We start from the raw sequence: 144,179 nt of genomic DNA, 5'->3' as shown, positions 1-144,179 counted from the left end.
CCAGTACTGTGAAATTTCAGTGCTCCTTTTCATGTCTGTGTTTATATTTTTGTTGGTGCAAAATAGCCACCCAAAATAACATTTAACTTCCTTGATAAGCATATCTTTGGCTGCTCTTTGCTGCACAAAACACCTGCTTTTGTGCTCATTAATTTTTCTGGCAGTTATTGACTTCTTTTACATTGATATTTCACAATTGAAAGATTTGTTTATAACAAAATGGGAGTTTGTATGGTTGATTTGACATCATGAAAAAGAGAACAATGTCACAAATATTTCATTTAACAAGTATAGGATAATGAGATTGAATTTAATACCTTGTTAAATTATGAAGCCTGTGGCCATGTCAGATTTCTCTAAAAGTTTCTACATGCTTTCTTCTGTGTTTGCACTTATCCCATCATAATGCAGTAACACAGCTGTGAGTTGGTATTGATCTATGCTTCACACCTGAAATAGTTCTGGTTTTACTGGACATATTTTGAATTTTTTACTCAGTGATACTATTAGAATTATGATGAATTTGAGTAAATTGATATTAACAAATGAGGCCCTTTTTATTGGCTATTTGTACTTTTTGATTTATTTAATATTCTTTAAAAATATTATTTTCAGTGATAATTTTATGTTTATAAAGGACTTTTCACCTTGTAAATCTCATTCTCCTACATTATATGGCATTCCATAATTAGTAATAGTATGTATTTGCTTATACAAGGGGATTGCAAGTCTTATGGGTTTAATCATATTGGTCATACCTACTGTGACACATTGAAGAAACAGTCATGTTGGTTATGAGATAATGTACAGTATTTTATATTAACTATACTAATTACAGTACAAGGGGATTGCAAGTCTTATTTATTTATTTATTTATTGCAGTTCTTATTGGTTTAATCATATTGCTGATATCTATTGTGACACATTGAAGAATAGTCATGTTATGAGATAATGTACAGTATTTTATGTACTGTATTTAATAACTTTCTTATATTTTGTTACAAATTAATATTAGTTTAAAATTGGTATTATTAAATTTATTAGTGCCATTATATTGGTTAACTTGTTCACATGATTTGGATTATTGTCTCACTGTGTTCTCATGGAAAATAAAATTCAGTTAGACTGTTGGTGGGTCTTTAAAGTATTTTACTTTATCATAGTAGTTTCATGTATGTATATTAACCTATTTCTAGTTCTTGGTATTGCTTTAATTCTTTAAACAAAAGTACTGGAAACATGTATGATTATAGATATCTATGTATCTAAGACAAGCACTTTCAAAGTGAAAAAATAGGCTAGTATTTGTGTTTTTGTCATATTCAACTTGCTTGTTGCTATTATGGCCTGCTTAGCAAGTACCTTCCTCCTCCAGTTTTTTTTTTTTCTCTTTGCCTGAGTTCCCAATATATATGGACCAGTGGGCAATAAGAAGTTGGTATTGTGGACTGGGGGTAAAGCTCAGTGGAAGAGCACTTTTCTAGCATGTGTAAAGCCTGTGTCCCATCCCCAGAACCAAAAAAAAAAAAAAAAAAAAATCAACATTGCGAGAGGAATGGGCTCAAGAGCTTTAATCAGTCTGTTTGTGATCAAAAATTAGATTATTTTGAATCGGTAAATATTGATATTGAATTAATTAATTAGAATTCTATTACAAAACTGTATCATGAAGTATTACTTAGAAACTAAGGGAATAGTTACAAAAGCACTTCTATATTGCTGATCTTCAGTTAGGTTTACATCTACATCTTGAGGAACAGAATGGCTGGTGGTTGAGAGCACTGGACTCTGAAGTCCAGTTCTCCTGAGCTGAGGTCAGTCCTGGGTCTGCCACTAATCAGCTGTAACCTTGGACATGTTTCTTAATGCTCCCTGCCTAAGTTGGCTTATTCATAAAATGGTGTCAATTGTAGTACACCTCATAGTACAGTTATGAGGCTCAATGGCAAAATACAGAGTTCTTAGAATGCTGCTTTTTATTTGTTGAACACTCAGTAGATACTTACTGTTCTTGCTATTTAAATTCAAGTCTGGTTATTATTGCCAGTTAACGAAATTATTATAATTTGGGCAGGTAATAGATTTCTGATCATGTGTCACTTTTGGAAAAAGTTGATACTGTTTATTTTAGAAAACCCTCTATAAGCCAGGTGCTGTGGTTCACACCTGTAATCTCAATAGCTTGGGAGGTTGAGGCAGAAGGATCTCAAGTTCCAAGGCTAGCCTCAGCAACTTAGCAAGTCCCTAAGCAATTTAGTAAGACACTGTCTCAATGCAAAAAAGAAAAAATACCCTCTGTTGAGAGGGTTATCTTATGGCTTTTGAATCTCCTATTAAATCATATTTTTACATTAGTCTTTTGTAATCTCTCTCTATCTTTTTTTTTTTTTTTTTTTTGGTGCTGGGGATTGAATTCAGGGGCACTTGACCATTGAGCTACCTCCCCAGCCCATTTTGTATTTTATTTAAAGGGGAGGGTCTCACGGAGTTGCTCAGTGTCTCACTTTTGCTGAGGCTGGCTTTGAACTCGAAATCCTCCTGCCTCAGCCTCCCAACCCACTGGTTTTACAGGCATGCACCCACCATGCTGGCTTTTTGTAATCCTTAAGTAAACATGAAATAATGGCACAGGAAGAAAGAATATTTTATATTCATTATTTCACTTGTATAGGAAGAATAGAAAGAAAATTGGTAGAGGAAAACTGTCAATATTCAGTCTCTTACTATGGACTTGATTTTAATAAGTCTCAGAAGCTGAAGGCTGGTAATATATTGTTTAAATGTGACATTGTTATTATGTATTTGTCTTTCATTTTTGTTAATAAGGGTTTCAACTTAAGGTGTAATGGGATGCCTTCCTCAAAAATTAAATGTGTGCAATATTTTATGAAGACTAAATTCATTGTTCAGGAGGAAGGACTTATCTTTTGAGTCTGGGTTTTGTGAACAAATAGCTTATATAGCATAGCTTAACTTAAGTAAAGTTGGGAGAATATGACCAGTGAGCCAAATATGGCATGCTGTCTGTTTTTGTAAATGAAGTTTTATTGGAACACAGCAAGAACTATTCATACACTTACTGTCTGTGGCTCCTTTTGTGCTTTAGGGGTAGAGTTGATTAGTTCTGACAAAAATGATATGTTCTGTAAAGCCTATAATTTTAACCCATGTCTCTTTAGAGAAAAAGGTTGCTGATTTCTACCTTAAGTAATTAGTAATATCTATATATTAGTCCATTATTACTCAGAAAAAATAAAGATTGAAACAAGTAAATGCTGGTTATTCTAGTATTTGCCAATAATATTGTCAAAAATATTTGACAAAAAATATTGTCAAAAATAACTTGCCAAAACAACCAGTCTTTGTTCTTATCATTATTTGAAGTAGCTGGTATGAAATGGGTTGCCTCACAGATCAGTAAATCCTTACTATTTAGTAGGAATGTGCCAGTACTTAGCAACAGGGGTTTTCTTTCAAATATAGAGTGGTCAGTTGTTTTTGAAATGGTCTACTGATTTTAATAGAACTTTTCCATTATGCCTGTGGACATATAGAAATCCTTTATTGGCTTCAAATAAGCATTTCTATCATATCCAGACAACTTTTGGATTCTATAGATAACAAGCAATTTTGTTTTGTTTTGTCTTTTTAAAAATCAAACCAGTACTTCTTAAGGAGAGGAAAAAAAATGAATTCATGGTTGAAAAGCCTGCTAAAACATATCAATCCTGAATAAAAATATAAGAGTTTGTTTTAAATAAGTAAATATATTTGATAGTCATATTTAAATTAATAGTGTAAGGCTGATTATTTTTATTAGAAATTGAACTTATGAGGGGCTGGGGTTGTGGCTCAGTGGTATAGCGCTCACCGCTGGGTCGCTGGACACTCAGCACCACATAAAAATAAATAAATAAAATAAAGATTTTGTGTCCAACTACAACTAAAAAAATTATGTATACACACACATGTATATATGTAAAAAGAAATTGAATTTATGAAAATAAATTTAGGTCTTGATTTAACAGTTTTATAACAGTGTTCAGGGGACTACCACAAAGGTCACTTTGGTGTATTGGGTCTAGAAATAACATAGTAATAACAAGCAAACATGCTTACATTTAACAAATGTAACCAATAATAGGCAATAATAAATAATAAATGCCATTATTGGGAAAACTAGGCCCTAAATTTTTGCTAACTTAATGTGACAAGTACAATGAATTTGAGAAGTTTGAAGAACATATTAGGTTTTCTCTAACAAAAATACCATAGGTTGTTTAAACAACAGAAATTTATTTCTCGTGGTGCTGCAAGCCAGGACATAAAAGGACAAGGTGATTGCAGATTTAGTTCCTGGTGATGTCTCTCTTCCCTGATTGTAAATGGACACCTTGCTGTATCCTCACAAAACAAAACAAAAAACCAAAAGAAGCAAGTTCTCTGTGTCTACTGGCTCTGTTCCTTTCATGAGGGCTCTACCATCATGACCTAATTACCTCCCACAGGCTCCATCTACAAATGCCATCACATTGGGGATTAGAGTTTCAACATATGAATTTTGGGAAAACACAAACATCCTGTTCATAACACTATTCTAAAGGGAAAGTTGGCCCTGCTGCTTCTCTCTAGTCTGCTTTGAAGGCCTGGAATTTTTCCAGTTATTTTCAGAGAACCTTAAGCCTTTGGTAACTGGCTCGAGTATCTCAGAGGACTTCTCTCAATTCTTTTTGCCCACTTTTTATTTTTTGTAGTTGAAAGCCTAGAATGTTTAATTCATTATCAAATATGATTATTGATATGACTGGTTTTAGTTTCTAATTTCATTATTTTTTTATTTATCCTATTACTCTTGCCTCCTTTTCTGTTGAAGCATGTGTGTTTTAGTATTCCATTTTATGTACTCTGTTGACTTTTAGGTGTACCTCTTCATTTTTTTTTAATGGTTCTTCTAGAGAGTTTATGCTTTAGATTTCTACTTCATACTTTTTAGTATTTTTTTCAGACTTTAATTTGAATTTTAAAATATTTAGAAAGATATTTCTCCGTGCTACTCATTTGTAGTTTTTCTTTTGTAAAGTAAGTTGCATTACAGGTGTCAACAGATTAATGTGTTACATTAACTAAAACTTTATAAGATTGCAAGTGTAGTGGCTTATTAAAATGTAGATTAATAATTATGAAAAATGTTTGTGTTTAAATTGTTTTATGTAGTAGAATATATTTTTTTCATAAATTTTGTGCTTTTTAAATTTTATTTATTTATTATTTTTGGTATTAGGGATTGAACCTAGGAACAGTTCACCACTGAGCCAGTTTTTATTTTTTATTTTGATACAGTATATTGTTAAGTTGCTTAGGCTTGCTTTGAACTTGCAGTCTGATCTGCTGGGACTATGGGTGTACACCACCATGCCTGGCAAATTTTGGGTTTTGATATTAATTTTTGAAGTATGGAATTCCAATGAAGATAATTTTAATTTCTTTTAATCATAAAATTTTCCAAGAAGCAAACCCTTCTTTCAGATATGTAACAAGAAGTTAGAAATTAATGGCCATTTGTTTTGTTGAAAGAAACATAAAAAATATAAAGTATAGTCTCCTAGGAATAGGTGCAAGCATGTTTTGTTTACTGTTTTAATAAGTGATTGGAAGGTATAGGAGGACAGAAAAAATTTTCAAGTTGTCAGGAGATTTCAGTCTTTTCTAACTGACAAAATGCTAAATTCAGAAGATTAAAGTCTAAGAGGATATTTCTTTTGGCACATTTTTACAATTAAATGCTACATTTTATTAAATGAAACACAAACCAAGCTTGCCTTATTTATTTATTTATTTATTTATTTATTTATTTATTTATTTATTCATTCATTCATTCATTCATTCTTTTATACTAATGAAAATACAGATCCAATAAGTTTTTTTTTTTTTTTTCCCTCTCTACTATTTTATAAGAAACGGTGATCTGGCTCCTAGTAACCTTAGGTAACTGGGGTTTCCTATGTCTTTTACAGGGAACTTTGCAGTACTACATGATTTTTTTTCTTGTATCTGGCATAAATATAATTATGCGATTTAAAATTTCCTTCTAGTTTTCTTTTACCTTCAGTGAACTCTGCTTTATTCTGCCTCAATTCCTTAATGATATGGGAAGGGATATGATTACTGGGTCAATATATGGGGCTCTATATTATTCTGAGCTAGGTTAATATACTAGCATTCAGTATTTTCTCTATCCACTCTTTTTTGCCATTTCTCTCAGGTATCATTTTACTTTTTACTAACTTTGGGCAGGTTAATAATCTAAATTTTCTCATGTATAAAATGAAGATAAAGTGCTACTTTCTTCATAGTGTTATTAATAAATGAAATACTACTATCAAATGCCTAGAATGATATTTTAAGGCACAGTAAACATTTGTTTATATCATTGTTCCAAACTAGTTATCATTATCTCCACCCTGATATCATCCTCTTCTGTTCATTCTGAAATCACCATCACAGTCTGCCTATACACTGCTTATTATTTTGCTCTTAAACTTGAGCAGTAGTCTCCTAACTGATGGTTGTACCTACATTTCTAGTTTATTTACACTTTCCAAACTAATTTGCCAAAAATAGAACAGGACACTGCCCAGTTCAAAAGAATATTTCTCCATTGCTGATTGGGTCAAACTTTGCTTTGGTGTTTGCAGATGTTTTGCCTATTCAATATTTGTGGTGTTTTTTTTTTTCCTAAATATTTTTTGAATAGGTTGAATCCATGTCTCTCTAATAGCACTTACAATATTAGATTATCGAAAATTTCAGTATGTTGATTGGCAATACTGTTCTGTTTTAACTTATGTAATTAATGATTTCTTATAAAAGATAGTTGCTGATTTTCTTAAAAAATTACTTAAAATTTCTATCAAAGGGGCTGGGGATGTGGCTCAAGTGGTAGCGTGCTCACCTGGCATGTGCTGGGCGCTGGGTTTGATCCTCAGCACCACATAAAAATAAAATGAAGATGTTGTGTCCACCAAAAACTAAAAAATAAATATTAAAAAATTCATTCTTTCTCTCTCTCTCTCTCTCTTTCTCTGTGTGTGTGTGTGTGTGTGTGTGTGTGTGTGTGTGTCTGTCTCTCCTTAAAAAAAAAAATTTCTATCAAAGTAATATTTGTTGGGCTGGAGATGTGGCTCAAGCGGTAGCGCTCTCGCCTAGCATGCGTGGGGCCTGGGTTTGATCCTCAGCACCACATACAAACAAAGATGTTGTGTCTGCTGAGAACTAAAAAATAAATGTTAAAAAATTCAATCTTTCTCTCTCTCTTTAAAAAAAGTAATATTTGCGTATAGTTAAAAATCAATTGATGTGGAAGGGTTTATAATGAAGGACCATAGTCCTTGCTGTACCCATCTCTCTCCCTCTACTTCCTATATTGAACGCTTAAGGATTTTTAAACTCTTATAATATTTATGGTTGTTTTTATCTTTTTTCAAAATAATATATGTTTTTATCAGGTTGCCTTGATTTTATAATTTTTAATATAGTCATATTCTATTACTTGCTCTTCCTAATAAGTTATATACTTTTTAGTATCCCATTATTTGCATTGCCTATTTATTTGTACTTTTACTGTGTCCAGGTGGATGATTTGTTCAGTCTGTCATGCAACTATAATTAAATAGTCCATATGTTTAAAATTGGTTGACATGTAGTCACAACTTACGGTGTTTCTGTTATTATAACTGGGAATTTTCTTTATAGGAAATAATGTAAATAAGCTCTGATTTCTTTTATTTATTTATTTTTTTCTGTACTGGAGATTGAGCCTAGAGTTGTTCTACCACTGAGCTACATTCACAATCCTTTCTATTTTTTTTTTTTTTTTTTTAATTTTGAGACAGGCTGTTGCTAGCCTTGAACTTGGCATCCTTGTGCTAATCTTCCTATCTCTGGGATTACAGGCAGGTGCCACCATGTCTGGCTTACTTTCATTTTCTTATACAGCTTTTTCGTTGTTTTTTTTCATGAGTTTCCAAATGCCTTTTTAATTTGTTCTTGCATGGCTTGTTTTATCGTATCCTTCAATTCTTGTAAGAGATACATTCTCAATTGGTGGCATATACCCCTTGGAGAAATTGGTTGTCTAAGTTTGGAAAGTGCTACTGCCATATAGTGTGTACAGCACCCAAATGATGCTAGATATCATAGGATGCTTAACACAGTGCCCTACAACAAAAAATTTTCTAACCCAAAGTGCTAGTGTAGCAAGGTTGAGAAAAAACAAAAACAAGTCAAATATATGGAATTCCACCTTCCCCTTTGCCTTTTCCCTCTTGGATACTTCTTTGAAGTGTTCCTTTCTTTTTTCATCCTAAAGTGATTGTTTTTGAATCCTGCTGTGTGCTTCTCTCTTGGAATTTCAATTTATTACTCTTTGCAGTTAGATCCCTTTTCTAGTTGCATTTTCTTTCCTATTTCATTTCCTTGTTATATCTCATGTAATTTAATTTACTGTGAATGAATGGATAAAAGTAAATGTCTTAGCTTTTCCACAGCTGAAACTGGTTATTTTGCCTTCACATCTGAGTGATATTTTGGATAACTATGGAAATAAATACAAGAGGAAATAATTTTCTTTCATAATCTTGTGGGCATTAATCATAAAAAAATCTGGTGCCAACCCCATTCATTTTCCTTCTTATTTAGGACTTGTTTTTCTGTATGTAAAATCTTCTCTCCATATAATTGGTATTCTGAACATCCACCTTCTGTCCATGTTGTTATAGGTAGATCCATTTGTAAAGCAAGTACCTAGAATAGTATTTGGTATATATTAGCCGCTCTATGTGTAATTCTTATGTGAATTAATGTAGTTTATTGTTAGCATGACTGTAATAGTCAAGTACAGTCATGTACCACATAACATTTTGGTTAATAAAGAGACCACATGTAGGGTGGTGGTTTCATATATATATAATCAAGCTAAAGATTTCTATCAATTAGTGATGTCATAGGCATTGTAAACATAGGAGAGTATGTTTCTCATCTGTTTGTGGTGATGTTAGTGTAAACAAACCTATTTTGTACTGTTGTACTGTTAGATACCATGTATTTTAGTTTATGAAAGTGTAAGGCATACAGTTATGTCTAATACCTGATATTTGATGACAATAAATGATTATGTTGCTAGTTTATGTATTTGCTATGTTTGTCATTAAGAATGCACTCCTTTTATTCATTAAAAAACTTAGCTGTAAAACAGCATGCTGTGTCACACAGGCAGCAGCCTCATGCATCCTGTGTCTACTATGTTTTTTGACTGCATCCTTTGCTCTTATGCTTGAATTAATCATGTATTGTTTTGTTTATCGTGGCCATAGGATTTTTTAATATTCGGATCTCACAAGGATCTGTGTCAGGGAAGGCCTTAGCATTTTATAATTCAGTGTGTAGCACTAGACTATATAATATATATTATATATTATACATATTATATATATATATATATATATATATATATATATATATATATATATATATATATTCAGACACATGCATGCACATACTCACATCCACATCACATATAGCCTAGCTCTGTAGTAGGCTATATCTAGACCTATGTAAATACACTTTATGATGTTTATAGAGTGACAAAATTGCCTAACAAATACATATCTTTCTCAAGAAATGTCCCTGTTATTCTGTGACACATGACTGTATGTGAATTTATACCTGTAACATTTTATTTATTTACTTTCTTACAGATTAAAAATTAAGGTTATTTATTATTTTTGTGTTTATTTGAAATAATATTGTGTAATATAGTATCTTTACACATGTCTTCTTGTAATGTTCCTGTGTTTGAAATTTTATTTAGTGCTTGCTTACCTGACATTTGAATTGCTATGTTAGAGGAAATTAACTTCAATAAAATTTAAAATTAACTTCAATAAAATTAACTTCAATAAATTTAAAATTTATCTAGATATGGCCAAATTACTCTTCAAAATTTTCTGGTTTTAAAACATGTTCAGGAATTTATCTCATATTTTTTTTTTCTTTCTTTGAGTGTTCTATATCTTTGAAGCAATTTTATTCTTCCAGATTCTCAAGTTTTTACAATTTTATAATGTGTATCTCCAGGATTCATTCAGGCCTAATCTATGAGAGAGAGAATCTTTGATTTTCAAGTTATATTAGCTGATTATAACCACTTAGATAATTTGTTGAGGTAATATTTATATAACATAAATAATTTTAAAGTGAAAAATTAATTGATTGTCTCATTTTATTCTCATATTATTTCTTTTAAGTTCCTAAAAGCTTTCCTTGACTTTTTCCAAATTTTTTGATTTCTGGGAACCCTCTTCATTGGTATTTTTGATGATACTGTTTTTCTTTTATCTTCTTGAATCTCTTGAGAAAAGTAATTGTAGATCTTCTCCCCTTCTAAATTATTTTTCTTCTTTAGTGAATTCCCCCTCCCTTTTGTTATTCTTGATCTCTGTCCTATCTTATAGACTTTCTTCAATTACCCATAGTATTTGGATATTATTTTACATTTTAGAATGTGGCAGGAAAAGAGCTCTGTATTTTTGGGAGGAACTTTTAGACTGGAAGGTTCTGCTTTGGAGAGATCAAGTGGGCTACTGAGTAACTCATGTTTGGAGTTTAAAATGCTAGAATGAAAGGTCTTTTTGTTTGGGGGTTCCTAGTACCTGTACTTGTTACCTTGGCCATTTCCCCCTCCCTTTTGTTCCTCTTACTGCTTCTGTTTTATATATCCCACCCTCTCTTATCCTCACTCCACTAAAATGACACATTTAAAAAATCTGAAAAAGTTTCACTCCAATGATTTGCCTAAGTCCAAACTGAAATGTGGTAAGACTGGGAGACTGCCAAGTGAATGGAATACAACAAAGTGTCAAGGACATGTGGGGTTGACTCTGAACAAAGAAATTATTTTTGGTATACATAACAGATATCTGACCAGGACAGACCTTAACATTTTGGGATTTATCTGGGTAAATTTTGGAAATTCAGCTGCAGGAAGGATCCTTATGTCTTTTATAATTTGGTCCCAAATTTTCTTGTAGGCTTGATTTTACTTAATTATATTTAAACTTTCTTTCTTTCTTTTTTCTTTTAAGAGAGAGGGAGAGAGAGAGAGGGAGAGAGAGAGAGAATTTCAATATTTATTTTTTAGTATTTGGCGGACACAACATCTTTGTCTGTATGTGGTGCTGAGGATCGAACCTGGGCCGCACGCATGCCAGGCGAGCGTGCTACCGCTTGAGCCACATCCCCAGCCCAATATATTTAAACTTTCTAACATAATTTATCAAGTTAATTTAAATACTGTTTATTACATTTAATTTATTAAGTACTTCTGTGTGCCAGACACAACACTTCCAGTATATTATGCCATTTACTCTTCAACATATTGAAGAAGGTACTAGTCATTTTAACATAAAAAACTAGAGGCTCAGAGAAAGCAGCTGTTAATTTCTTATGATTTTTTTCCACTTATTCACAAAATTTGTTCAGTTTATCAAGGATTTAATGGCTGCCTCGGCTGAGGCAGTCATAATGCTCAGGATGCCTTCCTCTGAAGAACCTTGATGTAGAAAAGACTAGTCTCAGGGCAATGCAATGCATTGTGATGGTGATTGAGAAAAAAGTTCCTCTGAAGCCAGATCTTAATTGAAGAAAGACTATAGCAAATATTTTGAGTTGGGTCTTTAGGGTTGAATAGGGATTTGTTGGAGACAATGTAGAAAGCATTTCAGCTAGAGGGAAGGGGGAAAAGTTAAAATAAAATATAAAGGTGGAATAACATGATTTTGCGTATTTGGTGACTTCGAGTTATGACAGTAACTTGTTTGTGAGGGCATGGTGGTCACATTTCTGGGAATGAGACTGGACTGTGTGTCTAAGGCCAAGTTATATGCAGTCTCTTTGCTGTGTGCCTTAAAGATACCTTTGCTTGCTCCTTTAGTCATTCTTCATTCTCATCAAGACTTGAGAGCATTCCAGAAGTTTCTGTTCTATAAGTGATACCAGTCTTTGGAGATTAAGAATGAGTTTTTGTTCCTCTGGGTTAGAAGAAAACACTGAGGCAATCAAGTTTTACTTACGAAGGGATAGAGACAGACTTCTGCAGAAGAGCTGGGGCCTCAGAGATGGGTGTTTGTGGGAGGGCATGGTCTTGCTTTTCTTGTAGTCCCCAGAACCTCCTCCACCCCCTTTAAGTCATTGTCTTTTCTTTCTTCCCAGTATAGGTGACTAAGAGCAGGATCTTGGAGGTTTACTTGTTAGCAGTTTAGAATGTCTGAGGAGCACAATTGTGGAGGTTAACTGTTGGCAACCTGTTGTTCTGTCTTTGATAACTATCCTCACCCTCTGGACCCCATCTCATTATATACACTAACCTTTGCTTCCTGCCTCAGAGACTCTTCTCTTTTCACTTCCTGTGCTTACTCTGGGTCACATAATCTCTCACTGCCTCAATTTCTGGCTGCATGTTGATGCTCTCTGTGGTTTATCTCACACAGCTCTCCTGAATGTTAGCTGCTTTTAGGACATTTCCATGTGGTTGTCTTGCAGGTATCAAATCAGACATGCCTCAAACTAAACTTACCATCTTTCCCCCTCAAATCCTTCCCCTTAATAGCTCTCACCATCTGTCCTCACTATCACCATTTGTCCTCACTATATCTCACCTCCTCTTGAAGCCTCAGGTACTTTGGATTTTTATCTCTGAATAAGTTTTTAGACTTAAATGCTTCTTGCCTCTTTCTGCTTATGTTTACTCTCAATGTTACTGCACTCATGTCGGCCATCTTTATATTTGATTTGGATTGTTGTAATAGCTTCCTAATTTATGCCTGAGCCTCCAGGATTGCTTTCTTTCTATCTGAATTTCTGTCATGATGTAGTCAGTCATTCTTAGATCATCCATGTGGATTGCTATTCAGTTTTCAGCTACTTTAGTAAAAGGTTTATATTTTTTTTATATAAATTTTGATACCATCCCATTTATTGATTCTTTGAATTATTTACTGAGCTATAGGAGTCTTACTAAAGAAGTCTCTGCCTATTTCTATATGTTGGAGTATTTTCCTTATGTTTAGCAATTGCAAAGTTTCTGTGTCTTTGATCCATTTTGAGTTGACTTTTGTGTGGGATGAAGGATGAGTATCTAGTTTCAGTCTTTTACATATGAATATCCAGTGTTTCCAGCACTGTTAAAAGAGTCTGTTTTTTCTACAATATAAGGTTTTGGCACCTTTGTAGAGAATCAGAAAACTGTAGCTGTATGAATTTGTCTTTGTGTCTTCTGTTTTATTCCACTGGTCTACATGTTTGTTTGTTTATTTTAATTTAATTTAATTTTGTTAGTACCAAACTATTTTTGTTCCTATGACTCTGTATTCTGGTTTGAAGTCAGGTATTGTAGTGCCTCCAACTTTACTCTTTTTGCTCAGGATTGCTTTGACTCTTTTGAGTCTTTTGTTCTTCCATATACACTTTAGGAATGTTTTTTTCTAATTCTGAGAGGAATATCATTGGTATTTTGATGTATTGCATTGAACCTGTAGATGACTTTTCTTAGTATAGCCATTTAAACAATGCTTTATTCTGCCTATTCATGAACATAGGAGGTCTTTTGGTCTTTAGTTTCTTTTTTTTTTTCTGGTTTCTTTTTTCAAAGTTGTGTAATTTTTGTTGTAGAGGTCTTTTGCCCCTTTGATTAGACTTATTCCTAAGTTTTTTTTTTGGGGGGGGGTGAGGAGTGGGGGAACTCTCATGAATGGCTGTTTTCCAGCAGGTTATTTTTCTCAGTATTCATTTTTGGTGTATAGAAAAACTATTGATTTTTATATGTTGATTTTGTGTCCTGTTCCTTTGCAGAATTTGTTTATCAGCTCTTGAAGTGTACTGGTGGAGTTTTTATGTTCTTCTAAATGTAGGATTATATCATTGGCAATCAAGGACAATTTGACTTCTTCCTTTATTATTTATGTTCCTTTTGTTTCCGTCTTTGGCCTATTTGCTATGGCTAATATTTCAAGTACTATTGATAGTCTTCTTTTCATCCCTATGATCAAAATATAAGAAAAACTTAGAGAAGGAAAGGTTAATTTTGGCTCATGCTTTCAGAGATTTAATTTGTGGTTGGCTGACTCCATTGCTCTGAGCCCCCATAGTAGGGCTTCTGGTGGAAGGGATCATGGTGGAAGTACACAGCAGTAGAGTGTTGCTCTGTTATTGTAGCAGTGAGAATGGGGGAAAGAAGCTGCAGGGAAGATGAACTCTTCCAGGGCATGCTCCCAGTGACCTACCTTCTTTATCTAGGCCTCACATGCTTACAGTTGTCACACAGTCCATCCAAACAAGAATATATTTCTTTAGGTTACAGCTCTCATAATCTAACTATTTCATCTCTGAATACTCCCATATTAACACAGGAGTTTTTGGGGGACACCTCATATCCAAACTATAATATTCAACCCCTGGTCCCCCATAGCCCAAAAGATTGTCTGTCTTACAATTCAAAATGTGTCTAGTCCACTTCCAAGAGTTCCCATAGTCTTAACAATTTCAGCATTGTCCCAAAGCCCAAGTCCAAAGTGTCTTTGAGACTTAAGGTAAACTCTGAGCTGTGAGTCCCAGTAAAAATCAAAAGCAAGTTACATATATCCAAATGTAATGGTACAAAACAAACATTTCCATTCCAAAAGGAAAGAATAGGGACAGAGAAAGAAGGAATGGGGTCAAAGCAAGATGGAAACCAGACAGGTAAACATTTCCTCCACACCTGCTGTCAGGGAATATGTTGGCAAGATTTGCACTCCAAAGAGTTTGGGCAGCCTTGCTAGGTGCAGCCTCCATGCCCTCTCCATTAGGTTAGATAAGTCCACAGCCAGAAGCATACCTTGGCAGACAATCCATATTACTGGCATCTCTAATGCTGGAGGTCACCATTCTCATTTTGACTTCACCTTTATAACTTTATGCATCACCCTCTCAGGAGCTTCTAACAGGGATTCTGACTTTGCTATACTTTGCCTGGACTCCCAGGCCTTCCTTTGAAATCTTGGTGAAAGTTTCTATGACCCTGTAATTCTAGAATCCTGCATTTCTATAGAACCAGTACCACATGGATGGCACAAGGTTTCTAGCTTGAGCTGTAGCTAGGCCTCCTCTGATGATAGCTGGGAGTTTCTGAGTATTTGAGCAGCTGAGCATGGTGAAACAAGTTCCTGGGCACTCCTGTGTGAGCAGGGCGATACTTCTCTTAAACAAGTTTTCACTTCTACACCCTTGAGCCTTCAATGGGTTTTCTTTTTGATTACTTAGATGCCCTCAGGGATCTTTCCTGTTGTCTCTGTGCTAAGTATCTAGCATCTCTTTAATGGTTTTAATCTCCTTAACAACCATAACTTTCTTGGCTCCAGTTTTAGACACCTTTAGGCAAATTACAAGTTTTTAAAATCTTCTTTCTTTGCTTTGTGCTCCCAGTTCTTACAATAAATCCATCTAAAAGCTGCCAGACATATACATGCCAATGCTTGAATACTGTGCTCTGCCAGATTAAATAGTGCATCACTTTAAAATTTGGCTTCATGCAAAATCTCAGAACATGTGCAAATATGGTCATATTCTTTGCTAGAATATAACATGAATGACCTCTAAGCCTAATTCTCAATAGAATCCTTGTTTTCCTCTGAAACCTCATGAGCAAACTTTACTGTATACATTCCTGTTGACATTCTTGCCTTCTGAATTCCATCAGAATCATCCATGAATCTCTGCTTACAACATTCTCAGGCCTCTCTGCCCTGCATCTCCAAACTTTTCCAAACTGCTCCCACAAATCACTTCCAGAGGCTTCTGAACCACATTGACATGTTAAGTCACAGTCACAGCCCTGCTTCTTAGTACCAAATTCTGTGTTAGCTTTTTGTCACTGTGGCCAAAATACCTCACGAGAACAACTTAGAGGAGGAAAAAATTATTTTGGCTGAAGGTTTTAAAGGTTCAGCTCATGGTCAGCCAATTCCATTTCTCTGGGCCCAACATGAGGCAGAACATCATGGTAGAAGTGGATGGCAGAGGAGCAGTAATATCCACATGGTGACCAAGAAGCAGAGAGAATAAAGGTAAGGGGCCACAGGGAAGATGAATCCTTCCAGAACATGTCCCCAGTGGCCTAACCTCCCCCTCCTACTGATAATCACCCAGTTAATCCATTCAAACTAGGATGGACTAGTATAGGTTATAGTTTATAATCTAACCATTTCATGTCTGACTATTCCTGCATCAACACAAAAACTTCTGAAGGCCACCTCATATCTGAACCATACCAACTGTTATTGAATAGGATTGGTCTTGTTCTTGATTTTAGGGGAAAGGCTTTCAGTTTTTCTTCATGTGGTTTGATGTTGACTTTGTCACTTTATGATGTTGAGGTAAGTTCCTTCTATCCCTATTTTGCTTATTTGTTTATTTTTTAATCATGAGTGGGTATTGAAGTTTGTTGTTAGAGGCTTTTTCTGCATCTGTTGATGATCATGTGATTTTTTTTCTCCTTGAATTTATGTATATGATGCCTTACAGTGATTGATTAGTGTAATTGACCCATTCTTGCATCTCTAGATTGAAATCAACTTAATCATGAAGTACAATCTTCTTAATGGGTCGGTGAATTTTATTTGGTAGTATTTTATTAAGGACTTTATGTCTATTTTCACTAAGGATATTGGTCTGAGTTTTCTTTCCTTGAAGTGTACTTATCTGGTTGAGGTTTCAGGGATTTATAAGCTTTGTAGAATGAGTTTGGAAACATCCCTTTCATTTTCATAGAATATGAAATGTGAGTGACATTGACAATAATTTTTCTTTAATGATCATTAGAATTCAGCTGTGAATCCATATGGGCATTTGGATTTTCTGGGCATTTCTTTGTTGGTATCCTTTTCATTATCTCTTAAATGTCATTGTTAGTTATTGGTCTGTTAAAGTTTTCTATATTCTCTTGGTTCAATTTTGGTAGCACATATGATTTTTAAAAATTTATCTATTTCTTCTAGTGTCAAATTCATTAGAATATAAAATTTCAAAATAGTTCCTAATGACTCACTCTCTGGATTTCAATAATGTCTGTTGAAATATTTCCATTTTTTTCTCTGATTTTTGAATCTTCTCTTTCAGTTCCTTTGGATAAGGATTTATCTTCTCAAAGAAGAAGTTTTTTGTTTCATTGATCTTTTTATTGTTATTTTGTTCTCTTTTTGTTTATTCTTTTTTATTTCTTTCCTTCTTCTGGTTTTGGAGGTGGTTTGTTCTTGTTTTTCTAAAACCTTAAGATGTGCCATTAGGTTATTTGTTTGGAATCTTTCTGATTTCTTTTTTATTTTTGTAATGTAGGCACCTGTAACTTTATAAATGTTCCTCTTAAAACTGTGTTCACTTTTTCCTAGAGATTTTAGTATGTTGCAATTCTGTTCTTGGTTAATTCTAAGAATTTTTAATTTTTCCGATGATGAACTTATTCAAAAGTATCTTATTCATTTACTGTATAGTTTATGTTGTTTTTCTTGTTGTTTATTTCTGATTTCATTCCATTATGATCTGATAGGAAGCACAGTATTATTTTAACTTTTTTTGTATTTGCCAAGACTTACTTTGTAGTATAAAATTTAGTCTGTTTGGAGAATGTGGTCTATTTTGTGGACATTTCCATGAGCAGCTGAAAAAAAAAAAGTGTATTCAGCTGTTGTTGAATGAAATATATTATAGATATCTGTTAAGTTCATTTGCTTTATAGTATGTTTAATTCTGTGATATCTTGTTGATTTTATGTCAGAAAGACCTATTAGTGGGGCTGGGGTTGTGGCTTAGTGGGAGAGTGCTCGCCTAGTACATTCGAGGCTCTGGGTTCAATCCTCAGTACCACATAACAATAAATAAAATAAAGGCATTGTGTCCAACTACAACTAAAAAAAATATTTAAAAAACCTATTAGTGAAAGAGAAGTATTGAAATTATATAGTATTGTACTGGGGACTGTCTGAGCCTTTATGTCTAGTAATGTTTGCATTGTGCTTGTTTTAGTCATACTGATGTTTGGGGCATACATATTTATTGTCATTATATTTTCTTGTTAGATTGTTCCCTTTATCAATACTTAGTGACCTTTTCTATCTCTTCTAATTTTGACTTGAAGTTTGCTTTGTCAGATATGAGAGTAGCTACTCCTGGTTGCTTTTGGTTCCAGTTGCATGAAATGTAATTTTTCAGCCTTGGGTATCTTCACCTATGAGGTGTGTTTCTTGAAGGCAGCAAATAATTGTCTTGTTTTTTAAACCAATCTGCCATTCAGTGTCTTATTTGAGGATTGAGACCATATATATATTCAGTGTTATTATAAAGAGGTATGTGTTACTTCCTGTTATTTTGATTATTTCCAGGGTTTGCTTTGATCCTAATTCTCATTTGCTGATTTAGTCTTCTCATGAGACTAATTCTTACCTGAGCTCTTTTGTTCGTTTTTTCTTTTTCTTTTGTGTGTGAGGTTTTGTTAAGAATCTTCTGCAATACTGACTTAGTAGTCATGAATTCCTTTAATTTGTGCTTATCTTTAAAGGGTTTTATTTCCCATTTGGTTCTCAAGAATACAAGGAAGACGGAAGGAGACCCTCATGGGTTCGATGGTGTGAGGGGGAAGGGAAGGGAAAGACAGAGAGAGAGAGAGAGAGAGAGAGAGAGAGAGAGAGAGAGAGAGAGAGAGAGAAGTGTCACAGTAGAATGGATAGAGAATAGGGATAGGAGGGGAGGGGGGATAGGGAGGGCAGCAGAATACAACTGACACTAGGATTGCTATATGTATACACATGGATGTGTAACCAATGTGATCCTGCAATCTGTACACGTGGAAAAATGAGAATTCATACCCTATTTGAATCAAATGTATGATATGTCAAGATCATTGTATTGTCTTAAACAATTAAAAAAAAAGAATAGCTTTGTCAGGTAAAGCAATTGTGATTGGCAGCTATTTCAGGGCTTGAAAGATAACATTCCCAGCTCTCCTGGACTTAAGAATTTCTGCTGAGAAATCTGATATTATTCTGTTTAAGTTTCCTCTAAATGTGACCTGGTGTTTCTTTCTTGTAGCTTTTAACTTTCTTTGATCTGTATTCTTCATTTGTGTTCTAATTATAGTATGTTGTATGTGGTTCTATTCTCGTATTTTCTATGTGGGGTCCTCAATGTCTTCAGTATCTGGATGTCCATCATGTTCCCAAGGTTTGGAAATTTTTCTGTTATCATTTTACCGAATAGAGTATCAATCCATTAGCCTCCTTCCTCAATGCCTGTGAGTCAAGTTTGCTGTTTTAATGTTGTTTTGCTGCTGTGACTAAAAGATCTGACCAGAACAATTTTAAAGGAGGAAAAGTTTATTTGGGAGCTCATGTTTTCAGTGATCTTAATCCATAGAAGTTGGACTCCATTCCTCGGTGCTCAAGGTGAGGCTGCATATCATGGTGGGAGAGGGTGGTGAAGGGAAGTTGCGAGAGACTCCACTCTCCAGATACAAAAGACTCACCCTGGTTCCCCCTTGTCCAACTACACCATACCACTTTAGTTACCACTCAGTTAATCCCCATCAGGGGATTAAATCACTGTTTGGGTTAAGACTCTTACAAACCAAGCATTTTCCTCTGCATTGTCTCACATATGAGCTTTTGGGGACACCTCACATTCCAAACCATAATACAGAGTTTCTGTGTATTCTGATCATTGTTTTTTTTTTTTTTTTTTTTTTTTTTTTGTTATTATTGTTTTGTTTTGTTTGGCTACTATTGAGCATTCAGGGTTGTACACTTTATCTTTAAACTCTGAGATTCTGTATTCTACATGATTTAATCTATTGGAGAAACTTTCAGCTGCATTTTAAAATATGAGTTATTGTGCCTTCATTTCTGAGATTTCTGTTTGGCTCCTTTTCTGTGTTTCTACCTCTCTATTGGACTTCTCATTCATATCCTATACTGACTTTCTTAATTGTTTCAGGTGTGGGTTTTTTTTTTTGTGTGTGTGTGTGTGTGTGTGTTCTCTTGGAATTGATTGATCTTTTAAATAAGCATTCTTTTGTATTTTTCGTCTTTTTTTTTTTTTAAATCAGAGCATATTGGTTGTACATAGTAGTTGGGTTTATCCTGACAAAATCATACATTCACAGAATTCACCACTGGTTTGGTGCCTTTTCTTTGAAACAGCAGAATTTCTGGGTATCTCTGACTGAGTCTTTGACTGTTCATTATTAGATTTCAGTGAATTCCCTGTAACTTATCTTGCTGCCATACAGTTTTCCCGCTGCTTCAATTCTGAATCATGGAGAACTGGGAAAGTGCAGACTTCTTCTATATCACCATCTTTGTCCCCACCTTATTGTTTTAAATCTTGACAAAATAGCAGGTAAAATTGATGGCAATTTATTTTTCATTGGACATTTTGTTCAGGGCAAAAGCAGTTTCACAGTATAAGGGAATAATTTATTGTTATTTTTAATTAAAAAACTATTAATATCTGTCCACATATGTACCGATAAAAAATTTGAATAAATTAAATAATATAATTCTTTCCATCTAGCTGGTGGTTTTCTTGAGTTCACAGTGAACTTGGCATGAGTAGCCCATTAGAAATATATATTTCAGGGCTGGGGTTGTGGCTCAGCGGTAGAGCACTTGCCTAGCATGTGTGAGGCACTAGGTTCGATTCTCAGCACTGCATATAAATAAATGAAATAAAGGTCCATTGACAACTAAAAAATATTTTAAAAATATATTTTTCCGGCCTACTCATAAGGAAGCATATACACTTTGACTATTTTTTGTAGCATTTGAAGAAATTGTATAAACTTGTTAGGCAAACTTTATTTTTCTTTCTCCTCAGAATGCAGGATTTTAAATAGTTTCTAGAATAAAAAGAATATTTAGAAGAAAGAAAGCTAATGTTTATTTAGCATCTGCTCTACCAAATATCTGCTAGTTATTTCGTACTGTTTTATTTATTTTTAGAGCAACTCTGTAGATCAGTATTTTCAGTGCAGGCGAGCGCTACCGCTTGAGCCACATCCCTAGCCCTCATTTTCATTTTCTTATAGGGGGAAACTGAGGTGCAGAAAGATGTAATAAATTGACTAAGATACTGCTTGTGTTAAAGGTTATTGCAGAGATTTTCATCTTTCTCTCACTAAAAAATACAGATCAGATGAAAGATACTTGAAACTATTTATAAAAATGCCTTCCAATTTTATATTTCTAAGTAGCATTTCTTATGTAGTTTTAGTTCATTGTGCAGTCTCCTTGGAGCTAATCCTAGAAGGCCTTACCTTGGGGGGTTCTGGGCATGGACTCTGTAGTTACTAATGTAGTAGTCAGTATTACATGTGCTGTTTACCTTTTGCAATGTGCTCTATACATTCAAAATTATAATAATCTGTTTCTTCATTATCTGTACTTCCCAACTACCACCGCAATGTAACAAATGTCAGAAACCTTTCAACTAGTTTGGTATAACTTTGAAGTCTTAGCTTTCATTGTGCACTGTGCCATGTGGTGTGCATAAGGCTTCAAGTGAGCCTTTTGACCTGAACTGTAGTTTTATAGCTATTATTTATTTGCTGAGAAAAAGGGGCAGAAATATCAAGTTATCTTACATCTTAATATCTGATTTATTAAAAAATAACCAGCTCTGCTTCTGAATTAAAGTATGAAAATAATGAATTTGAAGAAGAGCATAAGTATTAACCCTAATAAAAGTAAAAACATCCATGCTTTCATTTATACTTTTAAATTCACACTGAAGTTTGGTTTACAAAAACGAATAACAGTTATGTTACTACTGCTATTATATTTTATGAAAGACAAATTATGGAATTTCAAAGAAATGATTTACAAGTTATTTGTTTATCTGTTAGAATTTTTAAAATACAAAATAAGCATTTCAGGTTTATATCTTTGTGAGTTAATTTACATTGGGGGAAAATACTTTCATATTCTGAATACATGTTAGAAAAAGTAAAAGTTTGTGATTTATTGTTATATCATCTTTTTATATTTTTTATCTTGAAACTGTCATGCTTATTAGGTGTCAAGAAAAGTAATGATTAAAATGATATTAAATAATCTTAATAACTTATTTCCCAGCAAAAAATAATTAGTCTCTAATTATTTGTGTCCCTTGTTTGTGTTATCCCTGTGTTTCCAAAGGATAAATGCAGGTAAGAATAGGAGATAAAATTGTATTTGATTTTCTTCCTTTTTCCCTTACCCTTTTGGGGAGGTATCTGTCCAATGTTACTAAAACTCTGAATTTTATTTTCTGTCAGACACAAATCCAATAATTTTAATGGTCTATTTTCTTCATTATTCCTGTGCCCAACCACCACTACAACAAAACAAATGTCTGAAACCTCTGAACTATAGTTTGTTATATCTTTTTAGGTCTTAGCTTTCAACAGTAGGGTATGGTAATATTTTACTTGTTATACAAGGTTGTCATCTAGTGGTATTTTCAAATAGACATAATTTGGAATTATCTACCTAATAAACTTTAGCCTTTTAAAGCAAGTACTTAACAAAGCAAATTTAGGTTTTAATATTTTCAGAGTCTAAACACCTTTGAATGTTACTGAATTAGATACAGTTTTATAAAGGTTTTTCCCTAGAACTCTTTTATAATTTCTGTCTCTTAATCTTTAAAAATATATTTTTTGGGTCTGGCCACTGAAATATTGAAGTTTGACTAGTATGAATGTTAATTGATGTGTATATCAATTGTTTTACATCTCCAGAAATTCTGTCTTATTAAGTAATTTCTTGAAGAACTCTTTGTGTATTCATCCTTTCCATTTGGTTCAGATTAGTTTCATGAAATGTTTTATGAAACATTTACATATGTAAAGAAATTCATGGTATTTTTTCTTGTCTTTGCTTTTGTTGTTTCTGGTTTTATAATATAACAATCTGAAGAGTTAGTAGAGAAAAAATTAAAACAAATTTTGTGATGAATGTTTATACATGTACATGAAAAATAGTATCATAAGTCAGTTAAATGGTGAAAATAATATACATTTGTGCATAAATAAATCATAAACTAAACACTGAGAATACATTTTTAAAGATTGTTTATTATTGAATAAAATAAATCTCATATTACATGGTTTACTAGATTAAGATCAACACCAAATACTAATAGAGGTACTTCAAATAATACATAATTTTATTTGTCTGATCCATTTATATGTAAGCCATAGAGAAAATAAAATTTTAAGCTAGCATTGATTCAGATCCTTTTTGTAAGAATGAGGATTGTAGGGATAGATTGTAGCATTCATTTTGCTCTAGTAGTCATCTACTGTATGTTAAGAGTCTGGACAAGAAAATGGTAGTGATGAAAGACATACTTGGTTATTAAGGAAAATGAAATAAAAGATTTTTTTTTCATTTTCCACTATTTCTTATAGTGACTCCACCTCTGAATTACCTTTAGTGGGATTCTGATCCTCCTAGTTGCTGGATTTAATAAAGATTGGGCATGGAATCTCATGGATTCATTAAATTTACTGCTGATGTTCCAATTAATATTCTTGTCTGTGATCTCTCCCCAATACATCTGTAAGCTATATTGAATATATTGATTTGATCTATATTAGGTTATGTGAAGCATATTTTGTACCCAAATTCTCATTAGTCTTATTTCCTTTCTAATCTTGTTACCTTTCTAATCTTGTTACTCAATATGGCTAAATATTGTATTTTCCCAAGTTATATTCAAAATAGTTATTTGTAAGCATTTTCTTTTGCCCTAGAGAAGGGAATCACATTATTTTGATGTCCCTAAGTTGGAACAGCAATAACTATGAGAAGGATAGGATAACCAAAATTTGGGCAGGTGTATTACAATCTACTTAAATAGTAGAGATAGAAACAATTTAGATAGAGTGAATATTATGTAGATAATTTTTAAAATTTTGCTTTATTTAATGTTTTGTCAGTTTGCAGATCAGAACTTCCATATTTGTTAAAATCAAAAATATTTCTTAACGTAAGTGGTTTTTGATTATGTTGTATTTTATTCTCTCCTGTCTCCATATTAACTTGGGTAATTGGGAGTTCATTATCTTTATTTTCTTTGTGGCTAAGCAGGAATTTATATATTAAATTCTCATTTTGGTATTTTGATATTACAAAGGGCTAGTATTTGCCAATGTGATAGCCCATTGGGACCCCCCCCCGAAAAAAAAATAAATGTAGCCATTTTATTTAAGGTTTTATTCATAGATGGTTAAAATGAGTGTTCAGGTATCTGTTTTATCTTAGTTGACAAAGTCCAATCCATTTAGGAAGAATGTTTTGATGATTTTTCTTCGTGGTATATTCAAGTTTTCTTGTGTAATTAGCCTACTATATATTAGTGTGTACTAATAGAATCTGTCTTTATTTTAGAAATCCAGGTCTGAGTTCAGATTTAAATGAGTATTCATTATTTAAATGGGTAGAGGTGGTCAGAGAAAAAAAAAACTGTATTGTTTGCTTTTATGGCTCAGTTTCTGTCTTTTTTCTACCTTAAAATTTTTCATAATCTGAAGCCAGGCATGGTGTTACATACCAGTAATCAAGCATTGTAATCTCGGCAACTCTGGAGGCTGAGGCAGGAAGGAGTATCTCGGATCAAGGCCAGCTTCAAAACCCTGCAATAATTTAGCAGAACCCTGTCATCCATACACACACACACACACACACACACACATACACACACACACACACACACACACACACATCTGTGTAAGTGCTCTATTCAATTCCCAGTGACCCCTGTCCTTCACCCCTTTTTTGATAGTTTGGAAGTCTGAAGTAAAAGTGGGTTTTCTATATGTGTCCAGTTTGTAAAATAATTTGGTCAAAGATTGACCTAAATGATTTTTCCACCTTTTAGTCTGGTGTACACAACTGTGCTAAGAAATTTGTTAGACGTATAATTGTGTTCTTTGCTTTCGTAGTGCCATACAAAATGATATAAAAGATATCTTATTCCTGTTTGCCTCAAAAGGAAGTTGACTATGAATGACATTATTGAGATACTTGAGAACACTGTATGTCAGAAGCACTTTGGAAGTGAATAAGCAAATAAGCAGAGAAACAGATTTAGTAAGTGCAGTGTGTGTGAGCCACATGCAGGCTGAATCATGTTTTGTTTGGCTTGTATATTGCCTTTACAAAAACCTAAAAGCTAAAAATCAGATCTAACAATAGCTGCTTTACCTGTCCTTATGAAGACAGTCAACTAAAGCTAAACTATTGGCTGCCTATTTCAGCTGGGGCATGTATTTGTAATTTTCCTTGGCATCTTAGTTTTGTTCTGTTTTTAATATGAAAGTTTTCTTTTTGGTGAAGTGCCTTCATTTTTTTTTTTTTTAATTGAGGTAGGATCTCACCAAGTTGCTAAAAGCCTCCTTAAGTTGCTCAAACTTGTGAACCTCAGTCACCCAAATCACTAGAATTACAGGTATGCACCTCTGCAACCAGCTTGGTCTTTTCATTTTGTATACAACAGCAAAGCCAGTGAATAAGGCTCAAGAATTTTTACTTACCTTCAGAAGAATGAATCAAAGGAAAATTGCCTTTTTTTTTTTTTTTTTTTTTTAGTTGTGGTAAAGGGTTGTGATGGAGATCCACTATCTGGAATTAAGAAATTAGCACTGGGCTGGGGATGTGGCTCAAGTGGTAGCGCGCTCTCCTGGCATGAGCGGGGCGCTGGGTTCCATCCTCAGCACCACATAAAAATAAAATAAAGATGTTGTGTCCACCAAAAACTAAAAAATAAATATTAAAAAATTCTCCCTCTTTCTCTCTCTCTCTCTCTCAAAAAAAAAAAAGAAATTAGCATAAAGTGGTAGTATTTGTTTTATGCTGATTGAGATTCTTAAACTGTGATTTGCACAAGTCTGTTTTGTAGGTCTGGTGACTTTTGAAGATGAAGTAAAGACAGTTGTAGTTAGTGGTACTTGGGCTCTCTAATTCTTCTTATTGAATTAATTATCTGCCATAGGAAAAAGATCCACTTATTCTTTTTTCTGAAGTTAAAGAATTTGTTCATGGTTGCCAATTATGTGACTTTAAGACAGAATTTTAACATCTGCTATTTATGAAAAAGGGAAGTATTTTCTAAAAGTACCTTTATAAAAGTTTTTTTCAGGACAAACACATTGGCAATTTAAAATTGCATTATTTCAATTTAAAATTAGTATGAAAATTTGACTCTTTATTGCCATGCTTGTCAATATAATATATTCAAATGTACTTTTATAATTCAAAATTGTAATGAGGGGTTTTATAATGTTACTATTCCACAAAATATCTGCTGAAGGGGGGAAATGTGTGTTTTTGCAGGATGTTTTAGTAAGCAAGAGCTCCCTGGGTCTGTTTTTTCTTTAGGGTTCTTACCCTTGGGTTTTACTTACTCAAAGCTGGTTCATGGGAATTGATTATAATTCTCTTCCCTTGAGTTCCATTGGGTTTGTAGTAGGACCAACTCTATTGCTTTCTTTCCTGATGACCACAATTAAAGATCACAGTGGAACCTTGTGTTTTGTTCTTTCATTTACTACATTCTTGGTACATGTTGAAGCAAATTTTGACATTTATTTTTATTAATTTTTTAAATTCATTGTTCGTATTGAAGTTTTAAATGTTTATAAAATAAAAATATTAATATATAAATCCCAAGTTCTAGTCAATTTAGGTTCTCTCCTTTTGTGAAAATAGTTCAATATTTACTGATGGATCACTAACATGTTAGGATAATCTGTAGAGTGGATATCCTGTTTTTTGATAATTGTAGAATAAATCTATAAGGTTTCAAAACATATTTTAAAATATGAAGTGTGAACAAGGGGAATTTTGGAAGATTGAAATTGAGCTGTATTTTATAATTTGTTATATTCAGAAATCCTTACATAGTCATAACTTGAAAGAAATCACATGATATTTTGCTTAAAGTCAAATTTCTATCCCTGTACAACTTCTGCCTTTAGAATTATTGTTAGATAGACTTTCCTTTTTTATAATTTGTAGGGGTAGGTATTTTTAATAACATAATAACCTTTTAAGGGCACAAAGAAAAATATGTATATGAATTTTCCACTCTGTTCTGTCAGTAATAGTAAACTAGAAATCTGTAAGCAGAACTCTTTTAGTTTTTTCAGTAAAAGCACTTTATAGTAGAGAACAAGGTTACATGTAATCTTAAGAAAAGAATTTTGGTTAATTTTGATTTTAGATAATATTAAGCTATTTATTTTATCTTTACAGGTATCTTTCAGATGAAGGCATTGAAGCTTGCACAAGTTCTCCTGACAAAGTCAATGTAAATGACATCATCCTGATTGCTCTCAATGTAGGTTACGTTTATTAACATTTTGAAAAACAGACTAAACTGGATTTTATTATAAATAATAGGAAGAATATCTTTCATTGTCTTATACATTTTAAGTTGTGATGCTTGTTGAATTTGGTAATCACATAATAGCCAATTATTAATGCCTATTATACAGAATCCAATAAAAAGAAAAAAATATCTAATCCAGGCTTCTCCTCTTTTTTTTTCTCTCTTTTAATTTTTAGTTGTAAATGGACACAATACCTTTATTTTATTTATTTATGTGGTGCTGAAGATTAAACCTGGTGCTCCATTCATGTGAGGCAAGCACTCTACCACTGAGCCACAACCCCAGCCCATTTCTTTTTAACACAGTGATTATTTGTAGAATTTTATAACATTTTCAGTAGCAATATAAAAATTTTTCACTCATTAAAATACATTTTCATTTTGGTTTGCATGGGAAAGTAGGTTATAGCCTTTTGACAGTTGTATTTATTGTTTTAAAATAAATTTTCTTGATTTAAAATACTTGTGGAACATTATAGAAATTACAGAAAATCAAAATAAGAAAAGTAAACTTATTATAATTATTATTAAGATTTTAGTTTGCTGGTATTTTTCTTTCTAGCTCTCTTCCCCCACTTAACTGTGTAGGTATACCTTTTCCATAATTACATTGGCTTTTTTTGAGAATTTTAAATATTTTTTGATGTAAAGAGTAAATAAATGTTCTTTTTCAATTCTGCAGTTACCCTTCTGGTAGTTCTTTTAATAAACACTCTATTAACAATCAAACAATTATAGTTTTTTTTTTTTTACAATAAACAATCTATTAATAATCAAATTTTTATTTTGTTATGTATAATCAATGAAATTCTCATAGTTCTGTGGGTATCATAGCACAGATAATGAAAAGCAGAAATAGTGGATACTAAGGATATTTGAAATACAAATAAATGTATAATTAATGTTTTCTTTTGAAAGCACTTAAATTTATAGAATTAAACTTGAGCTTAAACATAAATTTTATGTTCTGAACTTCTGGCATTTTTTGCAGGTTTGAATTTTATTTAGGTTAAGTTGTTTTGTTTGTTTTGGAACTGAGTATTTTGATTTTTAATAAACAAATGACTGAGTTTTTTAATAGTAATAATTAGTTAGGAATTATGCATGTTATCTGTGATTATAATGGCAATATTTCCTAGATGCTTTAACTTTCTTTACCTTGCACCCAAACTAGTGAATTCTACTTTTAAAATGTTGTAAAGAGCTTTATTTCTTGTTTATTTAAAAATAGCTTTCTAAAAATGATGGGAAATAGATTTTATGACAGTCTGCCGTTCTTTGTCTTATTTATATACTTGGGTAAATAGTAATGAATTGTCCATAGTTGGTGTGAACTTAAAAAAAATCAAGATCAAGTATTTGTTATACACACAGAAGTGACTAATGATCACTACTGAATGAATTAATTTGTCTTTATCATTTTCTTTGAAGTGTATAGTAAAATATTTGAGTACATAGCTATTACACAGTATAATAATAGAAACAATAAAAATCTTTTAGGATGAAGCCTATACCAGACAAATCTACTTTTTGAAGTTTTTTTCACCTTTTAATAAATTTCAAGCATTTATAATATCTAATTTATTTTTTAACTTTTCAAAAGATTATTGAATATTAGCCATTAGTTAAGAAAGACTTGTATTACTGATTCTTATTTTATATATATTTCATGTATGTAGTCTCTTTCCTATTGTCTCTTGTCCTGTGGGAGACACAGACACAGTAAATTTGTTGCTTTATCTAACAGTGAACAATAGAATAATATGTATACAATGTTTCTGCCCAGCGAGGTCCCTTAAAGGTTGGTGCCCAAAGCTTTTATTGGGTGCTTGCAAAGGTGCCCTCTACCCAGCATGCACCCAAATTCTAGACTCTCCTTTTCACTTCCCCCACCCCCCAAAACAGCAGGTGTTCACATTGTTTATACCAATAGGCTGTGCACCCTATCTCTTAACTTTGTTAAGTAGGCCTTTCTAAAAATATCTCCCTCAAATCTGTTGTATGACTCTTCTAGGTTCAGATTTAAAGGGAGGTATTGAAAAGGAGTGTTCTTAGTTTTTTTTTTTTTTAACCTCTGTAAACTAGGGAATAAGAATATTAACAAGTGACATTGAAGTCCTGTGAGATATTCAGAAAAATAAGTGATAGCAGTCTTAAATTACTAAGCACTATTAATAAAAATTGAAGTCAGTTGTATTTCTTTTTCTCTCCTGAGATTTTAAAAATTTGTTTTAGATATACAAACAGTTGAGTGTATTTTGACATATGTGGAGTATAACTTATTCTAATTAGGATCCTATTCTTGTGGTTGTACATGGTGTGGCGTTTCATTGTGGTGTATTCATTATATGTACACAGAGGAGTTATGTTATTTCCAGATATCTTAAACTTATTTGAATAGTCAGCAACGTGTATAAGTGGGTAGATACTTTGAAATATCAATAAAATTTTTACTTAATTTTTGTTTTTCTTTTTAATTAAGTTTTCAACAAAGTTTTTTTTTTTTTTTTCCAGGTAAGTATTTCTTTTATGTTTGATAATAAAAGTATTTTGGGACACAGCCATTGTTCTGGCAGTCCTGATATAATGAAGTGTTGAGTTAAAAAATTGCTTTTGTTGTACTCCTAAACTGACTTTGAATTTAGAGTCTTTAAAGATTTAGAATATCACTAGGCACGGTGGTGCATGCCTGTAATCCCAGGGACTTGGGAGGCTTTGAGGCAGGAGGATTGCCAGTTCAAAGCCAGCCTCAGCATAAAGTGAGTCCCTAAGCAACTCAGTGAGACCCTGTCTCTAAATAAAATACAAAATAGGGCTAAGGATATGGCTCAGTGGTTGAGTGCCCTCCTGAGTTCAATTCCCAGTACCCAAAAAAAATAAAAAGATTTAGAATGTCATTTTCATCTTGCTAAAAGCACACTGAAATAACATGCCCTATGTATGTTTGTAGTACTTTAAGAGTTATATAAACTTTGAGTGTATTGTTTTGTTTTAGCTTTGTGAAATAGAGTTGGTATTTTTTCAATTTTATGAATAAATTAACTGGGTTAGGGACATGTGATTAATCATAGTTGTGATGAATCAAAGTTTAGGATTTTTGTCTAGTGCTCATTAACTTTTACTCGATTCTTCATTTTATTTTGAATTAAATTTCTTAATTAGTAAAAGCCAGAAATGAGGGACTATAGTGTATCATAAGATTTTTATATTTCTGTTCATAAAATTTGTTTTTCATTTTTCAATATTTCTATCTTTGAATTCAAAATAATGCCAATGATTTTATGGACTATTTTTTGACTTAATGGTTATATATGTTTAGGTACTTACTCTCTGCAAGTCATTGCTCATGTTTGTTAACATTTGATCTTCAAACTTGTCCTAATGAAGGGAGCACTAGAATAAGAAAGTATTTTTACAAAGTACATTGGAAATGAAAAGGCATACAATTTGAGGTCGTATGTTCTTTTCACACTGTTTCTGGATTGAGGCTGCAAAAAGAATTATAAACCTAAAACATTTTGCACAAGTGTTTGTGTTTGGGACTTGATTTTCCTGGCAGTTTCATTTGGTGAGTTTTAGTGTAAGGGTGATCCTTGCATTATATTATAAAATAAATTATGAGTCCTATTGGTAAAAGACCAGAAAGGATCTGTGGGAATTGTATAGCATGTAAATGCTTGTTTCTTAAGCTGACTGAGTACATGTAAACATTTTAAAAAGAGTGATATTATTGTGGGTGTTCAAAGAAGACTCCTGCCTCTTTATATATATTCATTTCATATCAAAGTAATTGTCAAAAATGACAATGTGTTTTCTTCTTAAGTGTAATACAAATTTTACCTTATACTGTATGTGATTAAATGTATTTAAGTCTATTTTATTTTGTTCATAAGGTAATGAAAAGCTACTATTTACTATATTTAAGGAATAACAAAGATGATACAACTTTAGATTCACGCTAATTGCACTATCTCAAGCATCAAGATAGTTTCTCAGCCTAAATATTTCGGACCTTTTCCTAAGTCCAATTCATAAACTTTTCATAAGTACTGATAGTTTTGCTCTGAACAATTTTTTTGCCTGTTTTGGTTTTCACTTCAAGAGGATACAATCCTAAAAAGTTCTGCTTTTTATATAGACTATATAATTGTTTTTTGTAGCTATAGATGGATACGCTTGTTTGTTTATTTATTTATTTGTGGTGCTGAAGATGGAACCCAGTGTCTCACACATGTCAGGCAGGCGCTCTACCACTGAGCCACTACCCCAGCCCTAGTTTTTCCTTTGTGTTTCAAATGCTGTAAGTCATGCAGTGTTAGTCCTTATGTATCCCTTTTTTTGATCTGCTGTGATTTATGGAGTTATATGTCTGTATTTTCATATAGTCAGTTTGTTTTTCAACTTCTATTTTTGTAATTTGTGTAAGGAAATGAAATAATTTCTTTCTTTAGTGAGATCTTACTTCTTTGCTATTCCAGTGATATTGTTCCCTGGTATATTTGAGTGTTATGTTCTTTGTTAGGATATGGATATTTTAGCCATGTTTTCATGTCTTGCATATCAGAGTTATGTGGATGGGATTCATTTGTTTGAAATATAATATGTTCATGTATTTGAAAGCTATCTTCTGATTTTGGATTGAGGCATTATGTTTTTAGTAAGACTGTAATTTACATAAACTCAAATTTGATATTTTAATAGAGGAGAGTAAGTTAAAAGGTTACCTAAGGAAATATGAGGCCTTATATTTTACTATTCATTGTCCTGGCACACGTTAAACAACTTGAACATGAGACTATATTATCTGAAAAGACTGATTAACTTATTATAAGATTCATACATTTAAGTAGTCTTTTCAGATAACAAAGTCCCATACATAAGTTGTTTAACATATGTCAGTTCAGTAAATAGTAACATACAAGGTCTCATATTTCATGCATATAAAGACATGTAAAAAACTTTTTATTCTATAAATCTTAAGTAATTTCATCTTTTGTATATGAAATTAGATTTAGATTTACTTTCTATAGAATTCTGTTTTAATACTAATATTTTTATTTTAGACAGATCTGAGAACAATTGGCAAGAAATTTCTTCCCAGTGACATCAATGGTGGAAAGGTAGAAAAGGTAAAGCAAATTGGTAACTTCCTGAATTTCGCTAAGTACAATGAATAAGAACATCTACTAAATTAATGGAATATTTTTTCCAATAAATTTCAATTGCAAAATATTTTGGAAGTGAATAGTTCACAAAATCATCATTATAACGACTGTCTATGCACTTTGAAAAATATTAAAACTTAAATTTTTGTGACTTTAAAAAAATTAAAGAAAAAACACTTTTAGGAATTATAAATATGGTTATATTAGGAATTATAAATATGGTTTACTTTACATGTAAGACTTACCACAGGTTATTGGAACTCAGGACAAAGACCTTTTCCTACCTTCTTATTTTAATTATCTTTTTATTTTACTTAATAAGAGTGTCAGATTATAAGAAAATATTAGGAACAATTTGGCAAAGATATGCTTTTGTTTTTTGTTATAATTTTATATTGTACAAATGTATATTCATATTATGAACTTTTTCTATGATCTGTTTTTCTTTTCATTTATTTATTTGTTTGTTTATTTATTTATTTATATTTTCTTTATGGCACTGGGAATTGAACTCAGGGCTTTACACATGTTAGGCAAGCACTTTCACTGAGCTATACTCTAGCCCTTATTCTTTTGAGACAGGCTCTTGCTAAATTGCCCAGGCTGGCCTTGAACTTGCAATCCTCTTGCCTTAGCCTTCCAAATAACTGGGATTATGGGAATGCACCACAATTGCCTGGCTCAGTGATCTCTTTTTTAAATATAAGCATACATCTTTAAGAGATGTGTCAATAGTTTTTTGTTTCCTAATCATTCATGTTGAGTTATTTTCTCTTTATTGGTAAATATATATAAATTGTGTTAATCAACAATTTGATATGTGCTTGTCACTTTTTGAACTATTAAAGGAACATTATTGGCTATACTTTAAAGAAATATTTTTAAGGACTATATTTGTTTTTGAATGCACATTCTTATTTTTTTAGCACTCAGATATTTAAAGTAGATCTTTTAAATTTTGGATAAAAGGTCTCTAATATAACAATGTTTTTATATTTCCTAAATATTAATCCATTTTTTGCAATTGATGGTAAGAACTATTAGAGAAGAGCACTACTCTGTTTACAATTTAACAGATCATTAATCTGTTAACAACCATCAAAGAAAAGGGTTCCTTCCTTCAGAAATTCATTTGCATGTTTAATAAAATGAGAAAGCTTTATTTATATTTAAACCCACATTTCATGTGCTACAACTTGCATTCTCTGATCTTTATAGTCCCTCAGAGGAAACGGTGAGTATCTGGTTACCATCTTTTTTGAGTAATGTTCAGAGACTTGGAGACTTGTTATGTCATTTCTACAAGTTTCTTTTTGCTAAAACTGTCCTTTTTAGATTCGTAGTTTCAAGCTAGTCTGTCATTTTCATTGTACTTTTTTATTCTTTTCCAGTTTTTTTACATTTCCTTTTTGGTTACAGTGGTAGTTCTCAAACTTCTTCCATAAGAATTGCCCTGAGATCTGTTTGTAATAGAGATTGGATCCCAAATCACCCCTATTCCTGCCTGAGTCTCTGATTCCATTAAAATAGGATGGCACATTGAAATTTGATCAAGTTTCCCAGGAAAAGTTGATTTTGCTAGTCTGGGAAGTATACTTAAAAAAATACTGGATTATAAGCCCCCAAGTTGGACAGCAATCTCTGATAGGTCTGATGAGTACAGTGATTCTTCACAGGAGAAAAAAAAAGTAATATCAAAGCAATGTCTGCACATCTTTACACCAGTTTTTTAAAGAAAATTTTGGAGCTTTCTGGATTATTGGTTTTCCATTTCACTCTGTGGCCATAGAGAACCTGAGAATCTACCTCTGCTGTGATTCCCTAAGTATTAGTGGTGACACTTCTCTGCTCCCTTCACTTTCTGAGAGCATTTTTACTTCTAAAAGTTTTGTGTAGTACTACTTTTAAAGATTTTCTCTGAATGCAGCTAACAATGAAAACTAAATGTTCTGGTCTAGAATATTCTTTGCCAAATTTTATCCTTGAAAACATTCTTAATGCTGGTAAGACTTTGTGTATAAATTAGATATGAAATTAGCCCTTTTACATGAAACAAATTATTAGATACCTCTTTTTTGTTCTTCCTCTTTAATAATACTATTGTTTTTATTACTTGTTTCTGACACCAAATATAATTCTCACAGTATTAATGAAGATATTTTGAAAAATAATTTTCATAAAAATTTTTAAGAAGCTGACACATTACTCATTTCATGTACTGTTAAAACTCCATACATACATTATATAAAAATAAAACTTTAATAGGCCAACATAAATGTTCAAGAAATGTATTTTTATGTGATTTGCATTACTTTGGATAATTTGTCTCTAAAATAAAGACTAATGATTTATTTATGCTTTTATTGAAATACTTTATTAACTAGCATTTCACCGTGTTGATAGTGACTGAATCCTTATAAAGACATGAATATAGAATCGTCTGTCACTAAATTGCATATGTTTTAGTTCTAGTTTAAAATAAACTTTATTTGAGTCTGCATAAGCTATATGACAACATTTAGTAAGTAGAGTATTTGAATAAGTAATATGCCTCTCTCTTGACCCTTCCAGATTTTGGTGTAAAGTAATATTTCAATATACATTTTCAATATACATTCTGTCGACAAATATATGAAAAAATATTCAATATCTGTAGCAATTAGATGCAAATCAAAACCACTCTATCATCTCACTCCAATCAGAATGGCAGCTATTATGAAGACAAACAACAATAAGTGTTGCCAAGGATATGGGGGAAAAGGTACACTCATACACTGCTGGTGGGACTGCAAATTGGTGCAGCCAATCTGGAAAGCAGGATGGAGATTTCTTGGAAAATTGGGAATAGAACCATCATTTGACCCAGCTTATTTCTCTTCTCGATCTATACCTAAAGGACTTAAAAACAGCATACTACAGGGACACAGCCACATCAATGTTTATAGCAGCACAATTCACAATAGCTAAACTGTGGAACTAACCTAGATGCCCATCAATAGATGAGTGGATAAAAAAATGTGGCATATACACACAATGGAATATTACTCAGCAATAAGAGACAATTAAATCATGGCATTTGCAGGTAAATGGATGAAGTTAGAGAAGATAATGCTAAGTGAAGTTAGCCAATCCCCAAAAACCAAAATGCAGAATGTTTTCTTTGATATAAGAAGGCTGATTTATAGTGGGATAGGGAGAGGGAACATGAGAGGAATAGATGAATTGTAGTTAGTACAGATGGGTTGGAGGAGAAGGGAGGGGGCATGGGGTTAGAAATGATGGTGGAATGTGATGATCATTGTTATCCAAAGTACAGGTATGAAGACACGAGTTGTTGTGAATATACTTTGTATAAACCGGAGATATGAAAAATTGTGCTCTATATGTGTAATAAGAATTATAATGCATTCTGCTGTCATATAAAAAACAATAAAGGTGGAAAATTACAAGATAAAAAAAAGAGAGAAACTGGAACTGTAGAGAATGATCATCTGGTACTAGAATTGCAACAAGATTTTCTGTGGTCAAATGATCAAATCACTTAAAATATTATTTTGGGGTTTTGACTGACTGAAATTGCACTCAATCTCTTGTAGCAGTGCTAGGGTAAGTGTGCAGGACCAGTGAGATCACTGATACAAAGCACAGTGCTAATACTTGTAGTCTACTGGATTCAGCTTGTTCTAGTTTATGAATGTTGATTTTCAGCAGCTCTTTCCAGTTTAGAGTGCAGTAATACCTAGTTGGTAGTTGAAATTAGTCATGGAAATTGTTAAATACTACAAATGAGTATCTCTCTCTTGTCTTCTTTCAGAAGTGTTTTTGCTAAGCTTACCCCTGTCATCCAACCAGTGTCTGTGCTTTTATTTTTGAGTGTTTCCTGTTGCATATGTTGTAGACTTAGTTCTCTAATTTTCCTGACATTTCAGAGAACTCAATGTGTTAATTTTAAAACATGTGAATTATTTTAAATATTTAATGTATACAAGTAGCTATGTTTTAAAGCATAATTAAATGAAGTCAGCACCTGTGAATCCTCAACCAGCTGGTAAAAACTGGAACATTGCAATCACTCTACTTATGATCTTAGCCCCTCCCCCAACAACCACAACACCACACCAAGGAACAACTGCTGTAAATTTTGAGTTTGATTCTCTTTGACTTTTACAAATGTTTTGGTTGCATATGTCATTATTCCTTAACAACCTAATTGTTTTGTTTTGGAGCTTTTTAAAATGATAGCATGTTATTATCTGCTATAATTTGGGTTTATCATTCAGTATTATTACTGTAATGTATGTCTGTTGCATATATCATTCATTTTCTCTTTTATATAATATTAAATGATGTAAACATAACTAAAATAATAAGTGCATATTAATTCTGTTGATGGCCATCGAGGTTATTATTAATTGTTTTGATAATAGACACTACCTTTTAGGATTATATTTAGATTTCCTGATGCACATTTGAAAGATTTTCCTTAGGGAATATAACCAGGACATGAATTACTGTAAGATAGAGTTAAGCCAGTGTTCAGCTTTATGGATGAAATAGTGCCAGATTATTTTGCAAAGCAGTTGCATGAATGTGTATTACTTTTAGCAGTATGTATAAAATCCATTTGAATTGTATATTTTATGGCACTTGAAGTAATCTTACTTCTTACACTTTAGGTAAGTGGTCTAATGCCTATGTTTTTGATCCATTTCGAGTTGAGTCTGTGCAAGGTAAGAGATAGAGGTCTAATTTCATTTTATTACATATGGCTTTCCAGTTTCCCAGCATTATTTGTTGAAGAGGCTATCTTTTCTCCAATGCATTTTGTGGTGTCTTTGTCTAGTATGAGATAACTCTGTTTATGTGGGTTTTTCCTATGCCTTCTATTCTATACCATTGGTCTTCATGTCTGTTTTGGTGCCAATACCATGCTGTTTTTGTTACTATGATATTGTGATGCCTCCTGTTTCACTTCTATTGTTGAGGATTGCTTTGCTATTCTGGGCCTCTTAGTTTTTCAAATAAATTTCATGACTGCTTTTTGTATTTCTATGAATAACATCACAAGAACCTTAATAGGAATTGCATTAATCTGTATAGTGCTTTTGGTAGTATGGCCATTTTGACAATATTAATTCTGCCTATCCAAGAACATGGGAAATCTTTCCATTGTTTAAGGTCTTCTTCAGTTTCTTTAGTGTTCTGTAGTTCTCATTGTAGAGGTCTTTCACCTCTTTTGTTAGATTGAATCCTAAGTATTTTATCTTATTTTGAGGCTGTTGTGAATGGGACAGTTTTCCTAATTTCTCTTTCAGTGGATTCATCACTGATGTATAGGAATGCAGTTGATTTATGGGTGTTAATTTTATGTCCTGCTACTTTGCTGAATTTATTTATGAGTTTTAGGAGTTTTCTGGTAGGGTTTTTTTTTTTTTTTTTTTTTTGTCTTCTAAATATATAATCATGTCTTCAGCAAATAGGGATATTTTGAATTCTTCTTTTCCTATATGTGTTCCTTTAATTTCTTTCTTCTGTCTAATTGCTCTGGCTAGAGTTTCTATAATTATGTTGAATATAAGTGGTGAAAAAGGGAATCCATCCCTTTTAGAGGGAATGCTTTCAATTTTTCTCCATTTAGAATGATGTTGGCCTTGGGTTTAGCATAGAAGCTCTTACAGTGTAGAGGTATTCTTCTACTATCCCTTATTTTTCTTGTGTTTTGAACATAAATGGATGCTATATTTTGTCAAATGCTTTTTCTGCATCTTTAGTCCTTAAATTATTTGCCTTTATTTTTATTTCTTGATTAATAATGTGAGGCATCAATTTTGTTAGTCTGAATAAAGAATAATGCTAGACTTTTATTAACCCTCTATTGTATTTTGAGTTTATATCATTTATTTGTCTTTTTTTGTAGCTAGTTGGAACTCATTTTTTTCCCCTTTCCAACCTGTTGTTCCAACTCATTTGTTTTGTTTTGTTTTTTTTTTCTAATATAAATCTTCTAAGGCTATTAATTTTTCTCATAGCACTAGTTTGTGTCCCAAAGTTTTTATACAGGTAATTTTATCATCTTTCAGTTGTAAATATTTTTGGTTCATCTCATAGTTTCTTCTTTGCCTGTTTTAATTATAGTATAATTGGTATATATATATATATTTTCTTTTTTGTTATAGATTTTTAATTGACTTACATTGTGATGAAAGAATTTGGATGAATTGGTAGCTGCTTTTTGAAATTTTCAAAGGCTTATTTTATAGTTGTTACATATTTTTACATGTCACTTGTTTTCTTGAGAGGAATATTTGTTCCTAATTACTTGATTCTGAATTCTATGTAAATTCTCTAGATGTAGATGATTTTTCTATAGTCTCTGTTTGATAATTCCAAATTCGCAAGACCTTACAGGCCTAAATTTTTATTTGATAATTTTTTTAGGTTTCTCAGTCTTTGTGGCTTGCTGTCTTTTAAGTCTCAAGATTTCATGTTTCTTGAACTTTCTGTGTGGGAATCCTTGGTACCTGAATAGAAATGTTTTTTCCTAAAAGGGATGTGGTATTTGCTTCTACCTGGAACCAGTGCTGGTGCTGCTGACTTATAGTGAGTTAAGATTCTGGCCAAGATTCACTTTGCCACTAGTCAAAAGTTGAGACTCTTAAGTTACTAACATAAAGAAACATAGATCTTTTCTTGAAGAAAATGTTCTCCATGTTAAGGCTTATCCTAAGGGCCTCTCCAGATGACACAGGGAATATTTCTGAAGTTTTAAATGTCATACAGATCTCTTATTTTAGTTTTGTTGGGTCTGATACCATACTTAGGGATGGTACAAGGTGTAATCAATCATATTTTTTTCATTTTCTCTTCAGGCACCACCTACATGTTTATTAAAGTCCGATTGTGTAAAAATAGTATGTGGAGTTAGCTTGACAAAGAAAGAAGGAGTTAAGTAAGAAGGAATCATAAATGCTATTTAAAGCTTATCCTTTAGGCTTTTAAAACAGCCATAGGCTGAATAATCTTTCTTCTTTCAAGAGAGCTTTCTTGCAACATGGCCCAAGTGCCTGGATCCTAAAGTACAGATGTAAATGGTCCAGCCAGAAATTTCCCTTGAATGTCAGTTGTGTTGGCAGATCCCTTAATCTCAGCTCTTTAGGCTGAGGCAGAGGGTCACAGCCTTAGCAACTTAGTGAGACCCTATCTCAAAATAAAAACTGAAAATGAAAGGGCATGTAATTCAGTGGTAGAGTTCCCCTAGATTCCATCCTCAGTACAGAGGGGAAAAATTTCCCTTGAAATGAATGAATGAAATAATTAGCCCTAGGAAATCTCCTGAAGCCATTGGAAATACTTTTGGCAGTTGTGATAGGATAAACAAAAAATGAATTATGATTTATTATGAAAGAATTGTGAATTATGAAAGAATTGTGGATGGTGAAGTTGTTTTATTTCCTCTTAATTTTAATCTACTTTGCATTAATGATGGAGCATTGATGAGAACTGAATCATACTTCAATTCCTGTCAAATATATGGCTTATTTCTAGGTTTGATGAGAAGGTGGTGCAAGATTATAAAAATAAATGGCTGACAGATTTTTTCATATTGTCATAGAATACATAAATTTAAGTGGTTTCTAGAGTTGTAAAATATCTGTTTTAATATTTATGTATGATCAAACTTTAAAGAACTATTTATGTGTCATATAAACTTTGGAGACTCTGGTACATAAGAATGCTATTTATTATAACCAACAAATTAATAAGCTAATATATTCATTTAAATCTTATACTCCGTATCCAGTTGTATGACTGCCTAGAAGTTTAGATGACAGAGATGTTCATTTATCTCAGGAGAAGAAGGAATGAAGCCTAGATGATGGCCTCAGAGAATATTTCTGGCAGATACTTGATATTGTTTATTAGAGGTTTTTACCTGGAGATACAATGATAAAGTTCTCTTACCTTAAAAAGTTTTTAGAATGATTTTATTTACTTGTTCTTATTATTTGTATAAAAAAGAAAAATCAGACAGTTAACAAAATCTTGGGTTGTTAATGATTATAGTCTTTTTAAAATTATTATTTTTACTTAAAATTAATATCTTTTATTTTGGAGTTGCCCTAATAGTAAACACAGATTTTTAAATTCTCATCTATTTTTGTGACTGCTTTTAGATGTTTTGAACTCATAGTGTTGAACTCATAGGATCTTGAACTCATAATGTTTAGATCTAGTAATTCTGAAGAGTATAATAAACTGAAGATTATAAGAAGGATAATGAAAATTTAAATTTTATCTCATGGGTATACTTAAATAATATTTTGGAATTGTAGAAGTACTAATAGTAAGACTTGGTGATTCCCATTGAGAAATGACTATAAAGAACTTATGCATAATTTGAGGGTTTCTCAAGAGTATCTAATATATAGTATGTACTTTTTTTTTTTTTACTTTGCTTTTGAACTGATTGGCAGATATTGACCAAAATGTCCGTTTTGTTATTAATAAAAGTATATTTGGAAAATATGGGCCAATTAAGTGAACCATGAAGCTTAACAGTCTCATATCCTAATTCATGGAATTTTCCAACTTGTTGATATTGTTGAATAATTGCCTCTTTCTTTAAGGTCCCTGGCTACATCTCAAGAGGAAGAAGGATGAGGCTGGACCCAATTTATACAGTTTATTCTTCCTAAACAAGTCATTCCATTAGTGGATGCCTTAGCTGAGGTTGTTGTAACAGATTGCCACAAAACTTGGTAGCTGAAAACCATGGAAATTTATTTTCTCACATTTCTTCAGGTCTGATGTATAAAATCAAGGTGTCACCTGGGTTGGTTCTTTTTGGAAACCCTGAGAGAATCTGTTTCATGCTTTTCCTAGCTTTTGTTAGTTCTAGGCACTTTTTCCTTCTTCGCTTGTAGAGACATAACTTCAATTTCTGCCTCCAAGTTCATGTGATTTTTATAGCTGGTATCTTTATTTTTGTTTTCCCTTTTTTTCCAAGGACACTCATAATTGGATTTATTGCACATCCTAATCCAGTGTATTATCATTTCTGTATCCTTACTTTAATTATGTCTGAAAAGACCCTTTTCCCAAATGAGGTTGTATTTCCAGGTGGATCTGTCTTTTGGAGGGGCCACTATTCAGTTTATAAAAGGAATGGAGAGGCCAGGAATTGGATTGGTTAAATAAGTAATCTGCTTGTTAGGAAGCATCAGGAATTGGGGGCACGTATTCCTTCCTATTATTCCTCAGCTTTTTTTGTTCCCGATATAAGAGATCAGCAAAAGAGTCTTGTTCCTACCTTGTGTTGCATCATTTGTGTTATCTTCAGTTTATATTTCTTTGGCAAAATCTTTTACAGCATCTTATCCATGTTGTGAGCATTAGTGTTAAAGCTAGGCAATACAGTAAATATATTCATTTAACTATGCATAAATAAAAGGCAGTTTATCTTAACACAAACAAACCAGTATGAAAATGCCATGTCAACAACCAGGGGATATAGAACCCCCAAAATTCTGTGAAGGTGCCTCTGACTTCATGTCTGTCATACGTGCTTAGTGAGGATGACTTTGTCACTCTGGATATTAAATTAGTAAAGCTTAATTTGTTTCCTGTTAAACATTAAATAGAAAGAAATGTTTCCCTCCCAAGACACTATTGAAAGTTCTGTCCCTAGGATGCCTGAGTCTTTCTTTGAAACACCTAAGACGAAATCATCACTGATTGTCTAGGGCACATTTTGCATTGATGTCAATGGTCTATCTCTGTGCTGTGCAGGTATAAAACACTTGAAATATAGTAAGTGCAACTGAAGAAATGAATTTTTAACTTCATTATTTTTAATTGACTTAAATATAGGTAAAAATGGCCACATGTGACTGGTGGACCGTATTAAACATCTAAGGCAAGATATTTTTCATGCATAGGCTAATAATATTGGTAATGATAAAGTAAACAGTGATGAACACTATAATAACCATAACTTCTCTATTATGTAATTTAAATGTCCTATTGTAATGACATTAGTAAAGCCAAAGGAAAATTTCAACCTGAATTAGCAGCTCGTCTATATTTGTTAAAGATGTTGGGCATCTTTTTTTCTTATTCTAATTAGTTGTACATGACAGCAGAATGTATTTTGATTCATTGTACACAAATGCAGCACAGCTTTTTATTTCTCTGGTTGTACATGATGTAGAGTCACACCATATGTGCAGTCATACATACATCTCATTCTACCATCTTTCCTGCCCTTATGTCCTCTCCCCTTTCTTCTTTCCCTTTTGCCCAAATTTGGACAACTTTCAACTTGGAATTCTTTTATAGTTATAACAAAATAATTAGATGAAAATTTAGACTCTTTTTTAAAGTTATATTCTCTAGTTCTAATTTTAAAAGAAAATTATTCTTTTGCAGGCAAAATACTGGTAAATGTGGAGTAAAAAAATTTTAATGTGAATCCATATTTGCTCAAGAAATTTAGTATAAATATCTGTCAATCATTTTAAATTTCTCTTGCTCAAAATATAAATTAATACACCCGGATTTTATTTACAGGTGTGATACTATTTAAAGATATATTTTATGATGTGAAAATGATAATTTTTGTTGAAATTATTTTTCAGACGTCTAAGAAGATTTTTCTGTCGTTTTCCAGCTTTGCCTCAAGCATTTTATTATATAAAACTTTATAGCTAGTTAGTCCATTGATTTATTTTTTATTTTTGATTGAAGTTCGGCAAGAGAGAACATTTCTTTTCCACACTGTCTACTATATAATATAACATTTGATTTAATACCATTTGAAAAAGAAAATGTGGAAATAAGTCAAGTGTAACTCACCCCCTTTTTTTGTTACTGGGGATTGAATCCAGGGGTGCTTAACCACCAAGCCACACCCCCAGCCTTCCTCCCTGCCTTTTTGTTCTTTTAGAGACAAGGGTTCTACCAAGTTGCTTGGGACCTTGCAAAGTTGCTGAGGTTGGCTTTGAACTCATAGTCCTCCTGCCTCAACACTACTGTGTCCAGCTAACTCACACTTCTTGAACTTAATATAGTTTAAACTTTGGGGTATTGTATTGTTCATTTACACCAAGAGAAGGGGGTATTTTAAACTTGATGTCTTTGAACAGAAATCATTCCTTTAAACTACTGCTACAAAGTTTTATGTCCCTTAAAGAACTTTCAAGTTCTTTACCTCTATAATGTCCCCTAATGTACATGGCGGGGAGAAGTAGGATGCTTATGAACCATTTAGAGCTCTTAGGAATAAAAGCATCAATTAGTACACCTTTTATCCAGAAATAACAGCTTTATTTTCTAAGGGTCTTCTTTTCATGTTACTAGCTGAATAATAAATGAATTCAGAATTTTTAAAATTGTTCTTCACACACACCCACACATATGATTTGTATATAATTTCAGTTTTTACCTTAATTGAAGTTACTTTATAAATCATAATTTGTAACCATTAAAGAAAAGAGAAGCACTATAGATGAAAACACAGCCATAACTAGAAAATGATTTTATTGTTTTTTTTTTGTTGTTGTTGTTTTAACAGCTTGAAGGTCCATGTGTTTTGCAAATTCAAAAAATTTGCAATGTTGCTGCACCAAAGGATAATGAGGAATCTCAGGCTGCACCAAGGATGCTGCGTTTGCAGATGACTGATGGTCATACAAGTTGCATAGCAGTAGAATTTAGTTATATGCCAAAAATAAGGTGATTGGCACTTTATGTACTTATTAAAATGAGTGTTTGAAGGTACTATTCAAAAATAAATTTTAAGAACTTGGAAAAAACGCAGTAAACTCTCTAAGTGTATAATTTTTCAGAAGAAATTATGGAGCTTTGCATTTTAGCTTTTTCTACAGAGAAAATTGTTAAGAATAAAGTTAGTTACTCCTTGATTCAGTGTAAATTATAAAAATAGATTCAAAATGTTCTTGCATGAAGATTAATTTTTAAATTTTTTTAGAGGCTTTAGGTCATTCATTGATCAGAACAATTTTATTAAATGTGTCATAGTTTCTTTCTGATAGCCCAGTACCTGTGTACATAATAGTTGGGAGTTATTACTAAGAGTGATGAAGATACTCAGAATTAATTTTTAATGACTTTACTGAAAGATCATCGATAGCTAAAATGCATAAATATAACATGTACAGAATAATTTTATTACATATTCTGACTTTCTCTGTATGAATTTTTTGAAGCTTTAAAAACAGGTGTACTCTATTTATTCTTATTAGTAACTATCTTATAAACCCTCTGTCTTTAAAAAACAATGATATTAACACTTTTTGATTAACTTGGTATCGTACCTATCAGCATGCAGTGAATTTCATGTGCTTTTATATAGTGAATGATGTGAAACTGTTTCTGAATACTTTTCTAATTCAGCCTAAATCTTTTAGGGCACACTACTTTATGTATATTATTTGGACTGTTTTATCCCTTGTTATATGTGGGAGTAGATGGAGTAGGGCTCTGTATGTATGCTTTTTTATGTTTGTTTTATTTTAGAGAAAACTTATGTGATGGTATGGATTTCTTTCCTTATTTCCTCATTTTGTCTCTGGTTTTTGCAAAAGGAGTCATGGTATAATATTTGTTCCAAATCTAATAATACTGACCTGTTATAGAAAAGTCTTCTTAAAATTAGTGTACAGAAGGCTTAAAATTACTGTAAATAGCTTAGTGTGTTAAAAGGCCTTTTTAAAACAATTATTGCTTATTTTTATTTTCTATAATCAAAACAACGTTAGTTTAGAAGTATAAAATATATAAAGCATAATTTTGCATATTATAAAAAATTTGAAAGGTTTTCAGGTTTTAGACAGGATTAGACATGGCCTAGGTTAAGAAATTATTAACCTGTAAACTCTGAAGAATGTAGCATTTCTTACTTTTGTGAGGTTGAAAGAGGAAGCAGTTTTACATAGAACATGTCATCAACTTTATAGTAGTAATACTAATTACCATTGTTGAGCATGGCGAGTAGCAGAGCCAGTGTTCAAACCAGGCACTTTCCAAATATTGGCTCACGTAATCCTCACAACCACGAGGACAATAACCATTATTGACATTTTAAAGATTAGGAAAACAAGGTGCCAAGAAATTAGGTGATTTAAGTAGCAGATTTGGGATTCCAAGTAAGATCTGTATGTCTCTAAAACCTTTTTATTTTCTTTTTACCGTACCACACCACCCCTCTGCTTTAAAGAGACACATAATTTAAAGATAAACATTTTTCCCTTGTTTCCTGCCACTAGGCTGCTCTCTCTTTTTAGTAGTTACTAATTCATTCTCTCTCTTTTTCTTTTGTTTTTCTTTTTAAAAGGCCTTTTAATGTTCCTGTATAAATAATTATCATTTGATCTTTAACATGGGTTTTTTTTAAAAGACCATTATTTTTTATGGATTACTATAATTCATACAGATGTTAAATTATACTGGTCAGAATATTTTTGTATTAAAATTTAATTTTGTAATAAAAAGCATTTTGCAATGTATAGCAAAAGTTCAGTGGGGAAAAAAAGACATATATTTATGTAGCATGGTAGTGTTGAAAAAGTAATCTTTTATTTTGTTTGTCTTTGCCATAACTTTGTGGATGTGATTACTGTTGTTTATGTTGTTTTAACACATGGAAACCTAAGTACATTTCTTTATCATTAAGTTAGAAAATGAGAGTCTTGTATCTGGTTTTCTGACTTTCTCCCTATTGATCTATTTATACTTGATAGCTAATCTGAAAAATATTTTTGATGTTGATGTAATTTGAATAACTTGACTGAGTCATAATTTATTCCACTTTAGGGGAGGAACTTCAGTGTGTTTTGTTTTGTTTTGTTTAACTGTTTTTTCCTTTGCTTTAGCTTGAACACACCACCTGGAACTAAGGTTAAGCTGTCAGGCATTGTTGATGTAAAGAACGGATTCCTGCTCTTGAATGACTCTAATACCACAATTCTTGGTGGTGAAGTGGAACACCTTATTGAGAAATGGGAGTTACAGAGAGTGAGTATAAACTAAGAATGATTTGAACGTTTAAAACACTGTATTCTCTTATTTTAGGGAGTTCTTCCCATAATAAGTAGTAAAATTAGTTCTTTGTGTAACAGTGAGTAGAATAAAATATGATGATCTTTAGAGCAACTGTCTACCTTTGTCTAAGCATGGTCTTCCTATAGAGCAAATGTAATTTTTTAGTGTTCATTATATTTTATTACGTTCATTATGTTTTATATTTAAAAAATCCTTCTTTATTGACAAGTTTTAAAATTTCTAAGATTTATGTTACTATCTATGTATACTGTATCTGGGAATAATTCTTAAAAAATTGTGCATATACTGGTGTATGGGTATATGTATATTTGTTTTATGTACATACATACAAGCAGGCAAATGAAAGCTAGTTAGGATTCTACTATAATGAAGTCCTTGTTGTACTTGACTTTCTAGTTGCATTAGTTGATACTTTTCCCCATTTGTGGCTGCACATATTCATCCTGCTACTCATGTTGATTGTCTTCTAATTGTTTCTCTATTTTGCTTCCTGCAACTAATATTGTTGGTCTACTATAGCTGAATGAATCCCTTATTAATTTCTTGCTTTCCCACTCCATTGCTGTTGTTACAGTTTAGATCTTTAGTGTCTCTTGCTTTGACTGCTTCAATAGCCATTTAACTTGTCTCATTACATATCATTTCTCCATTTTTCTAATTTATTTCACGCACTTTTGACAGATTATTTTCCTCTAGCATAGGTCAGAACAAGTCACACTCAGCTTCTGTTTCAAATGTCTGAATTTGAATGAAATAGGAACTAGTCGTAGTTCCATTTTACCTGTTAAACTTTCTAAATTATTTTGCATAGATTTTCTTCCAGTCAAATGAAACCGTTTACTCCTTCTTTGATTCTCTTTGCTTTTTTCAGTTGTATTTTTGGGCAAAAATTATTTCCCCACTTTTGTGCCATTCATCTTGATTTTTCTTTTCTAATCCCTGCATGTCCAAATGATCTCTTTGGTTTTAGACCTAGAACAAATGCTTGTTCCTTCACAAAGTGAAGTAGTTGGTCCTTTATTAAATATTTGAAACATGTTATCTGTATTAATAGTATATTACTTTTGACCTTGCATTCAAATTATTTTATTTTTTATATCCTTTAATAAATAATATCCTTCTTGAGGTCAGATATGTTGGAGCTGCCATCTTCTATCTTTAAAGTGGTAGTCCTGAAACTTACATGTAATAAATATAGAAAATATTTGTGGGATGGAATTAATTGGAAAGCATGTAAACTAATTACTTTAAACTAAAATTGATGTTCTTATGCCACCTTCAAGTGTTGCCTATTGTCTAAAGCAAGGCAAGAGCCTAGTGAGAGCAAGAGCCAGAACTAGACAAGAAGTATGGTAGCAGGGGAACCTTGATTACAACATTCTGTGTACAAAGTATCTGATGGGCCAGACCACACAGTGATCAAGCAAGTGAATAGCACATAATCAAGATCCTGATTAGAGAGTACTTGATCACTGAGTGCTTTTCTCTGATTGGATATTAAACTCCCTTCCCTAAAACTCATTATCCAGTAATGTTGAAGGTCAACTCCAGAAACACCCTATAAATCCTTAGATAGTAGTAACATACTCAGGACTCCTCCTTTATGGGTGTTATGTTTCTGCTGTTTCAAAAATAAACTCTGCTACTTTATTCTGTCTTCTGTTGTCCCTGGGTCTCATTCTTTGGATCTTTAGGTCTATGAAACAAAGATTCTATACCTCAGATTTGGGGGCTTGTCTTTTGGAGGGTGAGTAAAATGGACCAATGGCACTATTACTTTTTTTCCCTGAAGTTCTGTACTCCTTTTAGAAAAATTTCTGCCCAAATAAAGGAAATACTGGATTCTTTTGGCTAGTTAAAAGTGATTTAGCATAGCTGCTATCTAAAGACTCAGGTGACAGGCTTACTGGAAGAGGCTTGATCAATGCCCTTTGTCCCTGACAGAAGAATGCTAGTCAAGCTCTGCTTTAGCTTCCTCTTACAACATGAACAGGTCAACCTGGCTGGCTCAAGTGTCTCCAAGGTCTTTGGGAAAGAGATAACCCACCAATCCCCAAACTGTAAGCCAAGTGGTCTCTTTCTCTACTGCTCTGCTAAAAATGCCTTTTTCTAGGTGTACCACAGAACCCATGTAGGCCCAGTTTTCTTGATATGTCCCTCTGAACCCCAATCGTTTCACTAATATCCATAGATAATGTTATTGGGAATCTTTAGTCCTTGAGTGCCTCTTAGGATGCAGATCCCACCAATATCCCTGGTGACCACCTCTAAGACAAGGACCAATTTCACACATTTCTAGCCACAGTTCTCTAAAAGCTTTCAGGCTAGACCTATTCAGTTGTACTTTAGGGCAAAAATTATTTCCCCACTTTTATGCCATTCATCTTGATTTTTCTCTTCCATTGTACCCATTCAAGGTACAATCCAAGATAATCATAGTCTATTACAATTGTTTGCTCTCCTTAATTGGGAACATCACTGAGACATCTGTGTCCTTGTCCAGCTACAAAAAGGGCAGGGAGTAGGTGGAGTTTTGGCTGTGTTTTGTTTTGACTGAAGTGCTTTGTCTCATGGAAGGAGTGGTGTTCTGGAATTTCTTAGGGATTATTTCAGGATTGGACTTGAGAAAGGATCAGCAACTAGGAAAGAGACATAAGAAAGTTATAGGTATGAAAACATACTTTGGTAGGAACAGTTGAAAGGAAGAGAAAATATTTTGTGAAGTAAGAGGACCAAACTTAGAATGTAAATAGGCTGTAGAGCTCAGAAGGTAAGTTTGTGTATGCGCTTAAATTGGCTATAAATAGCACAGTCTGTTAAGGTGGCCTGAGGTTTTGTTTTTTCTGGGTCGAATTTTAATGTGCTGGTGCAGGTCTGAACCTGTTCTTAGTTCTTGAAATGATATCTTATTGTTTATTGGGATTTTTTTGCTTAGGAGGCTGGGTCTTGGTGGGTTTTGTTTCATACCTGTTTTAGGGTCTTTTGAATGGTTGCTTTGTTGCTGGTTGAATGGATGGCTGTTGTTTTGGGTTGGTTAATATAGTTGGCACCCTAAGTATGTGTGGATAGAGGTATGTATATATGTCTGGGAGTTGGGTGTGTTTGTCCAGCAGCTTTTCTCTACATGTTGTTGTGGTGGTTTGCTTGTATGGGTTTGGTATAGTCAGGATGGTTTCCTTGTCTGGGTTAAGCCTGCATGGGCTTTCATTTTGCAGAATTTTGTGTTGGTTCTTTACAGGGCTCTTGAGTGGGTATGTTTAATTCTTAGATGTGTTCATGTCTCTGGTCACATATATTTGGGGTACCAGCTGTATTGTGTTGGCCTAGAATGACAGTTGTTTGGCCAATTTGTCCATTTGGGGGACTTTGGAGCAGGTGTTGGAAAGATCTGATTCTTTGGGATTTGGTTTGCCCAAGTGATGGAAGCCTGGTGCACACAGAAGGTTATATTAATAGGAGCAGATTGGTGTTTTGGGAGGACCTTATTGATTTGACACATGAATGGTTGGATTGTGGTTTATGTTAGTGAGCTGAAGTTTGACCTTAGAGAAACCTTTGAATACATTCCTCCAAAGAGAGTGAGGCCCAATTCTCCCTCCAAAAGATTTTTAGCTGGTGGTAGGTTCAACAGACAGGTCACGGTTTATCATAACAGTCAGGGAATCATACAATGTAAGGCCACTAGTCACTATGGAGGAAAGGGGAAGGGATCTAAGGGAATCACAGGATGAAAGGCCATTTGTAAGAATAACTACTCTGATAGGCTTCAACTCTTTACAAGGTTTCTTATGAGAAATGGAAAGGATACCAGGGAATGCCCTGGCAGGAGGCAAAGGGAAGAAGAGGGAATGTCTTATTCTCTTTTTTGTCTTATAGCTGGGAAATACTCCCTTGGCTGTTTATACACCCTTACAATGTATCTTAGGTAGTTGGGATCAGTTTGATCCACAAACTCTAATAAAAGGAAAAATGGTCAGAAGTGCCCTGTATACAAGATTTTTGCATGTCATGTTCAATATAGCAGCTTTCTTTATACCTTAACTGCCTTCCTGATATCCATCTGGAATGTAGGCTTCAATGAGCAAGGGCCCAAACCGTTTTGAGACCAGAGAAAAAAGTGTCACTTTTAAATCTAAGTTACTGGGCTGGGGATGTGGCTCAAGCGGTAGCGTGCTCGCCTGGCATGCGTGCGGCCCGGGTTCCATCCTCAGCACCACATACAAACGAAGATGTTGTGTCCGCCGAGAACTAAGAAAAAATAAATATTTTTTTAAAAAAATCTAAGTTACTATGAGACATAAATAATTATGTTCATTTTTTTTCCCCTCTTGTATCCTACTATTCTGTTCTTTCAGTAACTCCCTCTCTAAATGCTAGAAAAAGGGAAAGACAGGAGGAGCTAAGTGTATCCTTCTCCTGGAAAGGCCAGACCTTTTGGGAATATTAAAAGGTGGACATTATGCTTTGAGGACAATGTAACAGGTGTTACCCCAAATTGCAGGAACTCAGCTTGCAGGAAGCGGACTTGACAGGCTTGGGAATGTCAGAGGATACGCTAGTTCCCATGAGATTTTAATTTCTCTCCAGACAGGTACATGGAAGGAAAATTTAAAAATCCCATATCTGGGCTGACTCTAATTTGATTTAAAAGTTCACTCTAGTCTTAAAATTAGTCCATGTCATTCCCCCTGCTCCCCAAACCTGTCTTTTTTGAGCTCATCGTTTTTCTGATGTACCTTTGGTCCTACATGCCTAAATTAATGTATCTTTTGTTCCAATTTAATTTTGTTTTGTCTAACTGAAGTCTTTTCAGGCCTCTGTTTTCTCTTACTGTCTTCATTTGGAGGCTAATTATTCAAGGGTTAACTTGCAAATACATTGGAAAAATAAAGAGATTTCCTTTAGAAAATCCTACGGAGGAAGATAAACAGTGGACATAATGGCACCCTAAATATTTGTGTAAAATGAAGAAAGGGAGCTTTAAGCAGTAAACTATATATAGGTGTGGTAACTATGGTGAGTTATAGAAAGATGAAGCAAAGAAAACAATAAAACCCCCTCAAAGCCTAGGTGTTTTGTACATTTGTATGGTCTAGGAGTTCTGTACCAGATGTATTGCAAAGTAATGTAGTTCTATAACATTTTAATGTCCTGAGTTATGGGGATTTTTTTCTTATTTCTTTTTTTTTATTATGGTAACATAAAATTGAACAGTTTACCCATTTTAAGTGTAGAATTCTCTGACTACCATTCTACTTTTGTCTCATCTTTAACCAGAACTCATCTGTTGTTTTCCTTTTTCTCTCTCTCTTTCAGTGATAATAGTCTTACACTACCTGTTATCTTATGTCTTAAAGTGATTTTTTTTTTTACACACATTGTCCAGATTGCTAGATGTTTATAAAGGGAGATTAAGTTTGGCTCTTGTACCTTCATCAGGCAAGGAAATAGAAATCCTATAAGATGTTTTAAATTATATAATGTCATTGAGAGATGGTATATTACTAGTAACTTATGTGAGTTTTTAAAGTTATATATATGTTGCAATGACTTAAAGCTGTTTGCATTATTGTTTTCTTAGATCTAAATTAAAATTGAGGAAATGTCCCCTAGATAATTTTATGAATTTGTTGTGTGTTTCTTTTTAAATCAGGTTACTATCTTAAATGTAGTTTGTAAAAAAAATTGGCTTTCATGTACAGTTTAAATATTTCTTTGTTTAGTAAACTCAATGTTGTGGTGATCATTATTCTTAGTATTCTATATAATTTACCGAAAACATATAGTATTGCTTAATTTAGGAACTCTAGAATATGTTTGAAAGTACACATGGCTTTTTTTTTTTTAACTTTGACACTCTTTTATAATGTATTTTTATCAGCAATTTCTTTAATGACATTTTAAAATACACAAAAAATGTTTACAGTTGAGATGTGTCAAAATAACGATTAGTGCTTCAGATACATAATAATGTCTCAAAAACAAACTGACTAGGAGTAATAGATAGGAAAGATTTCACAATCTGAGAAATTGCTTTGCTAGGAGAATATTTTTTTCCATTTTCATCATGCATTGTTACTTCTCTAATTCTATGAGAGTCTAGCAAAAAAGCAAACTGAAATTAGTAGTTTTGAAGCTAATTTTTACTAGAGTATAATCAATGATTATTTCTTCAAAGTGTAAATTGTTTTAAGACATTATTAAGAAAATCTCACATTAATTGAAAAAAACATTCATATTATAAACTATAGTGATCTGAACTCTTTAAATAATTCAAAATCACTTTTGTCAGTATGTTTGCTAATAAATTTTATCTAAAAGCTTCTCTTTGAAGATAATTTGAAATTAATATTTGTTGCCAGTTTATTATCTTTGGCTTTGCTATTTCTTGAAGAGAGCTTGTTTTCTCCCTAGGATAACGTTTTGATAAAATATTTCTGAAAATTTTACATGAATATGTATTTTGGTCAGGGGAAATAAAGAAAGAACCTTTGCCTAGTTACTGAAGTGAGAAATATAATATTTTATTCACTATGGTTTAAAATAATTTAGAGAAGGTTTTTTTCCTTTTTCTTATAAGAGTCTACTCAACGCAGTGGATCCTTGTACATTTTAAATATCTTTTATGTGCATTCTGTTTTATGACTTTTTCCCCCCCACAGAGCTTATCAAAACACAATAGAAACAATATTGGAACTGAAGGTGGACCACCACCTTTTGTGCCTTTTGGACAGGTAATGACTTTCATGTTGGCAAATGAATTTAAGTCAGGAAAAAGTGTTTTTTACTTATATGTAATGTGTGCTGAGTTTTTTTTTGTGTGTGTGTGTGTGAACTATTTATTCAGAGGTTATGGAATTATGTGCAAATACAAAGTTTGAAAATGTAAGGAATTTAGTAATTTGCTGTTAATCCAAAGATTGAAACAATTTAAGAGTCATAGCTGAAGAGCAGCTAAGAACTAATTAGGATAAGGAGAAACATTTTTTTGTTGTTGTTATTTTTCAATGGGATATTCAAAAGTAGAAAGACTAAAATATGCCATAATTTTTCAGAAGTCTGCTCTTCTTCCTCACTCTAAATACCCATTTCAGTTAGATTTAATTTTATTGCCAGTTGGCATTCACCCACAGCAGCCCTCATTCTTCTACACAACTGAAAATTTTTCTGTCTACTTTCTATTTTTCAGTCTCCTTTGCTACAAAATACTACCTTGAGGTAGCTCCTCTGCTAGCCAGTATCTTTTATCTTCCTCATTGTGCTTAGAATCAAATTGCATTCACATCAGTGTCCTCCAGCCTTTCCTGTTTTATCCCTGGCAAATCCAAGGGCAATCCCTGTGACAGCTAGCTCTTCTCATGAAATCACCAAAATTTAACTCTTGGTAAATCTGCCTTGGATTTGTTCTTTACAAGTGCTGGCTCAGAGTAAATATGAGCTGAGGACATAAAGTTAGAAAACAGAAAACTACATTTCTATAACATGGTTTTGTGTGTGTGTGTGTGTGTGTGTGTGTGTGTGTTTAATTTGCTATAAAAATGATCTAGTTTATCAGATGAGTAAGATCAGTTGACTGTCATCCTCTTCAAAAACCTCTTCATATAGTGTACTTAGAGTTATTCTTGCATTGTGACTGTTTTGAAAATATTTTAAAAATATGTTGATCTTATTCTGTGTTTTGGAACAATGGATAGTCAAGATAAAAGGAAGCATGAAGTCCTAATATATAGTCCATGTTTATGATATTCTCACAGTGTAATAAAAATCCCCAGAAAGAAAACAAAGTAGAAAGTTTCTAGTAACTTATATTTGAAGATGATAAATGACATATTTGTAAGAATTTACCTGTGAGGAATTTGGTGATAATATGTCTCTTTCATAAATTACAAATAATGAATGTTTGCAGCCTGATTGAGGCAGAGGGTATGGTTTTTTGTTTTTGATTTTAAAGTTCAGAAACTTGTTAAAATAACTATAACATAATTCTTATATAGATATTGTGGCATAATATGGAAATTGAGCTCTTACTTACAGAATCAAATTTAACTTTCCTTTTGATTACTATAGACCATGTGAAATCTCAAATTGTTTTAAGCGATTATCCAAAAGTGAAACTTAGATTCCTTGCTTCAATATATGCATCCCCTGATTCAGAGGACCACATTTGTGTGTATCTTTAATTTAATTTTCTGATTAAATTACTGAAAAGTTACTTTAATCAATTTACTACTGTTTTCTCAATTTTTTTTGTAGATTTGTGGGGTGGAATCTTATTTTTGTAGATTCTCAGCTATTGAAATGTATACAAACATTTCTTTTCAAGAGGTATTGCTTTCTAATGAAAACCTTTTAATCTCTTTTGAAATTACTGGATTTCTTTTTACTATTTTACCAGAAGTGTGTATCTCATGTCCAAGTGGATACCAGAGAGCTTGATAGATGAAAGACATTGAAAGTTACAATGCCTGTTAAACCTACAAATGATAATGATGAATTTGAAAAGCAAAGGACTGCCACTATTGCAGAAGTTGCAAAGAGTAAAGAAGTAAGAAATTAAATAGTCACAAATCTCTCTTATTTCTTATCATTATTTTCTATTTAGATCACTCATGATTGTTATTATCTTTTCACCTAAGATATTCAGCAAACCTATGACAATATTCTTGCATATTTCATAAGTAAAAAATGCTTTGTCACCTCATGGGGTCTTAAGCTTACACATATTATTCTTGTGTTCTTTTTCCAAATCTCCTTGGCAATTGTAATAAATTCTTCTTCCTAGCAAATTACCTTTCTTTTTTTCTTAATTTATGTATGACAGAAGAATGCATTACAAGTCTTATTACACATATAGAGCACAATTTTTCATATCTCTGGTTATATACAAAGTATATTCACGCCAATTTGTGTCTTCATACATGTACTTTGGATAATAATGTCCAGCACATTCCACCATCATTTGTAACCCCATGACCCCTCCCCCTCCAACCCCTCTGTCCTATTTAGAGTTCCTCTCATGTTCCCTCTCCCTATCCCACTATGAATCAACCTCCTTATCAGAGAAAACGTTTGGTATCTGGTTTTCTGGGATTGGCTAACTTCACTTAGCATTATCTTCTCTAACTCCAACCATTTACCTGCAAATGCCATGATTTTATTCTCTTTTATTGCTGAGTAATATTCCACTGTGTGTATATGCCACATTTTTTTGTTGTTGTTTTTATCCACTTATCTATTGAAGGGCATCTAGGTTGGTTCCACAGTTTAGTTATTGTAAATTGTGCTGCTATAAACATTAATGTGGCTGTGTCCCTGTAGTATGTTGTTTTTAAATCCTTTGGGTATAGACTGAGGAGTGGGATAGCTGGGTCAAATGGTGGTTCCATTCCCAATTTTCCAAGGAATCTCTATCCTGCTTTCCATATTGGCTGCACCAATTTGCAGTCTCACCATCAATGAATGTATCTTTTCCCACACATACTTGCCAACACTTATTGTTGTTTGTCTTCATAATAACTGCCATTCTGACTGGAGTGAGATGAAATCTTAGAGTGGTTTTGATTTACATTTCTCTAATTGCTAGTGATGATGAACAAGTTTTCGTCTATTTGCTGATTGACTGTATATCATCTTCTGAGAAGTGTCTCTTCAGGTCCTTGGCCCATTTATTGATTGGGTTACTTGTTTTTTTGGGTTATTTGTTTTATTTGTTTTTGAGTTCTTTATATACCCTAGAGATTAGTACTCTATCTGATGTGTGAGGAGTAAAGATTTGCTCCCAAGATGTAAGCTCTTTATTCACCTCACAGATTGTTTCTTTTGCTGAGAAGAAACTTTTTAGTTGGTGTCCATCCCATTTACAAAATGAAATTAAACCCCTATCTCTCACCATGCACAAAACTCAAAATGGATCAAGGACTTAGGAATAAAACCAGAGACCCTGTGTCTAATAGAAGAAAAAGTAGGCCCCAATCTCCATCATGTGGGATTAGGCCCCAACTTCCTTAATAAGACTCCTTTGGTGCAAGAATTAAAAGCAAATCATCTTTTTATTTTCCCTTTTGTTTTTCTTCTTAACAGTGTAACAACTGAACCCAACACTTTTTATGTAGCAGAGGGTTATTGTTTGGGTTAGTTACCATTTTCCCACATAATAGCAGCTTCTGAGGAATAGTAACTTCTGAGGATATGTCAATGGATGAGCATCAACATTTTTGTTATTTTCTTTCTTAATTTTATTCAATTTGAAGTAATTTTTATCTTTGGGTTATATGTGTTTTTACATACACACACACACACACACACACACACACACACACACATATATTCACACTCCATTTTACACTATTGTTAGCCAAAGGTTCTATTTTAATTATTTTGAATTTATTGCTTATTTGGAATAGGTATTTGATTAGTCTTTGATAAAAAATTTAAGTTCTTGAGTTAGTTGCTTAGACTTTTCTTACCAATGAGTTAGAATAGTTTCCTTTATTCCAGAACCATAATAAAAGCTTAGCTAACAATTGCTTTCATCTATTTAATTTCACATTTTAAGTAGAAGACTTGTTGAAATATAGTTGTTCTTCCTGCAGTGTCTTCCTAATCATCAGTCTAGAGTAGGAGCCAAAACATAAGCTCTGGAATCAGACATCTTGGAAGTATATATTGCTCATAATCTTAAATGGTGCTTTTTGTACCCCAACTTTCATCATCTGTGAAAATCAGGAACCGTAGGATTACCTACTTCATATGGTTACTGTGGGAGTTAAATTAACAATTTCTAAGACATTTAGAACAGTTGCTAGTACTTGGATGAGATCCTGACATTTTGTTGTTCAAAGCTCTAAATAAACATGGCTGTTGCTATTCTTTTTTATGCACTGTTTTCTGAAGTACCTTTTATTAAAAAAATTAACATTTCTTAAATTAATATTTCACTTAATTTATATGAAATATATTTATTTTTTCCAGAAGATATTAAAATTATGGAGTTTCACAAGAAGATACTAGAAACTAAATAGATGTTCCTTAATGATTATGAGTAACTTTTTTTATAGCTGGCTCTTTATTGGAGCATAGTTCACATATTTTTTTTTTTTGTTTGTTTGTTTACTTTTTTTTGAGAGAGAGAGAGAGAATTTTAATATTTATTTTTTATTTTTCTGCGGACACAACATCTTTGTATGTGGTGCTGAGGATTGAACCCGGGCCACACGCATGCTAGGCGAGCGCGCTACCGCTTGAGCCACATCCCCAGCCCAGTTCACGTTTTAATTGCTTCATTTTTTAGGCCTAATTGATAACATATTTTCTCCACAAATTCTTGGTAATTGATCATATTTTTTAAGAACTAAAACAGACTTCAGAACTTCTTAATTTACATATGAGAGAGTTAGTGGAGGCTTAAAACTAACCAATTAGCAAGTTGCCCAAGGTTACCCAGTAACAGTTCTAGGATTAATATATGCAAAACATAAAATTTGTATCATCAATAATATAAATATATCAAATATGTAAATTACATGCTGCAATTTTAAATATAGTAGAAGATTTGTAGGATGTAGGAGAATTAGCTGTGTTGTTGCTGAAGAAGAGTAATCCAGATATTGGAGGGGCCATTGCAAACACTATAAAGCAGGGACATGTGTTCAAGGAAAGCAAAGGAGATCATGGAAACAGTGAAGAGATGATAAGTAAAAGACAAGAGAAAAAAAGGAGGTCAGCTTATGTGGCATGCTACAAACCATTGTAAAAACATTAGCCTTCATTCAGAGAGAAATGGGAACTCTTTGAGGGGTTTGAGCACAATAATACCTTCTACTGACATACATTTTAAAAGATTAATTCTGGCTGCTGTGTTCAGACTAGGTTGTAGAAGAGGAGGATTAGAATTAAGTAAGTCACATATTGAAGTAACCCAAGGGGAAAAAATGATGGTTTAGATGAAGAACATGTAAATATTGTGGTACGTTTTAGACATGCATGTAGTAATGTTTAATAGACAGTGAGAAGACTATAGTTGAAAACAGCTTTGGAATAGATACATGCATTTCAGAGTTACTTTAGGCATGCAAATGATATTTAAAGTCATCAAACCAAATGAGATCACCAAAGGAATGAGTGTTTATAGAGAATAGAAGAGGGTAAGAGCTCAGTAGCATTTCAGTCTTAAGAGTTTGGATGGAAGAAGCTGAACCAGCCATGCTGTGATCAGTAATAGAAACAAGAGAATGCAGAAAATGTATCATGGAGAAGGGAGTGAGGAACCTGTCAAGGACAAGTGAAAAGACTTATGACTAGTGGTGGAGATTTATTCATCCCTTCTACATTCCTCTTGTTGTAATGAAAACATGTGTGGGTTCTTCAATGATTATTTCAATTTTTAAGTATAAAATGGAGCAAGACAACAGTAACAATGAGGGGAAAAGGTGTTGGAGGATTGAGAAGTGAGGAAAACATTTAAGACAGTGGTTTAAAATGTGAGAACAAATGGGTTAGGGAAATACAGTAAGATTGCTAGGTATCTTTGAGAGCCCCCTTGAACTTCACAGTTATGATGATTCCACATATACATCACTCACATATTGTGAACAGATGATGTGGTTCATAAAAGGCAATACCAGTTACATGGTAGGTAATTGTGACTGTTCTGGATACTTTTATGTGTTTTGATTAAGAACCATTTTAAAGCAGCAAAAAAATCTGATTCTGAAAGTGCTGTTTATCCTATTCCTTAATTCATAAAATGGAAATAAAATAATAAGGAAATGTGTCTAGAAATTGGGGCTATTTCATTGTCAAAAGAAAAAGCACTTTTGGAGTTACAGAACATAAATTCCAGAAGTGTATTTAATTTGGAAGAGGTCAGCCTCCAGACTTTTCAGGTAACTATGTTCTAGATATGATCCAAAATAGTAATTACTATCTGTTATTGAGTGTTTTCCCTGTGCCAGTTACAGAGATAATCACTTCCTATTGATGGTGTCATTTAATCCTCTCAAGGTAGTTTTTCTCATTGCTCTTTTAAGAATGGAAAACCTGAGGCTCAGTGGAAAGTGATTTGCCTGAGGACAGGAGATAATAGGTGACTGAGCAAAGATTAGCATAAGCCTTGTCTAGCTAGTCCAAAGCCTGTGTACTTAACTGTATTAAATCGTCTCCTATCTCTAACCTTTGTATCCCATTAATATAACCCTGTATTATTCTTTGCATTCAAACAAGTAATGGCTATCAAGATATTTCAATTTTTTTTGAAATGCTGTCTCTCCATGTTGCCCAGGCTGGTCTTAAAAAAAACTCATGGGTTTAAGTAATTATTTTGCCTCAGTTTCCCAAGTAGCTAGGATCATAGGTGTGTGCTACCATACCTGCCTTCAGTTTTGTTGGAATTTCACAACCCCAAAATTGAAGAAATCAGTTGATGTTTTTGGTCTTTGAATATATAATTTTAATTTTGATTTGAATTCAACTTAAATATTGTGGGGTAGCAACTACTCAATGGAGATATTTATTAATCTTTTAATGTTCATTTAACATGATATTTTTGTTTTTCTGGTTCTACTTTTTTATGATTCAAGGTAATTTCCTAGTGTTGTATACACTTATATCTGAAATATTTTATTATTATAATCATTTTAAGTTTAAAATGATCATTAAATTGATCATTATCTCTAATAAAATGTCTAATAAGTTTTAACTTATTCAATTTATGCTAAAGCTGTTGGAGCTTTAAAATATTATGTAACCATATATTTAATTTGCTGTTATATAAGTAGCAGTGTGAATGCTATACATGAATTTGTATCTTTCCAAAACAAAGTTCTTCATGGTTATTTCTTCATAAGTTTTGAAAAGAAAAAATTGGATTAAAGTAAAGTTTCAAATTTAATTATAAGTTTTTCAAGTAAGTGAGACAAAATAAGGAATATAGATCTAAAAGTTTTTTAAATGTAGTTGGTAAGAAATAACATAGGATAATGTAGATAATAAATTAGTAGTTTTAATACAGTGTTTAAATTTATTTTTGTTTACTTTCTGCCACTATAGAATCATATTCCTAGACCATGGACATAGGTTTAGAATCTTGCTAAGTATAACCTGGCCTTGTAGGTGGATTTAGAAACCAGTTCCAGTTTTATCAGTCATGAATTTTATCCTAGAATCATTTGACATCTAATCTTTATAATACTTATTTTATTTTCTTTTATATTGTTGTATAGTTAAGTTTATTTCCTTGGAGAGACTGAAAGGCAACCTGACTTGTGAGAGGAAAAGATGGCTAATACTTGTCTGTGACTTGTGCTGTTTAAAAAGAACAAGCTGTTTCACTTTTCCATGTAAAAAACATAATTAAGAAACTTTTAATTACTTAATTTCACCAGATTTTTTTAGTAGTGACTTGGTTTTTAAGGCTATTTTTAAATGCTGTTTACTTACACCTCTTTTATGTTTCTCTTGTCCTAAAGACCAAGACATTTGGAGGAGGTGGTGGTAGTGCCAGAAGTAATCTCAATATGAGTGCTGTTGGTAACCGAAACAGGGAAGTTTTACAAAAAGAAAAGTCAGCCAAATCAGAGGGGAAACATGAGGGTGTCTACAGAGAACTGGTAAGACTAAAGAATCAACCACAAAATTAATATTTTTTAAAAAATACCCTTGATCTGTCTTTGAGTTTTTAGAAAGGTGCTATATAAATTATATTTCTTTTTTTTTTGATGGAGAACTATCAAAAATTTTTCATTTTTTTTACCATAAAAATATTCACTGAGTAGTTTTCTCTTCATTATATTATTTTCAAACATCTTATTTTAATATAAAATTTTTTTTCTTAGTTTTGCATTTGCAATGGAACTTGCTAAGTTAGAGTACTCAAGGCATAATACATTTTATACAGATTCTTCTTGACTTTTAGTATGAATAAATAGCAAGTGAATGTTACATTAGTGTATTATTTTCCATAAATATGAGATGTAATTTTGAGTTAAACAACAGTGAATAATTAAAAATATATACCTCACTTTATTTACTGACTGTCAGCACAGCTTTCTCTTACTCCTTATAGGTTGATGAAAAGGCACTGAAGCACATAACAGAAATGGGCTTCAGTAAGGAAGCATCGAGGCAAGCTCTTATGGATAATGGCAACAACTTAGAGGCAGCATTGAATGTACTTCTTAACGGCAATAAACAGAAACCTGTTACGGGTCCACCTCTAAGAGGTATAACTTAACAGGCAATGTGCCAGATATTATTGCTGGCTTTTAGAGTAATATATTTTATCAAAAGAGGCTGAGTTTTATCACTGTGAGTACTGTAACTTTATGTAGCATGGTGAATGGAAGGATTGTGAGCTTGGAACCATAGATATGTTTGCAGATTATTTTGAGTCTCTCTGTCCTTATATAAAGTATGTCTAATGGTACCTTATTTAATAGGGTTAGTATGAGCAGCAGAGAAAATATGACATTGAGTGACTAGTTCTATTAATTTTTTCTAGAACTGTGCCACTTATATAAATAACAACATTTTGTACACTGTTTAAAATTAAGAAGAATATAAATTTTATTTGGTGGTGTTTTTTAATTATTGCATGGTCAAAGGTATTAGGTAATTTTTCAAGTCTCATTCCTTTATTTTAAAAACAAGGAATTTTACTCAGGTATAAAGAAGAATGAAATTGTCATTTGCTGGTAGATGGATGGAACTAGAGAACATTATGCTAAATAAAATAAGCCATTCTCAGAAAGCCAAGGGTTGAATGTTTTATATGTGGAAGCCAGAGAGAAAAATAATTTTTAAAAGTGGGGAAGTTGGGGTATCTTAGGAAAATAGGAAACCGTAGAGTAGAGGAAGGAAGGGAATCTGGAATTAATAGGGAATTAAATCTACCAAATTTTACTGTGTGCATGTCCAAATTTACCAAAGTTAATCCCATATATTTATAATTATATAATATAGGTAACTATACAAAAATTAAAATATTAATAACAGAAGAGAGATTAGTATAGCAGAGCAAGAGGGAAAGAGAAGGTACTGGGAAATGAGATTGATCAAATTATATGCATGTTTGAATATAATGATGAATTCTATTATAATTTTTTCTTTTAAATATAATATATATAAGCAAATTTAAATTTCTGGATAACTCATTTAGGGGATTAACCCATTAAGTTAAAAGTTCTCAATTCTGTTAACATAATAATTATTTAAAAGTTGCCATAAGTGTTGTATTGTTGTGAGTAATTTTTATAGATGTTTTGTATCTGGGACAATGGTACAAAATTGGTTGAATGTACTATATAATATAATCATTTAAAAGTTTTCTTATTATTAAAAGAATATACGGAAAAATAATGAAAAGAAATATATGTAACATCCTGCTTGAAATGATTGCTGATTGTATTTTAATGCTTTTTTCTCCTTCCATTTTTCCATATAGAATATATATAAATACACATACATACACACACACATACACACGTATATATATATATATATGTATGTATGTCTTACTTTTAAATCTTAAGGTAGAGGAAAAGGAAGGGGTCGAATAAGATCTGAAGATGAAGAAGACCTAGGAAATGCAAGGCCATCAGCACCAAGCACATTATTTGATTTCCTGGAATCTAAAATGGGGACTTTGAATGTGGAAGGTAGGCTAACTTAAAGTAGATTCCTTTTTTAAAAATAGATTTCTTTTTAAAGATAATACTTTATTTAGAATTATACAAAAATATTTAATAAAGCAGCTGATGATATAATATGAACATCTATTCTGAGTGTTTAGAAATTTATTTAGTGCATTTCCTGGTTGACAAAAGCACAGAAGAAAATTTTGTTACATTGTGAAAAAAATACATAGCACCTTATTTGGCCCTCTAATTGTATGATAAATAATTGTACCAACAACTTCTCTCAACTTTACTCCTATTAGATAGCAGATTTAGCCGTGTAGACAAATTGTTATTTTGGAAAACTATTATTACATATTCTTATGTATTTTATTTTGATTGGGAGATTAGTCTGTCTTCTTTTTCTGCATGTTACATGTTGTATAAAATGTTGAGACTGAGAGAATATGCTTTCACAATGTAATGAATTCTAATTATGATATAGTTCAGTGAGTAACATAAATACTCAAGAAAGTAAGTATGTTAAATGTGTATCATTTTTCCTAAAAGTGGAATATAATAAACATTTTCCAAAGAGTAAGTTTTAAAAATATGATTCCAAAATAATAGGGAAATATCCTTTTAAATGTAGTTTTTCTTTTTGAGTTATATTTTAAATCCAACCAAATAAACTTTCAGGTAATGTGGATTGATTGTTTGTTTGTTGTTTTTGTTTTACAGATTTGGAGTATTCAGGTTTCATGAAACTGGAAGCTGTTTTGCTAGATTATATAGAAAAATCCACATTGTTTGAAAAGCAAATGTTTAGTATAGAGGAAAACTATAAGCAGTAACATGGAAAAAAAGTATTTTCTTGGTTTTAAAGCATGAAATAGTTTCTGTTGCTATATAATGAATTACCCCAAAGTCAGCTTTTTAAAAAAATGCAAATTTATTATCATAGTTTATGTGTGTCAAGGTTATGATCTAGCATTAAGCCCAAGGTCCTCTTACAGGCTCACTAATTGTTAGCAGAATTCAAAAACTGAATTCTCTTTTGGCTTTCAGAAGACAGCTTTCAGCTCCTACAAGCTGTCCCTCAAGTTGTTGCCACATGGATCATAAGACAGGCAATAGTCATGGTATTTAGCCAGCAGGAGAATCTCTGCTGCTTTTTCACATCTCTCTCACTTCTGACTGTGACTTCTTGATATTCTTGTCCCAACCTCTTTTTATACAATTCTATTCAGATCTTCTTTCCTTTCATCTTCCTGTCCCCCTACACTTCCTTTTGACTGTTACAGTATCTACTAAATCGTAGTGAGTTCAAGATTGATAGTTGTAACTCATCTATGACTTATAATAGTTGTTTTGACTGGCTGGGTTACAAACATGTCAAACCACATTGATTCTTATATTTAAAACAACTTCCACTAAGCCCTTATATTTTTTCATTTTCATTTTCTTTTTTTTTTCATTTACACTAAGGATTACATTCTTTTAAATAAATATCTCTTTGTGCCTTTAGTTTGTGAGTTGTCATCTCGCAAACTAGACAGTAAGTTTTCTGGCATATTTATAACCTATATTAATCTTTAGTCTTTTATTTCAAAAGTTTATTTTACAAAATAAGATCTAGTAGTTTTTTGTTTTTATTTTTAATACTCTATAATCAAGCACTATTGAATACTGCTTGGTTTGCTATTTCATTATTTTTAAATATTTGTCTGACCTGGAACTAATTCTGTCAGTAGCCACTTTTCTGCCACTTTTATTTTTTAAGATGACATCACATGGAAAAGATTCATGACAACTCACAGAAGTACAAACAGCTGTGCAATAAATTTATAAGTATATAGATGGAAGATGGTTATACTTGTAGATGATTTTTTTGAGAGAGAGAGAGAGAGAGAGAGAGAGAATTTTTTTAATATTTATTTTTTAGTTTTTGGAGGAAATAATATCTTTGTCTTGTATGTGGTGCTGAGGATCGAACCCGGGCTGCATGCATGCCAGGCGAGAGCGCTACCGCTTGAGCCAGATCCCCAGCCCCTATAGATGATTTTTTTATTCTATTGGTCTTGTCTTCATGGTGACGATAAAGGTGACAAGATTGATGGGAAACCTTTGCAGGTGATCACCCTTAAAGTATCTTTGCCAAGTTTTATTCTATTACTCTTTTTTTTTTTTTTTTTTTTTTTTTTTGCTAACCTACTCATACTACTAATTCACCACATTCTTAGATAAACTTTGGTTATAGTAAAAAAAAAATAGTTGACACAAGGTATCAATTGAATTTTCAATACATTTTAAGATCTCATGGAATTGAAGCCTGAAATATACTGCTAGTTTTATAAAAATTGAATCTCCACTTTTTTTTTTTCTCAGAATTTGGTCATTGTTCCATAAATCTTATATTCTAAAATTAACTCTTCATTGATAGTATGAAATGTTGGAGATTTTCGAAGGAAAATTTAGGAAGTTTTTCAGGGCAATTGTCATAATTTTAAATGGTTAAATGCCTTATAAACAGATAATGAAGAGAATTATGACCTTGTAATTGATATATGTTCATATCATCAACATCATTTGTGTCTGTTATAGAAAGTGACTTTATAAAGAAGTAGTTGTGATTCAGTGATACATATATGTGAGGATTCAAAATTATTTTTCTAATAAAATTGAAAATTGAACTTTTCTTCTTTGTGTCATATCAGTCCAAACTTTCAGATGATTGTTTAATTTGGGATCCCTAAAAGACACAATTTAGCTTAGTAAGTTTTTACCTAGATGATTGTGTCATATAGGTTGAACATATTTAATTCAAAAGTATAAAATCTGAAATGCTGAAAAATCTGAATCTTTTGAGTGCCAACATAATGCCATAGTGGAAAATTCTGTATCTGACCTCATGTGACAGGTCACAGTTAAAATGTAGGTGTGATAAAAGTATTGTATAAAATCACTACCATGTAATCCCAGTTCTTTCAGAAGCTGAAGCAGGAAGCTTCCAATTTCAAGGCCAGCCTTGACAACTCAAGAAAGACCTTGCCTCAAAATAAAAAGGGTTGAAGATGTGGCTCAGTGATTAAATGCCCTGGGTTCAATTTTCAGTATTTCAATACATGAATAAATAACTGTAACCTGAATATATAAGGTGTATATGAAACGTAAGATTTTTTAAATTGAGTAAGGTTTTGAGTAGCATGATAAAATATCACACCATACCTTTACATCCTGTGTAGGAAACACATTATTCCCTTGTCCAATGTGTGCATGGTACCTGTGCTAGTCCCTTAGAAGCCATCTCAGTCATCAGATCTGCTGTTGCAGGATCACAGGGCCTTTGTTCAAGTACCACTTATTTTACTTAATAATGGCCCCAAAGTACAAGAGTAGTGACACTGGCGATTTTAATATAGCTTATCGCCAAAAGTGTTTTATTATTATTAGTGACTACTGTTAATCTCTTACTGTGACTAATTTATAAATTTAACTTGTATAGGAAAGAACATGGTGTAAAAATAGTATTTTCTATGGTTTCAGGCATCCACTGAGGATATTGAAACATATCCCCTGTGGATCAGGAGGACTACTGTAGTAGAAAAGAGCACTTCTGAGTTATTTCTTTTCCTTCTGTGGTTTCAAACTTGCCATCTGGTTTGTTTTTTTGTAATTGAAGTCTGAAAGAAATAACCAACACTTTCCATTGTCCTGACATTTTCATAATTTTTATACCAGGTTTTCTAAAGCATTAACTACCTTAGTTAGGTGATTTCAGTTCCAAGACAGTAGACTAACAGGATGCCAGCTTCCTGTTAGGACATGCCACTAAGTTTGATTGACATTATATTAAGTGATGGTAGTATTGAGAATAATCCCTGAAAATTGACCTCGTCTAAAATTGTCTTTAAAAAAAAAAACATACGAATGAAAAGACTGTGTCTGCTACTGGTATTTTGTTTTAAAATTTATCATAGTGTATTTCAACTTTTTAAATACATTTAAAAATGTATTTAATAATTTAAGTACCATACTTAATTGCCTAGGAATTTGTGATTTATAAGATACTGATTTTAGGAATCTTAATTATTCTGAATGTATTGTAAATTGTAAATGTTGATATTTTCTTAGACTAGTAATGTATCTAGCACTAATCTATAAATATCTTTAGCATTTACTAGGGGCTACTCCAAAGGATTTAGTTTTACAAAATTAGTCTCTATCAGGTGTCGTGTAAAGAGGCTATATAGTTTTTTTTTTTTTTTTTTTTTTTTGCAGTACTTGGGTTTGAACTAAATCTTTGAGTTACATCTCCACATCTCCAGCCCCACCCCACCCCCTTTTTTTTTTTTTTTTTTGGAGACAGGATCTTGCTAAACTGCACAGGCTGGCTTTGAATGTAACAATCCTCCTGTCTCAGCCTCCCAAGTTGTTGGAATTACAGGTGTGCACCACCCTACCTAGCTTACGTAGATTATTTGTGTTCCTTTCAGCTCACAGTCTTATTAGCGTACTATTAGAGACACTCTTAAATTCAAAATGGTCCAGATATACTTTGTTTTGAAGTTTTGAAATTTTCTGGGTAGATGCCATAGCTGATATAATTGAACACTAGTGACCTGAAGAAGCTTACTATTATAGAGATTGCATATTAAATCCAAATTTTAAATTGTTTTATTTTATGGCACGTGATATGTAATTAATTTTCTTTGGTATTTAGTTCAGTGAATGATGGCATATTGCTTGTCTCAGAATATTAGAGTACATGAGCCTATTTTTCATTTTGCCATTCTTCTATTTTCCTCAATTTATTGTTCATTCCTTTAAACATTTACTAAACATAAATTAAAATAATAGTTACAATTTATTGAGCATCTACTCTGGCAGGAACTATGGTGGATGCTTTGCATATTATTAATTCATTTAATCATATGAAATGCAAAATATATATTGTTATTTCCATTTGATAAGCAAGCAGGCTTGAAGAAAGAAAATGTAATAAGAGCTCAAGACCTGGGATTTGGATTCTGTCTTGTCCTTTTCCCAATTCAAAACTCTTTCTACCATGATGCATATCTTTTAAGATGTTCAAGCTGTGTATAGCACACCACTGATTGTAGACTTAAAAATATAGTATGGTTAGAGGATAAGCTGGAGAATACCATTAGATGAAATGCAGTATAAATATTGAGATGTTTGTTTTGAAAGACTAGTAAAGAATAACATTTAATATAGCATGACAGGACTGTGATTATAGCTCAGTGGTAGAGCACTTGCCTCGCACATGTGAGGCACTAGATTCAATCCTCAGCACCACATAAAAATAAATAAATAAAATAAAGGTATTATGTCCATCTACCAAAAACTAAAAATATTTAAAAATATGTGTATAGCAAGACAGTTTGATTGTATGGGTTTGGGGAGATGGGTTATTGCTCTTGTTGCCTCCCCCACAATATTTTTTTAAAAGATTTTATTCTATTTTTATAATACATCGATTATAATAATGTTTTCTAAAACATCATAATAATAAACTAAACACATATTTTACATGTATTTGTTAAAAATGAGAAATAGTTCATGGTTTCTATGAAATGGAAAACATTATCATAATAATAAACTAAACACTTATTTTACATGTATTTGTTAAAAATGAGAAATAGTCCATAGCATTTCTATGCTTTCTAATCTCAGAATCATATAGAATATATTTATAGAGGAAATGATTTTTATAGAGAAACTATATAAATTTTGAACAGATAAAACAAATTTTTAGAGCCAGAGCATTCTGTGTAATAATAGTATATGTATTAACTAAAGATATTTTATATGTAAAAGTCCTGATTTGTGTAACTGAAAAAAATTAGTTGGGAATTTTTGGAAAAAAGTATAAACTGGTTTAAATATAGACATTACAATATTAGTGTTCTGTTTCTGCTTTAATTTAAATTTATATACTAATCAGTTCATATCATCTTTTAGTAATAAATATCTAATGATTTGTTTTTGTTTGATTCTTAGAGGATTTTAGTTATTCTCCTTAGAACAGCTTAGAAGTCAGTAGATAAGCAGGTATAGGGGTACTATGACTTCTTAATAAATAGTATTCTGGCCCATAAATGAACATTCCTTTGGTATTTCATTTTAATAATCTCCTTTATTTTCATTTTTTTGCCTCTTGAAAATGACTTAAAATTTTCACTAGCATAGTTTGGCTTCCTAATTGTAAGAGATTTTTGTCTAGCTATAGTTTAGTGTGATATTTACAAGAACATGTATGTACAGAATAATACTGAATTTAAGTCATCATACTCATCACCATAGAAAATATTAATCAACTTGGAGGAAAAGATCTCAAAAGTTACATTTAGTTTTTTGTATGTGGCTGATGCTTATTATGGCAGTTTCGGTTGTTCTAATACTTCATCCCTTCAGTTTTTACAAATGTGATAATAAATGATGATGCTTTATGTTTACTTATAATTTTAATGCCCTATTTATCAACAGGGAACCTTGCCTCACTTGCCTAAATCCACCATTGTACCATTGAACAGTTGGTATGAAGGAGAGAAGGCATTAATGATAGTAGCATGGGGATGATAATAAATTAACAGTGTTACATTTAATTTAATAATCTTTATGTTATTTTATACCCAAGATATGCTAGAAAGTTGAAAATATCCAATTTCAGAAGAGTTATATAAGAACGAAATGTGATTGATGTGCTGAAGTATAGTATTAGATAGAAGGAAGAAAATAAGGATTTTAGAGCAACAAGAATTAAAATGGGCTCCACAAAGCCATGTCCTCATCTCCTGCATTAAATCTCCTCTCTAGGGGAAAAAAAAATCATTAGGGGTTGCACACATACTGTTTTTCTCTTGAAGTTGTTAAGAAAACACAGGGAATAAAAAAAAATTCCCACAGTATGACAGTAATTATAAAAATCTTTATTTTGCAAAATTGCTTTTTTCTTCATAAAAGCCATGTTTATTCACTCTAGAAAATACTGAAGAGTACTCATTTATCCCTTCCACAATATTATTTGGGGACTTACCAGGAGCCAGTTACTGTGTTGGAAAAGAGATACTGATAAACAAAATAGGTCAGAGATTTTTAAAATGTAGCAAAACAAAGGCTAGAATAGTTCTGGATTGTATGTTGCCCTGCTGGTACTATAGTAGCACAGAAGAAGGGTTTCTGACTCAGTGGTAGGGGTTGGAGAATATGGTTCTGTTAGAAAAGGTAATATCTATCCTGAGACCTGAGGAGAGACTGGAGAGAAGAGGCTTGGGACATGTCCAGGTGCTGTGCGGGCATGGACATGTGTATGTATGCTTGCGCACAGTGTGCACAACTAATAAATTGAAAATACTCAGAATAAGACTCATCACTTGCACCAGAAAACAAAACTCTGTTGTAGGGTAACTGTTGTTAACCGATGGAGAAAGGCAAAACTGTGGCTAGAAAAACCCTTTCTTTGAAAAGGACATTACAAATATTAAATTTTTTCTAATTGTAATAGCATGTTTATGGTATGAAATTTAATATGTTTACAGAAAAGGAAAAGGAGAAGAGTCACCTAAGTTACCCAACCAGATATAGTCCTAGAGCTTTGTCTAACTAGTGCTTCTTTTATCCCTGGCAAAAATAATATTTTTATGGTAATCCTAACCTGAGTTCCAGAATAGTGAAGATAACTCATAGTTATTGATGATTTAATGTTAGTTAGAATAATGGTGCTTTTGCTTGAAGATAGGTATGTGAGAGGGAGGTTAATAGCTGGGCTTGGAACCTGAATGGATGGTCAGTCCCTGCTCTACCTTGTGCTAGTGGTCTTATGGGGCAGACCGCTCAGAAAACATACCAAGTCCATTTTGTCCTAATGGGAGAGTCTTTATTTAGCCTGCCAGCTGGTGACTGCTCCCCACAGGACCCATAACTCATAACTGTCTTTGCAAGGAACAGCCTTGAGCCTGAGCATTTCAGGGTCTTTAAAGGCAAAAACCACATCCAGGTTGACATAGCTGCAAACAAGCAGGGGTACAGAAACTGAATTGAGCAGTTAGCAAAACAGTGCAGTGGGTACATTGGTATTTCCCACAGGACTTTCCAGGTTGACATAGCATCAAGCAAGCAGAAGGGAAGTGTCACCTAAGTTACCCAACCAGATATAGTCCTAGAGGACTAGTTGTACTAGTTGAGTACAAGTTAGAGAATGGTTACAAACGCCTAGACAATCAATCTCTGACAGAGTCATTGCCCAAGAAAAATGGGAACCAAAGAGAGAACAATTTACATTATATAAGAATTGCCATTTTGTGTTGCCAAACATGCTATACTAAGCAACTATTGATAGGTACAGAGGCAGAGTGTTCCCATGGGAGAAGCATTTTTTATATTACATGGAGTCTCAGGGTAAAATGGAGCCTGTATGGTCATTGCCCATATAGCCTGGCCCATAACAGTTTGTGACCTTGGGCAAAGCCTCCTCAATGTCCTTATCTGTAAAATGGGGGTATTATTGTGTCCTAAAGTAAGCTCGTCCTTCCTTCCTTCCTTCCTTCTTTCCTTCCTTCCTTCCTTCCTTCCTTCCTTCCTTCCTTCCTTCCTTCCTTCCTTCCTCCCTCCCTCCCTCCCTCCCTTTTTTTTTTTTTGTATTATGGGAACGCACCTTGGATTTACATGCATTTTGAGCATGGTGGGAGGGGGCATCTTTGCACTTGTTTTGTTGCTGAATGTTGCACTATGTCTTAGAGTTCTCATGATTTGTTTATTTATAGTTGGAATTATCTGCTTTATGACCCCTAGTTTTTAAATTTACTTTTCTCTCTCATGGTGGTTTTAAATACTAAAAAACTTAATTTTTTTGAACATAAAGTATAAGAAATATGTTTATTTTAAACTTAGTCTTCTGTTTAATGTGTGCCATAGTTATGAAAGAATTTGAGAACAAAAAACAACAGTATATCTTTGATTAATTGATCAAAGAAAATTGTCATGTGAGATTAAAAAAAAAACTAGTATTAGTTTATGTGTGATCATTGTTTCTTGGATTTGGTATTTTTATTTGAGTAAGTGGATATCAATTTGTGGATATTAGAATGCATAGTATTTTCCCTTTGAAATTAATTATTAATGATGATTATATTTCATTTAGAATTCATGAAGCAGGTTACTAGCCCAGGACCTTTGTATGTATTATTCCCTCCTCTTGGGCTACTTAAGTTTACCTGCTTTCATAGCATTCTCATTTTTTTAAAAAAATTTTCTTTTAGTTGTCAACAGACTTTATCTATCTATTTATTTATTTCCTGTGTGCTGAGGATCAAACCCAGGGCCTCACATATGCCAGACAAGCACTCTACCACTGAGCCACAACTCAAGCCCTTTCTTCTCATTATTTAGGGCTCAAGTGGAAACATCACTGCTTCAGAGAGATTTTTTTTCTACTACATTGGTGTAACCTGTCAATTTTATCTTAGTAGCCTGTTTAGTTCCTTCATATATTTTGCCAGTTTTAAGCTATGATGTTCTGTTTATATATTTGCTGTCTGCCTGTTCCCAATATAACTGAAGTACCACAGAATAGGGGGTATAGTTCCTTAGCCTATTGCTTCATAAATAGTGATTTAGGAGAGTGTTGACCCATCTTTCAGTGTCCACTAACTAAAAGGAGTAACTGAGAGAAGGAAAGAGAGAAATAATATCTTTCTTATTGTACAGGGCCACACAGCTGCTCAGAGGGAGCACTAGGATTGAATTCTAGTGGTCATTTTACTTCCAAAGACCTCATGGACCCTTCGAAAAGTAATTTTACATATTTTTTCAAATTGAGTCTTCTCCATAATCCTGTGGTGTAGGTATCATTATCCACACATTATAGATGAGGAAACTAGAGTTTCTGTGCTGTTGTCAAAGACTCATTACTAGGAAGTAGGAGGACAGTTTATTTGGTTTTAAGCTCAGTGTTCTCTACAGTAAGTCAGAGATGGTTTTTTATAAGCTTACTTTTCTTTTACATAGTACCAGGCTTTCCCTGCAATCATTTGAACTCTGTCTAAATGTACCCCAATGTGCTTTAATGCAGACCTCTCCTACAGAAGGCAGAAGACTACATTTTCTGTTTGATGTTGCACTCTTAGCTAAGCAGAAGTGATAGGGTTAAACACATAGTAATTGTGAACATAAAGGCTTTTTCTATTCTCAGTGTTTTTAGTAACTCTTTTATCAAATATTTACTGAGTGCCATGTGTTTGTCTGACTTGTGGCAAGTAAACACTGAAGCAAACAATACTGAATATACCTTCAGCTTGGCTGTCATGTAACAGTGTTTAAAAAATGTACTACTAACAGAAATCAATGAGATACCTCTATGCATTCACTTGGAAAGATGCTGGGTTAGTAAGCCTCTCTATGACAAATACTTGAGAAGAACAACTTAGAGGAGAAAAGATTTAATTTGGCTCATAGTTACAGAGATTTCAGTGCATTGTTGGCTGACTCCATTGCTTTGGGCTTGAAGCAAGATAGAATTTTATGGTGGAAGAGCATGATGAGGAAAAGTGTTCTCTTCATGGAGCCAGGAAACAGAAAGAGAGAAAGGGAGAGGCAGTTTGAGATAATAAGGCATTAAGGGCAAGACATATTCCCCAAGGGCATCTCCCAGTGACCTACTTCCTCCAAGTATGTCCCACATGCCTACAGTTTACACCACCTTCTGTTGTTCATTCAGCTATCAGTGGATTGATATCAATCCACTGAAGAGGTCTGAGCCCTTAAGATTCTATCCCCAAATGTCTCACCTCTGAATCCTGCTGTACTAGAAACCAATCCTTTAATGTGTGAGCTTTTGGGAGACATTCCACATCTGAACCATAACAGACACCCATGTTGTTATGGTTGATTTAAAAAGTACATTGCAGCCTGTAAGATATAACATATTTACTTTTTTTGTTTTTTAAAAAACTAAATATGCAGGATATATCTGTATGAATTGCATTTAAGAAAATAACCTCTGATACCATTAATAATGGCTATATCTACAAGTGGGATTAGAAAGACATATTTCTTATGATAGGACTACAAGTAATTTTTAAATTTCTAAAAATTTCTTAGCATTTTTTATGCAGAAAAATTTTTAAAGGTTGTATATATATACATATATATGTATATATATATATTTAATCTGGAGAATGTTTCTAATATATTTAAGTGAATAACAATATTTGATTTTCTTTTTTGTTTGTCTCACCTCTGTCTTTTTTTTCCCCCCAACTCTTCTTGATTTTCTGATGTATCTAAATTTTCTCTATACTATGACTTTTATAACATGGCAATGAAGGGGTTTTATTAAAGCATTCTTCCTGCTCTGCTTTCAACAAGAAAAAATAAACAAAAACTAAAGCAAGTTTAGGATTCTAAGTAAAGGAGGGAATTGTGGTAGTGAAAATTTGTAAATAAGGAATTATCTTATAATCTAAATACCATTTTTTTATGGTTGCCATTAAGTTTATTTGCTTAATTATGGTGCTAATGATAATAATTACCATAAAAACAATAGTTCATATTTATTGAAACTTACTTTTATTGAAGCCAGATACAATTCTAAGAACTTTGTATGGAGAATATATATATATACACACACATGCATACACACACAAACACACACGGTTAATCTTCTAAAATATATACTTTGTTCTTATCCCTATCTTAAAGATGAGGTTCAGAAAAGTTAGTTATCTTGCCTAAGGTTTTAGAGCCTAGTAAATGGCAGACCTATGGTAGATGCTATGCTATTTTTAAGTGCCATTTTGTGAGCTTCTAAATACTAGTCCAACTGTAATGGGTTTTAATTTTTTTGCAGTTATTGAAAAGAAATTATTATTTTTAGGTCAGAATTCTGATAGTTCTAGTATCCAAATTTATTCTTCAGCCTATCAAGGATTGTTAAAGAACATTGTAATTTCTGTATTTCCCCAAAATGAACAGATACAGGAGAAAAAATTGTAGCTAATATGTTGTTGGTTACATTCTGGTTTTGTTTTTTTTTTTTTTTTTTTTTTTTGGCTGTTTATTTATTGGTTTATTTCTTTTTCTGAGTAGGCAGCTTGACATATAGGAAAAATCTTGGCCTTTAGCTCCATTTAGATTTTACTTTAATTTTTTTCAGCATTTTCTAATGCAAATCTTTTATTGAGGCACATTACTTTGTTTCTTCTCTTGTAAAATAATGCTAATAATAATGCCCTTTCAGGGTGGTTGTAAGGGGTACATGACATAAAGTAGGCAAAAGATCTTTAATGTTTAAAAGGTTTACAAAATAGAAAAAACTGTGAAAATTCTCAGATCAATGTGATAAATATTTCTTAATGAGACCCTGTCTCAAAAAAAAAAAAAAAAAAAAAAGGACTGGGTATGTAGCTCAGTGGTAAAGCACTCCTGGGTTTAATATGCAGTGCCAAAACAAAAGAAAAAGAGTTGTTATCTGCATTATTTATGGTGTAGGATAAAAGAAACATTGTTCACCAAAGAGAAATCAATGTATTTAATAATAATGTTATAAGCATGCTATGTGAAAAAAAGAGGAAGATAGAAATAGAATTCAAATTACTACATGAAATACAGCCATTAATATATTATCTATTATTATGTATTTACCATGTTACTACTTTTGGTTTCAAGTTGGATATTACCTGTATTATTATGCTTAGTAAGATTTTTGATGCTCTTTTCTGTATTTTTAAGTAGTACATGCTCTTAATTACTTTGATAGGTCAAGAAATTATTTTTCTATAATAGCATATCTGTTTGAAATATAAACAGCCATTCAGATCCAGAAATATTTAAGAAGGAACATATTTGCAAATGCTCTAATATGAATGATAATGATAGCTGTACATATTTAAATTATAGCAGGATTCAGAAAGGGGAACAAGTGTTCTACAGTTTCATAGTTATTTCTGAGTTAGCAATTTGAAGTTTTATTTCATTAATATTTTGGGACATGAATTACCAGAATAGCTTATAGATAATTATATTATAAAAATGGAAACATTCAGCAACAAAGACAAATGACTTTTCTACCATTTTTTCTTAGTTCACATCATTGCTTTACTCATCCAATGGTGCTAACCTAAAACAATCCTATGTTAGAAATACAGGATTCTAAAGGGCTGGGGATGTGGCTCAAGCGGTAATGCGCTCACCTGGCATGCAGGGGGCGCTGGGTTCGATCCTCAGCACCACATAAAATAAAATAAAGATGTTGTGTCCGCTGAAAACTGAAAAATAAATATTCAAAAAAAAACAAGTAAAGAATTAAAATTATGAGGTAGGAAAGTGGAGGAAGGTATTAAAGTAGTAATTCCATAATTTTGCATTAATATGATAATTTTTGGTGTATTACCTTTCAGAACCTAAGTCACAGCTGCAACAATTTCATCAGGGACAGCACAGAATGTCAAGTACTGAACAAAATGGAGTAAAAGATAATAATCAACCAAGACATCTTCCTCGAAGTGATACCAGGCAGCCACGAAATGAAAAACCTCCTCGTTTTCAAAGAGACACCCAAAATCCAAAGTCACTTTTAGAAAGCAGTGGATTACCTAGAAATAGAGCTTCTGAAAGACCAAGTACTTCTTCAGGATCTGAAGTATGGGCTGAAGAAAGAATCAAGTGTGATTGACTATATTCTAGATATGACAGAACTAAAGATGCTTCATTTCCTCTAAGCTCTCAGCACAATGATGGTGCTTTTAAAAAAAGAGAGAATTCTATGCAAAGCAGATCAGGAAAAGGCCCATCTTATTCAGAGGCAAAAGAAAATCCACTTCCTCAAGAATCCATAGATTATAATAACCAAAAACGAGGGAAAAGAGAAAACCAAACAGGTAATCCTGATCATTTTTATGACAGGAAATCACGAACAATAAACAATGAAACTTTCAGTGGTATGAAAATTGAAAAACATTTTAATGTAAATACTGATTACCAAAATTCTGTCCCAGCTAATAGTTTCATTGGTGTTCCAAATGGAGAGACAGAAATGTCACTGAAAGGAAGACGAGTAGGACCAATTAAGCCTGGAGGACCTGTCACAGCTACACCTTATGATGAGAAAGTATTTTACAATAGTGGGCCCAAAAGAAGATCAGGCCCAATTAAGCCAGAAAAAGTGCTAGAATCATCTATCCCTGTGGAGTATGCAAAAATGTGGAAACCTGGAGATGAATGTTTTGCACTTTATTGGGAAGACAACAAGGTATGAATGCTATAAACACGTTAAGTACTAATATTCCCAAATGTAATATTCTGTTGGGAATTTATAGAAAGCCATTACTTGGAACTGTGTATTTGGTTCTGCACTTGTACTTGTTTAAAGCCTTTAAACAGTTTTATAGTTTATAAAAGAGAAACATTTAATTTTTTTATGGATGCTTAGACATCTTTCCCTTAAGATTTGATTAAGTTAGGTTTAATTTTAGCTTTCATATTATAAAATTATAGCAGTGATTAAGTATAGTCCAAATTTATTTCACTTGTCATTTGCTGACTTATAAATGTTTTTCATTTTAGTAATATTTTACTGATTCATAAGGAACAAATTTGTTGTGTGGTACAGAATAAAATTCTGCAGATTTTCATTTAAAGAGAACATATACATTCAGGCTACTTTAAAAAAAAATAAGAGCATGTGATTATTTACCTTATAATAAATGATTTAATGTTTATTAGATTGATAATTTAGAGGTTTTAATTTTTACATTATATGGTAGCTGAAAGGGAAAGAAGGAAGTTGGGAGAAAAGGAAAAGATAAAATCAGAACAAGCAGGAATCTAGCAGATCAAGTAAGAGCTTAGCCAAAGAAGACCAACATGCAAGAACAGGAAAGTCATGGACAGAAGGCCCCTTGGAGAGAAGTATTTTGTACATTCTCCTTTTACCCAACATGTTTTCAACCAACTGCTCTTCTTATCATTGAGGGCTTGACCTGAACATCAGCTCCTAGAAGAAGCATCTATGATTTTCCTCAAAAGTGATTTTCCCTCTCAATGCTTTGTTCACTTTAATTTTAAACTTAACATAATTTGTAAATATTTTTGGTTTTGATTCCTCAGTTGGTATCTTTCTCCTCTGCCTTACTATTAAATTCTTTAAAGGCAGGATTATGCCTGGGTTACTCCTCCCTACAGCATAGGGTTGTTTGTTTTTTTTTAATTGTTGACTATTGATTAGTTAACCTAGGTGGGGATTCTTAACAGAAAAAAATAGAGTGGTGAGGGGTTTGAAATAAGTATTTCATAGTTAGAATTCTATTAATTGATAAAGTAAGGGTGTGTCCATGCAAGTGGGTGTGTTCATGAAAGTGTGTGGCTAATGGGCGTGGAGGTAAATGTAACTGAAGTTGTTAAGGAACTGAAATTCAGACAAGGGAATTTTGATGGATCCTTTACAAGGATGCCTTAAAACTTGGGATCTGGAACAAAGTCCTGTTATATTCAATGATTATAAGGTATAAGCATGGTGTTAATCATTACCTGATAATGGCAACAAGGGGGGCAGAAAGGGTGGGAAATATAGATGGCATTACCTTTTAAAGCTTTTATATGAATATGGGATAGTATTTGCTTACAAGTGGCTCTCTGTATGTCCAGTCTTTATTCAAGGAGAGAAAGAAGGAAGAAGACAAAACTGTCCGTGTGTCCTTTTTTTTCTAGAAAAGCAAAAGCTTTCCCAGGAATACTAGCAAGACTTTAATTAAATCTCATTATTTGAACTATTTCAAATGGCCACTTTCTGGCTGTCAGAGAAGCTTGGAAAGCAGATGCAGTTTCTGCACTATCTAGACTCTGGTTCTACCAATTCAGACCACTTAACTTTCTAAAATTAAGGAATTATTTGATTTGGGTAGTAGGGAGGATTCCTTACATTTAGCTATTTCTCTCTCATTATAGAGGCAAGAGAAAGTGGTTAGTGTTTATCAAACCAACATTGATTTCTTGAAAGGGAATGCCCACTGTGTCAGATGCTTTTGTGAATGACTAAGGTGAGGTTCATGGAAGCATGTTTTCTCTAGGGACAACTTCTATATGAAGTTGTTCATGACCTGGTTTGTAAATATTCAGGCTTTCCACTGAAATTTCACAAAGATTGTGGAAGTAAAGGCAAAGCTTAAAACCAGCCCTCCACAGGAATATGGACGTCTCCTATACTATGTAGGCCTGCTGAAAAGAAAGGGAAAAAATTAGCATTGGTGATTGACTACCCACAAATGAAACAACAGAGAGGAATAACAGGTCTTCATCTATTCAGATAATTGGACTTAGCAAACAAATTCCTTCAACAAATATTAATTGAGTATTGAACAAAACATTATGAGTAGCTGCTAAGTGCCAGGTGCTTGGAATGTATAAGATAATTCAGACTATGTGCTGTCACCCAAATGCTTCCAAATACCTGATAGGATTAAGTTTTAATCTTAATTATAATTATCTATAAAAATCGGTAATAATTAATTTATCTATTACCTTAGTTGAATACGTTTTTAAAAAAACCCTAGCCTGATTATGGTGGTTCATAGCTGTAATCCCAGCAGCTCAGGAGTCTGAGGCAGGAGGATTACACGTTCAAAGCCAGCCCTCTCTTAAAATAAAAAAGGGCGGAGTATGTGGTTCAGTGGTTAAGTACCCTGGGTTCAATTCCTAGTACCATAAATATAAACTAAAAAAATTAAAAATAAACTTCTAGAATATAGTACCTAATACCCAAAATGTTTCAAGCTATGAGAGTGTTCTTAGAGTAACTGGATAATATTTTAAGGTGACTACTTTTTAAAAATTGTATACTTTCAGTTTAGGATAAGGACTATAGACTCTTAACTATATTATACTCTTAAGTATTGAAAATAAGATAAGCAACATTCTCCTGTGAAAGACAGAATTAGTTATCCTCTGAAACCATACAACTTAAGAGGTAGTTTTTAAATGTGTTGTCAAGAATAGAAAACTTTCCAATTTCCAACCAGAGACAAGGATGGAAATTTAAGAAAAGGAATTGACTCTAACTGTCAGTAAGAAACCATAATCTTTGTAATTGCATTGTAATGATATTTTGGAGATAATCAGTGTAATCTGTTGTTTTACAAAAATTCTTCCTAATACCTTTTCTTCTTTCTAGCATTGTTTCCAAAGAAGGATCTGAGAATTGGTGGGCAGTTCTCCTTCTTCATTGAGACTGCCAGACTAGTTCAGCTCTTTCTCCCCTCTGACCTGGAATATTTTAACAGCTTTCAAATTGGTTTCCTTGCCTTAAACCCCATTATTCTTAAATTTGTCATTAATAGTGTCACCATTGTGATTCTTCTCTTAGAACATGCTATTGTTTTTCCTTAAAATCTTTTACCTGCTGATGAAATACAGACTTGAGCATGAATACAGACCTTCCATTATCTGATCCTTACATACTTATCCTGCATTTCTTGTTGGCTTAACCACCTTCTCACATCATAATTAATTTAAAACTGTTTTTAGTTTTTTACACTCAGCTTCATGTTTTATGTCTTTGTAACTTCCCCTGGAATACCTGTCACTGCTCTTTATTTGACTAAATGCTCTTCACCCTTGAACCCATTCCATCTACCTCAGGAAGTTTTTCCTAAGCTCCTCAGTTTAAGTGCCACATCTCTACACCTGTATTATAATACTTATATAGAAGTGGGGTTTTTAGTATGAATCATTTTTCTTAAACTATAAGGTATTTTTGTATTAAAGATTTGACTTTATTTGGGGTGGGAAGAGTTTCTTAAATGAGGCCTTTTAAAAACTCACCTCTATGTCACGAGCTGAAAATACAAACCAGATAAGTGGTATACACGTCCTAAGTTCATAAGAGTATCAACTTATTTGTCTTCCTATGTCTGTTGAACTTCTTTGAACTGACACATAACTTCAGAAGTTCATAATTGAAGCATGTATGCAGCACAATTCACAGAACACAAGAATGTGAGGCTAAAAAATAAAGGAGGAAGTGAGAAAGTGTTATGTATACCCAAGACAAGATCTTAAGACAGAGTCCCAACATGGTGACTAAACCTGCAACAACCAGACCTGGGAAGGAAAACCATGGATTCACTGAACAGTTTTGTAGTACAAAATACACTAGTTAAATATAGCTAAAAAACAATTATTTCCTTATATTCTTGGGGTAATAAGATTTTTTTTGAAGGATGTAGAGAATGTGAATTTTTATTGCCTTTATTCTGGTGAACTTTTGAAGAGATACTGTTAGTAGATATATTGTTACAGTCAAGCATCCAGCTATCCTACCTTGAAGAAAATGTTCTCTAAGAGCAAATTATTTTTTATATTTATTTCACATTCACTAAACAACTTTCAGACCTATAATTTGGGTCTTGAATGTATTGATCTATATTGAAGAAGTACTCTATCATATGACCTACTCTCAAATATCATAACAAATTTTTAATTGTAATTATTATGTAAATAAGTTGCTTACAAGTCTGTAATATGCATGAGGTTCTCAGAGGCAAATTACACCAGGATAGATTATTTCAAACTCCACAAATCCCAGATTTGACTGAAGTGCTTACTCCTTACTCAATATCCTTACCTTACTCCAGCCATTTGTGATAAAGAAGCAATGACCTTTTTTCTTTGTAATTTATTTTTGTTATATATTTCTTTTTTTAAAATAAATTGCTTGTTAATATATTCTGATTTGTATCTATGTATTACCTTATCAGTATTAGAGGGTGAACTAATGGTAGGGTTTCTTTCTTAAAAATATTATGCATTGTCTAGTTAAACAGACCATCTCTAGAAGGCATAAAAATAGGGCCAAATACATTTTTATATTAAACTTTTTGTTAAATAAACTTAAATAGCAAAAAAAAAAAAACTACATTATGCATTGTTATAGTGATACACCTTGGAAATTCGTATTTCCATTAACATTGCCTTGGAGGATAGCATTGATTGTCATACTTAAAATTCCTTTTTCCCTTCTCAGTTTTACCGAGCAGAAGTTGAAGCCCTCCATTCTTCTGGTATGACAGCAGTTGTTAAATTCGTTGATTATGGAAACTACGAAGAGGTGCTACTAAGCAATATCAAGCCCATTCAGACAGAGGCATGGGTACGTGATCCAAATTCTGTACAAAGGCATAATCTATTTTGAAGAAAACATATAGCTCTAAGACATTAGTTATAGTCATACAAAATTTGCAAATGGAAAAATATTTTGAATTTGTTTAAAACTGGCTACCCCAAAATAAGATTTTAATTTAATAATTATTCTGAACTAAAATAAAAATGATTGCATTGGAATTACTTTTCTTATATAATGTGCTGTTTTATTACTTTGGAAATAGGTACCCTTATTTACATGTTTGCCAAAAATTTATATTTGTAAAATGGGTTTTTATGCATATTTTGTTTTTTTCCCATATTGTTATTTTAAATCTTACTAAACTATGTCCAGCAGTTGTAATAGTTAAATCTCTGTTGGATACATGTATATTGCTTATTCTTCTAGTTACATGTAAAATTTTTAAAAAATACTTTAAATTATATTTGAATTCACACTGCATTTGCCCCCCCTCACACACATACACACAAATATATGTACAGATTAACAATAAATATCTGTTTAATAATTATTTGATTAGTTTTATTGCCAAATGTTTGTCAAATCTGTGTGATAACTTTGATGATATAATTTAGAGCTTACTGGCCTCATTTAGAGTCCATTTTATATAGAACTCATGATTTTGTATAGTTTCTCAGCCACACTTGGTCAAAAACCTGGGCATAAGAAATCTTAGAATTAGTTTAATAAAATTTTTCTTATTTTTCTCACATCTCCCTGTGGATAGTTGTAAATACATTTATTATTGTAAGCCTAATTTCTTCCTATTTCCCTAAAATACCAAAATTTGCCAGAAAATTATATTTAGCAAGTAGCCTTTATCCTTGAAGCATACATTGTTCTCTCATGAGCTGATTTTAGTTTTGATTTTTTAAAGTTTTCTTTTGTATCTTTACTGGTTCCTCTACCCTCAAATATAAATAAAACAACAACATGGAACCTAATAGCAATAATCCATGTTAGGAGCCATGGATCTTTATTTTCTGCCTTTTTTTTTTCCTAAAAAAAAAATCATTTTCTAGATGATTTATCATCTTATATTTTACAATTTGACATTACTAATGGTTTACATGTTTACTTAAGAGATACTTTTTCTTGCTCTCATTTTTTAAAGTTTAACTGCTTTTCTTCTAAAAGACTGAAATACCATCAATATATAATTTATGCTTTTCTTTTCTTGGAGATATTTGATTTAACCATATATTTACTCTTGTTGTTATCATTGTAAATATTTTCATTCTATTTTTCCCATTAATATACTTAATCTAGTTTTGATGATGAAAGTAATTATTTATTTATCTATATTTCTAGACATTAAGTTCTGGTTTGCTATTCTCTATATACTCCTAATAGGTTTTAGCCTTAATAAAGAATCAGAAATAGAATTCTTATGTTATTTAGCTTTTTTTTTTTAAATATACACTTAGTCAGAATTTAATTCTTTTCTCCTTAAAGAAAATTTAGTTTTCTTACCTTGCTTCTTCTCACCTTTCTTTTAAAGTTCCAAGGTGATAAGGATCACATTCGTTATTCCTTACTGTACCTCTTCTGTTCAGAGCTTTTTATAGTCAGAGACTTTTCCTTTTCCCACCTTAATAGTTTTCATTGCCTTATCCTTGATTTTAAATCTATGCAAACTTAGCTGGAGAATATATTTTTATCAGATGTCATAGCCCATGTAATGATTCTATGCTGAACAACTATACTTCCTTTTTTTTGCTTACCCATTTGTGAATACTCATCTATGATTTAGTTTGCTATTTTTAAACTCATTTTCTTTTCCTGTATTTTATTTAGAAGTCTTTTATAAGGTACTTAAAATATTTTTCAAAAAGTATCAGGATAAATCATTAAATATTTTGGAAGTGTTAGTATTTCTTTAATTCTATTTATACATAATCAAATGATTCTTAATGGTTTATAATTTTGCAAAAATGAATATTTTTTTATTTGAGTGAATAATTACCTTGGTTGAGAGAAACCTCTCCTTCTTGAAATATAAAGGCCACTAATTTAATATTTCTTCATTATTCACCATTAAAATATATATATGTGTGTGTGTATGTGTACATATACATAAAAGCCCCTGCAGAAATATAATCTATGTGAATGTTAGTACATGTAATGTAAAGTTAGTGTGTGATTCTCTTAGCTGCCAACAGTGTTAATGTTGTGGACTGTGAGCACTTTTTCTTTTTGTGACTAGAGACTATAACATGGTTTAAATTAATCAAATATGTATCTAATTATCAAAAAGAATGGCATTCACTGTACCAATAAGAAGATAACACTAATTGATAAGTCATACTAGTAAAACTAAAGGGCTGCAAAGGTGCAAGGAAGTTGTTCAAGTCCTTAGCACAATTATTCATTTACACTGTGGATTGTGGAATTTTTAATTTTTTAACTCTTGCACTACAAATGTGCATTAGTATTTTTATTGTGAAATGATAATGTATCTTTTATTAAGATTTATGTTTGTTATTGGCACACGATTTTAGATAACCTCTTAAGTTTTCAGTTTTCCCCAGTGTAAGTGAAGACCTTTTAAGTAGTTTGCAAAAAAAAAAAAAAAAATGAGAGAGAGAGAAAAGGAAAAAAAAACCTGCATTTAAGCCAAAAGCCTTTACAGAAGTCAGTTGCTTGTATTGTTTCTTAGAGTTTTAAGGATCAAGCATTAAATAAAATGCATGAAATATTAAGAGACTCAATGACTAAGGTAACAGTCTATTGTATGAAAAATTAAAATAAAAATCAAGTAAATACTTTAAATCTAAGTGTTAATGTTTTTCTCATGAGATTTAGGAATTTTTTCGCCTTACATATGTCTATAGGCCAATTATTTATTTCCCTTTTTTCTCTGGAGATACCTTTTTAGTTCCAGAACATACTCAGGGATGATATTTTAAATGGCCAAATATATGTTCTAAATATTATTAAAGACTTTATTTCTTCCAAAATGATTGACTGAACTTTTTGGTAAGTCATGCTCAATTTTGGCTTTGTTGTTATTGCTCTAGCTAGATTTCACCTGGTTCTTTTGGCTACCATAAAACATTCTGTCTTCTTTCCTTTATTGTAGTGAACTTTCTAATTATCACATGTAATGTGGAATTTACAGCTCATTGTGAATTGGGTAAATGCTTTAACTTTTTTTCTGGCTTTTGTTTTGTAAAGATTGAGTCTTTGCACCATTGTAGGTTTTTCCATATGCTAGCAAAGCAAATGAAACATAATGGAGTCTCATGTATTGTTTATGAAATACATGGAGAAACAGTATTATTTTAGATTTTTAACTACTGTATGAGAAAATATTATGGCCCTTTCCCAACTGGCTTCTTGTAATTCTAAAACTATTAATAGAAAACCAGTAAACAGATGCCCCAGGAAATTTGGAAGCACTGTAAAATACCTTGGCACTACTGCTCAGATTGCTGCTCTGACAGTCCTTTTGTGTGTTTTGGGTGCTGTTGCTACTGAATTGTTCTTCTAAACCTGGGAGGATGCTGTTGAGTTCTGATTTTCCACATACATTCAGGACCTGGATTCTACTGAAACTTTTATGTCCTAAGCAGTGTTTTAGAACATGATGGTATCTAAGCTTTTCAAAGTTTTCAGTATCTGCTTCTTGCTATCAGGAAATGATCACTGTTCACCTACTGTTTTAACCAGAAAAATTATGATTGTGTAGGTAATGTTTGATAGGTAGATGGTTATTGTCTTTCAGGTGATTATTCTAAGTGTTTTTCTGTAAAATATGTATCTATTCAACATATTCTGTGCACATCTGTTAGATGCCAGGCATCACTTAAGTGAGAGGTATATATAAAAACCACAAAATACACCTGGTCTCTGCACAAAAGTAAGAAAGTTATAATTTTTACTATATGAAACACTTCAGTGTCTCATCAGGATCTTCTTGTGTTTTGAAACTTTAAAACAAAATAATAGTAGAGAAAATACTCTTTTATTAACTGAAGTTTTAGTTTAAGTAATATATAGATCTTTATTCTACCTTAGTTTGAAGATGAAATTTTTATGGAAGAAAGTATAGCAATAAATCTTGTTTATGTTCTTTTACTTTTTTATTATTATTTTTAAAGACAGGCGTGGCTTGTTGCTAAGCTGGCCTTGAACTCCTGGGCTCAGGTGATCTTCCTGCTTAAGCCTCACAAGTAGCTAGACTACAGGCACATGACATTGTGCCCAGCTTTATTTCACATATTTAAAAAGTAAAATTTGTTTTTAGATGAATTCAGCTCTGTTTTTTATAGTAATTACAATGTGTATACTTTCCAACTTAGCATACTTAGGAACTATCAATCTCAAGTTTTAGTTTTGAAGTAACTGCACATAGTTTTTGTTGTTCTTTATTTCTTTCTTTATTTTTAATAATGGCATCTTGGAAAGCACATTTGAAAGTCACCTTTTTAAATTCAAATAACATTCACAAAAACCCATAGATTATTCTAACCTATTTAAATGAGAAGAAAAATGAAGAATTGGGATATGTAAATTAAATAATTTAAAACAAAGCTTAATTATTACTAGAATGTATCCTGTTAACAATTTCAGTGACTTAATGATAAATTAGGTTATAAGTAGTTTGATTTTGATATTGAAAAATATAGTGGATTTTAAAAAGAAGACAGTTGTTATACAAAACATTAATTTCAGAGGAATATCAGAATTATGTAACAATGAATTTCTGCCAATTAGTATTTAATAAAAAGTGCAAATACTTAGTTGATCCAATCTATAAAGTTTTTTATTCTTGCTGATAAATTCTTAAAGTAATACAAATAATCTAGCATAATTACATTTTTTCACTAAACACATAGTTTGGTTAAAGTCACTAAAATATATGTTGGCTTCCACTATACATATTTTGGGAAATAGGCAATACCCATTTTCTTTTGCAAAGTAAACAGTAAATCAAGGCAAGGTACATGGTTAATTTAACCCATTTAAGAACATAATTTTCAAATTATAGGCTGTGGAACTTGATAACTTGTGTCAGTATCTTTCTTTTACTGGGGATTCAATCCACAGCCTTGTTCATGCTAATAAGCACATGCTCTACCACTGACCTGTGCCCCAATTCAACTTGTAGTATCTTTAGGCTTCATTTTAATAATCTTTGCTTGTATTAGACAAACTTTATTTCTTCTTCATCTATTACTCAACCTTTTGAAATTCCTACAGTAGATTGTTGATTATATAAAACCAATTTACTGAAGATACAAAATCTGTTGGCATAGAGAGGAGATGATTTATTCTTAAGTATACTCCATTTGCTTAAGTATGTCACTTTAAAAATTGTTCATTTCTGACCCTTAAAAGTCAAATTCAGATTGTAACAGCTAAACCTAATGGAAAATTATGAAAATCTTGAGATTTAGTTTTGATCTAGCTATACTATTCAATAGAGATAATTTATTTCATCTTTTAAATTAATGTTAAAAGTAATATACTATTTTAAGAATGTGTACAAAAGTATGTTTAAATTTTAATATAATGTAATCTTTTCAAACTATGTAAAAGCTTTTTTAAATGGTTTCTGGGTAAACTGATTTTTCTTTATTGATCAATAAAAGTACATATTATATATATATATATATATATATATATATACACACACATATATTTTTACATATATACATACATATATACACATACATGTATATATATATATATAATATATACACACACATATATATATGTATATGTATATATATAATTTTTTTTTCTCTTTCTGAAGACAAAGTAACTCCCACAGTAAAGTAACATATCAGGGTATTACCTAAGACATTTTTCTTTTTAGTTAATGATATTCTTGAGGTTTCTAACTTTAAAGTTTGTAAAGCAAGTTAATCCTCAAATTACTTAAATTTTAGTCATTTTCTCTGTCAGGTTAGCATAATTATTTGAAAAATATATAGCATTCTTTTGTTATACACATGAATTATAATAGTATGAGATGATACTTTAATCTTTTATCATCTGAGTCTCCCTTTTATTAATGGCATGGACTTGTGAATATGTTGTGTTGGTTAATTAAGAAGTAAATTCATGATGCTTTACCTTTATACTGACTATTATATAATTTTAATTTTGTCCTTTGAAGTAATCTGAATGGGGCTTTTATGGGTGAGAGCCACCGCTGAAGGGGGTTGGAATTGTCAGGTGCAGTTATTTTCTCCTCATACTTTTTTGATTCAGTAAACCCAGGGTTGTTCACTTCTAAATACAAATTTTGTCTTTTCATTTATTTAACTTAAAGGGAATTTTAAAACTATATTTTCCAACTCCTTTGAATTTTACCATTTCTAGATGGAGGACTTGCTAATATGCTCATTGCACAGGGAAATAGTAATGAAATCAATGCATTATAAGGATATTTTGTTTTATTTCTATGTTCCCAAAGATGTCAGCCTTACATTTGTAAATCTTAAAAGGCATCCTTCTTGAATTAAAGAAAAAATGAAATTCTGTTTTAGTTTCTGGTAAATTTCTGAGACTTTTTCATCTGCATCTAGAATACCAGTAAAACAATGTTGATTATCGAACTATAGATCATTTCCTTTCAGTGGGATCTCCCTCAGTGTGGTTCTGTGTCTTCTAAAGTCAGTGATGGTGTACCTCAACGATTTGGACTAAAAGTTGACTTATGATGCATATTTGATTGCATACCATAATGAGTTATCAGTTACCCATTCTCTTTTTAATCTTACACAGTCATCTGTGTATCTCTATTTAATGCTCTTTCTCTGTATACTTAACTTTTTTCTCTATACTTAACTTTTACCATCTTATTTATTAGTCATTTCCCTTAGTTTTCATTCAGTTTCTTAAACATTGTGTCCTTTATTTAATTTTTTTTAACTTCTGGTATCTTTTTGTACAAATAAAAATAGTCTTCCTACTGATCCTAATTTTCTGAACTTTACTGGATCTATGCTGTCTATTCTAGAATCATATCCAATAGGTTTTACTGTTAAACTTCTAGCAAAAATAGCAGAATTTATCTATCTCCTTGTGAGAAATACTTTGGTATTATAGAGCTTCCAGTTCCATTAAGCTTGGGAACTACTGGCAGGAGTTTTACACCTTGGCTTGAAATAAGTCCCTTAGTGGCCTGTCATTGGCTGAGAGCTCCATTCAGAAGGGAAAGGAAATACTGCAACAGTGAGTACATTTTATTTGCTTTTTAAAAAAACTCATAATTTATTAAGAGTAAACATAATGAAGAAGTTTTTAATTTGCAGCTTAGAGCATCATAAAAATACTGAAGTCATTTTTTGAGGGATATGTTTTTCTTCTCACCTCATCCATTTAGTTTTCTAAAGTATGTTCTAAGAACATGAGTTCTGTTTTATACTTAAACAGATTTGGAAAATGCTGTGTTAAGTAAGTCCTTTTTGATTACAGGACTTATTTGAGTCACTAACAAGTTAATAAATATCTTAACTATTTTCTTAACTTGATGGTTTTTAAATCTCCCATCTAAAAAATGAGAAATATTTATCCTTAAAATTTATTGTTATACATTTTCCAAACCTCTTATAATGTATATTTTTGTAGTTGTAGATGGACAGAATGCCTATATTTTATTTGTTAATTTTTATGTGGTGCTAAGGATTGAATCCAGTGCCTCATGCATGCTAGGCAAGTGCTTTGCCACTGAGCTACAGCCCCTATAATGTATTTTTGTTTTAAATGAAGACTAAATGTATACAGAACAACTTCTCCTCAAACAACAAACATTTCAAGATTTTCTATGACTAGGGAGCAAAATATTTTTCTGAAATTTTATGCCCTTTTAAATCTTTCTGCTGTTACAGTAGGATTTAATTTCATAAAATATTTTATTGTACATGTAATTATACACAATTCACTATCTTTTGTATAACATTCAGAAATTGCCATTTGTGAAAACGCCTTTTGTAGCTTTCATAATATTATTGTCTTTTCCTATTATTCTCACCTAATAACACACATGATGTTTACATTTTCTATCAGTACGGTATTTCATCATTTTTTTGGATTTTTTTCTTTGGAGTTTTTCACCTAGTCTAAGGTGAAATATAAAGCCCTCTTCCCCAATCTCCTGTTTTTCATTAAACTGGCATTGACTATTAAGTAAAAAAAAAAAAAAGTGTCCAAGTAAGTTAATTCCACTGAGTGTGTGGATATTCTTAAATGGAGAAGAGGACTTATAAAGACCAATGTGTTTGCTTTGTACTAACATTTGTATTATTCTTTTAATAATGCACCAGTGAATTGCCTTAGGCCTTTATATATTATTGTTTTATGTATTTAAAAGCTTGTTCTTCAAAGCCTCCTGGGAAACTAATTCTTCTAACTACTCTAGGTCTCCTGTTTTTATTTTATTGATTTCATTTGTTAAATCAGATGAACTGATAATCTTGGATCTGATGCCAGAGCTCACTTGAGAGATCTGGAAGAAAAAATATCCTTATTCAAGTTATATCCTCTTTTAGGCACTTATTTATAAGTTAAGGAAGAATTTACTGTTGCATATTAACTGTAGGAATGCTAAGGAATTATATGAATAATAAGTAGATGTATACTACAAGTTGATGGCATCAGAATTTTAAGTTAGTCCATGAACTACTGTTGTTAGATGAAACAGTGGAAGGAGGGCAGCAATTATTTAATTATTTATTGAATAATTGGTGTAGTCCTGGTGATCACCTTGATTATATTAAAAAATGACAAGCCTGGTTAATTTTTCTTTTCTTTTTTTTTAAACCAAATATTCCTTAATTTCTTTTTTGTACCAAAAAGTCTTTGGAAAACAGATCTCACTGTGTATGTGTAAAAGACTAAAAAGATATAAGTATAAGATGCATTTCCTTTCCTCCAGAAACCACTTAGTAAATATTGATAAGGCTGCCATCAGACTGAAATGGTGCCATCTTTGAATCATTGCTGTCTTTGTTCCTGGTTACAATTTTGTTATGTATGTTAAGTGACTGGAATACCATGAAGAAATTAATTTTGGAAGCCTAACACTGGCTTCCAAAACTCTATTAACTTTAACACACCTTTATTGGCATTTTTTGTCAAGTTAAATAAATATGCTTGCTTCTCTCAGATTGTGTAATTAGGAAATTAGGGTCAACTCTCTTGATCAAGATTAACAAACAGCTTATTATACAAAGCAAGATATTAGAAATCACTTTTAATTCTGGTTCAAATTCTAAAATGTATGTACCTGTAATTTTTTAAGTGTTGGTGATTATTTTTTGGTAACATTAAGTGGATAATTTAGTATAACACAATGAGCATTTTATTATGAAAAGACATGAATAAGGTTTACAATAACATGGACAAAGTATACTAATGTACTTTTTTTTCATAAGGTAACCAGATGGTGTGAAATCTTCATATATCAAGAAATCCTGAAATTGGTTGTCTGTACCCAAAAGAATATTAGACTTGATCAGATTTTTTTAAAATATGAAACTGAAATCTTAAAGGGAAAGAGAGAGAGAGAGAGAATTAATTAATTCTTACTTTAAATTTCTTAGGTCTTTTAGGTTACCCTTTATTTCCTTTTCTTTACTCCACATCTCTACCTCTCACTCCTTATCCAGACTCTTCCTCCTCATCTTCTTCATTTATTTTATTTTGGTTTGTTAATGTTTGCCACCTTATTTATCTTAAAGGTGTCAGATTACTTTTAAATATTGGGTTGGAAATATTACAATCTAGATAGGACTGATGCTTAAGTGAAGAACAGTTGGAGTATCTTTCAAAGTTCACAAATACCTTGATATTTCTGGTTAATTTGTATTCCCTAACTTGTATAACTGCTAATTTTGCACTTGACCCTACTGATAGTTGTTCTCAGAAATGGAAAAATAGAGGCTGAAGTACATTGGGGCTTCTTATTAAAAACATCTACAATTGATTAATTGGTCATAGTTCATTTGAATTGTATTCTTAGAAAATTAGTAAAGGAAATAAATTTCTTCATTGTCTGTATTTAAAACTCATTAAAGTTTAAATAGGATGAGAAATTAAAACATATAATTCCTGTAAGAAAAATTAAGAAATCTGTAGACTAAAAACTAGAGAGTCTAAATTTTGTTATAGAAAATTAAGAAAGTCTACATTAAAAGTATTCTAGTCATAATTTTGAAAAGAATATGAGATTTATATCTCTAGAAGATGATGCATATACATTGCTGCTTGTTGAAAATACTCAAAGTTGGTTATGAAAAGACAACTGTGAATTTTTTTTTCCATTTGAATGATTATAAGTGTCTTACTGACAATAATCATTGAGGGAAGATGATTAAGATAGGTAAAAATGTAGCCACAGAGTAGATTAAAAGTTGATGGATGTCTGGTTCTTCAGCACTTTTCAAAATAATTTTTATAATATTGCAATTAAAAAGTTTAACTGAAAATGTCAAACAAAAATCATAAGTAAACTTCTTTAAAGAATAATTATTAAATATTTTTACTTTCTGAAAAGAGGATTACTATACTTTGATATTCTAATCAATTGCACATAAATGGCAAAGTATAGCCAAAAATAATTTCTAATGTCATTTACATTCATTGCCATACATGAACCCAAGGCTGAGAAATATTTTCAGATTCTTGTGTGCTTTATCCTGAAAGAATTTGGTGAAAAGGGTCACTGAGAGAATTAAATGTTTTTTGCTCTTCCTTGGGGAGAGGGCAAGGCTGGTTTTGGGCAAATTACTTCCACCTCCCTTTTTGCCCTGCTTCAGCTCCAGGGGAGCTGGAGATGCACAGGAGGAATCAGAAGACCTGGGTTCGAGTCCCGGCTCTGCTACTTACTACCTATGTGACTTTGGGTAAGTTCCTTAACATCTCTGGGTCTCAGTAGCAGTACAGGTTCTTATGAGGATTAAGTAATACAATCGAGGTAAATGTGATTTGTAACCTCTCAACATCTACAAAAACATAAATTTTTATTACAGGCTTGGCCTCCTCCCCTTTTCTTCTGTTGTCTAGTGGTCTCAGCTTTGCATTTGTATAGCACCCCAGGCTGATTGTACTCCTTTTGCTTCTCCTTATATTCTCTACATATGAGAACTGTTATTTCTATCCTCTGCATGCTTCAGAGTTCTGTACTCTTATGAATTTAAAACCAGATTGATTAATCTTCACTATAGTGTGTAGACTACTGTTATCCCTTCTTACCCTTCCTACTCTATTACCCTTCTTTAATCTTCCCAGAATTCTGTGCTTAGAAACATCAAAGAATACATTTCTAATTTATGAAAATTCAGTCAGTGTTGGGAAAAAAGATTTTGGCACAGTGAAGTCCTTAAAGTCCTGTTTCCTAGCTTGCTCCTGTTGTTTGTTAGTAAGGTTAACTGGGAAACTAGAATATAAATGTGCCTCTAGTTCTTTCATCTTCTCTGTGAGAAAGGAGATGGAAATAGTTCCAAATTTAAAGTTCTTCTGAGGTCTCACTGGAAATCTAGATTCTTAACTTGAGGAATAATTGTAGAAGAAATAAGGGGCTTGATGGCCATTTCTTTGGTCAGTTGAGTAACATCTGATATGCCTGTTCTCAGTAAAATAAATGCTGGCCCACTTTCAGCCAAACTTAATTTACAGTGCTGTCTTTAGAAAGCACTCAGTTTATGGAGGGTGCATATTGCTGAGGTAAAAGTAGAATTTGCCTTCTGGATCACATCTGACTTCAAATCAAGGAATCCTTATGAGTACTAAGAGCTTGGTCAATCCTCTCCCCACCCCCATCTAAGAATGCTTAGTTTGGCTATCTGTAAATAATAGTGATAACAGCCACTTATAGGAACTGCTTGCCATATTAATGACTAATTACTGTGTGGCACAATAACAGTTACTCGTGTCATGATTAACTTTATTAAGGCTTTTATTTTTTTTAGCCTCAAACCATTGACTTATGCTCAATATGGTTTCTTGCTGAAGTAGCAGTGTCATCTTTTTTTGACTAAAAATTAAAGAGAAATCCTGACTTCTGGACGTAATAAACTACAAATTGAAACAATTAGTATAGTTTTAAGATTATTAATTAATGGGGGGAAAGTAAATGATAACACTCATGCTGGCAGGGATGCAGTAATATGGGTACTCTTATACATTGCTAATAGCAGTGCGAAGTGTTATGATTCTTTTGATTTTTTTTCTTTTCTCCCAAGACTTAAAAGTGTTCATAAATTTGAATCCAGTATTTCTACTGTTGTTAATGTCTCCCCCTGAAGTATAGAAAAAGAAAAAGAGTTAATTGCTGGGAGATTATTATTACAACATTTTCATAATAGCAAAAAAAAAGAAAACTAGAATCGACCTAAATGTCCATAGTAAGAGAATGGTAAAATATCATCTATCTGAAATATTATACATTTATCATAAAAGATCATTATAAAGACTTTAATATATGGGAAGCCTTTATAGTAAGTGAATAAAAATAATTCAGTCTTATATGAGAATATATTCAACATTGTAGTTGATTTTAAGTGATAATGTAGCCCCAGTATGTATAAATTCAGTTTTATAAACTTTTTAATATACTTTCAATTAAAAAATTCAGAAGCAAGTAAAATGAACAAGAATTATTTTATGACCGTTCATTCTCAGTTTCTAGTCTTTTAGTAACATAAGGAAAGTATTTGATCCACAAGTGATATAACCCTTCTGGGTTTATTAAGCCCAAGCTAACAGGTAACCATTCAACCAATTATCAGTAGAGGGGTCTCATGAGGAAGTTGATGTTTGAGAGTCTATCTAGTAATAATATTGTGACCCTTGGAAATCAGCAAAATTCAGTATTGGAAAATGTCCTGTGAAGCAGATTTTAGGCTCTTGGTTATATGGCAATATAATCCCAGGAATGTTAACAAAGTTTCACGTCATCTTGAGTTCATCTTTATGCCAGGTATGAATATATTCAACAAATAAAAATGTTATCCAGGTACCTGAGCAAAGCAAGACACAATGTGTGTATACATGTGCATGCACTTATGCACACACATGTGAAACATACTAGTGTTTGAAAATTTGTGGTATTTGCTAAATTGTTCCTTTGAGGGATTTATCTCAGTAAAGAGAGCAAGAAAATAAGGCAGGAAATTATTTTTTAAGACACTGTTTAATTTCATAAGGTTTAACCTAATCTACTGACCTATTCATCTATTATCAACACTCATGGAGAGAGATTTTCCTATCACTTTCAAATGAGAAAAATGTTTTAGTGCTCATCATAATTTTTGTATGACAGCTGTAAAGTGTTGTCCATCACTAGCAATGAAATTTAAAAACGGAATCCAAATAGGAAACTACATAATCCTATTAAGAATAGATGTTCTTATGATCAAAAAGAAGTCTGTAAACTACCATAGAGTAATCTGTGTCATTGGAGGGCACAATTCTATTATCATAGACACTTAATCTCTAATTGCTACCATCCCAAAATATTGGTAAAATTTCTAAAAAAGAACCCAAAACAACTTAGGATCTCTAAAACTACAGAGAGTTTAGAAAAATAACCTGTCTCACAGTTCATACTATGAATGTTATAACTCTTGAAACAGAGAAATATTACTAGGGGATTTATGAAATTGATGAACACCCCTTATTTTTAAAGTATGTTACTGACAAATTCTCAAGTAAATGTACAAATTTGCTAAGTGTACAAAATAATAATTTGTATTTATCTAAATTTCTGTGGATAAATGTATTCAAATGAATAATGTTAATGTCAAGAATTTGAAAATATTTGGTGAATTTTAGTGCTTTATTATACTTTCCTTCTCAAGTAGTCATGTTCTTGGAAAAGATAATAATCTATATCTGTAGATACAAAGGGAGGGGGGAAAATTTTAACTTGAATGAGTTTTATAAAGATGGTTTCTGTATTTGATAAGCTGGTTGGATTTCTCTCAGTTTTTAAAAAAATGCCTCCTTTCTTCACTGAAAGAAAAATGAGCATGAATACCAACACATTGCAAAGTCATTTTGTAAGTATAAGGTGCCACATAAGAGCTAGTTTGGCATTGTGTGCTAGGTTCTTTGCCTCTATAACTCACTAGGATAAAATGTTTAAATAGCTTGACTCAAACCAATAAAAGAAAACCATTTTATGTTGCATCTGGCATTATAAAGAATAGAAATTTACATTTGGGAACTGATATCTCACTTTATTGTATTCTTTAGTTTTTGTACCAGAAATTAGTTCTAAGCTCTGTATTTACCTTAATTCATTGCTTTCATTATATATTTAAAATGTTAAATGGAAAGCACTTGATATTTATTCATATTAACTTCATAAAAGTTTTATTACATAATTAGCCTAATTTTATCCTTTAGCCTCTGCATCTACTGTAATATGTTGAGAGAGCATGAACTTTAGAGTCCAGCATAACCTAGGTATATATAATCTTTTTTAACCTCGGTTATATTTTCTCCTCTGAAAAATAACAGTAACCTCATAGGGTGGTTGTGAGGAACACAGAAACTGCTCAATAAATATTTTGTTAGGTCGCAGGATGATTAAAATGTCAGGCATGTGGGTTCTGAATCAGTGTTAGTTTCATTTCTTTAGGTTTCCTTTAAGGCTTTGGAAAGAGTATCCTCATTTATTGGTAATATCTGAAAAGTGATGATTTTTGACCCTGAATTGCAGAAGCAGGTACAAATTGAAATTAGAACTTGTATATCCATCCTGAATTACTTACCTTGGAAGGAAACCCTCACTGGTTCTTCCTACCCTCCTTTTCTTCAAGCTAATTTCTTTTCTTTCATTTTTTTTTGTTAAAATTTTATTTTCTGCTCGAATGTTATTAATAAAATGAATTTTTATATTTACTCTTAAAATATAGCTCTAATATAAAATCCACATTTTTTAAAGTAAACGAATTTTTTTCAGAAAATGATTGAATCATGGTCCCTTAAGCTAATGATATTTGCTGCAAAGTTATATTGATTTCTATTTTTTTTTCTTTATGGAAACTATTTTATTCCATGCTTTCAAAATTTTATGGTTTTTAACAGCCTTCATAAATCAGCAACTTCATTTTAGCTCTGATACAAGGCTTTTCTGCCAGTCCTACAAAAAGTGCACCTGCTATTTGACATTGACAGGAGTCCTGTCAAAACCTGGGTTTTGCATAAATTAGTGTTTAACCCTAGACAAACTTTTCCTCCTACTTAAGTGCAGTTTTTAAAAGACTGTCATGCCTTTCTTCAAAAGCAATGAAAGTGAAATTTAACATAGTATACATTTTATACTCTGAACAAAGAAGTTTATAAACTGTTTGAAAACTATGAATTTCTGTCTTTTTGACTTCTCATTGAGCCTTAATAAGCTTCACTCTAAAAATAACGATATAGACTTCATCTCTCAGAACTCACCATCCAAATGATTTGTTTTTGTGTATTTTTAAAATATAGAACTTGCATTTGATGGAAATAAGTTCATATCCCTTATTATTCTTGGAGAAAATCTTTGTGATATCTTTTCCTTTCTTTAACCATCTAAAATGATTGTGAAAGATTCCTAAGCTTGGGAATAATATTTTTTTAAAACGGAAATGTTATATACTGTCTAACTTCTCAAATACTGAACACTATGGAAAAGAGGGGGGAAATTCATAAATTTAAACATACTGAGTGAAATCTATATATTTGATAGTAACGAGATGATATTACTTCTCTGTGAACTTATTGAGGTAAAATAGTATAAACGGTTGAGAATGTGAGGACTAAAGTTCCTTCTGTTCAACATGGTTACCATTTGAAATACTTCTTCTGTGCCACCAGATATATTACTTGTTACACATTAACTGGTTTAATATCTATAGGATCTCTATGGAATCTTCATTTTATACACCAGAAAAGCTATAAATTCAGGTTTAGAGATATTAAGTAACTTGTCTAAAATCTTTGGGCTGGGTTTCAGAACTGATGTTTAGGTTTAGTACTAGCTAACACCATAGAGCATGATCCTATATTTTACCTATAAATGGAAGCAAATGAAATTACCTACTGGAGAATTTTTGTGTGAGTTTAATGAAATGATATACCTAAGAATGTTCAGCATAACAGTAACTTCTAATTTGATATGTGATAGGTTGTTCTGATAAGGTGTCTTTCATTCATTTATTTTAACCAATCTTAGTTCTCACAATTTAAGATGTATTTGAGTAGAATTATCAGCTGATATTTTTCAAGGGACTAGAAACTATTTTGCAAATGGTAGAAAATAAACCTACCTAGGCCTTTTAATCTATTATTTCTTGCTATTATAGTTTAATCTTATACTAAGACTCTCTTATCACCGTCTAAATTTCACTAGAAAATAGTTCCAAGATTAAGGTACTTTTAACTACCTATCTAGATGGTACCCTTTTAGATGGCAGTCCTCTATTTACTATGCAAAAACAAAGGCTAATAAATTATCAAAATAGCTTTTGATAAATATCTGATATGATGTTACAGTTATTCACTATGCCAATGATGATACTGTGCCAAAGTAATATCTTTTATTAGTGCACAAACATCAACAACACTTAAATTTAGAACTTTGTATGTAGGTCAGAAAAACTGTTCTCTACAAATACATAATGAAATAGACCTGGGAGGTTATAGAAATTTCGGTTAATGGCAAGCACAGTATGAGTGAATACTGATCAAGCAACTGATAAAAACATTAACATTAAACCAGTTCCCTGATAGACATATAAATTGCCTAGAACAGTACCTTCCTCATGAGAAATACATATTAGTGTTATGTTCTTCTAGGCAGGCCATACTTAAAATATTATTGTGATTTTTAGGTTATGTGGAAAAGTAAATACTAAACTGTATAAAAGATGATCAAAATGATGCATATTCTAAAAATAATGGTATTTGACAAATGATTCTTATTAATAGAGTAAGAGAAGTTATTATATTTGCCTTTAAATAACTTAAAATCTTTTCTATGGTAGAGGAAACAGACTGATCTGGAAAACATAAATAGAAGTTCCAGAAATGCAGGTTTATACTTTATAGTGAAAAATACAAAACAGTAGAATTGGCTGTCCAAGAAAGCTTCAGCTAACTTCACCAGTTATTTCAAGGGGGCAAAACCAGCATTTGTGTGATACAGCAAAGGAATCTTGTACTGCAGAGGAGATCACATCAGTGACTCCTAGGTATACCTAAAATGAAAACTTAGCTGGCTTAATAACTGATAAAATGAGTTAAAACTTATCTTTTCTATATGCTTCACTAAAGAGAAGTAATTATAGTTTATTATGCAAGCATTGTTAGTATGAGTAGTTAGACATGAATTAGAAATTAAATGTGATAATGGTATTATTATGTTGGGGCTCTATTTGCTTTAAGGTTAGAATTTTTCATTCTTTTCCCTTTTTTTTCTTTTTTATTTTTTATACCTTTATTTTTAAAATTTATTTTTATGTGCTTCTGAGGATTGAACCCTCATATATGCTAGGTGAGGCTTTACCACTGAGCCACAACCCCAGTCCCTACTATCTTATTTTCTTAATCATCAATAAAGGATCAAATTATTTATTTCTGTATCATTTGGTATTGCAGCTTTTTAAAAATAAGTATATGAGGCATTTTGTCCCAATTTTTTCTTCTGCATTCTAACCCTTAGTGCTCTTTAAAAGCAAAAGATCTGGTTTGTAATTTATCAATTTAACATGAAAATTTTTCTTTTAATTCAGTTTCTTATGTCTGTATTACAAAATTCACTGTAACATACCATGTATCTCTGTCTCAGTTGGTCAGTGAGATAAAATGCATGGAATTGACTCTTTAGAGTCAAAGGCAGTGTGGTATTATGTTATAGTAATTATTACTTTCAGGGAAAGAATTTAGTTAACCTATCTTAAATTATATTAGTCAATTTAAGATGTAAAAATGATAGAAATTATAATTAAAACAGTTGAACACCTGTAATTAGTGCTCATCTATCTTAACCATAAATATTTTTAATACATATTTGCTCAACTAGCATATTTGAGCACAGCATTGCTTTTGCAAACATTAATTATGTATGTTGACTTGAAAACATATCAATAGACATAAATAGGTGTATATATATTTTCCATTTTTAATCATTATTGCTATACTTCTACTTTTAATATTGTTGTGTTTAGCCTGTTCCATTTTATGACTTTTACTAAAATTTCAAGTGTACAGACTGAGGGTGAGATATTAAACAGATTAATCATGTTAATTTATTTTAATTCCATCTTTAAATATTCATATTTTATGTAGTGTCTTTAACTTTTTATTGATCATTTTCAATCTTGATCCTCCGCTAATTTCCTCCCTCCTTTTGTTCTGTTTGATGGTTTTGCTATAATTCAAAAGAAAAAAAAGATTGACTTTCTTGCGAAACAAAAACAATGGCAGCAACAAACTGAACTATAATGTAAAATTATTAGTTTTTGTGTGTAGTTTTTGAACTTCTGAAGAAATAAAAGAAAGGCAGGGTGAGAACCTTTTTTCCTTGAATTGGCCCTTTGATTTTCTCCAAAGACCTCTTCACTTTCTTTATCTGCACAAAGTAATTTGGGGAATACTGTTAACAGGGAGCTAAGTTCCTGATTTTCAGGAAAATCCGTGAATCTGCATAGTTTAAGTGAAGGAAGGATGTATATTTTATTAACCTGAAGTTATTTAATTTAGGATAGTAACCAATATAAAGTTGTTAAACTCTTTATTATCTCATATAATTCTCCTAGTAAATCTCTGGAGTCCTGATTATTTTGTATGTGAAAAAAATTGAGACATAGGGAAAGCATAGTTAAATGCTTAGGTTGTAGTAGACTCTAAGCCCAGACTCAGATCTGATTTAAAGGACAGAGCTCTTAAATGCCAGTTCCTTAACATAATATTTCTCCAGGAAATCTCCCAACACATTAGAGCAGGAATATGCTGCCTACTCTGACTTCTGGAGTGTTGGTAATCTATTTAACCTTTAGCTAAAACAGGCAGTGTGTTTTAGAGAGAGGTACATGTCTTTACAAGTGATACATTCATTCTTTGGACTGCACTATAGGATCTCAACAAAGATGATGACCATTAAATGGTATTTACACTACCTGCAGGGTTATGCAATTCTTTTATTCAGAATTGACCATAGAATCTTAAGGACATTATTCTAAGTAAAATAAAACAAATACTGCATGATCTCACTTAACACATGGAATCTAAAAAAATCAAATCCACAGAAACAAAGAATAGGATTGTGGTAACCAGGAAAAAGAGTTAAGGAAAACGGGGAGATGTTGTGTTCAAAGGGTACAAAGTTTCATATGCAAGATGAATGAGCTCAAGATCATGGTGACTGGGCTCTATTTACTATGCAAAAATAAAGGCTAATAATACCAAAATAGATTTTGATAAATATCTGTATGGTGTTAACAGTGGACTGGGATTGTGGCTCAGTGGTAGAGCACTCACCTCGTACGGGCGGGACCCAGGTTCAATCCTCAGGACCACATAAAAATAAAACCATTGTATTGTGTCCACCTACACCTAAAAAATAAATAAATATTTAAAAAAAATTTTTAAAAAGATCTTGGTGACCACAATTGACGATATACAGTATTGTATACTCGAAATTTGCTTAAAGGATAGAACTTCAATATTCTCACCACAAAAAGAGAGAGAGAGAGAATAAATATGGTAATGTTTTTCCGAAACATAATTAGGAAAAAATAGTAACCATGTGAGATAGTAGATTTGTTAATTAGTTTTTGATCATTTCATAGTATCAAAATATCAAGTTGTACCCCTTAAATTCATGACTGCTATTTGCCCTTATGTTTGTTTGTCAATTATGCTTCAATAATGATGAAAAAAATTTAAAAGAATCAACCCTAGAAAATTAGGCTATTAAATTAAGAAAAACTCTCTGAAGCAAGAAATGTAAATATACACTGTGTAATGCAATGCAAAGAACTTTAGGTTGTACAGCCTAGGGATCTTCTGAAGCATGGTCACTTAACATAACTCTGAAATGGGAGATTAAATAATTCAGAGCATTCTTGCAAAGAGTAAAGGAGACAAGATACGTAATGCAAGCACATGGTAGAATAAACATTCGTTCCCTTTTTTCTATTGTTAAGTTGTAAATAAACTTAGATGTACTTTTGAATGAAAGAGGACCCATAACATTTATCATTTTGGAAGACGTAAGGCCGAAATTAGTCTCTTTTCTATACTTTATTCTCCTACTTAAAATATGGATGCAACCTTTTGATACTTATCTGAATTTTCATAAGTACCTAATCCCCTAAAAGTAGCTTTTTTGCTTTGTATCAAAGAGTTAAAAAATCATGTTTAGGAAAAACATTACTATATTTGTTCATTTAAAAATCCCACATTTTCTTTTATGTTAAAGTTTTAAGTCTATTCAGATTGTGCTTTAGTTAGCATAAAATGAAACACTTGAGCTAGTAAGAATTTGTATGGTTTTTATCATACCTGGTAAAATCAAGAATATTTATTTCCTTTGAAAATATGAATTTTAAAAAGAAAAGATCAGAAACTTGGTGAAATATTCCTCAGTCCTCTGATATAGGAATAAATCATTATATCAGCCATGCATTTTGGAAGAGTTGTTTGCTAATTAGATTTTGAATCTGATTTTTTCTTTTGTCTTAAATTAGTGCTTTCTTTTTTTCTCATTTCTGCCATAAAATGCTTTGGTTTATATAAAATATTGCCAGATATATGTATACGTTAAACAAAAGTGGGGCTGGGGTTCAGTGGTAGCACAATTGCCTGGCACTGGGTTCAATTTTTAGCATTGCATATAAATAAATAAAGATCTATTAACAACTACAAAAAATATTATTAAAAAAAGTGGTCTTAGAGCTGCTCTAGGGAAAAGGGAGAGAGACTATAATTCCCTATTATGTTTTCTTCTAAAGTGGAATTTTGTTTTACTCAAAGCTTCAAACACTAAGAAAATTTAGTCTTATAAATTTTAGTATATTTGCTTATATAATAGCTTTTTCGTATGTTAGTGAAGTCCATGGTTTTTTTTTCCCTCCATTTAGTTGAGCTTTTATTATTAGACAATTTATGGAATTAAAAGTAGGGTATAGATTTTCTCTGTAATCACAGACAAAAGAGAAAGGGCTCTGAACTCAGAGTTGGAGTCCTGCATTCCAATTCCTATTTTTTCACTAGCTCACTTTCTTTTATCAATCAAGTACTCCACTCCGTTGGTTCCCAGTGTATAGCAGAGGTTTGATTAGGTTGAGTTTTTAATATCTGTGCCTTGAGTGTTACAAATCTTGGGACACTGAGGAAGAGAAAGCCAAAGAACAGTGCCCATACCTGTAAAGATGCCTACTTTAATCTAAGCCCATCTCTTTACATCAGTTTTCTACATAAAATTTAATTTGAAAAACATGCTGCATTTACCTCAAAATTAATAACAACAACAATAATAATCATACAAATCTGCTCCATTAGATTATCCCCAATTTCCCTTCTAGTTCTGAAATTAATATCTGTGTTTCTCACTTTGCCTATTCAGGAGCACAGTGACAGGCAGCCAGGGCTGTGAATCAGATCTGCATTCTAGTTCAGGTTGTGGCACTAATGACTTGAATGAAGAACTTCTTCACAAAAACTTTTGTCTTATAATCTGTGGTTCTAGGCTACCATAAACTTGGGTTGTTTTGGGGGAGAACAATAAATATGAAGTGAAATATACTTCTTAAACAAAGGTAATTGGTAAATTGAGGTTCAGTGTTGATAATACACAGCTTTCACAGGTACATAGGTTATGCTTGATCTTCATAGAAAGTAAGAGCAGATCCAGGTTTGACTTTCGATTTCAGTGACTCTGATATATCAAATATTGGTACAATTTAAAAATAAGTCATTTAAAAATATTTAAGTCCTACTTTTGAAGTATATTGAGTAATGTTTGGAGAAAGATTTGTCTTTACAGTGATTGTTTGCTTAGGTTGTTATATTGCAAGTAGTTAAAGTTCCATAAACTCAAGGAAACCAGGCAAAATGTGGCCTGGAATTTCAGAGTAGGTGATCCATAGGTGAATTACTGAAGGAGACATGTACTTACTAATATTTAATTGTTTAAAACATTCTAAAATTCAAGGATGATTATTGAGAGAACATTGAATTTCATCCACTGGCTTATGTTTTATCATTACTACACAATTTGTTAAAAAGAATAAACTAGAAGATATTTTATTAAGCTATACACAAAATAACTATTAAAGGACAGGTATTCCCAGGCTCAGTGGCACATGCCTAAAATCTCAGCAACTGGGGAAGTAGAGACAGAGGGTCACAAATTCAGGGCCAGCCTTGGCAACTTGGCAAAACCCTGTCTCAAGATAAAAAGTAAAACTGCTGGGATAAAGCTCAGTGTTACAGTGCTTGCCCAGCATGTATGAGGCTCTGGATTCAATCCCCAAAAGTGCAAAAGAAGTAAATAAATTTACATTAATTTACTAGGTTTATTTTAATTAAGAGAATTACCATCCCCATTCCCTGCTCCTGCTAAATAATCTATCATTGTCTCCTCACAGTTGTAACTGTGAAAAAATGGTGAAGAAATGGTAATCTGAGATAAATTGATTTATTAGATTAAGTAAATAAAAACAGTAGCTTATTTACATTATTAGCAAATACAATAAGTCTTTGTGATATAGGCCATTCTGTGCATTATAGAATGTTTTACAGCATCCCTGTCCTCTATTAGATGCAGTAACAACTTTGTTTATGCCTAATATCTCCTGAGTGACAAAGTATCTATGAAATGAGAACCACTGCTCCAAGAAGAATACTTGTTTGGTTTTGTTGTTGTTTCTTTTCTGGTGATGCTGTGTATCAAGCCCAGGCGCATGTGTGTTCGGAGGCTCTACTGTTGAGCTACATCCCCATCCCAGAGTATAATATTATTTATATGCTTAGCTGCACTTCACTTGAATATTTGTGATACAGAGAACCTGACTATTATGTGTGTTTCAAACCTACTGAAATACATTTCAGGTTCCAAGTAACTGACTTACAGTGACCTTCAATAACTCATTCATAAATGGGAAACATGTAGTTTGTCTGTCTCCCCATTCTAGACACTATGTGCACCAATGAGATACTGAAGATGTTGTGCAGGAAAGATGCAGTTGTTACAAATCATATGCTTTATTGATAGAGTCGTGTGCCTCATTTTCGCACTGGTTTCTATTTTGTTTCAAAATACCACCTCATTTTGCTTGATGTCACAGGGATTTTTGTATTATTTTATTTTTTCATTAAAAAGGATCAGTAGACTAGTGAATATTGGCATGGAAAGAGGGCTTGTTTTGAAATATTAGTTTGTTTTTTAAAACCAGCTTTTATCTGATAACATGTCTAAGGTGAGCCAAAATTGGACTCTTTATGAAATGGCTCTAAGTCTCAAAAACTTACGTGAAGATAACATTGCAAAGTCCCATTTTATGGCTTTATCACAAGCCTATAAGACCTTTTTGCCCAGGAGTCAATAATAAAGTGGCTCTGGTGTGGGCTTTCCCTCTAATAAGTTCTACAATTTGAGTAAATTACTTCATCTCTTTGAATTTATAGATTGGTCTGTCCAATCTAGAGGGATGCTTCCAGGATTATGCCAGCTGTCATGTAGTGTCAGATTTTTAAAAATATGCTCATGAACTATGAAATGAATTTTCTTTGTATTTTCAGTCTGTAATGTATTAGTGAAAACTAAAGGAAGAAGATGGGCTAGAAGGAGAAAAAACATGAATTTCATTCAAACACAGCTCAAAATAAACTGATTTATTAAATTGAGCTGTGTGCTATAGAAAGTGGAAGAAGATACCCATTGAATGCATGAAATTAATAGCTGTAGATTATAAAAGTGGTTGTTGTGCATAACCAGATTTGCCCTTGCTGCCCTGTAAAGACTAAAAAAAAAAAAAAAAAAAAAAAAGGTTATGCCTTTGACAGTAATTGAAAACAAAACTGTCAGAACCATTTTTATTTGTATTTTGGCTTCTACTTTGTAGAAAATGGGAAATAAATTTCATGGTCAGTTATCTCTATAAAATTATTTCAATAGTTTTGGTTGGTACTGTTTGATTCTTAAACACAGAAAACACAATTTTTTAAAATAGTAATGTCATTTTTATTATATAAACCCAGCTCACTCAGCAAATGCAGTATCCTGCCTCTTAACAGTGTATTTTATTGGTAAAGTACAGATTTTTAGATGTTTTCAGCTGGTACTGCAGCTGGGTGTGGAGAAAAATAACATTCCATTCTAATCCCTAAAATAATTACTTCATTTCCTGCAGTACCAAACACATTGTTATCCTTTTTAGTTAATATGCAACTTAGACATGTTATCAGCTGGTTTTAGAAAACAAAACTAATATTAAATGTTGTCATTTATAATAAAATTAAATAGCTCTTTTTCAAATTTAACTAATATTTGGCAATCATTCAGAACATAATAACAACAAAAACAACTCTGTTCTTTCTCTGGCTACCTTCACATTTTTCTTCCTGCATTTTAATTGCTTTGCTAAATTACAGATAAAATATCTGACACTTCTAACCATTTTCAGATTGTTAATGAAAGGGATTTAGAAAAAGGAGAACTCATCTGAAATTTTGTCTTTATAAGGAGGCTGTTGAGTTAGATATATTGTCAGAGTATCTTGTTTCTTGGATGATAGGTCTTCAAGGATAATCATTAATTTTGGACTATTGACTTGTTTCTTTTATATCCAAACTGAGACTTAAAGAAATAAGTAACAGAGTTCCAAATTCAAAACCAAAATTTTTCTTAGAAGTTTTACAAGCAAAGTTAGAAAGCATTCTTGGACTTCAATATTCTTTATATAAAATGGACATAATGTTTCTGTCTTAAGAATCCTATGGAGGATGCCTAACAATAAGAGTCATACTGAATACTAAATATACATTGTATACCTCCCCATGTTCCAATTCATTATCTCTATCTCTAGACATAAGGTTCTTAACAATGTTAGAGATTTCATCCAATGAGGACAGACAGTCTGTACCTCTTCAACCCTTTTTCCATATCTTATCAAGATTCTTTTCCATGACAAATATGTGAAAATATTTAGAAGTCTAAATACTCAAGAAAATTGTTTTTATGATATTAGATCATCTGTTTTCACCACATTGTATTAATTCATCTGATGAGACAATCACACAATTACTTGGAAATAGTTACCTTTTCTGAAATTAAATTTGATTCTATTCTTACCAATTACATTCTTTTTTTAACTAAGTACCAAACAAGTTTTAACAGTTTCCCTGCCTTTGTTTTTCTTCCCCTTGCTTCCCTCTGTTGTCAAAGTTGACTGATCCAAATCCCAGGGTAGTTTAAGAGGGTACATTAAAATGGGGGGGGGCATAAAATGTATTTAACTTAGGAAAGTTGGAGCTGTTTTGAACATGTTAAATCATTGCTCTTTGAAAACAGGAAGAAGAAGGCATCTATGACCAAACTCTTGAGTTCCGTAGAGGAGGTGATGGCCAGCCAAGACGATCTACTCGGCCAACCCAGCAGTTTTACCAACCTCCCCGGGCACGGAACTAATCAGAGAAGGTAAAAAAAAGTTGACCTTGTAAAGTGATTTCCATATAAAGAAAGATGTAATTGATGTTGAATATGTAAGTCTAATTACTGATATTTCATAATAATATGGATAGAAAAAAATAGCTCCTTCAAACAATTGGTATAAAGTATTTGAGATTATACCATGGTTACATACTCCTTTTCCACCAAACTTTTTCCCACAAGTGCTATTTCTAATTTCCTTTCTTCTCTGTACCTCCTCTCTTCTATTGAAAGTGATAATGATCTGTAAAATGATTATTAATTTTGAAAGCACAAAAGTTTACATATAATAAACACCAACAATTGAGTTTACTTTTTAATTGCTTAATCTCTTTTCGATTTTTTGAGAAAGAGAAATATTTCATGGTATATATTCAGAAATTTGATGAAGAAAACATGATTGGTTACTTATTGAAATGTAATTTTGGGGTCATATGCTGTTGATCTAGAAGCTATTATACTAGTGTATTCTATAACCTTGCATGAAACACTCAGCATCTTTACAGTGAACTTCTTCAGGTAGGGTCTATAACCACAGCTCCCAGGAAATCTCGTCCTGCACCTTTGAACAGCATATTCCCAGGGCAAAGCTAGCCACAGCTCTAGGCAGTTAAACACCATGGTCCAAGTGACCACTGCCCACATCTCCCCCCTTTTTATTTAAAAAAAATAAAAATAAATGATGCTTGTCTACTCCGAAGTGCAGGAACTGGGATTAGAGGAGTTTGTAGCTAACTCTAAGAAAACAACACAGAATAAAAAACAAAGGGAGTCCTAAGAGATGCCATATAGTATGTTTTAGCACATTCCAAGGATTGAAACCATTCAGATAATCCAACAGCTTTTTTGTAAAACTGGCAGGAAATAACATGGGAATATGTCTTTCCTGTATAACTTGAATTTAAATGGTGCAGTTGCAAGAGATTTAAACTAACATTGTTATGATTCCAAATTCCTAATAGATGTGTCTTTATCTTTTCACAATCCCATTGGGAGGTATTATATGGAACAGGTGTTACACAAGTAAAGTAATAAGCAATATGGCATCATAATTGTTGCCTGATGTAAAGACTTTGTATCTGATCATCCAAGCCCACTACAGTAGCTTATAAGGCATTCAACTCTAATTCAAGTTTATTATCAATAGTTTTCAGATCTTGGAGGGCTCTTGAAGTATTTTGTGCCAAAGCATTGGTGATGAGAGTGCTATCTACCCATTTCTTTTTTTTCCCTTTCTTTATCCTTTGTCCTGATCTCATCCCTCCACCCCCTTCTAATTAAAAGAGCAGTTACTGTTGTAAGGGGAAATGAATGATGACCACTCTGGCTCCTTCAGCCTTAAAGGGAGAGAAGTGGGGCAAGCAGTTTGGGTTTCTCATTTAGGAATGCTTTGAGTCAGTTGAGGGGTCCATGGTAAAAGTCTAGTTTGGAAAGAACAGGTTATAAAGTTATCTGAGAAATGAATGCTTCTATGAGATAAACAAGAAGATATAAGTATTAGAATGAGATTAATACAAAATAAATGAATATGATATTAGAGACCAGCAATTTTTCACCAGGAGGTGCAAGAGCTAAGAAGTTTTTTTTTCCATGACAAGGCCACTGAGTACATGGCTTCCATTTGGGAATGTAACTCCTAAAGGATATTCGTTACATTGTCAGAGTTACCAGGAATATAAACACAACACTTCGTTTTTATAATGTCACAAATACCCCCGTAAGATAAGATATCTAATGTCATTTGATTTTTGTAAAATACCTTTTTGTAGGTATATCCTCTATATTTAGTAGAGTTCCCTTTATTTTTGTCACTTAGAGGTTCATAATCATACTAGCAAACAAAGATCAAGGCTGCCTGCCTGTGTAGGAAGTTAGGAAGATTTGTAGGCCTTAGATTGACTCAAAAATGCTTTTGACTCTGATAGACTTTTTTGATAGTTATTGGGCACCCCTGTCTAAGAATCCTTCTTTTGTAGCCTCTACCTTTATTAAACTCTTGGTGAAGCTGACACAAGTATACATCTTAAGTTATATTCAAAGAACTATTATCTTTTAAATGCCCAGGTATGGCTCTATTTGGGTTGTAACTTATTTTGCTATGTGTTCAAGACCAAGCTAATCAAATTTATCTTGTTCCTGTCAATTGTTAAGAGTTGAATTCCCTCAGGGAAACAGTCTTGGAAACTTGAGAGCAACCTCTTTGCTCCCTTAGTGCCATCTGTCAGGATGGGTCAGGGTCTTGTTAACCATGTGACTTCCCTTTGAAGCATCAAAGATGTCTTCTCTCTCCAATGGCCCTCCTCTTTATAGCATGTGCATTGATCATCTTTCTGTTCTCCAAGGTCTCAGTGATTCCCCTGATCAGGAGGTTATATGGCCTAGAGTTGCAAAGCCCTTAGAGAAGTCCCTTTGTTCCTTGGGGTCAAACTGACTCAGAGGACAAGAGCCAAATATTGTCTATTTTTCTTTTTGGCCCTTTTACTTCCTTAACTTTAGTCTACAAAGTTTTGGGTTTAAACATCCAGCAAGCCAGTTTTACCAGTCTTAAAGTAGGATTACTAGGATTTTAATTTTAATGTCTATAACTTTACAGTTATTTACCCCTTCCATTTAATTGTGGTCAGTGTTAGTACTTACATCCTGTCTGTCCTATAAGTGTCCTATAAGTAATTATTTCAAATTAACTCATGTTGTTATATTAGAAGTTGAGCTTTTACAAGGCACTAACAGACAATAGTTCTGAAGTTTACAAGGAAAATACATAATGAAATTAACAAGAGTAAAAACATATTTAGTTTGCATAATAGCTATGAATCAAGAAACATAATTTTTATAATCCCAAGTCTTTACTTTAAACTTTAGTTTGAAGAATACCAGCTTGGTAAAATGTTCTTTTAAACCTTATATTTTAAAATATATATCTACTTGGAAGATATGAATATATCTAGTATACAAGGAAGCCAGTAACAGTGCCACAGTTATGCTGATATTCTTATATTAACTAGGTTTAACTTTTAAAGAAAATTTGGAATCTGGAATATAGTGTAACACTCTGAAATAATAGTTGTTGTTTAACTAGAGATATACCAACCCTAATTTCTTTAAGACTGGTTACTCTAAATAATAAAACTTAACAGACATAAGAAATTACCTTGATAGATAAGGGCAGATTAATGCTTTAAGAAATCCTTATTTCTTTAAAATAGAGAGGATTAAACTTTGATTTATACATATGTTAATATTTGACCTTAGGAAAAATCTTGAATAACTTTAACTGATTGTGTTAATTATATATAATCAATTTAGTTACACAAACTTTTTGAAATTTACCCTCCACAAACCTTGTGTAACTTACTTAGATGTTCTATAACTTGCTTGCATCCTTAGTTTTCTCCTCTCTTACATCTTGGACTTAGCACAAGAATATTACTTTACCAGACAAAATATTCTCATCAAGAACATTTCCTTTAGCTTTTAATTTTCCATCCTAAAAAAAAAATATATTTCTACACCTATAACTTTATCTTTTCTAGTTTCACACCCTTTCTAAAACTTATATTTTAAAACAATCCTTATAAATGTTATCTATGCATTTAATTTACACAACACATTTCATCCCAGAAAAGGGATCAGATGAGGTAGTATATATAAAAGCTGTGCCTTAATCTTTCTTCCAGGTTGCAGTCAAAGTGTTAGACCACAGGATATTTTTGAGCCTGACCTGTTTCCCTTATTTTTATCACAATGTCATCAACTTTAAGTAAGTTCCTCACTGTCAATTTTGCCCAGATTCTCCTTTGGGTTTTTTTCCTTCAACTGGGCATATTGATATTCAGTGAAGGGAGCCCCAGAGAGGTGATCTGCAGCTGCCTGGGGCCAGGCTGAGAAACAGCCTGAAAGGATTTAACTCTTGTAACCCTTTCTTTGGTGTCCTGCTATCCTTATATATCAGAGGCAGTGAGTTTTAATGGCTTCAACATAGTTCCTGACTGTCCAGACTCCTTATCTTGTAACTGCCTATAAATATCTGTACATACAGAATCTTCTATATACTTTATGCTGATGAACAAAATCTTATGATTGTATAACTATCTAGAAAACCATTTAAAGGACAAGTAGTATTACAGTGAAACATCTTTCTCTTAAAAGTTCCCATACCGTGGGCTGCCCACAGCCCTCAGTATGCAGTTGCTAGCACATTGAGGCCCTGGGTTCACTCCTTAGCACCACATAAAAATAAATAAATAAAATAAAGGTGTTATGTCCAACTACAACTACAAAATAAAATATTTAAAAACAAACAAAACAACAACCAAAAAAAAAATGCCCATACCTTTAGGTGGCACATTCAGCCAAAATCTCAATTTTTTTGAGACTACCAGTAAGATCGTATAATATGGCTCACATTTTACCTGGCCAGTAACAGAAAGAACAGATAGACAAGAGAGGATCACCAAAACCAGGGCTGACAGGTGGGAACCTTTAAAACATACAAACTTACATGTACAAATTTTCCTTACCTTGGATAGTGAAGGATACAGGGTAGGTAGAGGAGGGGAAACCACTGCAGCTGGCTCAGACTCCCTGAAACCCCCCAACATTGCTGGCATCATTCTCAGAAGTTCAGGGAGAAAACTGAAGGCTTCTTGGGTCCAAGTAAAACAACAGTATTTTATAATACATTGAGGATTTTTTTCTTCTTTTAATTGTTGTTGGTAGAACAATACATGAAAGTAGAATTTTAACCCTTAATCATTTGCTTTTAGTGAAGACCCCAAAACAAAGCAATCTCAAACTTTTTTCATTTACCAATTTACAAAAACACATTTAATGGTTAAATATCTTACCTTATGAAATTTAAGAAGTCAAGCAGTTGATGTTTTAGCACTTTAATTTTGCAAATTAATCAGATGTCTCCTTTAACAAACACATTTATGAAGATTGATCCCATTTATGTTAAATTTAATTTACTCACTTTTAACTGTAGAAACAAGAATATCAGACAATTATAGTTAACAGAATTAGCCATCTCTTCCATGTTGAAGAAAAATCCTAGAAGCAATGGATATTACATTTTAGACATTTTATAGAAACTAACACTTTATTGACTGACCACCTAGAAAAGCTTATGTTAGTAATTTTAAACACATCTTTAATTTATTTGCCTAACGTAAATTGAACTTCGTTTTCAAGGCACGTGAACTAAAAGGTATTTGGATCCATTTCTTATATAAATTTGATTTGTGAGCACTCATTTATCTGTGTCAATTTTTATATCATGTATATGATATATGGACACAGGCTCATATGTACAAACAACAACACAATACATAGGTGTGAATACATAAAATAGGAATCAAAGATCTTGTAGCTTCTTGTAGGTAGATCTCCACAGGTAGGAGACAATGCTATAGATGTTTATTAAAGCCGCTATTAGATTTAACCTTTTAAAAGTTAAAATAGAGCCTATCAGACTTTTATATTATGAGTTAAATATAGGGCAGGCCTGTATGGTTGGAAATGCTAGGTATAAAGTCTGACAGCCATGGTGGCCGCTGTAATTAAAGATTCAGATATATACTTGTCCTCAGTGGCTGTCAGACTTATTCCCAATGCCACTATATCTATATCTTTCTTAGGATTTTATAAAAGGAGGTTTTCCAATGGATTTGAGAATCAACCCTTGAAAAATTGGCCTGTGAACAAATGGTGTAAAACCTTCTATAGTTAGATAAAATAAGACTGACAGAAAAATACATTAATTTATGTTCACAGGATCAAATGTGAATTCACCATAAAACCATGAGCTCAAAAGTATAAAATTTTTAAAAAGAGGAGTTATAAATAAAAAGTCATGGTTGAAATTACATCTTTATCAGATCAGAGTGCACTTTTGGGTCAGATTATAGTCAATTCAGATAATTAAAGAATGTTAGAATCCTAAATTTCTCAGGTAAAGAAGACTTGTATATATGAGATCATTCCATTTTTCTCCCTGTGCTACAGTGTTTGAGGAGGAACATGTTAAGAAAGCAGGGTGGTAGAGTGTGAGAGCAGATAAAATAGGTAGGTGTTTGTGTCTCACAGCAGCTTGAATTTAAAAGTGACACTGTTTTTTCTTAATCTCAAACTGGTTTTAAATAATTGTCTCTGTCCAAGTCACAACTCTTCACAGCTTATCCTTATTCTGTTTTCATCTCGGTGGCTTCCTATTTCACAAACCATTGGTGGTTCTTAGCCCTTTAGATGCAGCTAGTCTGAATTGAGATGTTTTTTGCATAAATATAGAAGGAGTGTATGTACTGGATTATGTAGCTATTTGTGTGGGTGTGTGGGTTTTTTTTTTTTTTTACACAAGTGGACTATTATATACACAGTACAAACCTTCTGCCGCAGTCTGGCTGGGCACAATTCAGGAGCCACTTGTCAAAAGAAACAAACTTTATTTTTAAAACTACAAACGCCAAACAAAACAGCTCCTCAGGAAAAACCTTCAGAGCCCAACTGCCACCACCGGCTTCCACTAGCCTCTCCCACACACCAACCAACCTCCCACAATCCTCCTGCTCTTGAGGCCGATTGGCTAGGTCGCGTGGGCGGAGCCAAAGAAGTCCCCCAATGAGCAGTTCCGTAGTCTGAAGGGCAGGGAAACAGCCCAATGAACATGACCGCAGAGGAGCCAATCAGCTAGATGTTGCTGGGGCCGCTGTGAGCCAATCATCAGCTGGCAGTCTGAAGGGCAGGGAAACAGCCCAATGAACATCACCGCAGAGGAGCCAATCAGCTAGATGTTGCTGGGGCCACTGTGAGCCAATCATCAGCCGGCAGCTGGGAGTTTGCTGGCAGCTGGAAGTTTTCTGGGGCCCCTTTGGCTGTGGCTCTCAACAACCTTCTTGCTTTTTTTTTCTCCTTTTTTATTAGTACATCATGGTCTTCCTTATTCCTTTTAAAAGATGGCCAGTGTTGCAATTTATTTCATCAAGTCCCCTGTGGACTGGTCAGATTATGGACTTGTGTATTGTTCAGTGCTTTTTACCCACAATGCTGTGATAATTATTATTGTATATATGAAACACAGTCATCCTCAGTATCCAAGAGGGTTTGGTTCCAGGAACTCCATATGGATACCACAATCTGAGCCTACCAAAAAACTAAAGATGCTCAAGTCAAAGTCCAGTTTTCAATACCATTTTAACTAGTAATAGATGTGTTTTTAAAATGTTTATTTATTTGATGATCTGGTCCATCTTCCCTTTGCCAAATTTTTCAAATCAGGTCAGGGAAATGATTACTTCAAAGACAGTTGTTACAGAACCCTGCCATATCAATCAAAGTGACATCATGTGAGGATAATAATGCTCAAAGCTATGTTTTTTAGTCTGGGGACTGTTTATTTCAGAAGGCTTTAGAGCTGTTTGTGTGTAGCTATTGCAGTCCCAGCTCAAGCACCTTCATGTATGAAGTTGAACAGATAAGACTGCAGCAAATGAGTCTTTCATCATGTGTTTTCTGTTGTCAACATCTATTTTTTATAGTTTCAAATACAGTAGTACCTAACAAAGGTGTGGAGCAGGCAGTGGGAGGCGACACAGAAAAACCAGTTCAAAGGTGTTTAAAGAGAAAGCAAAGATAGGTGGAATGGAGTAACTCCTCGTTGGCAGGCTACAATTTTCAAGTCTTCCTTTGTTAAAAACTATTCAGTTAATGCACATTCCTGAAAACAACATAATTGCAATAAACAATCTAACGGTGTAAGGATGTACAGTTTCTAAAAGAAAAACTTGGTTTTAAAACTTTTGCTCAGCCAGGCGCAGTGGCGCATGCCTGTAATCCCAGCAGCTTAGGGGGCTGAGGCAGGAGGATCACAAGTTCAAAGCCAGCCTCAGCGAAAGTGAACAGGTGTTAAGCAACTCAGTGAGACCCTGTCTCTAAATAAAATACAAAAATAGGGCTGGGGATGTGGGTCAATGGTTGAATGTCCCTGAGTTCAATCTCTGGTACCAAATAAATAAATAAATAAATAAACAAACAAACAAACAAAACTTTGTTCTTTCCTCTGTGTATTACTTTATAGAGATGAAGTTTAATTAGTAGTACTCATCTTATTCTACTTGAGGTCTATTGATATTTATGCAAACACTTCACATGTTCAAATGAGTTTCAGCAAAATTGTGTCTTGAAAAATATGAAAAAATTAAGAATCCAATTTTTTTGTTGTTGTTGTTTCTTTTTAATATAGAGTCTTCATGAAGAAAGGAGCCATTGACTGAAACATCCTGGTCAAAACCTGTTGATAAACCATCTACTTTCCCTTCAGATTAAGATGCAGCCATGGTGGATATTTTTAGAAGAAGCAGATTTTTAGGGGGAGAAACTTCAACATATAAAGAAGGGTAAAAATACTGAGTTAAATGAAGCAAATAACTTTACAAGTGAAAGGAAGAGTTTTTTTTTTTCTTCTGCCATCAATAAAATCATTGTGCTATTATATTTATTGTTTTATTTGCTTGATGTTTTCTTTCTTATTCATCTGGTATTAACTTCATACTAATTTCCTTTTATAGAATAGCAGTTACAAAACACAGAGGCTTTTTCTGTAATTATAGGATAATAACTGACATATCATTTGTCATATTTCTTACAAATACAACTGAAGGATAGTAGCAGCTCTTAGTATGGTAATAGTACTAAATATGACAAAAATTAGTATTGAAAATTGAATGTTTATTTATAACATTCCAATAGCTTTTTCAGATATAATTCAATTTGAAATATAGTTATTCCTTCTCTTATAAAATGTTCCATGGATCTCTAGGATGCATCTGGTTGCTAGAAATAGAAAACCTCTTTCAAACTTGTTAGTTAATCATTAAGGGAATTTACTGATGCACTTCATTTCCAGAAATGCAAAGTTTCCCAATTGACTTAATTGTGTGACCCATCTTTCAGGGATGTCATGAACGATTGGTTCTTTGCATCTCTCATTTCTCATTCTCTGGGATCGATCATCCCTTCTGTAGCAGTCTGCTTTATGTGGCCAGGGATGCTTCCTGTAACTCCCAGAGCTATCCTCAGGATGGAGCAAGAACTGCTTCCAGAAGGATCCTCAGAAATGGGCTCAAGGAGAAAAGGCCACATTAACCTATACTGGGCTACTTGTCTTCCTGTGAATCAGTAACTCCATCAGGACCTGTGGATTATTTTAGGTCTGATCCAAGTGCCCCAGCCTTAAACATGGAGGCAGTCAGTGGGGCTAGACTGGAGGTGGAAGGTATGCATCTGAAAGTCAGGATACTTGCTAGGAGGAGAGGGAAGAAGTATTGGTGGAGCAACTTGGCATTCTCTCTAGGCCTACAAACTCTTAGTTTTGTTATTTAGCTCACAGTTGATAGTAGAAGGCACTAGCAGTATTTTTGTTTTAACCCAACATAATAAACCAGGAATGGGGTAGGACTGGGCATCATTTTTTAAAAAGATTTCCAATTGATGTTAATGTGCGTACAAGGTTGTCCATGGCTGTTTTCATGAATTTGACAGCTAAGTCAATAAGGGAAGAGGCAGAAGAACTTAATGTGAGGGCTAAAGGTAATTTAAAATACTGGTTCTCTGTACTTATTAGATGGGGACAATAATATCTTTAGTAGCCTCTCATTTGATGGCACCAGTGGTGGCTAATAGTTACTATTATTCTTCATTAGTCCCAAATATAGTAGAGTAATAAGTGATTTATGATTTAACCTAAAGAAATCAAGAAAAGTTTAAATTGGACAGCAAGTGAGGACATAAAATCTTACTGATTGCTGGTGGCTGCCTGGGGCTCTGAAGGGTGGAATTCATTTCTGACACAGCAAGATATATCTGGCTAAATAGATAAAAAAATTTCCGGTACAACTTTATGTTATGAATGTCAGCTGCAGGCCTGGATGTGTGGATGGGGTGTCTAATAATAAAATAATCACTAGTATTTGCCAAGATTTCCCCACATGACCAGCACTATGTAAACATTTTTCATTTGTTATTTCTTCTGATTTTCACCACAGCTCTGTGAGGTATACATTATTAATCATCTCTGTTCTTTAGCTAAAGTAGCTGATATCTTTTGGAAATGTGAAGTCACTTACCCTAGGTCACAGAGTGAAAGATTTAAAGCCAGGATCCAAAGCAGACATGCAACAGGAAGTACCCTTAAAGAAGGGAGAGCCAAGTGGGACATCTTTCCTTTTCCTCTTTATCTCCTACTTTTTTAGCTTTGATTTGGTTAGGAATATATTCTGTCATTTTTACTAGCACTTTAGGTTTGTTTTAGATTTGCTCTGAGGTGTGATGCTCATCTTTGTGTTGTCCTCCTAGCTCCACAGCAGATGCATCTCCTCCTGGCCTCTTCCTCCCACTCAACCTTCCTTTCTTTCATCTCTCCTTTTTTATATCTTTATTGGAAACTTTAATATAGTTTCACTGACTTTTATTTTTGCTGAACTATTAAAATTACTTTAGTTGTATTATTTTTGTTATGTCCTCAATTTTTTGAATAGGTTTTTAATCTTAATGTTCTTCAGCTATGGACCCTGTGTATTTGTATGGGGAAGCCCCTAAGGTTGAATCTCCAAATTTTTCTCACTTTCCCAGAATAGAACCCAATTTGAAGCATGGTTAGGATTACTGTTTATTTACCATTTATTGAAATGCTATAGAAACAACTAATAGTTAATAGGTTAATAGGCCCTGAGAGATGTCTGAAGCCCTTTTCTTCCATACAAAGTACCAAATTTTATATATCGTTTTGGTCAGAGGTTTCTCATTTATTCATTTATTCTCAACTCCTCTCTCCACTTCTCTCCTTTGCCCTTTACCCCTCCCCCACCTCTTCCCCCTAACCTCTAACCTCCCCACCCCACCCCATCTTCATTCCCTTTTTTCCTCTCTCCCTACCTGTTTTGTTTTTTTTTTGTTTTTTTGTTTTTTTTTTTTTTATTGTTCATTCTACCTCTATAGGATTAAGACTATGGGAAGGTGCTTGTGTCCTATTAAATGAAGAATTTGTAGTTCACTTGACTCCCAGGCTTAGGCAAATATGACAACACCCCAGCCTCATGCAAGTCTCTAGGTCCTATATAGTTACATGGGCCTTTCTTAGTAACTGTTAACATAAGACATCGTGGCTTACCCTATGCCTAGTTTGGTTGACTGTAAGACATAAACATGGAAGGAACAAGAAAGAAAACAAAACTGACAGTGGTAAGACGTGTTTATGCTCTAAGGTGACTTTCACATACAGGAACCTGACATTTAGTCCTCTGTATGATTAACATCTAATTAGGATGTCAGTACAGAGTTGGGGAACATTTCTATCCTGTCCATTGTCCCTTCTAGGGAGGGTAGATACTATAAATGTATTTTTGGTTTATTTACTGTTCATTAAGAATTAGAAATGTGCTGGGGTATTTACCATTCTTCTTCATCTCCCATTCTAGTAATGTCTTGAGGTAAAATACTGAAGATAATAATATCCTTTAAGATGATGACTGCACATATGGTGCGATGCTACATCGTGTCCAACCAGAGAAATGAAAAGTTGTGCTGCAATTGTGCACAATGAATCAAAATGCATTCTGCTATCATATATACCTAATTAAAATTAATTAATAAAAAAAGTTATAAGGCACATTTCTTAACCTGGAAAAATCTCTTAGTCTAGAGAAGAGTATAGGATGACCTAACAGTTTTATGACAAAAACATTTACAATAAAGTCCTGGATTATAATAACAACCTGTATGAATATAGCATGTAATTGAAATTGTGGTTATAGTAATAAAACAAGTTATTCTGATTTTTAAGAAAAAATAATGTTTGTATAAATAAAATAAGGTCACAGATATCAAATATGGTTTTATATAAGTAGAAAAGATAGTATTTTTGCTAAATGCAGAAATAAACCTTAGTTTTGTGTCATAGTTCACACACAATGAGAAGGAGAAAGTGCAGCAAGAGAAATAGGTGTTCAGCCAGAGGCAGAAAGTCAACATGCCCTAGGAGAGGTGGCCTCAGTATCCTCTGTTCTCAGTGCCAGTGACTGACAGCTCCACCAAGGCTCTGGGTCTCAGAACACAGGCAACCCCCTGCCCAGGTGGAGTCCAACACAAAAAAATACAAGCTTGCCTGGAGCCAAGGCAGCTTCACTTTAAGATGGACACAGCTTCAGCCTTTGATTCCTTTTTCTTTGCTTCCAGTGTGTAGAGAGGGCCTGGCATGTCACTTAAAAGAAAATAGGGTCGCAATCAACTGCTTTGGTCAAAGAAGTCTGTATAAGGTATGTTTGAGTCCTCCTTTGGGAAGCAAAGCTAATTCATGCTTACACGTTCCAAAATCTGAGGAATGACAAGGTTGATAAAAGATCATTTGACAGATACTTATTTTCCTCTCATCCTTGGAGAACACATGGGTGAAACATGCTGGTGGCACAGTGCCTGCTACAAAAGACTCAGAATCCTCTGGGGCTAGAGAAGCTGGGGTTGGTATGTGGAGAGTATGGAGCTTAAAAAGGTGTTTTAATAAATACTAGGGCTTCTCTCACTAGAGGGTAAAATTCTTTCTCTTGACAGAGCCTAGTGGGTGTCAGGAACCCCACAGCCAAAAGAAAAATGGAAAGTTAAAATAAGGATCATCAAATGAGGCAAGAGCTCTCAAGGAATATCCCAAAACAAAGAGATGCTGCATCTGATCCTCTCAAGAATCTCTAATCACCAGATATGGTCTTTAGACATTAACATAGATTTCCTGGCACCATGGTGGCTGTCCTTTTTTTTTTTCCATCTGCCCTCTTTCCAAATAAAACAAATGCAATTTTGACTTATATTGGTATTGCTGATATTGTCAAGTGCACATTATATAATTTAAGGTAGAGAACACTAGAACTTAAGAAAGTTATGATGACATCATATTTCATTTCATGTTGGAATGGCCCTAATTTAAGTAATAATGCTAAGTTAAATTCAGATACTGCAAGGACTCAACCTCCATGAGAAACTTACAAAAGGCAGTGCGAAGCTCCCTGCCCACTTCACAGGGTCTAAGTCATATGTGTGTGTTTTAAATCATTGACTTAGAAGAGCTGTGGCACAGAAAAATACCCTCTTAAAAAAGCAATCAGAATTTGTTTTTCCCTTTGTGTTACTGGGGATCAAACCCAGCGATTTGCACATGTCAGGCAAATCCTCTACCATTGAGCAACACTCCTATCCCAGAAATATTTTTTTTAAATTCCTGTTTTGTGTCAGCTGGTTTCAACAGTTGAAATACCCATAATTATCTCAGGTTGTTAAATGCATTGAGGTCTATAAGAAAGAAAGAATATTTAGAGCAATGAATGACAATCTAACTATGGATGACAACTCTTGCAGATATATTAATAAAGATAGGCAATTTTACCTAAGTCCAAGAGTTTACCAGATTTTTGCTTATGGTTAGGATAGAACCATAGTACATTTACCTTCCTGTTTGAAACAGTTGAAGAACTAGACAAAATATATGAGATGTTGGAACTCGTTATAGCAAACACCAGGTAATTAAGTACAGTGACTTCAGAGATAGCAAACTAAGTAGATGAAGATAAGCCCTATAATGGGTCCACGTTTACTGGAGAAATTGGTAGGGCTGAAGAAAAGGAAAGAGGAATACAGACGGTGCCTGTCAATCTTGGAATGGTCAATCTTGGAGATGGTCATTTTGGCAAAACAATATAAATGAATTTGCAAGGCAGATTACCAGAGGAATGGCTCATAGACTTAAATGTAATACCTGATGTTAGGAACAAGAATACTAACATAGAGGATTATTAGGTATAATGCCAAACACATGATCCATAAGAGAACAAATTGACAAATTAATCAAAATTAAGAACTTCTTGTTAAGAGAATGAAAAGATAATGGGGGGAAATTGCAAATATTTGCATATCTGATAAAGGATTTGAACGGGAATATATAAATAATTCTAAAAACTCAATGAGGAAAAGAACAATAAAAAATGAGCAAAAAATTCAAATAGCTAACCATCCTATATAAGGATGGCAGATAAGCTCATGACATGATCTAAATATCATCAGTTACTAAAGAAATGCCAACCAGCACTATAAAGAGGTTACTAGTACCTAACTATTAATATGATCATAATTGAAAAGATCTATGTATCAAGATTTGACAAGTAACAGGAACTCATACACTCCAATGGGATGTAAGATGGTTCCTAAAAAGTTAAACATATGATTATCTTATGACTCAGTCATCTCAAACCTAACTCTTTCCCTATGATAAATGAAAGCAGATGTTCTTATATTTCTACACGAATGAATATCACAGTATTTTTATTTGTAATTGTCCCAAACTCCTAACAATTCAGTGTCCATCACATGAATGCATAAATACATTGTGATATTCCCTAAATGAAATGCTACTTAGCAAGGAAAAGGAATGAACTACTGATAGAACAACATGGATCGGAACTTTATGGAGCATGGGTATGCTTATTGCCTTGATTGTGGTGATAGTTTCATGAGTATAGATAAGCCCAAATCTATCAAATTATACCTTTTAAATGTGCACTTCTCTATATGCCAATTATACCTCAGTAACACTGCTTTTACAAAAATTAACTGTGAATCCCATGTAGGCATTTTCTTGCTCTTCACCTAACTTCTTGAAATAATGTCAGACATTACTACTTCATTCAGTGAAAAAGTCACAAAAAGTCACGTTACAACTTTCCCCTCGTCTCTAGGTTGCGGTACAATATAATGATGATTACAGTTGTCTTTGATAGGCTGTATTTAACATGAGAAACATTATGGTTACTCTAGAGGTATGGAGCCTTTAAATTATTATGGTTGTTTGTAAAGCTCTTGATTCTTGGAGGACAGATAAATTATTATAATCATTTGAATCTTGATTATGTTATTAAAACTTAGACTTTTATAATACCCCTTCTTGTGGTTTGGGGTTTTATGTGTGTATAGATATGTGTGCACTTAAATTTTCTATTGTTCGACTTAAATCTATCAATAGTCCCAAGCATTTACTAAAAAGGACTAGGGCTTTTGATAGGAAAGAGTTGCCCATCTGAATCTGTTCCATTTGTTTCTTTGTGTTTACTGTTCAGTTTTTAGTACTTACAGAAATAAATCTAGTACCTAATTTGCTATTTAATAGAAACTTTTTAAAAATTTCATGAATATTTGTGATCTCTTGATAATATAGCTCATAGATTAATAGCTCTGGCATTTTTACTATATGCTGAATTTCTTTAAATTTTCCCTAGCATTTTTTCAAACATGGAGTAATTTCTTCCTCACCTATTTCACATTAGAACTATATAACATAAAAATGCTCAAGTAAACATGATATATAAATATTTACATACTATAGGAACTTTTCTGTGTACTCAGATTTATGTACACTGCACAAATATTAATTTTGTCTTGTTTCTTTGAGTTTATCCTGCTAAAACTTATAGAAATCCAAATACATGTAATAAACACAAAGTAAAGATTTCTATTTTATATGAAACACTTCATTTTGACATGAAGTTAAGTAATCTTTCCACATTTCTCATGATATTAGCAAAGTAATTTTGTGCATGCAGTTGCTTCCATCTGAGTTCTTTGTATTCTTTCAAAAATTTAAAAAGCAGAGAAAGGGTGAAAGAGGGGAAGGGCCTGTTTGGAAGACGAATCCTTCCAGGGAATGTCCTAAGTGACCCACCCTCTCCAGCCATGCTCCACCTGCCTACAGTTCCCATCTAGTCAGTCCATTCAAATTGGGATAAATTGATTATGTCTCAGCTTTCATAACCTAATTCCTCCTCTGAATATTCCTGCATTAACACAAGAGCTTTGGGGAGACACCTTATATTCAAACCATAACAGGTAGAAATAGATCTTGGGCTAGCTAGATGGCAGTTTATTCATCTAAAATAATTCCATGAATTAATCAATTCAATTAAAAAAATGTGCCATGTGTTACAAATAAGTTGCCCTTATGAAAGCAGTTTATTCCAACAGGAATTGTTCCTTTCAAGTACCATTTATAACCTTCTTGGAACATAATTCTTGCCCTCCTGGCAAAATGTTCCTACTTAAGTTATCAAGTTCATGACCAGTTACTCAGATGGGGTTTCCTGAGTTCAGCATTTCTACTTTATCCATGGAATGTGATTCTTAGATTTTAGACACCAAAAAAGGAAAACTATGTATTACTAGAACAACACTCCAAACAATGCACCAGTGGAATTACTTACTAAATCGATTGAACACACTTTTAGTGTAGTGAAAATCTCTGCAATTGCTTCCATAGCCTCTCTCCCTTTTCTAAACATTGCTTTTCCCCTTCTTCAATCCTATGGTTTCCTAGAATGAACCACCACAGTCTCACAGTGTTCTCAGGAGGAACAAAGTAGAACCAAGACGTTAGGGCATCTTGACTATGACATTGGTCACATACTTTAGTCTTTCTAAACCTGTTTCCACACTTAATAAACAGGATGTTAGTAGCACCTACCTTGTAGAATTATTCAGAAAGAGAAACAATCTCTAATGTCCAGAGTCTGGCATGGCACTCAACTCTCATGCTACCCATAAACAAATTCACAGACACCAACATCAGACAAGGTCACCATGACCATGATGAAGGAGGAAAAAGGAAAGCCAATCATAATCATATCTAAGGACCAAACAACAAAAAAATAAAAATTAAAAACCAAAACAAGAATATTATCCAAACCACAACAGTGACCAAATCTCTCCCTTTTCTAATTATTTTTTATTTTATTTCTTTTTTTTCCTTGCTAATTTGAATGACTTTCTCCTTTACATTTTGTCTAAAAGGTAAAAATTATATGGTACCCAGTCATAAAATCATCCTTTTTCCTGACAATATCCAGTGCAGAGCAAAGCCTGCTTTCATTAAACCATCTCCAAAGTTCTCTAACAAAGGTAAAATTCTAATGCATGAACCACATCTAGTTTTTGTTTCTGATATTTTGACATCTGATGCATTGCTGACTAGGAAAATCTGATCCTTTCTGGGGTTAGGAAGGGACACTCGAGTTTGCCTTTCCCCAAACCAGCCAATCTGGGACTCACTTAGCCCTTGTGAGACACTAACCTTCTGCACTAATTAACCCAGAACCAGGCATCACACAACTGCAGGCAGCCTCTATTCCCCAGAGCTTCCTGAAGTGATATAAAGTGGCCAATCCTAACTTGGTCAGCCTGCTTACCCTGCCTTGCCCATTCCTTCCTGGGGAAACCACAATAAAGGCATTTTCGAGGTCCCTTGTTCTATCTCTACCTGGAAGGATTCGTCTCCAACCTGATTGTTCTCTCCCCGTGGCATGGTAGGCCCTCCTTCTCTTTGATGCTGTGAGTAATGAACTGTTTCCCGTGGCAATCTTCTGATCTGTCATGTGCACACAACTTGAATGAAACCAAAATCTCAAGTACATTTTAAAACACCTATAAGTCTTTTCCATCCTCTTACAAACATGCCCTACAGTTATCTACAAGAAGTCAGTAAACCCAAGTTTATCCAACAACAGGTGCATTTCTAGTGGTATATCTGGACGGCATTGATACAAGATTTAAGGAGGAGATGAATGTGAAGTATAGTAACTGAAACCATTGAAAACTCAATGATATTATTTAAAATCAGATCCATGGTACATTGCCTCAGGAGAGGAAATGGGTGGGTCAATCCATGTTTGTCTTCAGAAAAATAGACCTATAAATAGGTAAAATTCACAAGGTACTAAAAATATTTTGCCATATGACCTTGGAAACAGATTACTCATCTAAGATGATAGAGAAGAATGAACTTAATGCTGGCAAAAACGCAGAGAGGAGACAAAGAGAATTTCCTAGGTTCCTCAACAGTACCTGGTGTCAACTGAGGTCACAATACCTCTAGTCTAGAACTCTCCTCTCCTTTGGACCCTGTGAGGTACCTCAGTGTTCTTATAAATCTCAATACATTTTATGGGAGCCTAAGGTTACTATGTTCAGCCAAGAGAAATCCTAATAGATGTACATAATTAATAAACAAAATATTAAATGGGTCAGGTCTTTAAAACATTCTAGTAAATTTTTCTATTCATGGGTAAATTTTCTTTGACATTTGTTTTCTTATTTCTGTCTTGATCTGCTGTCCCTTTTTGCATTTCTGTTTAAAATCACATGGAATTTCTAGCACCCATTTTGTCATGGTTTCATGAGGACCCTTGAAGAACTTTTATTACCTTTGCTGCAGATACAAAGCTGCTGCTGCTATGGTGCTGTGGATCAGGTTCTTTGGGTCTCTACTCATTTTTGAGCTGAGTTGATCTTTTGGGGGCTAATTTTTTTTTAAGGCTTAAAGCCTCTAAGTCCTTTGTGGCTATGCTTTTAAAACATTTTTGTAATTCCAGGTATGGTGGTGCACACCTGTAATCTCAGCAACTTGGGAAGCTGAACAACTTAGCAAGGCCCTCAGAAACTTAGCAAGTTCCTCTTTCAGAATTAAAAAGCATAAAACGGTATTTGTTTTTTAAAGATTGACTAGCTTCACTTAGCATAATCTGCTCTAATGCCATCCATTTTCCTCCAAATTCTATGATTTTGTCATTTTTTAATGCAGAATAATACTCCATAGTATATAAATGCCACATTTTTTTTATCCATTCATCTATTGAAGGGCATCTAGGCTGGTTCCACAGTCTTGCTATCGTGAATTGAGCTGCTATGAACATCGATGTAGCAGTGTCCCTGTAGCATGCTCTTGTTAGGGCTTTAGGGAATAGACCGAGAAGGGGAATAGCTGGGTCAAATGGTGGTTCCATTCCCAGCTTTCCAAGAAATCTCCATACTGCTTTCCAAATTGGCTGCACCAATTTGCAGTCCCACCAGCAAATTGGGACTGCAATTTTAAAAAACAAATACCAAATGACTCCTTTGATATAAGGGGAGTAAACAAGGACAGGGTAGGGACGAAGAGCTTGAGAAGAAGATTTACATTAAACAGGGATGAGAGGTGGGAGGGAAAGGGAGTGAGAAGGGAAATTGCATGGAAATGGAAGGCGATCCTCAGGGTTATACAAAATGTCATATAAGAGGAAAGGAGGGGCAAGACAAGATAATACAAATGGAAGAAATGATTTACAGTAGAAGGGGTAGAGAAAGAAAAGGGGAGGGGAGGGGAGGGGAGGGGAGGGGTGGGGGGATAGTAGAGAATAGGACAGACAGCAGAATACATCAGACACTAGAAAGGCAATATGTCAAGCAATGGAAGGGAAACTGATATGATACAGCAATTTGTATATGGGGTAAAAGGGAGAGTTCATAATCCACGTGAATCAAACTGTGTAATATGATGTATTATGAACTATGTAATGTTATGAACGACCAATAAAAAAAAAAAATGGAAAAAAAAAAAAAAAAAAAAAAGCATAAAACGGGCTGGGAATGTAGCTCAGTAGGTTCAATCACCTATACCTAAATAAATAAACACAATAAAACATATTCTCTAAATATTAAAATAAAACAACTCCTAGTATTTGTTTCATTTGGCATAGAATTATTTTATCATAAGTTTATAAATTGCAAAGAATATAATCCCTGTCATGCTGGACTTGTGCTTTTAATTATGTATTTTTTTCAAAGCCTAAGAGCTCATATTTAACTTATTTTTTTAGCAATGTTTTTCATTTTCTGTAGATCAGAAAGCCAGTCCTCTCTGTCAAACCAGTCCAAAAAAAAAAGTGTGGTTGTTTATATCAGGAAACATCTAAATTTACTTCTCCCCCTCCAAGTCAAACAAACACTGTAAACTTGTCTCTTGAACAATTATTTCACTCAGACTCAGAGATAGATGGGAACTTGTCCTTGTTTGTTGACATGGTAAAAGAGGATATCTTCTGGACTCCTTGGCCATGTTCTCTTTGCTAGCTGCTCCAGGACTCTCGCTTCACAGTTATTTCTTCTTGAATTGTCTGTACTGCACACATTGCCCCCACACCAGCCTGGAAGAAAGCATTGTTTTAAGATTTTAATAGACCTATTAATAGGTAAATATTCAGGATAGTGAAGAGATATGCCTTTCTCTTTCTTTTTAAAAATGTCCATATTCTTTAATGAGCTTATTGGATTGGGGTGACGATGTGGGCCATCAGTGAAAAGACAGCTCTCCTTTTTATGCCTTTCCTTTTTATCAAGAGGAGGGAAGAGAAAAAAGTGGCAGAGAGAACACTGGTAGTGCTCTCTGGCAGATCTGTTCTTGGAAGAGTAGAAATAAAATTTGAGGATCTAAGAAATGATTCCTTTAAACTACTTTTATTGTGTGGCCTTTAGAAAATCTTCATGTCTCCCCAGGTATACAGCTGTTTCCTTGTAAAAATTGATACTTTAGCTTAGGCAGTGGTTCCTCCCCCTCAGAGAGAAGCAGAACCCTCCCAAGGGCTTCTCAGCGCAACTGCCAGTTCCTCCCCAGAAATTCTGATTCTATATGGAGTTCATTTAGGTCCTAGGAACAAGCATTTTAGTCTCCTCAAGTGACTGTGATGCTCATGCTGATTGCAGAATCAGTACTCTGAACAAGTACAATTTCAGGCGAGAGTGTTAAAAATACAGATCAAGGATCTGAGTACTTAGTAGTGAGATGTGGAAGGTCAAATGAAAATTAAAAATAAGAGGCTTAATTCTCCTGTCAAAAATAAGAGATTCCCCTCCTTTTCCCCTAGAACTCTAAAATTTTAAGTATTCTCTCTTCTCTTTAAAATGGCTGTATAACCTTTTTAAAACCAGATAGGCCTTTGTTGGCTTGATGTCAGGAATGTCTTTCTCAAGAGCCTGAATTCCCTTTATTGGAAATGTAACCATCAAGGGAGATAGTTCCTGGTTTTAGTCTGGAAGTTTCTATGAGACAAGGAGAGCCAACATCTACAGCCCCCTGTTCCAAATTGCAGAACCAACTCCTTCCACACAGATAGAAGGATTTTGCTTTTCTCTCCAAATGGTACTGTCTTATTGGAGAAATACTTTTTGTTGATCTTGAGAACGTGCATGCGTAATAGGATCTACCTGGTTCTCTGAAATGATATGTCTTCCCATCACTCTATCAGCAGATTGCCTACGATATGCAAATATAAACCATATTCTAGTTTAATGTCTATTCAATAGTAAAGCTTTTTTCTGTCTCTACTGTATTTGTGGAGAGGTTTTCTGGGTTGAGGGAATATTTTATTTCCTTAACAGATGTCAGGGGTTTTTGTTTTTGTTTTTTGCAGTTCTGGGGATTGAACCCAGCAACTCGCACATACTCAGCAAGCACTCTACCACTAAGCTACATCCCCAGTGCCCAAGAAGTGTCAATATTTCTTACCATTGGTTCCCCAGAAGAAGCAGTGAGCCTGCAGTTGGTGTAGAAACCACAGTGGAAAAGCTTTATCCCATTGCTTCCAAAGTCATGTGGTCAGCCTTCAAGGGTTCCCATAGGACCAGGTCACATGTGACCTGTGCTGATGCCTTTGGAAGCACTGTAGAGGGGCCAGGTCATGAGTGAGTGAACATGTGGTCAGAAAGTACTTGTGCAGGTAGTGTGTCCTCGCAGCCTGCCTATAAGACTTACCTCTGGCAGGCTCCTCTCTTTAGCCTCTCAGTGCAATGCCTCAGTGGGATTGTCCTCTTATCATTGAGGGTGCTGCTTTGTGCTTGCTCTAGGATTGGGACTGTGGAGAATTGGGACTGTGCATCTCAGAAGAGCACTGCAAAGGTCACCATCCTTCAGGAAGGACCACTATTTTCTCTAATATTTCTGTTTTCACACTTAGATCTTGCCTTTGCCTTGGTTTCAAGTCTTATCTCAATGAGCTTTGTATTAGTGAGCTTTTCATCACTGTGACAAAATACTAGAGAAAAGAAAAAGGATGAAAGCTTTATTTTGGCTCATGGTTTTAGGGCTTTCAGTCCCTAGTATCTGGTCCTATCTCTGGGCTTGTGGTGAGGCATAAGGTCATGGCAGGCAAGGAGTAGTGGAGCAAAGCTGCTCACTCATGACAGTCAAAAGAGGGGAAAGAGAAAGAAGGGGTCGGGGGAGAAAGTGGCCAGCGACCAGATGTGGTGGTCCCCAAGATTATGCCCCCAAGGACCTGTTCCATTCAACTAGGTCCCACCTGTCTGCAGTTTCCACCACATGCCAATAGTTCTTTTTATTTATGAATCCATCAATGGATTAGTCCACCGATGGGGTAAGGGTCCTCATGTTCTAATCATTTCTCCAAAGCCCCACCTCTTGACATTGCTGCACTGTGGACAAAGTCTTTAAAACAAGAACCTTTTGGGGGCATTCCAGATCCAAAGCATAAGAAGGCAGTAATGCTAGAAAAAAACTCCCTGCATTGTAAACTCCTTTTCCTCTTCTGTGTCCCTGCCTACCTCCTTACCTGTGGACTGTACTTCCATTTGGGGATATTTTCCTGTTAAGCAGGGTAAAATCTGGGTGTTAGCAGGTGGGGGTGTCCAAGAGTGTGATTTGAGGTATGCTAAAAGATATCTTCCCCACCATCAAGATTAGAGGCTGTGTGAGGAAAGGAGAGAGAGAGAAATGGTGCTCAGATCTGGGCCAGTTACAACAAGTTTCGTTTTGTTTTTAAATTATTTCCTTCATTTCCTTTTTCTTAGCACAAAATGTATATACATTTCTTTATATCAATATTTGACATATCAAAAAAAGTGCCAACATATTTTAGACAATACACTAGAAATAATAAATAAAATCATATATATCCTTTAAATGTTGGGCCCTTTCAATTTTTCTAAAGAGACTAACTTTTTCCATGGCAACAATAGATGTACATTTTGTAATGAAAATTTATGATGATAAATACACAGGCATTTATATATTTCCACAGTATCTTTCTTTTTCACAGTTACCAAAAATTTACACAATCCAAGTGAGTGATGTTTTTTTCCCATTCTTTCACCTTCCGTATGTGGATGTCTTTGCCTATGAGGTAAATCTCTTGGAGACAGCATATTGTTGGGTCTTTTTTTTTTTTAATCCATCTGCCACTCTGTGTTTTTTGATTAATGAGGCTAGGCCATTCATATTCAAGGTTATTATTGAGATATGATTTGTATTCCAGTGACCTGGGTTTATTTCTAGTTTTTAATTTGATTTAGTTTCTCCTTTGATTGACTATTCCTTTAGTGTAGTTCCTCCCTTTGCTGGTTTCACTTTTTTTTTTTTCCATTTCATCTTTATGGTATATCTTGTTGAGAATGTTTTGTTGTGCAGCCTTTCTAGTTGCAAAATCTTTTAACTTTTGTTTATCATGGAAGGTTTTTATTTCATCTTCAAATCTGAAGCTTAATTTTGCTGGATGTAGGATTTCTTCTTTGGTATATATTATTCCAGAAGCTCTTAGCTTTGAGGGTCCGGGTTGAGAAATCAGCTGAAATGTGAATTGGTTTCCCCCTTTCCGTAAACTGCTATTTTTCTCCTGCAGCCTTTAAAATTCTATCCTTATTCTGAATGCTAGGCATTTTCATTATAATGTGCTTTGATGTGGGTCTGTTGTAATTTTGTACATTTGGGGTTCTGTAAGCCTCTTGTATTTGATTTTCCATTTCATTATTTAGGTATGGGAAAACTTCTGATATTATTTCATTGAAAAGACTGTGTATTCCTTTGCTTTGTATCTCCACTCCACATCTTTATGTATCTTGATAAATCTTAAATTTGATCTTTTCATGTTATCCTGTACTTCTTGAAAGTTCTGTTCATGGTTTCTTAATGTCTTCTCTCCATAGTCAATTCTATTTTCAAGATTATGTATTTTATCTTCATTGTCTGAGTTTTGTCTTTTTAGTCCAGTGGTCTAGTCTGTTGGTGATGCTTTCTATTGAATTTAATTTGGTTTATTGTTTCCTCCATTTTGAGAATTTTTGCTTTTTTTTCTTCAGAATCTCTGCCTCTCTATGGAAGTGATCTTCCACTTCTCTCTGATTTCATTTCTTATACCATCCTTTACTTTGCATATCAGTTTAACTATGTATATTCTAAACTCCTTTTCTTACATTTCTTCCATTGTGGTGTCAATGGATTCTGTTATTGAATTACCTCCGTATGTTTGGTGTGATTTGTTCCCTTGTTTTTTTCGTGTTGTTTGTCTACCTATTTAACAGTATGAATCTGAGACTGTAGAGTTTCTACCCTGTGGATTTATAGTCCTATAAATCTTTATAGTCCCTAAAGTTTTCCAGTACCTCACTGCTTAGGGGGAGACAAATAATAATAACAACCAATACAAACAATATATAACATTAAACCAAGTAGTTCCTAATATGTAGCCTACAATGTTAATTATCACAATAAAAATAAATTATATGATGTTGTTGCCTACAATAAAAACAGCAAGTTTGCAAAAGGGTTTATAATTTCAAATGGTGGACAGGGAGAGAACAGAAGTGATACAGGATGTGGTGATTATGAGGGAGAAGGAGAGAAGTAAAAAATTAAAGGAAGAGTGAAAGAGAATTATAAAGATTGGCTGTTAGCAGAATAAAAGAGAATCAAGAGAAACAGGAGAAAATTTATATATGTGAAGTAAAAATTTAAAAAAATACAAATACAAAACAAAAGTATACTAATCAAGCATCCTACTTCACAAAAAAAAAACTAATCCATGAAAAATAACTGGATTTAAAAATGCTAGAAATGAGAAAAAAAAAAAATATATATATATATATATCCATGTATCATTAAGGTCACAATTAAACAGAGAAAAAAATAATTTAAAAAAATCTTGATGAAAATCTAAAGAATTTTTTCCATTGGAGTTCAAAAGAGTCTCAGCTTCTCTTCTCAGCAGTTTTAAGTGGGATCTTCTGGAGCGTGATGCTCTACTATCTGGATTGCAGGAATGAGATAATCACCTTGGTGGAATTCCTGGAGGCAGGATTTAGGCTTAGGTGGACTCCAAGCTCTTTGCTTAATGCCAGTTGGTTTACAGATTTTAAATCAGGGCACCTTCAGCACCCCATACTTGCTGGTCCTCCATGGAAGATTGCACTCCAGGGATCTCCCCTGGGTTTCACTCATGTGGAGGGTGACCCAGATCTTAGTCTCCCCTATGTCACCTTTGAACCCCATGTTTCTGGTCATGGGTTCAGTCTCCAAGCAATCTCGCTTGTCCCTGCCCTTCTGAATTTCCCAACAGATGCATCTCTCCCAGTAGGTCCTGCAAGCAGACAGATTGGCGGGGGAGTAGTAGAGCTGGGTGAGTTTCCACAATCAATTTTCCCCTATGTAATCCTCTCTCCATGTTTAATTTTATCCTGGTCACTTAAGCATACTCTATGTCATGCAGTGTGTGTTTCCTTGGCCTATATTTCAGGCCAAACTCCAGTTTGCCAAGAATTGGCCTCCTCAGTTGCTGGCCCCCATGCAGCAGCTACAAAATGGTTCCTTCCTTTGTCCTCTGCAAGCTACTTGGAGAGATGGTGGCTTTTTTCCCTGCACATGGATATTGTGCAGTGCATCTTTCAGGTTTGCCGGGCAATGTTCTTGATCTCTACACTCTCCCAAAAATGTAGGTTTCTTTAATTCCCTATCTCTCCACTGTGCTTGTGGAGGGACTGCTGTGGCTGGTGCTTCCAGCCCAGTCGAGGTAGTAGCTGTGCCACTGGGGATTTCTTTCTTATTTTATTATATCCAGCTTCCTGAGTCCCTGATCTGCTTTGAATGTCCAGTTTTAAGTTCCAGTAAAGTCCTCCATCTTTTTTTTTTACCCACTTTGCTGAGAGCTTCTTGTCTGCTTTCTTGGTTCCACTCCACAGAGCATCCAGGAACACAAACTCCTTTTATTTCACCATCTTGAAAAAGCCCTGGCTCCTTCATTTATAAAATGGAGAAAAGTTACCCATCTTTCTTGTTGTTAAGATCCTATTTGGTGCTTTTGGGGTACCTAGGCTATGTGAAGGCTCAGATCAGATGATATGAATTAGCCTCTTTTTAGACAAAGAGCATACCCTTGATGGTGCTGAGTAAAATGATGGGGGCTGGTGGGCTCTCTGAGAGCTAAGACATTACCAACAGGGAAGTCTGGGCTCAGCATGAAGGGGAAATATATCTGCAATAGAGGAGAGAGAGAAATACTTATGGAAGCACAACTTCCCCAGCCTTATAATTTTGCCAGCTGCAAATCACAAATATTGTTATCAAGAGGTCTAAGTAGGAAAGGCACCATAAACATACCTTGGAGAAAATATAGTCTCTTCAACAAATGGTGTTTGGATAATTGGAAATCCATATGTAATAAAATGAAATTAGACCCTTATCTTTCACTCTGCACAAAACTCAAAGTAAATCAATGACATAAGCATTAGACAGAGACCCTGTGATTACTAGAAGAAAAAGAAGGTACAAATCTCCATCATGTCAGCTTAGGAACGGAAGTAAAACCAATAAATGGGATGGTATCAAACTAAAGGAACAATCAAGAACATTAAGAGAGAATCTACAGAATGGAAGAAAAATCTTTACCACATGCACCTCAGATAGACCATTAACCTCCAGGGTATATAAAGAACTCAAAACACTTAACAGCAAAAAACAAAAAATAAACAACCAAAAAAAAAAAAAACCCCACAAATAGCCCAATCAATAAATGGACAAAGAAACTGAACAGACATTTTATAGAAGAAATACAATCAGTCAACAAATATATGAAAAAAATGTTTAACATCACTAGCAATTAGAGAAACAAAGTTTAAAACTACACTGAGATTTCAACTCACTCTAATCAGAATGGCAATTATCAAGAATAAAAGTAACAATAAATGTTGGTGCAAATATAGTCTCATGTGGAGGAAAATGTACATTCATGCATTGATGGTGGGACTGAAAATTGGTGCAACCACTCTGGAAAGCAGTATGGAGATTCCTCAGAAAACTTGGAATGGAAATGCCATTTGACCCAGCTATCCCAAATCCTCAGTTTATGCCCAAAGGATTTAAAATCATTATACTACAGTGATGCAGCCACATCAGTGTTTATAGAAGCTCAATTCACAATAGCTGAACTATGGAACTAACCTAGGTGCCCTTCAACAGATGAATGGATAAAGAAAATGTGGTGTATATATACACAGTGCAATATTACTCAGCATTAAAGAAGAATGAAATGATGTTATTTACTGGTAAATGGATGGAGGTGGAGAATATCATACTAAGCAAAATAAGCCAATCCCAAATAATCAAAGGTTGAAGGTTTTCTCTGATATGTGGATGCTGACTTACAATGAGGGGTGGAGGTTCATGGGATTATACAGAGGGAGTGGGGCAAAGGAAGAGCATATGGAAATGGTAAGATGGTAGAATGAATCAGACATACATTTCCTACATTCATATATGAATACATGACTAGGGTAACTCTACATCGTGTACAACCATGGAAGAATGGGAAGTTATACTCCATCTATGTATGATATGTAAAACTACATTCTACTGTCATGTATAACTAAAAAGAACAAATAAAGTATGTTTTAAAAAGAGGTCTAATGGCTTATTTTCTGTAGATAATCACATTTATTGAATTAAGAACAAATGAATGGAAGAAGGAAGAGATGAATGTTACTTGTTTTAAGATGCAGTTTGAGATGTAGACATATTTTTGGCGAAGTCTTGTTTTAATGACACATGTGAAATGCCAGTCCAAAAGTTTTATTTGCAATTCTGAAATTAAAAATAATCTCTGAAATGCAAAGTTTGTGGACAAATTTATGGCAAACTCATTCAGCAGCAAAATCTCAACTGATGTAAAACTTGATGACCATTCTGAAATGGCGAACACAATAATATCTCAGGATTCCCTATAATATTAGCAGTTTGTTCTTAAATTTATTTACTTTTTATCCACCCCACTACCACCACCACCACCACTGGGCCCAGTGACTGATAGAATGCTCCCAAATAATGGTTAACTCTATAGCTAAACTTACATGAGTCAAATGCAACCTACATAAAAGCCATGTTCATGAATAATTTGCTTTTTGAGTTGAAGCATTTAAATGCAAACGACTTGGTCTCTGGAAAGTGTTTAGATTCATGGCTTTGTCTTCACATTTTCTGTGACCCAGACACCAGTGCAGACACAACACTTGCTCTGTTATTGGAACAGCACCTAGTGCGCAAGGTTAAGGTTTGGCTTTAGTTTTCTGTGGTACAGAGTCCTCTTCTGAGTTTCAGAATGACTCTGAGCTCAGAGGCAATAGGGACAGATGCTAAAAGCTAAATTCCCATGTGATTGTCTGCCTCCTCCTCAGGAGCACAAATAAGTCACAGATTTAGAAGGGCCACCACTCCTGTGGCTGTACTATTTATTAGGCTATAATTTATGTTAGGAGGCAGGGGATTCCAAATGTAAAGGCCAAAGCACCAGGAAGCCTTCTTGAGATCTCAGAAATGAGTATGTGTCCTAGAACATCTACCAAGCCCTCCAGGGGAAGCTGAGCAAGCAGGATAAAATTTCTCATTGGCTTCCTTAAATTCGAGTGAATGGTATTATGGGTTCTTACATCAAATGTAGATGGGGCTGGACTCCACTTTCAGAGAAGAGGAGGGGTTTTGAGTCAGTTTAATTATTGCATCTCACGGACATGGCCACCCACCCAACTGGAGCCCTCTGGGCTCTGCACCCAGTTCACTTCCTGACTACACAGGTTTTCTTTGGTACAGATAACAAATGCCTCAGGTGCTTTCCATTTGTCCCTTGCCAAAAGCTGTCACTGATGTGTGAAGTGCCTGGTTTGAAAGTGTTCCAACACAGCATTCTTTGGGTTTGAGGTTTGTTCTCACTGGTGCTCACGGGTGTGGGAAGTTCCCTGGGGGCTGAGGCAGTAGCTCACTTGCTGGGCTGAGCAGTGATCTTCCGCTGTGTGTCTGAGATTTCTCAGCAATGAAAAGCATCCAGGTTTTGAGGAGGTTTTGGATTTGCCAATTATTTTCAAATGCATGGTGGTTGGTGTTACTTTCCTCCAATTCTCAAGTCAGAAGACAGAAAGTTGTTTTCTTTCATCTTTGTTTGTTTTAGGCCACAGAATTTTAAATCCAAATTTGCATTTCCTGGTTAGATTCCCATTGTATGTGTTGCAACACAACATTTCAGATCTGGCAACACAACATGTTAGAAATCTCCTAAGGAGTAAATACTTGTTAACTGACTCTACACCCCACTTCCCTCCCTTTCCAAGATTTTTATTCTGCTTAGCACCTAACCTATAATGTCGTTTATTAAGATCAGAAATTTAATTATGTACAAATCTGAAACCTGAACCTATTAAGTCTATAGATCCCTTGGAAATGCCATTTTCCAGGTGTGCAATCACTGTAAATGTGCAAAAATGTTGCACAACAATTAAGATTCAAAGCTTAACTTAAAATAAGCTGAGGGACTAGCATTTTAAATAGAGAAAAACTGCTCTGTAGACATGAGAAGAAATAAGAAAACTATGTGAGATAAATGAGAAGGGAAATTACAAGGATTGTATCCACACAGAAGTTATTAGAGGAGATACACTGGAGGAAAGAAGGACATGAAGTTGGTAAACTGCAAACCCCTGCAGAATCCTCTTGCCTGCTCAGCTCCCCCCCCACTGTCTTCCTGGGTCCCCCTCAACCCAGGCAGATGCTCACTCCTCTGAGTGTTTGGACATAATCACACCCTCCTGTGTGTCTGTTTACCTGTTTACCTTTGGATGTGTAATTGCAGTTCACATCATCATCAGGGTTTATATATTTTTAATTTTTAAAATAGTGGTTATTCTTTTTTAAAAAATCTATTTTTTTTTGTAGTTGTACACAAAAACTCTATTTATTTATTTATTTCTATGTGGTGCTGAGGATCAAACCCAGGGCCTCAAATGTGCAAGGCAAGTGCTCTATCACTGAGCCATAACCTCAGCCCTATCATCAGGGTTTATTAACTCTCTCTTCTACTAGACTTTAAGCTCCTCGAGGGGGAGGATCATGAGAAATGTCTAAGATGGTACATTCTATGCAGCAGGCTATCAGTGAGTGTTAGCTCTCTCTGTGTGTGTGTGTGTGTGTGTGTGTGTGTGTGTGTATGTGTGTGTAAATAGTGTATGTGATAGAAATGCGATGTACCACCCAGATGATCCCTCCTCAAAGAAGGACTTGTTCCTTGGGGACTGTTAGTGGACAGCCGTCAGCTCTCAGCCAATCTGGAGATGGCCTGGGATGGGGAGAGCTGCCTCAGCCCCAGATCATGCCCTTCTGGGGGCTGGGCCATACCTACTGCCTGGGGCCAGCCATCTGTTCCTGGCAGGGACAGCTCTGAAGGCCATTTTAGCTCCAGGATTCTCTGTGTGCTTGTCCAAGGCTCCTGGGGCTCTCACAGGTTGGCCTTTCTCTCTGTCCACTCCTATTCTTGCCCCTTGCAGCCATAGGTGTTGCTCCCTATGAGTGCTCATTTCGCCAAGTCCTGGTTCGGAGTTTATTTCCAGGAGAACTCTTCTTGTAACACCTTTTAGCAGAGGTTAAACAATAGTAATGGCCTGGAGGTAGAGGACTGAAGCAGAAATATTTTAATATCTTAAACAGTTTGGGGTTTTACAGGAGAAGAAGTAAATACAAAACTAAGAAAGCAAAGTAGTCTGGTGGAGAGGAGTAGTAGCTCAGGAGCCCCAGAGCAGGTGATCTTGCTGGCTCTGCTGTGAGCGCAGGCAGTGCATGAGCTGGGACAGTCACACTGTCACCCTGGGGCCTCCCATCTGTACTACAAAGAAAAGGAGTTAGAAAAAAATATCTCCACATTCCTCTAACTCTAAGAATGTACAGTGAGAATTCGGCTATGAACAGGTTTCTAAATATGATCTCAAAACTATAAATCCAGAGAAAAGGAAATGTACCATTCGGGGCTGCAGGCAGTGATATAACATCCCTCAGAGAAGTCATTCTGGCAGCTCTTTGGGATGTGTGAGAGATTCTTTGATGGCTGCTTTCTGAAGAGAACTGCCACCTTTCAGGGAAAATAAGGCAAAAGTTCAGCAAAGGCTTGGGCTCTGTGGGTAGGGGACATTAGGATAGAAACATGGTAAGAGATGAAATCAGATCCAAAAACATTATCATTAACATTAAAATGAAAAGAACAGCAGGAAGCAATATTTTGTAGTCTCAGAAGTAAAACTCAGGTAATTCAAGAAATTGGGCCAAAAATGAAAGTCGGAATCTTATTTATTTCATTTTGGTTTCAGGACCCTCTGGTTTATATTTTGTTTAATTAAAACAAGTCATTCAACATATAATTATCAAAACTTACTTATTTCTATCAGTTAGGTTTTCTTGGCACAGTCAACAAGGAACAAAAGAATAAAAAAGAACTAACAATCATAGTATGTTAACAGAATAGAAAGAAAAGTGGAAGCAGGCAGGCTCCCAAGAGGGGAAGCATTGATGCTGCAAGGATCTAGCAGCTGGAGGAAGAGCTCTTCCTGGCTCCACACATGCTTTATTCTGCCATCTGCTTCTTAAGGTTCAGTTTCCCAGGAAACAAGAGGATGGACTCACTGGAGTTATTTCCCAAGCTGTGACAGGAAACAGGGAAAAATTTACTGACAGTCCTACCACGATTTCATTCACTGGGGCAGGGGCCAGATACCAAAGAAAGATCAAGGATCTCTTACCAACAGAAGGGAGAAGCATGGATGTTGGACCATCAAAACTTTCAGACACCTCCCATCCCTTCTTGTACCAGGCGGATGGGTATGCATTGGTGACAGGCACAGACATGCCCCTGCTCTCAGGGAGCACATAGTCTGGTGAGAAAGCATAGCAGGATATGGCAGGGGTACTGTGCGGGTGGGCGGGAGGAATGAAGAGTGACTTCCAGTGGTATGAGATTCCTTTTAGGGGTGGTGAAAATATTATGGAATTAATGGTAATCAACGAATAACTTTGTGAATGTATTTAAATCACTAAGTTGTACATTTTAGAAGGGTAAACTTTATAGGAATGTGATGGTATCTTAATAAAGTGGTTAATTAAAAAAACGAAAAACAAAATATAACAACCACTACAACAGAAAACAGGGTATGGCAGATATGTCAGTTAGCTACTAACACCCATTTTTCAATCTAATTTTTCCTTGACCACTTCCATTCCACAGTTTGGAAAACTAAAGGATTTATTTTCCACATTCCCGTTCAGCTAGGAATGGCCAAGCAACACATTTTTGGCCAATATATACAACTAGAAGTTTGCTAGAGAATTCAGAGGTACCTGGCACTATTCTTTCTCCTTTCTTCTGCTTGAGGCATGATGTCTGTGGTACAGCAACCATGCTGTGACTATGAGGATGAAACAGCAAGTAAAAATACTGGAGGAGAAGGCATGAGCCAGCCTAGGGCCTTCATATTATCATTAAAGAACATCTTTGTTATTTGTAAACTATTGTTAGTGAGGTTTTTTAGCTACTTGCTGCTGAATGAATTTCTAACTGATAATATGGGGAAACTTACTTAAACTATGGAGTCTGGGAAGGACTCTGAGGAAGTAAATGAAGTATAAATAGAAATATCTAAATGGCTTGTGGGCTTTGAAGGGAAGGACAATCATTCTAGAATATTTGTGCCTATTTCTTTCATAATGCATGTGAACTGAGCTGGGCTAAAATTTCTGAGCACTCACATCCTTTAAACTCAGGGAAAAATATTTATTTTTATTATTATTTCTATTATTAATTCAAAGAAAATCCCTCCAGCATGGTCTGATAGAATTCGAGGAATCAATGGATTATTCTTCTTGTTTTTAAATTTCTCTGCATCTACTTACAACTTACTTTCAATCTCAAATTTCTCTCTTATTGAAAAGAAAAATCCTCCTCCAGCAGCTACATTATTTTTTGTTCTTCCTTGAAAACTTGACTCTGTTTTTTGGTATTTACTTTTTCTCCCTTACTTGGTAAGTCTATCAATTCTGGCTGTTGGACAGTTAGTCTATCATGCACTAAATCTGGTCTAAAAAAGTCCCTGGAACAATAGAAAGTGGCTTCTATTGTTATGGTTAAAGCTTCATCCCAGGGTTTCATAAACTGACTTCCAGTCCACTCATGTATAATCGAAGTAAGCCTTATTGAAGCACATTGGTGGCAGCTGACCAGAACATAAAGCTATTCCCCTGATCAGCCCTGAACAATTGCATGCTCCTTATAAGCCTGAAAACTGCAAGTTCAAGTAAGCCAGGTTACAAAAGAGGGAGAGTGCAGTCAAGCGGCTGGAAGCCTAACCAATCACAGCCCAATCACCCCAGTTACAGAAACAGAGCCCCATTACCCTAGTTACAGAAACAATGCCCCATTAGGTAGTTCTGTGTTCTTAAAGGTTTCTATAGCAAAAGGAAAAGAACATCTTGCCCCAGTCATGACCCTTGTACTTGGCATGGTTGTTTTACAGAATGGAGTCACAAAACAAAAGAGAGTCACATTTCCTTTTACTATCACACTATTAGGGCAGGAATTTTGACCATTTTGTTCACTACTGTGTGCCCAATCATCACAGTGGTGCTAGCGTATAGTTTCTGCTCAAGAACTATATCAATGCCTTCTTAAAAATCAAAACAATGAACTTTTTCTTCTTACTTTTAAATGCTGTTGCCTTTGTAATTTTTGATGACTTTCTTCTTGAAACTCACTCATCTTTTTGCTTTTTGTAACATAATTATGTTTTATTTTCTTTTAAACGTTTTGTTATTTTTATTATACCCACATATGAAAATAGTAAAACATGATGATAATGGTACAGGCTCAATTTCCAATGAAACTCATGGCCAAATTTATTTCATCTGAATCGTCACTCAGTCCCTGCCTATGATAATTTGACGCTATCACAGGCATCATGTCATTTCATCCACATTTATTCTAGCTTGTGTTGCCAAAAAGAAAATAAATATTTTTTAAAGAAAAAGAAGAAACATAATATCATCATTATATATAAAAATGAATAATAATCCTGGAATATCACTAAATTCATTTTTGTTTTTATTTTTGACCCCTTTGTTTAATGGAAAGTGGGACAGATAATTCCCTGGATGGTAACCTAAATTCTTAGGAAACTGAAACCACTTTACTTTGGCCAATAATTAAACTGAGACTTTGATCTTTAGTTGTCTGACACCCATGTCTGCCTCCCAATCAATTCTGAACTTGAGAGGAAGAGTGATGCTCAGCACCATCAACAGACTATAAATGTTATTTAGGAACACTCAGGAAAATGCCAGATCAAAGAGCTGAAGAGTTGAAAGTGATCACTTCTTGGGAGGGGACAGGTCTTAGTGGGTGGGGGAGAGAAGCAACACTTTTCTCTTTGTTTTAATCTTATTAACAATATGTGACTTTAAGATCTATACATATATGTTGGAAAAAAAATTAAGAAAATAATGAAATATGTATTGTATCAAAACACTTACACTTAACCCAAAAGTCACCTCTGCAAACTATTGCACCCTGCTCACAGGTGCCCATTCCTAGATACCTGGGGTTCCTGCTTTCTTCTTTTTGCCCTTGCCTCACAGATCCAGTGATGCAAAGGTCCTTTTCTTGTCATGGGCATCACCACCCTGTGTCCCCATTGCTCCTTGACTTCTTCCTTATCTCCAGCATCTCTCACCTGGATCATGACCATGTTGTGATCATTTCATTCCTAAATTCCTATGTTCAATTCCTAATCTCCTCTACTTTGTGTGTGACAGTGTTTGGAAATAGGGCTTTAAAGAAGGAATTAAGGTAAATGAGATCATAGGTTGAACCCTGATTCAATGACAGGTATCTTTCACAGAAGAGGCAATGATACAGACATGCACACAGAGGGAAGATAATATAAAGGCAGGGGAGATGGTCACCTGCAAGCCAAGGAGAGAGGCCTCAGAAGAAATACTCCTGCCAACCTCTTGACCTCAGACTTCCACGAGAAAATAAATTTCTATAGTTTGAGCCACTCAGTTTATGATACTTCATTATGGAGGCCTTAACAAGCTAATATACCATCTCCCTGCCTTCATCTAATGCTAAAAGGCAGAGATTGTGTTTGCATGCTCAGGGGCTAACACAATACCTGGCATATAATAGATGCTGAAAAACATGATTATCAATCAGCTGATCAAATGAATGAAATCTGAAATTAGCACAATTCTGTTTTGTAGCATAAAAAAACAGTGAATTGATGGTGATAATATATGTGGGAATTTTAAATTATCTATAAATCTATATCTATATAATTGTTTTAGAACTTGTAAAGGTGAACTGAAATGGCAATTTATTACTTGGTCTTGAGTTTCTGCACTCAGAATGAGTCATGTCCAGTCCTTTAAATTGGGTGGTTTCTTCTTAAAACATGAAATCATGTGCTTGCTTCAGTAGCACATATACTAAAATTGGAATGATACAGAGAAGATTAGCATGGTCCCTGCACAAGGATGACATGCAAATTAGTGAAGTGTTACATATTTTTAATTAAAATGAATAAATTAATTAAAAAAGAATATCATAAACCATATGGAAAAGTACTATAGCTACCCAGGGATTATGCTTATAAATTTGACACTTTATTAAAGTTCCCATTTTAAAAAAGTGGTTTCCACTTCACACCTAATAAACTCATTACATATTTTTTAAGCAGAGTAAAATTTCTGCTTAGAAGTGTTTTAATCCTGGTTTCATGCTTCAAATGAGCATCTTCAGTTAAAAAAATCCAGGAAAAGGTATTAAAGGTGACCTATCCAATCACTTTCATTTTTTTATAGTTAGATATATGTAAATATTTTAAATTATCACACTAATTGTACATTTTCATGGAGTACAGTGTGATATTTAAATAGATGCATATGATTGTGTTATGATCAGAGTGTGGCAGTTGGCTTATCTGTCACCTCATGCATTGATCATTTCTTTGCC

At 33.4% G+C, this 144,179-nt stretch overlaps 1 protein-coding gene and 1 non-coding gene across 2 annotated transcripts; both read left to right on the top strand.

The window, feature by feature from the left end:
• Positions 1-27,382: 27,382 nt before the first annotated feature.
• Positions 27,383-116,620, top strand: LOC113190761 (tudor domain-containing protein 3). Its single transcript, XM_077794154.1, is given in 13 exon segments — positions 27,383-27,462; positions 32,577-32,642; positions 44,251-44,411; positions 46,571-46,712; positions 53,423-53,494; positions 55,159-55,305; positions 61,226-61,366; positions 61,822-61,978; positions 63,287-63,412; positions 76,789-77,639; positions 82,407-82,532; positions 108,061-108,186; positions 116,438-116,620. Coding segments are annotated over 10 exon segments (1,953 nt in total). The 5' UTR covers positions 27,383-27,462; positions 32,577-32,642; positions 44,251-44,337; the 3' UTR covers positions 108,178-108,186; positions 116,438-116,620.
• A 27,009-nt stretch (positions 116,621-143,629) lies between these two features.
• On the top strand, positions 143,630-143,736 carry LOC144251201 (U6 spliceosomal RNA). Its single transcript, XR_013342635.1, has one exon. It is a non-coding gene; the product is annotated as a U6 spliceosomal RNA (small nuclear RNA).
• The last annotated feature ends 443 nt before the right edge of the window (positions 143,737-144,179 follow it).

This window comes from Urocitellus parryii, chromosome Y (assembly GCF_045843805.1).
Source record: "Urocitellus parryii isolate mUroPar1 chromosome Y, mUroPar1.hap1, whole genome shotgun sequence".
NCBI classification, from domain to species: domain Eukaryota; kingdom Metazoa; phylum Chordata; class Mammalia; order Rodentia; family Sciuridae; genus Urocitellus; species Urocitellus parryii.
This window is presented reverse-complemented; position numbering and strand designations above follow the sequence as displayed.